At 44.9% G+C, this 105511-nt stretch overlaps 2 protein-coding genes and 1 long non-coding RNA gene across 6 annotated transcripts; 2 read left to right on the top strand and 1 right to left on the bottom strand.

Annotated features, from left to right (window-relative positions):
• Positions 1-1940: 1940 nt before the first annotated feature.
• ZBTB33 (zinc finger and BTB domain containing 33) lies at positions 1941-9876 on the top strand. 3 transcript variants are annotated; one of them, XM_072816625.1, is made up of 3 exons: positions 1941-2241; positions 3935-3998; positions 4899-9876. In XM_072816625.1, exon 3 carries the CDS (start codon positions 4901-4903, stop codon positions 6917-6919), a length of 2019 nt encoding a protein of 672 aa, XP_072672726.1. In that variant the 5' UTR covers positions 1941-2241; positions 3935-3998; positions 4899-4900; the 3' UTR covers positions 6920-9876. The 3 variants fall into 3 exon arrangements, with proteins under 3 accessions (XP_072672726.1, XP_072672725.1, XP_072672728.1); XM_072816627.1 differs by lacking the exon at positions 1941-2241 and adding an exon at positions 2390-2475; XM_072816624.1 differs by lacking the exon at positions 3935-3998 and having other exon boundaries at positions 1946-2241.
• Positions 9877-10752: 876 nt separating this feature from the next.
• Positions 10753-62608, bottom strand: TMEM255A (transmembrane protein 255A). Of its 2 annotated transcripts, XM_072816628.1 has the most exons (10): positions 62353-62608; positions 55503-55645; positions 45955-46017; positions 43616-43705; positions 38455-38523; positions 37112-37183; positions 36604-36692; positions 28023-28185; positions 21054-21197; positions 10753-13156 (listed from the first exon to the last, which is right to left on the bottom strand). In XM_072816628.1, the coding sequence occupies exons 1-10, from the start codon at positions 62408-62410 to the stop codon at positions 12998-13000; spliced, it is 1050 nt and encodes a 349-aa protein (XP_072672729.1). In that variant the 5' UTR covers positions 62411-62608; the 3' UTR covers positions 10753-12997. The 2 variants fall into 2 exon arrangements, with proteins under 2 accessions (XP_072672729.1, XP_072672730.1); XM_072816629.1 differs by lacking the exon at positions 37112-37183 and having other exon boundaries at positions 62353-62607.
• On the top strand, positions 47247-54301 carry LOC140627921 (uncharacterized). The gene is made up of 3 exons (XR_012026418.1): positions 47247-47549; positions 49898-50048; positions 53444-54301. It is a non-coding gene; the product is annotated as an uncharacterized lncRNA (long non-coding RNA).
• Positions 62609-105511: the final 42903 nt, after the last annotated feature.

Raw genomic sequence — 105511 nt, 5'->3', positions numbered from 1 at the left:
CATCTTCCAGTTTACTAAGAGGTAATCAACAAACCTTTGATATCAAGCATGCAGCTACTGCCACTGTGATCCGTATTTCAAAGATATGTCTCATTTTAGTTTTAGCCAACTAAGCTACTGAAAGGTAAATAGATCCTAAATTTTCAAGCAGTACTTCATCCTGGTTTCTAAAAACATTTTTTTCCTCCTAAATTTTGCACGAGGTTGACTCAGGAAAACGGTCATTAATCTGCTAACTCGTTTGGTTAAATCTGCTAACTCGTTTTAAGTTCTCAGTTCCAGGATAATACTACTATCTGCTTTAGTTTCTTTTATAACAGTGTACTCCTGTCTCCTGTGAAATGTCTTTTATTCTTTAAAGATTTTATATATTTATTCATGAGAGACACACAGAGAGAAAGGCAGAGACACAGGCAGAGAGAGAAGCAGGCTCCATGCAGGGAGCCGGATGTGGGACTGGATCCCAGGACTCCAGGATCACGCCCTGAGCCCAAGGCAGATGCTCAACTGCTGAGCCACCCGGGTTGCTGGAAATGTCTTTATATCAAACAATGAAACTCATAATTTTAAGTCCTAATTGAAAAAACCCCAATAATGCAATAGTTCTCACATTGTTTTCTCACAATACAAAATCTTGCAGAGCCTGAGGAATTTCGTGTGTATTTCTTATTTCCATGTGAAAATACAACCACTGTGGTATTTTTCTATGTGGCTTTACTTTATTGAGGAGAATGTAAAATAGATTAGGAATGGTTCGATGGTGACATTCTTGTCTGATTTCATGTTGAAGGACATTAGATATAGTGATTTTTTCATTCTGGAATATCCTGACGGACATTTTCAGCAAGATTTTTGTAGGAAGGAAGCACAGGGATTCTGGCTGAAAGGTAAACAGATGCAAATTAACGTTTGGGGGAATGGATGCAATATTATCCTATACTTTTTTTTTTTTTAAGAAAATGAAGGTAGTGGATGGCCTTAATTGTTGACGAAAAAAAGCTAATATTTTGGCTCCGTAGTTGGATGCGATAAATAACCCGCCCGAAGGGAGAGATTTTGCTCTCCAAACACACATTCTGTTGCTTCATTTATCATGGTACTCAGGCAGAAGTGTATTAGCAGAGGGTTTTAAAAAATTACCACGGCTCACTCATTTATTCATTCATTAAACAATTATTGAACACCGACTATGTGTCAGATGCTAAAACCCCCTGGGGAGGAAATGTTACGTAAAAAGTAAAAATAATAAATCAACAGTGCAAGTGTTCATTTATTCCTGTTTCAGGATACAGCTCAAATGGGGACATTTAGTTTGCGCTTTCCTTCTCTGTGTTCTACGCCTTGCACAAAAACACTTTGGTCGACATTTGTGTACCCATCTAATGAGCTCTTTGGGAAGGGAGAGACCCTGGTTTACTCTTTTTTGTGTTCCACGGCACCTAGCCGGAGATTTGGTATAGCTCAGACACGTGGTCAGTAAACGCTGGTCGAAGCGAAGGAATGAAGATAGTACCGCATCGCCTAGTATTCAATTAAGAAAACTGTCTAGTGTCCTAGATTTATTTCTTAAAAATAGTTTCTGTAATGTCGTTTAACTTGTCATCGTCTAACTTGAATCATCCAGAGTCGATCAGTTCGACCCGATTATATTTATTCCGGTTATATTTCAAGGTGGCTCATCGTCTAAGATCCGGGCTAATCGGGCAGTTTCAAACTTGCAAAAGTAGTGAAACTCATATGGTCTCGAAAAGTTTTTCCGCCCTAGCAGCTTGCGCCCAATTTCGGTGAAGGCGACTCGCTTCCCTCCCGTCCCCGCCGCCTGCGACGGACCGCATCACCCCATCTTTCCCTTCCCTTTTTCCCACCCTTTCGCCCTCCGGAAAGGGCCGAAAGGCTCCCAGAGCTTCCCAGTCTCTCTCCGCCCCCTGCGGAAGGAGCCGAAGGCAGAGCAGGGCGCCGAAACGGGGGCGGCTAGGAGCTCGGGCCCTTCCGGAAAGACCCGAACTGCGCTCGGAGGAGGAGGGCGCCTTCGACTTCAGCGCTGCGTCCCCGTGCTGTGCCCTCTGTCGGCGGCGCGGGGCAGCTGTAGCAGCGGTGGCGGCAGCCGCGTCGACGTCGACCAAGACTGGAGCGACGTTTAAAGAAGGAGCCGAATCGCCGCGGAGTCTGGCTTCTGGTTGTTGGAGGGCTCCCACCCGTCCGCGCGGCCCGACGAGGAGAAGCGGCGGCGCCGGGAAGCAGGTGAGGACCCGGCCCTGCGCCGGGAGGGGCGAGGGAGCGCGCCCGCTGCCTCCGTCGCTGGGCCGCGCCTGCGTTTGCATTCTCCTCACTTGAACCAGGAAGCGGCGGAGTCGGAGGCTCCGCTCCTCCGGCCCTTCCTTTGTGTGGGCCCGGGAGCGAAGGAGGGGACGAGCCCGGAGGGCCGCGCCGCGGTCCCCTCCGCCGTCAGGGGCCGAGGGGCAGCCGGTGCCCCGGGTAGGCCCGGCGCGTGGGGAGCCCACCGCGGGGACCCACTTGGCTTTTTCCTAGCCCTCCGCCTGCCTTTTTGTGCCTCCTTTTCTCCTCGTAGCCCCTACTTTGATTTAGAGCTTTTCTGCCCGGCCCATCCTCCCCTCCCGTCCCCTTCCCAGGGCACAACAATGCCGCCTGCTTGGCCTCATCCCCTCCCAGCACCCCACCCTCCCGTTCGCCACCTTCTACTTTCCCCGGCTTGCCCGAGGACCCCCGCCCTCGCCGTGTCGTTCGTACCTCCATCTGGATTTGCAGGAAGCTGCCTTTTCTCGTGAATTGGGGTGAAAAAAAAAAGCCCTCGGCTGCAGCCGGCTGGGTGCAAATGGGGAAGAGGGGGTGGAGTAAGGAAGATGGGGTTCAGCTGCCGCAGGGAGCCGCGTGTCGGTTCGCTTCGGTCGCGGATGGCGTTTCTCTTTTCCACCTTCACCTGCCCTCAGTCAAGGGTTTGTCTCACAGGGATGCGGAATGGCTTTTCCGTAGGCAGGGCGCAGGTCTCGGGGGTGGGTGCAGAGCGCTTCGTGGCGTTCCTGGGCCCACCCTGACGGGGAGACGCGGGAGGAATCTCAACAAAATGAAACCAATTCCCAGTGTCACCTGGACGCGTCCGTTTTATTGCATTACCCCGTTCCGAGAGTCCATTTGCAAACGACAAAAATTGCATTAAAAAAAAAAAAACCTATCTACCTACTTAAAAGCGACTTCTGTCGAAATCCCCGTATTTCGGAAGCCCTGGTTGCTGGCTCGCCGTCCAAAGGTCACCCTTTCTGATGAATGCCTTGGTGGTAACCTGGAATTCCTTGGTACTGTTAAACGAGCAACGCCTTCTAACGGATGTTTCAAATCGTCATTTCTAGACTTTTTGCCTACTTTTTTGTTTTTAAGCTGCAGTTTTGAAAATTTCGAAGATGCTTGAGACGCCCCACCTTCCACGTGTATATAACTTAAGCACTGTGACGACAGTGCCACTATTTTGGTAACTTTAAAGGGAAAGAATGTTGGCAATTAAAGTGTTTCTCTACTTAAAGTACTTATCAGCTAGTTGTTCATATATATGTAAAAAAATATAAAAATTAGATATATAAAAATTAAGTATATATTTAATATATGTATATATTTTCAACAACTCAGCGGCCTTGTTACTGGGAATATATTCTGTGACTTCCAAAAATAGAATGTTCTGGGGGTGGTACACTGCATTGCTCTTTACTGACATCCCCATCCCTTTTTCTAGAGTAATTGTCTGTTCTCTTCCAATAAGTTTATGTTTTCATTTTCACTAACACATCTGGTATAAAAAAGTTCTGCTACCAGTGCACATAATTCTTTACTTAATTCTTTACCAACAAATTGAAATGTTTCGTGTTTTCGTGCAAATAAGCATTAAGAAATGGTGACCTTTCCTTTGTCTTATTTTTTTTCACAGTACCATCTGTTGACTTCGCTTGGCACTCTAACATTTCACCTCTGGAGATTGTAAGAGTAGAGAGGTGAGGGGAAGGGGCAAGGAGATGATGAAAGGGGAGAGGGTAAAAAAGGTGTTTCAGAGTTTATCTAGATGAGGCACCCCAATTTAAATAAGAAAGAAAACTGACAGTCTAAAGGTAATAATTGGCAGCGTTTATAAACACTAATTCAGTCATTGGCTGCAGGGAGTAGCTTTTGAATGTATTTTTAAAGATGTTCTTTTTTTTAAGATTTATTTATTTATGATAGACATAGAGAATGAGAGAGGCAGAGACACAGGAGAAGGGAGAAGCAGGCTTCACGCCGGGAGCCAGATGCGGGACTCGATCCCGGGACTCCAGGATCGCGCCCTGGGCCAAAGGCAGGCACCAAACTGCTGAGCCACCCAGGGATCCCCTGAATGTATTTTTAAAGACCAGATAAAATTTAGGAAGAGTATAGGATAGATATTGCACACAGCAAGCTTTTCTGAACTGAAATCATTCATTTACAGGTGAAATAACTTCTGTGTGTTCATGATGAAGAGTTTTCTTAAAGTTTTAAGACCGTTAAAACTGAACTCTCAAGTCTTCTTGAGGACAGAACCCAAAAGTGGAACTAAGAAAATTAATTCTAATCTTAAAAAAACTGCTCAGTGGTGACGCATGTATCTGAGATTCAGAGGAAGAGATTACCGTTCAAATCTGTAGATCAATTAAAAACTCGCTTGTCTCTTCTCAGGGGGAAGTCATGAGATTTGATGCATGGTCCAAAAACCAGCCTGTATGAACAATTGACATACAAGCCAAAAAGTTATGCCAAACTTCAGTTAAAACTTGAATACACTATTTAATGTTGCTGCAGCTTACATTCTGAATGATAGAGTACTTCTTGGTTTTCTTTTTTCTAATCTTCTACTCCTTCCTCCTCCCTTTCTCTTACAGGCATGGAGAGTAGAAAACTGATTTCTGCTACAGACATTCAGTACTCTGGCAGTCTACTGAACTCCTTGAATGAGCAACGTGGCCATGGACTCTTCTGTGATGTTACCGTTATCGTGGAAGACCGAAAATTCCGGGCCCACAGGAATATTCTTTCAGCTTCTAGTACTTACTTCCATCAGCTCTTCTCAGTTGCCGGGCAAGTTGTTGAACTGAGCTTTATAAGAGCAGAGATCTTTGCTGAAATTCTCAATTATATCTATAGTTCTAAAATTGTTCGTGTTAGATCAGATTTACTTGATGAGTTGATTAAATCGGGGCAGCTGTTAGGGGTTAAATTTATAGCAGAGCTTGGTGTCCCATTGTCACAGGTTAAAAGCATCTCAGGTACATCTCAGGACGGTAATGCAGAAACCTTACCTCCTGGTTCTAGTGACAAGAACCTTGAAATACAAAAATCAAAAGATGAAGCCCAAGATAACGGGGCCACTATAATGCCTATTATAACAGAGTCTTTTTCCTTATCTGCTGAAGATTACGAGACAAAAAAGATTATTGTTACCGATTCAGATGATGATGACGATGACGTCATTTTCTGCTCTGAAATTCTGCCTGCAAAGGATACTTTGCCGAGTACCAATGCAGTGGCTCAGGTCCAGCCTAGCCCGGGTTCCGTTGCCATTTCAGATGTTGCACCTTGTACTAGTAATAACTCTCCCCCTTTGCCAAATCTCACACCTACTCAGAAACTTCCTACTTCTGTGAATCAGGCAACTCTGAGCCAGACGCAAGGAAGTGAAAAATTGCTGGTATCTTCAGCCCCGACACATCTGACTCCCAACATTATTTTGCTAAATCAGACACCACTTACTACACCACCAAATGTTACTTCCTCACTTCCAAATCATATGTCTCCTTCAATCAATTTGCTTGTGCAGAATCAGCAGACACCAAACAGTGCTGTTTTAACGGGAAACAAGGCCAATGAAGAGGAGGAGGAGGAAATTATAGATGATGATGATGACACTATTAGCTCCAGTCCAGATTCGGCGGTCAGTAATACATCTTTGGTCCCCCAGGCCGATATCCCCCAAAATGCCACTTTTGATGGATCGTTGGTACAGAAGATGCAGATTCCTACACTTCTGCAAGAACCACTTTCCAATTCTCTAAAAATTTCAGATATAATTACTAGAAACACTAATGATGCAGGCTTAGGATCAAAACATCTAATGGAGGGTCAGAAGATCATTACTTTAGATACAGCTACTGAGATTGAAGGCTTGTCGACGGGTTGCAAGGTTTATGCAAATATCGGTGAAGATACTTATGACATAGTGATCCCTGTCAAGGATGACCCTGACGAAGGGGAGGCCAGACTTGAGAATGAGATACCAAAAACATCTAGTGGTGAGCCTGCAAACAAGCGTATGAAAGTAAAACATGACGATCACTATGAGTTAATAGTAGATGGGAGGGTCTATTATATCTGTATTGTGTGCAAAAGGTCATATGTCTGTCTGACAAGCTTGCGGAGACATTTTAACATACATTCTTGGGAGAAGAAGTATCCTTGCCGTTACTGTGAGAAGGTATTTCCTCTTGCAGAATATCGCACAAAACATGAAATTCATCACACAGGGGAGCGAAGGTACCAGTGTTTGGCCTGTGGCAAATCTTTCATCAACTATCAGTTTATGTCTTCACACATAAAATCAGTTCATAGTCAAGATCCTTCTGGAGACTCAAAGCTTTACCGTTTACATCCATGCAGGTCTTTACAGATTAGACAATATGCATATCTTTCTGATAGGTCAGGCGCTATGCCTGTAATGAAGGATGATGCTATTGGGTATAAGGTTGATGCTGGAAAAGAACCTGCAGTAGGGACCACATCTACTCCTCAGAACAAGCCAATGACCTGGGAAGATATTTTTATTCAGCAGGAAAATGATTCAATTTTTAAACAGAATGTAACAGATGGCAGTACTGAGTTTGAATTTATAATACCAGAATCTTATTGAACTTTGAAATCTCAGAAAGTTTGGTTTGCGTTCAGGGGCAGGGGTTTCAAAAGACCTGTAAAACAAGGTGAAAATGAGTTCCTTTGATCTGCTGTGTCATCTGAAGGCAGTCTAGTTGGATTATTTGTTGATAATTTTTAGAAGAAAATTATTCTGAAAGTTTTGAGTAGAGATTGAAAAGTCCCCCTCCCCCCACGAGTATCTGTTTATATAGTTAGCTTTCAGCTCGTTTTAAAGAGGCAAAGAGAAAAGAAGCTTGGAGAGATAGTTTCCTGAATAGAATTTGAAGCAGTCTGAATGTTCTTTGAAAATAACTGGAGTTATTAGCATACCCTAGTTTATAACTTTCCCCTTCCATGTTAGCACTTTACTGCTAAATTCTCAATTATCTTAATATTGAGACTATAAATGTGTGTTGTGTTTTGGATGTGGCATAAAAAGTAAACAAGAACTTCTAAAGTTGTTCTGGAAAATTTCAGAATAAGTCTCTGCTTGATTGTGTATTCTGCTAGTCCAAATGGATAGCAACCTCCTGCCTCCCTCCTGCCATGAAAATGGCCGTGCAGACAAGTGTCTCATCTGAAGAAAGAGTTTTGGCTAATTAGAGTTAAGTTTTGCTTTTATTGCCATCGTCTGGAAAAGACATTGGTGGCTGGACTACTGTATATATACCTTTGCAGTGTGGTCTCTGTGGGCAAACATGTTAATAGAAAACAAATCTCTGTATTGCAGACAGGAGGAGAGGAAAAGTTCTGTTGTGTTTGTTTTGAATTCTGTGTTCTTACGATAGAGAGTGGAAGTGAATGGAGAGTTCCTTTTTTGTTTGTATGGTTAAAAATATTCCCTTGAGAAATTTCAAAGTTTGAATCTGAAAGCCACCAAATAAATCTTTCATTATGTATAAATCTTTATAAATGATAGATTCCATAAATGAGACTCCTACATATTTTAGGTGGGAGGCTACTGGTATATATTTTTAAATGTTCATATTACTTAGAATTTCTAATAGGAAAAGTTTTCATTTGAAATAGTTGAATCCGTGATCTAGTATTTTCCTTTCACAAGACGTTTTATGTTTTTACCCCTTCTAAAGTAAGTTCCATTCCATCTGCAAAGTGCTGCAATATTATAGCAATCAGAAACTATATATGGAAATATTATATAGGCTTGTCGATTCCTGTTTATCTTGAGAACAATAAGTGTACCTTTCTTCCTTTTAAAAGGACACCTATTTAAACACTTCGAAAATAAAGTCAAAACTCCTTCAAGTGCTAATACTAAAAGGAAGCAGGTTGGAACAAATATATAGCCTAGCCTTTATAACAGGATTAATGTGTTGAACTTCTGTAAATTACTTTTTGCAAAGGAAAAAAAATTAATAGATACTGAAAAAGATTGTTGTGCATAGTTGCTAGTCCTTTGTAACCTTGCTTAAATATTTCTTAATTCAACATGTTTTCTTTCTCTGTGTATTTTTAAGAATAGTCTATTTCTTGACTTTGAACTTAAAGCTTTAATCACATTTTCTCATGTATACATCATTCTTCTGACGGTAAGCTAGATTTGAAGATAACGGTTTCAGTGTTTCAGTTGGTAGGTGAGGTTATCAGGCCTCAGTATTTGCAATAATATGAGAAGGAGGAAAAATATCCCAATCTTCGGCTTACCGAGGGCTAGAATGATGTGCATCTGTCTGTTTTCTGTTCTGTGAGTCTGGACATTCAAACCATTTTGTGAACTAATCCTTGGAAAAGTTTAAGTTACCTTATAACTTAAGACTCTGATCTCTGGAATCACAATATCTGTTTCCTTTCTGGGTAGATAGTAACAACATTACTCTTTGACTATAAGGTGCACTCAAATATTTTCAGTGGAAATTTATTCGAGTTTCATTAATGCTGTCTCACCAGTTAGACATAAGGACTTCTGCAAGTGTGGGTGATACTGATGGCCAGCAGAGCTTCCAGACCTTTCAAACTTAATTGCTAGGGAAATTAGTTGATCATAATAAAACCTGAGAGTTTCTACCAGGCTATTTTGACAAACCAGGAATTGAGTCTGTAATAGAAAACTCTCCATTCTGAATAATATGGATGTAATTATTTGCTGCTGCTGTGCAAATTCTGAGTATAAAACTTAAACTCTGTGCCCAATGAAGATATCTTCTAGAGTTTTTTGGGAGAAGGAAAACTGGAATATTAACTTGTATTTTTGCCAGAAGACTCTTCCTTGCATGTATGTCAGGGTCTTCAGTTTTTTCAGAAGTTTCTATATCCAAAGTTCAGAATTCTTGTGAACTACTCCTTTGGGGCTGAAACCATTCACTCCCACTGTTTATTGGGTTGGAAATCTGTAGCAAGATTCTGTTTAAAACTTACCGTGGTGTTTTCCTATTTCATACTTAGCTTTCTAGCTATTAAATTCCTTCTTTTTTTCTTTCAAGTTGGCTGCAAATTTGCTCCTGTGCTAAATTACCTGTAAACCTTCTGGATTGGAACTGTTTGAAATAGCAATTTGTTGAAAGAGATGACAGAAAGTGAAAATGCTAAACTAGGCAAAGATCTTAAAATGCCATAGCAATCTTGCAAAATTTACTTTAAAATATATCTTAAATGATCATTATCTCGGTAGTACTGATCCCCCACATGCAACTACTATGAGGAATCCGTGTTGTCTCTTTTCCATTGTACCAAAAAGATAAATGGTTAAAAATGGTCAAGGTATTTTGTATTGTCAAGGCATGCGTATTCTGAAGGATCCAATGTGAATTCAATAGCACTGGCTTCCTCGCCTCTGTCAATCATACGAAACCTTGTTCATTTCCACCCAATACTGTAATGTTCATACTTGTACAATCTTTCCTGTCATATGACTTTAAGTTCTACTTTTCATTAACCATTTACCTGGTATTAGTTCGTAGAGCTTCTTATGGCAAAAATAAAATGTTATAATTCTGATTTTCGAGTGTATTTTTTATAAGATTATCTTTCAGAAATTATACCTGGAGCACCTGGCTGGCTCAGTTGGTAGAGCATGCCGGTGAGTTTAGGCCCCACATTGGCCATAGAGCTTACTTTAAAAAAAAAAAAAGAAATTACACAGACTTCACTATTGTGTTGTTTTTCAGTTTTTGTGGTAGGAGACTGGGGCTATTTCTGATGACAAGAAAATGAAATTTCCTACTAGTTTTGTAGGAGTGCTAATGATACTCCATCTTTGGCTCTCCATCTTGTTCATGTCTGTGCAATGACCTCCCTTGGGGCTACATGTTCCAGGCTGCTTGGAGGTTAACATATACCCTGACCGGACACAAGGAGGCTTGTTTTGATCTTTCCTAAAGTTGTTTAAACAACTATACTAGAGTTAACAATTTCTTCCCCTCCCCTCTGGTATACAGATGGCAACACTTTAGATAACTACACTTTGACTTCACCACAATGCTCTATAAAATCTGTGGATTAAGGTCCAGACTTTTTTTTTTTTAAGGTCCGGACTTTGTGGAGAATAGCAGTGTAGTGCCTGGATTGTGGTCTGCTCCATTCCCCCGTCACCACCCCCCCCAACAATAAGTTATCCTGAGTAAAACTGTAAGCCACGTGGAGTGGCATGGAATGGCTTGCTTCGCTTGCTTCCTTGTTGGGTCTCAAAATGCCTTCTTACTTTGGAGGATACTTTACTGTCCCTCTTCTATCTTCTGACAGGTTTTATATGTTGGTTAATTGCATCCCCATTGTACCTTGAGCTCATAGTCAAAAGTGGGTGGGCTTTTCTGTCTGTTACTTCAGGATGTCTGTAATACTTCTGTAGGTTCCATGAAGATGCACATACGTGGATAAGGAGGACGATAGTTTTATTAATTTGAAACATCACAAAAGCAGTCTGGGTTTCCAACATGGCAGTGATACAGATTTTAAGCAACATCCAGTTTATACAGGTTCTGGATTAATATTTTAATGTTTCATGCCCAGTTCAATACTGTAAAGCAGAATTAGGAATAAAGCAGTAAATATTACAAAATGCAGTCAAGGTACATATTGGAAATACAAATTCCTTCATTACAGCAAATGTTTTGCAAAAGAGTAAAGCAGCAAATATTAATTTTTCTAAGGTAACATGCACTTTATATAATTCAATGTAATAAAAAAAGAAGCTGCTCAAACTAAGTGTTACAAAATCTATTCTGTTTCAAGTTATTTTGTAAAGTAAGAAAAATACATAGAAATGAGTCAGAGTCTTAACATTTTAAGAAATGTGATAAATGTAGGATATACTGTGTAATGGTGCCTTTTAAAAAATTAAATACTCCTATATGTTCACTAAAGCAAAAGGTACAGTGTAAATGGCAAAAAAAATTTCATCGAGTATTACAAGTTGGTATTTGTATAGTAAGTCAATTGGTTATTAGTCCCTTTTTGAAATCCAATAGAATGTAATATGCTCAGAACTGTAGAAAATAAGAGTTAATTTTATATGACACAAAGAGATTGTAGTTTGTCCGATTTGAACTCTGGATGAGGCATCATTCATGATGCTGGAAGTTAAACTGAATGCTTTGCAGACATTTACTGTGAACAATGAGTGCACTTGTTGTGCCTTGATAATTCTTGATGGCTGGGTGTCTACAAGGTAGATGGGAGCACCAGCATTTGCCTGCTACCTCTACTCCATCAAGTCGGGAGGTAGCAAAATTGGCCGGAAAAATTTCCAGTATGTGTTCTGTGTGTTTGCAGAACTGTCAAATTAGGTACCCTCCTGTAGCCCCTGTATTTTTTACATTATACAAGTGTAGGATTATCAGTCTTCCTTTAAATCAATCATTTCTCAGGTTAACATAAGATCGCAGTGAAAGTGTTCATTCTGAAGTGAAGGCATGGGTGCCAAAGTGTTAAATTCGTCAGGTGGATGGTTTAAAGCTATGCATAAATAAAAGAACCGAACAAACACCTATCACAATGTGCCAGATGGATTTTTAAATCTACGGTAACACTTAAGATTTGTCAAGTTAGCTACTTTTGAGGTTTTGCAGACTTAAAGCGGCATTGCAACACTTTGATAATCTTGAACACTGTCATGATTGGTCTCAACAAAAAAAAGGACCAATAAGAGCAGTGGTGTTAAAATACAGATGATTCTTTTGGGGTGGGGTGCGGGATACGTGCGGTTTGCTGGGATTGAAGCACAATATTTGAAGATTAAATAGTCACAAAGATTAGTAACAATTCGTATCACCACCCAGGAACCTAATCTAGCATTTTTGATTCCGAATTTTAACTGTAAGATTTCTATCTCCCATAGCAAATGTCTTTTGTAATACTGCACCACCACTGTCTCCTAAGTTACGGATGTGTAACAGATCAACTCAAAAAACCTCACACGTTGCTCTTTGTATTTCAGTGCATCCTAAACAATCGATCCTGTTCCCCACGACTCGAGGGAATATTGCACTTTTCCCTTTGGGAGGTACTGATAACGAAAGCTGAGCCGAATGATCACAACAGCCATTTTTACAATACAGAGAAGAAAGGAGTACAAGATACAGGCAGCGTTTTTCGACATCCAGACACAAGCAAACAAAATCTTAGCCAGAACTCTCTGTATTGGAACCACTGGGTAGCTCCATCTGGGAAATTTTCCTTAGGGACTGACTTTAGTGGTAGGGAAAGATAGGGCCTATATATAAGCCAGGTGCTTCACCCAAGGTGCTAGGGTGGCAATCTGCCAAGGGTCTGAGGACAAAGTGAAAGAGGTGGCAACCACGCTGCCGCTGAATACAGAGGTGGTGCCATAGGGAAACAATGCAGGTCCAAACGGGGACAAGCTTCTTGTGGGAATGGGGGAATGGCTCCCCAGTCTTGCTTAGAGAGTGCCTGCTGCCCTTGGAAGTGCTGGGTTCAGCCTCGCCACCCCTGCTCTGCACCGATAAGTAATAAGCTTCATCCCTATCTTTCCCTAGCTTGGCAGGCCTTCGTAAAACTTTATGCATTAAGAATCACACTTTAAATTTTGTACCCTACACACTTCCACTAAAGCAGAAATACAAAAGCCACAGTAATCTCAACAGCCAGCAGGTATTCCTCTTTAGGGGCTGTAAGGTGGTGGTTTTTCAAAAGGCGGGTAGTAGGGCGGAGAGTAGCGGGGTGGTGCGCTCGAGGACCACATGTAGCTGGGCGAAGGCGAGGCCGACTGGGGCTCATCAGAAAGTCCAGAGGGAGGGGAGGATGGGAAGACACCGGAATGCTGTGTAATAAAAACAAAATGTCAGTTTAGGCGGGCCGGGTTGCAATTCCTCCACGGCCCATCGTTATTTAAAAATGAACATGGACCAAGATTGCTCCTGTTTGGAACAATAGAATGCTCCTAAACTTCACGAAGTTCATGAGGAGCATGAGCCGGTTGGTCCCACTATCTCCCAGCCACTCCAACTGCACAGCTCCCATGCAGATAGCATGGAATCCTCCTCCCCATTCCCTCGAGCCCTGCATCCAGTTCTCGATTCTTGTTGCTCCTACTTCTGCGTTGTGTCTTCAATCCACAACTCCCTTTTCCACGTTTACAGCCCAAGCTTCCAATACCTCTCCCTCGAGCTATGTCAACAGCATCCCAGCTAGTCTTTGGAAGGGTTCTTTGGACTTTAAGAGCATCTGAGGTTAAGCCAGTAACATCTGGGAAAGGCTTTGCTACCAGAATATGTCATCTCATCTCACAGACCAAAACACAAGACAAAAACTAAGGTCAGAGAGGTGAAGTGGGCTTTCTTGGACCTAGGCTCTTCCAAGCCCGACAATTTCTATTTCACCATAACTGTAGCCCACAACCCCCGTAGCCCACCACTCCCCAGGTGGGAGGGCAGAGAGGCACACCGGCTTGGAGGGGACAATACCAATGTTAAGGACAAGGAATAATTTGTCAGGTTGCAGAGACACTGAGGATTCAATTTTACTCTGAATTGTCTAACTTTGGTGATCTTTGAAAAGAGAGGAGATAGATTTTAAAAAAACAAACAATGAATTGACATATCACGAGTCATTTGCTACTTCTCTTTCTCTGGCTCATGTATACCCTTGACCCTAAGGATTTTCCTGCTCAAGGAGAGTTGACTTGTTTTTGCTTTGTTCATTGCCATAGCCCCCAGAGCTCAGAACAGTGCTTGACACGTATTGGGTGCTCAATTAATGTTGAATGAGTGACCCTAACCTCAGGAGAATGTAAGATGGACTTGGCATGTTTTTTATTTTTTATTTTTATTTTTTTAAGATTTTATTTATTTATTCATGAGAGACACTGAGAGACAGAGGCAGAGACACAGGCAGAGGGAGAAGCAGGCTCCATGCAGGGAGCCTGATGTGGGACTCGATCCCAAGACTCCAGGACCATGCCCTGGGTCAAAGGCAGGCACTAAACTGCTGAGCCACCCAGGGATCCCCGCCATGTTTTTTAAAAGTAAAATCTATTTTCTTGAAAAAAAATTTTTTTAAAGATTTCATTTATTTATTCATGAGAGACAGAGAAGGGCAGAGGCAAAAGCAGGCTCCCTGGACCCTCCTCTGCAGGGAGCCCGAAGTGGGACTTGATCCCAGGGATGGCAGGAGGCCAGAGGCCAGTTTTAGGCTCTCAGGAAGGGTGAACACAATAAAGCCAACAAACAGGGCTGGAGAACTGCACATTTCTGGTGTGTCTTAGCTTTAGGAGGAACCAATATATTAAAAGAAAAAGAAGGACCCTAGGTGACTCAGTCAGTTAAGTGTTGACTCTTGGTTTTGACTCAGGTCATGATCTTGGGGTCCTGGAATCGAGAGCCCACTGTAGGGCTCTGCACTCAGTGGGGAGTCTGCTTCTCCCTCTCCCTCTGCCCCTCCCCCTGCCCATGCTCTTAAATAAATAAATAAATAATCTTTAAAATATGGCTTTTAGAAAGAAAAACAACAACACCACACCAATATTTCTCAAGAGATCAAGTGCTGTTTGGGGGAGGTCATGCCTTTACTTTGTTCAGCTGGCCAGAGTCTGAGTAGAACATGTCATTTTTCTAGGCCTGGGGCAATCGAGAGTCAGGCTTGACATGAGCTTTCTGGAGCCTGAGACCATTTGGCTGAGTGTCCTTATCCCCAGTCCTCACCCCTGCACTCGTTAGAAAGGGCCGTCCAGATTTCTAGGTCTTGCCCGAGACACTGAAATATCTGTCCACATAATGTTGGGACCTACGAGGGATGTCACTGCCATCATTCCCTCCACCCCTCCTTCCATTATTTCGCCCCAAGTGCAGGAATGACAGGGTCACAGAACCTGCAGAGCCTTGAAAGACAAAACAGCTTGAGTCAGTGGACTGGAGACAAAGCCTGGTTCCCTCCTAAAATCTCAATTTCCCAGCCCCCTCTGGGAAAATACGCTTCCTTAAGACTTGCTAGTCACTATACAAACGTCCCCAGTGGGGTCAAGAGTCTCTGTGCCCTGGGGACGTGGGAGTCTGCCCATCTCAGTGCCACTACAGGATAATGAGGATCAGGAGGCTGCTGTGAGGTGCTCCTAGCCACGGACGGGAGGTGCTCCTATTCACAGACAGGAGGCGCAAGTTTCCAGCAGCACAGCAAGAGGCAGTTCTGTCCCGGAGGTGCTGAAAGGCTTCTGTGGGCAGCACTGCTGTGGGTGGCAGTTGTACACTTTGATAGTAAAAGGGGGTGGCACAACGGCCTTTGGTTCTCACTTCTTGCTTTCAAGTTTGGGAAGTATTCAAGCGGAGGGTGGGGGTGGGATGATTCTCACTTCCCTTTGAGGATACTGGAGTCTTAAGGATAAAACTGAAGGGCTCCTGGCAGAGCTAGGGAGCGAACTGGTTGCAGTCCACACACCCTTGGGGCCAGTGGGGGGGGGCGGTGAGGGGGTGGGGGTGGGTACAAGACCCACAGTACCAGCACGTAGTTTCCTAGCAACAGGCAGGCACCTTGGGAAGGATTTGGCTTTGTTGCAGCTGGGGAGCTGGCCTGGTGCGTTTTGGTTCCTAAGAGTCGACTTTCCTAATGGGACAGGCAGCTCAGAAGAACAGAGCTTTGAATCCTTGCACACCACAAAGCATGAAAAGCATCTAAATAGCCTACTGCTGGGCCTCCTGTCAGCTGGAGCTTCCTGAGTTGCTTCTTCCAGGCTGAGGCGAGAAGGGGGACAAGTGCAGGAGGCCGATGATACTATCAGAGGAGGACCACCCTCTCAGGACACACACAGCTCTCATCTGTCGCCCTCACCTGCCCCCTCTCTGCTAGATTGCTGACCCACACGCCTTTGGGATCAACCAGGTGATAGAAGTTACAGCAAAAGATGCTGTGTCCCCAGGGTAAGATCCAGGCTTTCTTGGTTCTTTGCGTTCCCCCTCTGTTTCTTTGCTTTTGAAAGCAAAGCAAGGGGTGATGGAGAGAAGAGTGGATCAAAGGAAGGCAGAGGAAGAAAATGAGAGATCAGAAATGAGAGAGAAGAAAGGACAAGAAAGAGAAAAGAAGGGACAAACTTGGTAGGTGAGGGAAAATGCAGAGAAACAGCTGAGGTGGAGCAGCCACAGCCTTCTGAGGTTCTCAGCGACCCATGCCATACACCGCCCCCCACCCAGGACTAAAGCAACTCTTTCATTAAATGGGCCCACTTTTGGGACCCCTGGCTGGCTCAGTGGTTGAGCATCTGCCTTCGGCTCCGGTCGTGATCTTGGGGTCCTGGGATCCAGTCCCGTATCAGGCTCCCCACAGGGAGCCTGCTTCTCCCTCTACCTATGTCTCTGCGTCTCTCATGAATAAATAAGGGAAATCTTTTTTAAAGAAATAAATAAATGGGCCCACTTTCTAGTGGGTCATTTTTGGTGGCTAAAGTGAAACCTCATCTACCCTCATGTGCATTAGTAAACAGCATAAACAGAGGCATTTGCATTTTGCATAGGCTGAGACTGGTGTTTTAAGCTAAACGTGGCAATTCACCAGGTGGACAGGAAAGGTTTACTTAAAACTACCCTGGGTTGAATTTCCCAGCGGAAGTAGAAACTGATGCTTTTCACTGTACGGAATTTGGACTACTTGGCTAAAACTGAAGTACAGGTGGGAGGGAAGTGAACGTGGAGGCAACAGAAGTGAGTGGGGAGGCTGGCGAGCAGCAAAGATCCTCTCAATTTCTATCCTTCCTGCCTGGGGGGATGGGGAGCTTGTGAAGCAAAGATGCCCTGGAATCCAATGTTTGCATGATTCTTGTTTCTCTAAGCTCAGCACTCACAACATCCTCGCTCATGGACTTCGCTCATGTCTGACCACAAGGAATGTTTCCCAATCTTCCTAACTGGACAGCTACCCAGTAAGGGCACGACTTGGAGGGGTTAAAACAAAACCCTATCCATTTCTTTCCTCTCCCTTCTATCAACCTCAGGGTAAAAAGGAGCAGTAGTCTTCAAGTGCAAAGTCACATATATAGTCCTATTTGGAAATGATTCGAATGGGGAAGTCATTCAGAAGAAAGTCTAGAAAGGTCATTTGTAATGTGGGTCCTGTTCCAATCTGAGAAGATCATAAGGAAGCTCTGGCTTTTTTGGTGATGGGGGGGTGGGTCTGTAGTCCTGGAGGTTTTATCCTCAGAGTTGGTGTGTGTTTTGCTGATTGCCTTCTATTTATCTGGGAACACAAGCAGGTGTTCCCTCATCCTCTTGGCTTTCCTGGGTAAAGATTGGTATTTCCTCCTATGAAACTATAAGGGAATGAAAGTGTGTGAACAAAAGAAAGTGCAATTCTAACACACCATTTAAGTTCTGGGAGGAAACAAATAATTTAAGACTGCATCACTTAGGGCGCCTGGGTGGGTTAGTCGGTTGAGCATCCAATTCTTGGTTTTGGCTCAGGTCCTGATCTCGGGATCGTAGGATCGAGCCCCAGATTGGGCTCTGCTTTCAGTGTGAAGTCTGCTGGAGATGATCTCCCTCTCCCCCCCCCCGTTCCTCCCCCTGCTCGTGTGCTGCTCTCTTTCTCTAAAATAAATAAATAAAAACTTAGAAAAACTTGAAAAACCCACATTACTCAAAATCCACACCACACAACTCTAAAGTCTCCAAAAAGGAAACATAAAGACAGTTCAAACCTAGAGAAAGAACTGAGAGAGGGATGAGAAATGTCCCAGCAGCCCCTGGAGTGGGGAGTAATTTAATAATTAATTGGAGAGAGTTTACTCCCTAGAGAGCCCTTCTGAGTCATGGTTAGGAAGTCAATAATTTAAATCAGTAAAAAATATAAATATCCTGAACTTAACTGGGGAAAAGATCTATGCTGTGCTCAGATTTATAGCTTCTCCAAAAAATTCTTCAAGCCAATTCTAGAGTCAGACAGACTCCAATGACAAGAGACTGGCAATGACAAGATATTTCCCTCAAAGGATTAAATTGGATGATATATGTGAAGCACTCAGCACCATGCTTGGTGCATAGCAAGGGCTCAATGAACAGGAGCTGTTACTAACAAGTAAAGGCTTCCACAAACCCCTGACGTCCGTGCTATAAACCCACAGTGTAGGTTTCGGTTAGGCAGCTAGATTTGGATGCCTTCCTTGGGACAGGGACTCTGTTTCTGGGTTTCCACAGCACTCAACATCTGTTGATGTTTTTGTCTCCACGGCTGTCCTCTGACCACCCCCTACCCAAGTCCCTAGACTGATCTCTCAATGCAATCAATCTTTACACCCACAGCTCCTAGCACAGTGCCTGGCACATGGGAACACAGATGAAACAGTGACTGAACCGAAGCCAAGAGCCTGAGTCACTGCTGGCTTTGTCAGTCTTGTTTTCATCCCGGGGGTAGTGTTTGAATGAGGAAGGATGGACAGAGAAACATCTCCATGCCCTCAAGAGAGGCTTCCTGTCTTAGAGTGTGCAAGGACCATCACCAGGGAGATTACTGTTCCTACTTTGCGGATTTGTTATAAGGTGAAAATTCCTAAAATCGATATAACTGGCATAATTTGCTTTGATAAAAACTAAATGGAGGCAGGGTACCTGGGTGGCTCAGTGGTAAGTTAAATCCTTTTTTTAAAGATTTTATTTATTTATTCATGTGAGACAGAGAAAGAGAGAGAGAGAGAGAGAGAGAGGCAGAGACGCAGGCAGAGGGAGAAGCAGGCTGCATTCAGGGAGCCTGACGTGGGACTCGACCCCAGGTCTGCAGGATCAGGCCCTGGACTGAAGGCAGTGCTAAACTGCTGAGCCACCCGGGCTGCCTGGTAAATTAAATCTTAAAATAAATAAATAAATAAATGGAGGCAGCCTCTTGGGCTGGTTGACTTTTTTTTTTTTTAGCTCTACACCCAATGTGGGGCTTGAACTCACAAGCCTGAGATCAAGAGTCGCGTGTTCCACCGACTGAGCCAGCCAGGTGCCCCCAAGATGACTTTTTATTCCTGTGTTAATTTCAACGTGCCTGTATTTTCTCTCTCTCTTTTTAAAAATATTTTATTTATTTGAGAGTGTGTGGCAGAGAGAGCATGAAGGGGGTGTAGAGGGAGAAGCACACCCCTCGCTGAGGAGGGAGCCCAATGCAGGACTGGATCCCAGGACCCCAGGATCATGACCTGAGCCAAAGGAAGATGCTTAATTGACTGAGCCACCCAAGCGCCCCATCCCTGCATTCTCTTAAAGGACTCCTTTTGCCTCTGTCACTGCTGAAATTATCTACACCATTTTTGTTTTTTTATTTATTTTAATTTATTTTATTATTTTAAAAAAGATTTTATTAATTTATTCATGAAAGACACAGAGAGAGAGAGGCAGAGACAGGCAGAGGGAGAAGCAGGCTCCATGAAGGGAGCCCGATGTGGGACTCGATCCTGGGACCCTGGGATCATGTCCTGAGCCAAAGACAGACGCTCAACCGCTGAGCCACCCAGGCATCCCATCTACACCCTTTTTGAACAGATTTGTGTTTCCCAGTCTGTAGCACCTATTTGGATAATGAGTTCTATCTGTCAATACTATAGGCTTTAGAACAAGTTCTAGCATTATTTTTTCCCAAGCTTGGATGGACACCTCCTTGTTCTGATACTGTATTTTATAAGAGCGAACAAGTCCGTGTTCACAGTATGTATATTACTATTGCAATATACAGTCCTAGACCTCTGCACGCGGTATCTAAACCGAACAAAAGTATGCTGTCTTCAACAAAATGGGGTTTTCCGGGTTCAATTATTTTGTTAATCTAAAGCTGAAATTAGGTTGCCCAAGGGCTTTGTATTTGTAAACTGGCTGGCTAATTGGAAGCACCCCCAAACAGTCATGCCTTTATGTCCCCCTGGTCAGTAGAAGCAAATTCATTATGGGCACTTCTCCTTTTAAAGGTATTTCCTTTGGTCCTCAACTTTTCAATTAACCAGATTTCAGTGTAATCCCACTCTTCTATGGCCAAGGGTTTACGAGCACTGTAAATGTTGAAAAGACCATTTTGCTTGTTTTCCTGAAGTGCCTAGCCCCGTGCTCGGCACACAATGAATCCCTTTTAATTAAGGGCCTTTCTTCGTTCTGTTTCTCTGTGCTTAGTCTCAGCTCAAAAGGAAAAGGGGAGAGTACAAATTCGGTAACTCTATTTCTGACCCACAAGGCAGAAAAGGGGAGAGGGCTGTTATTAAAAAATCAAAACAAAAACAAAAACGTTTCTCTGTTTTGTTTCCTAGTTAAGGAAGTCTGGAGAAAAACAAGGGATTTCTTCCTTATTGCAGATTTCATTCAGTCCCTTGTGTGGCCAGAGTCCCTTATGCTAAGGAGCAGGACTAGGCCTCTTTTTGTGGCAGAAGAATGGGAAAAGCCACAGTTGGACAGGGGTCCCTACCAATGTACTAGAGGAGTATGCCTTCTCCTAGGTGCTGGTCAAGGCAATTTGGGACACTTCGATCCTCGCTCCTTCTCTCCCCTTTCCTTCCAGCTCTCCGTTTCCTGTGTCCTTCCCACCCTCCCCATCTCTCCCTTGTTGCCTTGCCAGAGTCTTTAAGCTAGGCGCTGGTACCCAGGGCTGCTGAAGGCCATCAGGGTTAGAGCCTGGCTACTCTGTATGTAGTTGGGAGGTTCCATAATCAGCGAGAGAACAAGACAGCATGAACAGCAGCAAGAGTAAGAGAGAGTTCTTTTTCTCTCAAAACATACCTGAAAGTCATAAGCAGAATATGGTGGCAGGTGGGGAGGGCTATGGTAGTAGGTATTGTACGATGCCACTTGAGGACGAGCATAGTAAGAAACAGTGGGATGGGCGTTTTCAACAGAACAGTTCAGTGCTGGCAGAGTTGGGTTCTGTAAAAGAACACAAATCAGAAACACCATCAACGTTCCTCTTCAGGAGAATGATTAAACAAACTGGCACGTCCATGCTGTGGAATACCATGCAGCTATTGATGGACCATGATGTGGACCTGTGTCTAGTGCCAGGGAAGGTTGTCCAGCAGACATCGCTAAGTAATAACAACAACAATGAGCCACTGGCAAAACTAAGGTGACAATAAAGCCATCAGGGGTTGCTCGGGGTTGTGGCTGGGGACAGGGAGGAAGAGGCAGGGCCCAGAGGATTGTTAGGCCAGTGAAGCTGCTCTGTAGAACAGCAGCATGGTGGACGCATGTCGTCATACATTTGTCCAAACCCACAGAATCACCACCAAGAGTGAGCCCTGAGGTAAACTATGGACTTTGGGTGATAATGCCTTGTCATTGGAGGTTCATCGTTGACAATAAGTGCACCACTCTGCTGGGGATGTAGTTAATGGGGGAGGCTATGTGTGGAGTGGGAGCTGCGAGGGCATGGGAAATCTCTCTACTCGCCTTTTCATTTTGCTGTGAAACTAAAACTGCTCTAAAAAATATAGTCTTAAAAAATTTTTTTAAAAATTAAAAATATAGTCTTAAAAAAACTAGACTGGCAGCCCCGGTGGCTCAGCGGTTTAGCGCCGCCTTCGGCCCGGGGTGTGATCCTGGAGCCCTGGGATCAAGTCCCACATCGGGTTCCCTGCATGAGGCCTGCTTCTCCCTCTGCCTGTGTCTGTGCCTCTCTCTCTCTCTGTGTGTCTGTCGTGAATAAATAAATAATATCTTTAAAAAAACAAAACCCCAAAAAAACCTCCACTATGTTATATAGCATGATTCCCGACTTACATAAAAACAAAGACCTGAACAACTGTGTGTGTGTGTGTGTGTGTGTGTGTGTGTATTTGTAAATGACAACAGACCATCAACTGTGGTTATCTCTGGGGAGGGGAGTAGTATCAGGAGGTAAATGGTGACCCTTTCTTTTCTTTTATGTATTTATTATTTTAAATAGGCTCCACAATGGGCATGGAGCCCAACGGGGGACTTGAACTCATGATACTGAAATCAAGACATGAGCTGAGGGACACCTGGGTGGTTCAATGGTTGAGCGTCTGCCTTTGGCTCACGGCATGATCCCGGGGTCCCCGGATCGAGTCCCGCATCGAGCTTCCCACAGGGAGCCTGCTTCTCCTTCAGCCTGTGTCTCTGCCTCTCTCTGTGTGTGTCTCTCATGAATAAATGAAATCTTTAAAGAAAGACACCTGAGCTGATATCCAGAGTCAGACCCTTAGTTGACTAAACCATGCGGGCAGCCCTCTGTTTTTTTTTGTTTGTTTGTTTGTTTGTTTGTTTGTTGTTTTTTGTATTATCATATGAATTAGTTGTGTGATTTTCCAATTTTTTATTTTGAAAAATTCAAACCTAGAGAAAAGTTGAAATCGGTCATTTACGTGGTTTCGGAGAACCAAAAAGACAGAAAAGAATAAGACCCAAAATACAAAATGTCACATAGACAAGGCTGAACAGGCTACTGCGCTTGTCGTGACTGAAATGCAATGAATCGAAAGGGTTTGTAAATGTCGTGAGGATTCCTTCGGATTCCAACCTTGCTAAGGAGCTCCTGTGCGACTGCCAAAGGTATTTATTTCTTGCCGGCCCTGCGGGGGATGGGGGGGGACAAACCCCAGCAGTGCACAGAAACCATGAAAGATGAGGTGGAGCATATTGATCCCCCTTGGGGTGCACACAAAACAACGCAGGAAGAATTTGATGTCATTTTTATAACATGATTCAGGTGTGTGTAGCCCTCCAAGGGTCAAAGCTGATCTTGCTGTGATGGGGAGTCCTGCTCTCAACTGGGCCAAAGCACTGCTAAGGGAAGTCACCACTGCTCACTGGTTCCCAAACAGGACTGTCCCCAGCAGGACCTTGTGAGTGCCATATGGGTCAAAGTGCACGGTAAATGTTTTTCCCGTTTTCCGTGTCATTGACACCACTGCCATTTGTGTGGATAACCAAGAACGGTCTGCAAAATCAATGCGTCTTGATTCGGGTCCGTATCTACTCCACATTAGTGGAGAGCAGAAGCTTCCTCTGGAGTGATGAAAATGTGTGGGCAGGCTTTGGCAGTGGCTACAGGCAGCCAAGCCGGGGTGTTGGCAGAGGAATCCTCCTCCTAACAAGTTTCAACACAGTTCTGCTGCTCTCTTCCTGGGAGTGGGCTACTGTTTACATCTCTGGGAGGTTTGAAGAGCTACAAATCTCAGGCATCACAATGCAGCTCCCAGACAGGCAGGGAAATGTTTGTCAGCTCCTCCCACGTTGGGGAGAGGGCTGAGATTCTTGACCATTCCAAGGACTGGATCGCTTTACAGAAGAGAAAGTGCTAGGAAACGCCCTTACCTCCCTACCAGAATTCTAAGAAGGAACCTCATCCCCCAGGAAATCCCAGAAAGTATGTTCCCTTGGCCTTCTGTCAATTAAAAACACGCCCTCCAGCTCTTGCAAAATGAAACCAGTCCTTCTATGCAAATAAACTAAGCCTACCCAGGGAGAAACAATCAGGCAATGTAAACTCTATCTATAAAAATTTTTGTGTGTTCAGCGAGGCCAGGGGCCCAGGATAATCTTTGAAAGGAAGTTGACTATTACAGAGAGAGCAACACAAGAGGAAGATTGAATGAGCACAGGAAAGCCACAGAAGAGAGGAGAGTCAAGGGTAGAGGGTATAGACAGAATGGACAGGGCAAGAGCGGTGGAGGGAACAAAGAGGTAAATGGGTGGGCAAGGAAGGAACAAAAGAGATGACTCTAGGGGCACGTGGGTGGCTCAGCGGTTGAGCATCTGCCTTTGGCTCAGGGCGTGATCCCAGGGTCCTGGGATCAAGTCCCACGTCAGGCTCCCTACATGGAGCCTGCTTCTCCCTCTGCCTATATCTCTGCCTCTCTCTGTGTGTCTCTCATGAATAAATAATCTTTTAAAAAAAAGAGATGGTTCCAAATACATGTCTGGTGAGGTCTTAAGCTGATAACTCTGACTTTACAGCAAATTTGGGCTCTGTGTCTGTTCGTGCATGCATACAGCTGCGTGTGTACTTCTGTTAAAACTCTGGGGTGCCGAAGTTCTGAGGCTCCCGTTACTAATCAGTAGCACTCTGAGCTCCGGAGAACAAGAGGTTCCTTGGTGGCCCAGGAAACGGTGAACGCAATCTTGCCTGGACAAAACAGAGTCTATTCTTAGATGATGATTGCGGACTTTGAAAAGACTGCCTCTTTTACTCCTCCCCATTTGACTCCAAACCAGGGACCCCGATGAGGAGCAAATGGTAAGATACGGTCACCTTTTATTTATTTTTAAAAGATTTTATTTGTTTATTCATGAGAGAGACAGAGAGAGAGAGAGGCAGACATAGGCAGAGGGAGAAGCAGGCTCCCTGAAGGGAGCCTGATGCGGGACTCGATCCCAGGACCCCAGGATCACAACCTGATCCAATGGCAGATGCGCAACCACTCAGCCACCCAGGCATCCCACCATGTCTCATTTTAATAAATTGATCAAAGTAATGGCTCCCTTTTGGCACCCCATTTTCCATTCCCACTCGCTCTCCCATCTCATGAACCGGATGCCTTGCCCCTGATCTTTGCTCTCATCTTTCCTTTTCCCCACTGGCCTTTGACCGAGTTCCCAGTCCCAGCATTTGTACTTCCCTGGCCCTCCTCCTCCTTTCCTCCTAAAGAAGCTCTGGATGGTTGGAAACAACTCGCTTTTACTTGTTCTAAATTAAAGCAACTAAACAAAGGAGGTAATGTGTGTTGAAGCACTTGTAGAACCGGAAAGGGCTATCCAAACGTTGGTCCGGGCAACTGGGATGCAGTAGAAAGAGCAAAGGCTCTGGCATCTGACAAACCTGGGCTCCAGTCCCAGCTCTGCTGCTTAGTTCTGGGCAAGTCACTTGACCTCTGTTGGCTGTTTCCTCATCTGTTAAATGGGGGCAGTAATGCTTAGCTCATCAGGTAGTAATAGTGGTGAGCAGTGAAGAAAGTAATTGTGTGGAGCGCCTGGGTGGCTCAGTGGTTGAGCGTCTGCCTTTGGCTCAGGTCATGATCCCGGGGTCCTGGGATCGAGTCCCGCCCAGGTTCCCTGTGAGGAGCCTGCTTGTCCCTCTGCCTATGTCTCTGCCTCTCTCTGTGTGTCTCTCATGAATAAATAAAATCCTAAAAAAAAGAAAGTAATTGTGCAAAAGCCCTTTGTATAAAGTGCCATCACTGCTACCTCTCAAGACAGACCCTCAACAAACCCCCTCCCCACCAAAGATCAAAAGTCACAGTGAAGAGCCCAGAAATAAACCTGTACATCAAGGGTCAACAGATTCCTTGCAGGAATTCCTTGCAGGAATTCAGGCTACCGAGTAGTCACTGCCCACTACATTTCTGCCTCAGGCTAGCTTGGCCACGGAGGTCTGAAAGCACTAGGAATGTTCCAGAGAACCCTTAACACCCATCCCGATGTCCCATGTCCTCAACTCACCAACCCCAGAGCTTCTCTTCCAGCCAAAGTGGCTCACATTCTATGCAGTGCCTCGGCTTTCACCTGTCCCCTGGGGAAAGTCTCCAAGAACACAGGGCATTCTTTGTTCAACCCAGAAACAGCTTTTCTGAAGCCTCCTCACCCCTAAGCTCCCTCAGGCCCAAACCTACAGGGCCTCCTCCCTCCAATGGTCCTACTGATGCTGGTGTGCCCCCCACTCATGAATGCATCGGCTTGCCCTGGTTCAGTTCCGGGAGAGGCGCGGGAATGAGAAATGTGCATATGGGCCCAGCGGTTTAGCGCCACCTTCAGCCCAGGGTGGGATCCTGGAGTCCCAGGTTGGAGTTCCATGTCAGGCTCCCTGCGTGGAGCCTGCTTCTCCCTTTGCCTGTGTCTCTGCCTCTCTCTCTCTCTCTGTGTCTGTCATGAATATATAAATAAAATCTTTTAAAAATTAAAAAAGAAATGTGCATATGAGGGGTGTCGGGTGGCTCAGTGGGCTGACTGACTCTGGGTTTCAGCTCAGGTTGTGATCTCAGGGTCGTGAGATCGAGCCCCACGTGGGGCTCTGCACTGGGCATGCAGCCTGCTTGAGATTCTATCTCTCCTGCTCCCTCTGCACCCACCTCCCATCCGCTCTTACTCTCTCTCTCTCTAAAATAAAATAAATAAATAAATAAATAAATAAATAAATAAATAAATAAATAAAGTTTTTTAAAAAAGCATGTATGAGAGGAAGAGAAAAAAGACAGACTGGCCGGGAGCAGGGAAGGAAATCTCTTGACTTGGAGTCACCGGCAGGAACACTCAGTGACTTCCTCTCCACCTGCTCCTGCTGTGTTGAGTGTTTTCTTTTTCCTTGTTTTACCCCACCTTTCACTTACCATTGCTTAGCCTTTTGACAGTCCGAGGTCAAATTACAAACTGCTTCTCAGGTTCCTGTTCCTCAGGGACCCAAAAATGGGACAGAAGCAGCCTGGGGCTTAGGGGCTACCTGCCTTGTTTCTGAGGTCAAAGGAAAACCCCTTTTAGGCACAAAATAATTCCCTAAACACATGTGGGTCGCTTCCCTAAAGCCGAGGTACTCAATCCTGGCTGCAGAGCAGAACCGCCCCGGGAACTTTTAAAACTATTGATGCCCGGGTTTCAATTTAGAACAATTAAATTAGAATCTCTGGAGGAGGGGTCCAGGCAGCTGGGCTTTTTAAGATCCTCAGGTGATTCTATTCTAATAGGAAGCCAGGCTGACAACCATAGCTCTAAGGCTATTATCTCCACAATTAGAGATCAAGGTTTTTGTTAAATAAGCAAATACTTCCCAAACAAACAAAATCTTTAAAAAAAAAAAAATAAGCGGGATCCCTGGGTGGCGCAGCGGTTTGGCGCCTGCCTTTGGCCCAGGGCGCGATCCTGGAGACCCGGGATCGAATCCCACGTCGGGCTCCCGGTGCATGGAGCCTGCTTCTCCCTCTGCCTGTGTCTCTGCCTCTCTCTCTCTCTCTCTCTCTCTCTCTCTCTCTGTGTGACTATCATAAATAAATTTAAAAAAATTTAAAAAAATAAGCAAATAAATGCTTAGAAATGCTTTAAAAGCAAAGGAAGGAAGAAGCCCACTATTATAGAGCACTTACTGGGTGCTGAGTCCCCGGTGCTTTTGTGCATGCATGCGTGCACACAAATATGGCAAGGAGTGGAGAGGGTGGATAGGGAACTCAGGGAGGCCAAGGTTGAGGACAAAACCCCACAAGCAGCTTAGCCCAGGGCTGGCCCGTCACATGGAGAAAGAGAAGAGCTCAGATGGTCTTTCTGGAGAAACTCCAGGATGAAATTCCTGGGGAGGGGGAAACTAGCATTACCCTTACCTGAGCTAAAACAAAACAAACAAACAAACAAAACCTCTTTCCTTCCATCTCTCCCAAATCTGTCAAGGGAAAAACTATCCAGAAAGGTTTCTACTAAAAGTGTGTGTTTGTGTGGGGGGTGGGGGCGGGGGTGCATGAAAGGCTATGTTTACATAACTAGCATGAACGGGAGAATTGAGGACACCAGCTCCTCATCCCTACCTGCAGAATGTGCCTCAAGAACACATGCAACTCATGTTAACAAAGTTTTGCGCACTGATGACACTGCCTGGCTCCTTCAACTTGAGATGTATGAAGGCAGCTACATTCTTAAAGCAATTGCTTCTGATTCCTCCCTGGAAAACATGGGTCCCCATTGCCTCCAACCTCCCAGCCTCTACCCTGGCCCCTGACAGGGGCCTCTGGAATGGGAAGGCACTTCCTTCCTTACCATGTCCTTAAAGCCTCCAAGGACAGCGGCAGTGATGATGCCCAGGAACAGACCGACGATGTTGAGGATGGTGGCAGACCAGAGCAGGTGGTAGAGGTGAATGATGTCCTGGCAGCTGCTGACGTCAATGTATTCGTAGTACCCCCCGGTGATCTCCACGCGGCTGGACAGGGAGAAGCACACACCAGTCAGTCCCCAGGGAGCAGGCTGTCCCCCTAGGGCTTTGGCTACCTTGCAGCTCAGCGAAAAGACAGGTGAGCAGGCGGGGAGCTATGGTAAGGGACACCATAGCCATGAATACACTGAGGGAGCAAGGCACTATACTAAATCAAAGTGTGATTGCTGTTTACCCAAAAAATAAATTTAAAAAACCACCTCCTACCTACCAGAGAAACACTTGACACCATCACTAACAGAATATGTATACCTATCCATCTATGATCATAGATGTAGATCAAATCTACGATTTTTGAAAAATAATACCTGTATAATAGTAAAAAGTGCTTTAGTCCTTACTACTAGATAGCATATATTGACACTTGCTCCATGCCAGGCACGGTGCTAACTAAGCATTTTACATATGTGAATTCATGAAATCTGTGCTGTCGAATATGATAGCTACTAGTCATGTGACTGTTTAATTACAATGAAGTAAAACAAAAAATTCAGTTCTTCAGGCTCACCATCCACACTTCAGGTGCTCAAGAGCCACCCCAGTGGCTGGCTACTGCGCTGGACAGAGCAGATTACATTCTCATCATTGCCAAAAGTTCTATTGGACAGCACCACAAATCCTTACGATATTCTATGAGGTAGGTACTATCACCATTCCCATTTGCCAGATGAAGAAACTGAAGCACAAAGTGCTTAGGAACCTGCCCAGGTCATAAGTGGTAAAGCTGGGCTCTGAATTCAGGCTTCAAAGATTTCCAGCATTTCCTCTTTCAAAACAAAACAGCAACAAACAAAGAAACAAAACACAACATCCCAGTAAAGAACTAAAGCCAAGCTACTGCATAAAACCCGAATCTCACCTATTTGGAGAGGCCGACCCTGGCTACTCTGTCCAAAGACACCCTCACCCCCACCCCACCTGGCCGGCCACCGTCTACCATATTACTTTCTATGGACTGAATTGCATCCCCCTCTAAAATTCATAAATTGAAGCCCTAACTCCCAACATGATTGCATTCTGACACAGGACTTTTAGGAGCTAATTAAGGTTAAATGAGGTTAGAAGGGCAGAGCCCTAATCCGATAGGATTGATGGCTTTATAGAAAGAGGAAGAGAGAGATCTCGCTCCATCTGCACGCACTGAGGAAAGGCCAGGTGAGGACACAGGGAGAAGGTGGCGGTCTGCAAGCCAGGAAGAGAGCCCTCCCCAGAACCCAGCCACCCTGGCACCCTGATTTCAGACTTCCAGCCTCCGGTACTAGGAGAAAATGAATGTCCAGTTGTTGAAACCACCCAGTCTATGGTATTTTATCATGGCAGCCCAAGCTGACTAATACATCGTTCTCCTTGAATCGCTCTCTAGCACTTATTCGTTACTGTCTGTCCCTCAGACTTGAATGTAAGCTCTACGGCAGGGACTCAGTTTGTTTTGTTCACTGCTGTCCCTGACTCCTAGCTGGTGCTACATAAACACCTGTTGAACTGATTAAATGAAAGTTCCTGTCTTCTTGGATGTTGCAAACTAGTTTACAACTTGGCCACTGGAATCGCTAATGAATCTCCAACACTGTGGTCCTTAAAATTAAAGTCACGACCAAACACCTTGGCACCGGATGGTTATTACATGTGACTCCCCTCTTATAAGAACACTGGCAGTGAAAAAGGACAAAAAAAAATTAGGGGTTAACCTCCAAAGAGAATCAAGGAGGGATTGTTCACACAAGAAAAGACTTTTAAACCTCACAGATGATTTTATCTTAGGATTCTTTAAAATCAGTGCTTTCAATGTTTTTCTGAGGAATTGCAATCAGTGTGGTTATGGGACAGACTGCGTCAGAACCATCTGTGTTTGTGTGCATGTGTGCCTGCCGGTGTGTGTCAGTGCCTTGTGTGTGTGTGCATAGGTCTTTGAGAAAGAGATGCTTAAACATGCAGATTCCCAGGCCCAGCCCCAGTCCCACAGAATCTGGCAAAATCTCTGAGGGTGAGACATGGGAAACTGTTAACAAGTTCACTGATATTTGAAACCCACTGTTCTATTCATTTATTTATTATTTTTTAAGTAAACTCTGCCTCCAACTTGGGGCTCCGACTCTTGACCTTGAGATCAAGAGTCACATACTCTACCTGACTGGGCCAGCCAGGCACCCTGAAACCCAGTTTTGTTTTATTTTAATTTTTTATTTTTATTTGAGATTTTATTTATTTTCCATGAGAGAGAGGCAGACACAAAGGCAGAGAGAGAAGCAGGCTCCCAGCGGGGAGCCTGATGTAGGACTCCATCCCGGCCGGGGGACCACAACCTGAGCCAAAGGCAGATGCTCAACTACTGAGCCACCCAGGTGCCCCCAAACCCACTGTTTTAAATAGTAAGCTTCCATAGTGAAATTTTAAAAGTGTCTTAATTCAGCAGAATTTGAACTGGATTTCAGTATTTCAAGGGCATAGCTGCAGACCACCCATAAGCAGGAGGGATACACAGAAAGCTTACTGCCCAGTGGCTTTCTGCATACATCAACAAACAATAAGTCCAAAGTAATCATTACTCGTGACAGGGAAAATGTTTTCTTTTTGATAATATTAACTAAGAATATGTATATCTATCATCATAGATGTCAATCAAATCTACAATTTTGAAAACTAATACAGTTATAATAGCAAAAAGTGCTACAGTACTTACTATTACCTGGTACTATCTTAAGCAGTTTGCAAACTCCAACTCACTTAATCTTTATAATAACCCTATATGGTAGGGGCTATTTTTATTCCTGTTACATCCAGATGAGAAAATCAAGGCAGAGAAAGAAACTAATTAAGTATATATGATGGCTAATTGAATTTAAATTTAAAAAAAAAGGAAAAGAAAGAAATTCATTAAGTAGCAGAGGTGAGATCTGAACTCAGACCCTCTATGAGTTTATACTTAACCATGACACTTTGCTGCCTCTCTAAATCAAAACTGAGAGCCACTGACATAAATCATTGTTGAATTCTGTTCCCTATCATTATCAATTATGATCAAACAAATCAGATTTATATTGCATGCTACTTTTTTTTTCATATTACTTGCACATATCTTTTATTCTTCACTGAACTTAGTAGAAAATAACATCGACTCCATAGCACCCAGGATATCAGATACTAGATGGAGAAATGATCCATTAAAGAGGGATTTAAAAAGAAGACATATTTCATTCTCCTTTTCAAGAATTTTAAAAAATTTGTTTCCTTTTCAAAAATTCTTGTTTCTGATATAAAATATGAACATATCCCGTGTTTATTGGGATGTTAAGGCATTAAAATCTCTGAGGTTTAAAAGTCTTTTCCTGTGTGAACAATCCCTCCTCGATTCACTTTGGACGTTAACCTTTAATTTTTTTTGTCCTTTTTCACTGCCAGTGTTCTTATAAGAGGGGAGTCACATGTAATAACCACTCTCAAGAGTATCACTTATTAATAAAGAGATTTATGCAGTGAAATGGAAGATAGCTTACTGCCACGAAGTGGCACAGACAGGACTGTCCAAAGGCAGGCCCCATGGGTAAGAGTGGGTATGGGGTTGTAGGGGCGCAGGAGAGGCTGGAGAGTCAGCTTCTGACTTCCCCCAAATTATCTTTGTTTACTTCCCAACACACTGAGGGCAGGCTGGGAGTACCCACGGACAGGCAGTAGAGCACAGCCGACTTTTGAGTCGGACTGCATTTGGATCCCAGCCGAGTCACTTATTTGTTATCTGACCCCGAGCAACTTTCTTAACTTCTCCAAGCCTGGGGGATTTAATAAGAGAATGCATGAAAGCAGCATTCCACCACAGAGTAAGAGCCCCCCAGCATAACATGTAGCTATTTTTTTTCCCCTTCTAAGAGCCAGCCTCTGGCAATGAACCTTTAAATCTTGTTCTTGAAGCGTTGACACTTTAAAGGCACAGACCACACACCACCATGATAGGTTAGTGGTTTGTTTAAAAATATTCAACAATTTTAGATACGATATGTTCGGTTCTAGTTTGAGCAGGTTCAGCAGCTATATTCAGTAGAATATATATATATATATATATATATCTTTTTTTTTTTTTTTACTTAACCATGAAGCAAAAGAACATTGGTACTTAGATCTGGTTCAGGGTTTAGCAGAGTAATGCGGTGTGTTTCTGTTTGAGATTCACAATTCCACTTGGTTCCGTCTGCATGACTGCAAGGCCCTCCTACCAGACCCCACCACTGCCCACCTAAGTTTCCTCAAACATTTTTAAAACTAAATTATCCATTTATTCAAAATCCTTCTATGGCTCCATTACCTTCCGGAAAAGGGGTCCGGAATTTCCTCAGTCTGCCATAATCCAACTCCAAAATGGTATCCACGTTCCAGCTAGGCTGGAATCATCAGAAACCCCAAAACTGGCCATGCTGGGTACTTCTTCCACAGGCTCAGATTTCTCTCCCTGCATGGAAGGCTCTGCCTTTTGTTCTCTGCCTCTCCTAAACCTCTCCTGCTGCTCGAAGCTTCCGTACCCATCCCTCTAGTGTCTTCTTCAAGGAATCCAGTGCCCATTCATTGGCTTTTTCCCGGGGCTTCCACAGCCTCAGACAGTCTATTCCTCTTAGTTTGGCCCTTCGCAGCTGTCAATCACTCAGTCATTTAACCCGATGTTTAGCGAGAGCCCACTCAGTGCTGAGTACCATTCTGGGGGCTGAGGCTATAAGCAAGGTGGACATAACGTCTGGCCTCAACTGTAACCTCTTGAGGGTGAGGGTCATCTCTTACATTTCTTTTGTGTCTCCCTCACCGCCTAGCACAGTAGTAGAAACATTATAAGTCATCAATAAGTACCTGGTGAATGGGTAACTGAGTTCAAAGGCGGATTGTGGCATTGATCATGAGATTGATTACCCAATATGGGCTTTCACTCTCTCTCAACTTGCTGGGTTTGCCTGGAGAAACGGATACCCTCTCTGTGTTTCAGTCCCCATTTAACAAAGCAGGAGGCGACAGATCTTGGATGAGGCACAAGGTCATCGTCCTGCTCATCCCCCATAGGGGCCTGAACCATGGGAATCTGTGTATGGGTCTAAGCTATCCTTCCCACACACCCCTCCCCCCCAGTAAAATGAGTTCCTTAAAGGTACGATTATGCTTTCTCCATACCTGTTCTTCTCGAACAGTCCCTGGCACACATTTTTGGAGCTCCATAAAAGTTTGTTGAAGGGAAGAATGACTGAAAGTAAGCTACCTTCTACCAGTTGAAGCAGTCCGCAAACCACCCCATATCCTTCCATTTCCTTGAGGAGACCCACCGGAAGCCGGGGATATTGACTTGACCTCTCCAGAGCTGAGTGAAGTACTCTGAGAGGCAGTTGCCGAGGAGCTGTGTCCTAGAGAAAGCCACCGTCCTGCACAAGGGTAAATGGAAGAATCTATGTTTGGTATTAAAACCTCACTGCCTTGACGTCAAAGAAAGTTTGTGGGTTTGAGGGGACAGTAGGAACTCTGTTTCCATAGCACTGTACAAATGACTGCCTGATGTTTTTCTTCCCACTTTTTTTTCTCTTGGCCTCCTTTCCAGGAAATGGACTGGAGGAGCTGGCAATTGATTAAAAATAGGTTTCGTGTGAGGAAAACAAATACACGCTCGGCAAAATTAAAGTCCCCGCATCTGTCAGAGTGCTTGTTGCTAGCTATATTTAGGCCTGGAGTTCAGGTCTCTTTGGTGCTGGCTGGAAAAAGCCTCGGGTCAAGGGAAAGCTTTTCCCTCTATTGTAGGATTATTGCCTCTTAGTCTCAGGGCCTTGGTTTAGGACCCCAGTGGGGCTGTTCCCTGATGGAAAGTTCAGTGACTCTTTCCCAGTGGCTTTGCCTTCGGGAACTTAGCACTACAGGCAGGGCCTCAACTGATCCCCGGGGCTGGTCTCGGGGCATCAGGTAGGTGAAAACCATTGCCGCGCTTGAAAGATCTTTAGGGACAATGTCCCTGTGACCCCTCTTAGTTGCCTAGTGCAATATTTTATCTTCGTGGTAAAAAGGGCGTCCTTCCTCTTGGGACTTGCCAACAAATATAGCTCCTGTTTCATTAGGTCTTTCCCCATGCCCGGTCCTGTGCCTGGGCCTGGGGCTGTGGATAAGACAGAGTCATGTTCCCTGCCTCTAGGGAGCCCAGAGTTTAGCACACCGCTGCGCCACCCAGGGATCCCCACCTTTAGAGCTTTGAAGACCATACTGGTCTAACTTGCTTGAAGAAAGTAAGAAAGTCAGTTAAGATCAAGTTCAGATTGACAGGAAGATAAGCTGGGCTCGAGACTCCACTTTGGGAAAAGAAATTCACCTAAGGACTCGGCTAAATGGAATTTAAAGTAGAATTACTGTATTCAAACCTCTTCCAGAAACACACCAAATTGCAGAGAGAAAGGTGTGTCTGCAAGGAATCACTTCGCAGCCCTCCCGGCGCGGGCCTCCCCTCTTCTCCATCTCAGGCCAGGCTGGTGCTGGCCAGCTCCCAGACCCCCCCTCCCCAGCAGGCCAGGATGTGGGAAAAGAGGGAGAGCAGGCCAGAGGAGGGGGCGGGGAGAGCAGTGAGCGGGTGAGGGAGGGCGGAGTGGGGGGAAGGATGGAGAAGGACAGCGGCAGGGAAGGCAGGGGAAGGGGAGGCAAAAGCAAAGATAGCAAAATAACCCCAATTCCCCTAGGACCTATTTTACATTCCTTTGATCATTTTTGGAAGGATGAGCTCAGGAAGTACAATTATAGCCAGCTCTCCATCACCGCTGTTAAGGAGGGAAGTCCTTTACAAGTGTTAGTTATTATTACAACATGAATAATTGAACCTCCCAGATCATCCCCAAACCTCATTTGAGGCTTTAAGTTTCTCTTCCACCGCCGCCAAACCTTTTAACGAAATGAGGCTGGTGCTAGGGAAGAAGGTAAAGGGCTGGTGAGAGTCCCCCCACCTCTCCTCCCTGCCTCCAGTCTGGTGGATCTTGATCCTCAAACCAGAGAAAGGGCCCCCCAATACCAAGAGTAAGGGGTGGGAGTGAGGACCCCTCTGGATCGAGTTCCATCCAGGCCCACTCTGCCAACAACTTCCTCTCTTCCCCGTTCCTTCTCCAGGCTCTCAGTGCCCTCATCTTCCATGCTATACAATTCAGTGGCTTATGGGGTCAAATCCAAATTGCTTACAGGGTCAAGTACAAAGTCATTCCTGTGGCCTGTGAGCCTGCCATGATCTGGCCTCTGACTACAGCTCAGCCCTCGCCTCCTACCCCCTGTAGAACTGCCTCCACCTCACAACTGCTGGGAATACCCTTCCCACCTCTACCTCCCTTTTGGTTTGTTTCCTAAATCCCTATTTACCCTTTATTTATTTTTATTTTTTATTTTTTTCCTATTTACCCTTTAAATTTCACCTCCCAGATCACTTCCTCCTTGACACTGTTCCCCCAGCAACTCTGACCTTCAGTCACTTGGGTCGCCGGGGTGCCCAGTATATCCATTGATCCCCACTGTACTTCTCACTCTCTGTCATATGTAATCAATTATTCACATGTCTGTCTTGCCTACTAGTCTGTGAGCTCCTCAGCGGTAGACTCTATATTCCTACCACCTAAATATGTTTTAAAAGAAAGAATAAGTGATGTTTTTGCAATTAGAAGGCAGAGAGCCAAAGTGGTTTTGACATGCCCAGCACCAACCCTGCTCCTGCCTCAGGGCCTTTGTACTTGCTCTTCCCACTGCTTGAAACACTCTTTCCCCAGGTATCTACTTGGGTTGCCTTCTGGCTTCGTTCAGGTCTCTGCACAAATGTTACCTCCTCAAACAGACCTTCCCTGGCTACTGTCTCACATAGCGTGCACATTCCTCACCTTGTCACTATCTATCTACAAGTCCTGGCTCATTTTTTCCTCAGACCTCTGATCAACACTTGGCATATTATATATTCATGTGCTATCGACTGTTTTCCCTAATAAAATATAAGCTTCATGAGGCCAAAGACTTATTTTGTTTGCTGGTGGCAGCAGTGTCCAGAACAGGGCCAGGCCCAGAAGAAGTGCTCAGCAACTATTTGTTGAGTGTTGTTGAACTTGGCCTTAGATCGAACTGGGTTTGGACCCTACCTCTACCATTTCAAGTTCCGTGTGACCTTGGGCCAAGTGTCTGTTTCCTCTGAGCCTCATTCTCAACATCTGTGAAATGGAGATAACCCTACGTACATCAGAGGTATGAAGTCAAGGAGATCCAATATCCCCAAGCACTTACTTAGCACGGCGCCTGGCACAGAGAAAGCATGTCATGCTTATTAGCTGAAATCTGTTGACAGACCAATGTCTTGCATTTCTCTGATCCCTACCGTGTGCCCTCGCGCTCCGCCCTCCCGGTGCCCACTGAGGGGTCAGAGCCTGGGTGCTCGGCACGTACTTGCCACAGTTGTAGAGGTCACAGCAGAAGCAGGTGTTGCCCCGGATGCGAGGCGTGCAGAATCCAGGGCTGAGGTGAGGGCAGTTCACCTGAGGGCACAGAACAGTGAGGAGATGGGCTGGCAGTGGATGGGAGGCAGGACCCTCTGGGACTGGAAATATGAGTTCGTGACTGATGGAGACGGTGAGGACGGTAAGGATGGCTGTCCGATGAACACAGCAAGGCGGGAGAGGGATGGGGCCAGGCCCTGGGCTGGCTGAACTTGTGCCTGAGACGAGGTACCGTGGAGCCGGGGTCCGTCCAGCCTCGGCCACAGCCCTCGGTGCCCCATCCCTGAAGGGCGGGGATGCAGAGGCAGAAGGATGGATGGAGGACAGACGGAAGAACGAATGACAGCAGGAAAGGAGGACAGGAGGACAGGTGGGGGAGGGGACTCAGGGGGTGGGGGGGAATCAGAGGGGGAGGAAGACAGAGGGGCCGTCACATGCACTCTGAAGTACGATAGTACCTCTCTAGCTGCCTGGGTAAGGTTCCTCATAACCCTCGCGGAAGGAGAATTTTTGGTTGAGGAACTTATGACCTTTTATAGGAAAAATAGGGTTAGGGGGACCAGGGTTACAAGTGAACCTATGGAAGTCATTATTAATATTTTTACAGTCACCAAGTTAACACAAGAAAGCGATCACCACGAAATCAAGAGAACAGCAATGACATTTTACACATCTCAAGTTTGCAAACAATTGAGACCATCGATTTTTCCATTTACCTGTCTTTTGCGTTTAAGAACTTTTCCAGACTTTCTTCCCCATGTGGATGCAATGAAGTGCTTGTGAATGTGTTTCACTGTGTTATAGACAATTCATAGCGAACGGGCACTATCTTTCTGATAAGCTGTTGGCACACGCACCTTTCTACTCCTCCTTTCAGACCCGAGTATAATTAGAAAAACAGTAAATTTGCGATCGAGGGGAAGGGGGGGGCAGGTGACAGGCAGAGCCATAATAGAAGTATCCGCCCTGGTGCCTTGGGAGCAGGGCCATCACTTTGCCGAACTCCAGGGGCACCATTCTCATTGTATTTTATGTCAAATGGTAGTTTCATATTCAAGGGGTCTCTGGGTTGGGGTGCAGACGGTGGGTTGAGTTGCTTTCTGAAAATGACCCAGAGCCATGCTTCACCTCATTGCCCACTGCCTGTAGTTGTGTGTGAGGTGGCACAGAACGCAAAGACAGCTGTGTGGGGCGAGAGAGACAAATTGTCATGCTTCCGCAGCCTGGCCTATTGGGGTCATCATGAGAGGGGCCAGGCCGACAGTACAGGCCTCCCCAGAGCCTTAAAGTGGACCAGGTTTCTCAATTACCCTCATGTGGCTTCCTGACTCCTCTTGTTCCTCTTGTGGGCGGGGGGGGGAGGGGGGGGGGGTGCGGGGAGACCCAGGCTCCGCCTCCCTAGTCCAAGCCCAGTGCTTTGCTGGGGTTCCTGCTTTTCTTCCAGCTGGGCACCGAGTCCAGGCAACGAAACCATCATCTGCAGGGCTGGAGGAGGGGCCTGCCCTGTGGCCTCTGTGCTCATCTGTCCCCCTTGGGATTGAAACCACATACTGCGAGGCTGCCTGCTGGGGTCAGAGGGGCAGCCTGTGGCCACAGAGCAAAGTAAATCTGATTAGGTCTCATGAGGCTCCAACCTATGACCATGGCCTCATTAGCACTTGTGCTCTGACCCACTGAACAAATCAACTCCAGACACCTACCAGCAAGCCTTAGGCCCATGAAAAGGAGTAAAAGAAAGGGGGTTTCAGGCAGAACAGAAGACTTTCCCAAAAGGTAAGGCACACAGCCTCACCCAGCTCACCTCCTCAGCTTCCTTCTGGGATGTCTTGGGGACGTAGTGGCACCGGTTAGCATAGAGAGGTTTCAGATCCTGGAAAGGGAAACAGCAAACCAAAGGAGTTTGGGTTTTGGAAAACAAAGCAGCAAGTACTCTGATGGGTAATAAAAGATTTGAAAACACACACATGGACACACGCACACACACATGTGCACACGCACACATGAGCAGGCTGTGGGTTGGGTTAATTTCTGAAAACTGCCCATCTATGGAGCCTGAGAATCTGAGGATTAGATACAAATGTCCTCACAACTGCTTTCTACTGGGCCACTTGGTTAATGAGAAATTAGGAAATTGAGAAATGGGCTTCTTGACATTTCCTCTCTGCTTTCATTTCTAGTCTTCATCTTCCTCCCAAGAGGCCCCAGGGAACAAGATGCAGAACTCTTGCAACATAGTCCCAGAAGGAGGTCTCGTTATCACCTGAGGACAGGACTTGGGCTGGCTGACATGTGCTCCCTTCTGTCACTGCCACAGCTTTTCCAGAAGAAAGAGCTCAGGAAGCCAGCCCCAGGGGGATGAACAGCGACTGAGCCTGTTGTAGATTTTAACTCAGCTGAACTATTTTTCACTCAGCTACACAGATTAGATAAGGACCATGAACTCCAAAAATACTGCTAAAACACAGAAAACTAACATGGAGTTCAAGGACAGTTGACTTACCCTCCTGGCTTGGCAACTTCCTGGTGAGGGAGCTCTCAGGCATGGGGTTTAGGGTAGAACAGACACAATCCAGGGCTGCCCAGACACTTGCAGTCAGGGGATGTTGTTCCCTTTTGGGGTGATGCCAAACATCCCTTGAGTGGTAAGGGCTCAAAAGCAGGTGAGGCCAAAAGCAGGTGAGGATGGGACAAGCAGTCTGTGGCCAAAGCCCCCTTCCTCCTGCCTCCACTTTTCTCACCATTTGCAATAATCCCAGTGGCTGCCGTTCCCCACCCATGATTTAACATCTCCCGTTCCTGGCACCTGAGTGCCTCCAGCCTCCCAGCCTGTAGCCCTGTCAAGGACCGAGGACTTTCCATCAGCTGCTCCTACGTGAACCTCCTGTCTGTACGATGCTCTGAAAGTACATTGCCCTGTTGGCCGAGGCTGGAGTCTGGCAGGAAAGGAATGTGTTCGTTCACAGCAGGGTTTATTTTCCGTGTTTGGGGACTAGCAGAGGCCCTCACTGTCCTGTGGAAGGGGAGGCTTGATGTGCTGCTTGTAGCCCTCCCAAGCTCCCGCTTCTGCAAAAAGCAATCAGCCTCCAACGGCCCAAACAAAGACAGACATGTTCACACGTGGGGGCTGCCCGTGTGCTGCCTCTGGCTGCTATTCTGCATTGAGACCCCCAGGGAGGAACAAGCCCTAAGCCCTGGCAGTTGGGAGGTGGGAAAAAGTCACTCAGCTCCGTTCGGCAACCTTTTTAATCTGGAAGGGAGACCAACTCTGGAGCAAAGAGTTGGAAATGAAAACTGCTTTATGGCAAGCATGTACTCTGTGCCCAGCCCCCTTAGGGCAGTTGCCACCCATTATCTCATATGGGCCGCAGACTAGGCTTGGGAGGCAGGGTACTGTGCCATCCAGCTGAGGAGGAGGCAACGGTGACACAGGAAGGTAAAGTGACTTTCCCAGCTGGCTGGTGGCCACGTTAGTGGAAGGGCAAGGGAAGGGAAGAAGAGACAAGAGAGAGAAGGAGTGAGACACATTTGGAGGGATGTGTAAGAAGGGTAGGTCTTGAGAGGAAGCACACATGACCCCAGGCCAAAGGACAGGGCAAGATGGTTCAGAAGAGCTCCAACAACAGAAAAAGCTGGCTTTAGGGGCACCTGGATGGCTCAGCAGGTAGAGCGTGAGACTCTTGATCTCAGGGTTGTGAGTTCAAGCCCCCATGTTGGATATGGAGATTACGTAAAAGAAAAACTTAAAATATATATATATATATATATATATATATATATATATTTTATTTATAAAAAAGAACAAGAGAAAGAGAAAAGGCTGGCTTTAGCTCACCAAAGTGGTGCTAGGGCCCCAAAATGCCTTTCATTAGACAGGCCAACAGAGATGGCCATACCTTAATAAAGCCTTCTTCCTCAAAACGCTCTGGGTGTTAGTGAGGACTGGCAGATGTCATAGGATAGGCACAGGGTAAGCAGAAAGGTTTTTCTTAAAGATTCATCCAGCGTGACTCTAAGTCCTTGAATCAAATGCTCTACTGCAGGCCACTAACTGTAGGGAGTACAAAGGGTCTGGAGGCAGAGACAGGTAGGTGATCATTACAGGACACTCCCAGTAAATATAACTGGATTTTTCCCCATTGCCTCTGGCTTAGGCCAGTGATCAAAGACATGAGGAGTATCAAGGAAATTCGAATCAAAACCACGATGAGGTACCACTTCGTTCTCACTCGGATGGCTAGAATTAAAAAGTAAAATAATAAGAATTGGAGAGGATGTGCTGAAATTGGAACTCTTATACATACACTTCTGGTGGGAATGCAAAATGGTGCGCCTATTTTGGAAAAGTGTCTGGTAGGTCCTCAAAAAGGGTAAACATTAAAAAAAAGCGTAAACGTAGTTACCCTATGACCCAGCAATTCCACTTCTAGGTATACACCCCAGGAAAATGAAAACATGCGGCCACACGATACATGAATGTTCACAGCAGCATTATTAATAAGAGCCACAAGTTGAAAACAAGCCAAATGTCCATCACCCGGTGAATGGACAACCAAAATCTGGTCTATCCATATGATGGAATATTCAGGCCATAAAAAGAAATTAAGTGCTGTTACATGTTACAGCATGGATGAACCCTGAGAAAAGAAGTCAGGTCGCAGAAGACAATAATGTTATATGATTCAGTTAATGTGAAATGTTAATTAATACAGGGAAATCTGTAGAGAAAGAAAAGTAGCCTAGTGGTTGCTTAGGGCTGAGGAGAATGGGGTATAGGGAGGTGAGAGTCCAGAATATGGGGTTTCTTTTGGGGGATGATGAAAATCTAAAATTGATGTGGTGATGGTTTGCATGTAACAGTGAAGATACCAAAACCCGCTGAATTGTTCACTTTAAGTGGGCGAATTTTATGGGATGTGAACTACATCTCAATGAAGCTGTTTTTTAAAAAAATACACATTAGGAGTGGGAGGAGGAGGGCAAAGGAGGAAGCCATTTTAGCTCATGATGCCATCAAAATCTACTGCAGGCTTCTTGGCCACTAGGCCTCTGTTACCATGGAGACTGCCTCAGAGTGAATACTCCTTGTCAAATGGGGATTATAATGCCTGCCCTACATATCTCACAGGATTGCTGGGGACCTCGATAGAGATAATAGATGGGAAGGCACACTGAAAAGCTAAATGCGCTACATAAAAACAAGGCATTATTGTTATTAAGATGGCTCCTGTTGAATACAAAATAGCACGCATGCAATGATTGGCCGTAACCACACTACACAAATAGGTGTGTACTCGGAGGGTAATATGCAGAAATGCTCAGATTTGCTATGCTAGAGTGGTAGGCTTATGGATGTCACAAATTCCCGATGTGTCATTGGCCTTTTTAAGAAGAAAAAGATGAAGGAGATGGCTGGTCTCGGCTAAAATCAGAAGGGATGGCTCTGACATCGGGGCCTACATTTAAATTCTTGGCCCTGAAAAGAAAATTGGGCAAAGAGCCTCTCTCTCCCTCCCCTGACTCTGCCCCCTGCCCAGAAATGATCTCCAGAGACACCAAGTCAGAGACTTCTGGTGGGGCAGCACTGACCACATGAGTTCTTCTCATGGCAAATGAGGGACTGACTCTTATGCCCGAGAGGGGGGTCCAAGAGGTAGCTGGAATTGAAATAATGATGATGCAGATCCTCCTTCTGCAGATCCAATCATACTCATGCCATTCCCTCAGGATGACTTGCACTATTAGCCAATGTCATTGATCCGCAGAAGATTCTGATGATACAATTTTGCTCCAAATCAACTGTTTTGGAAAACAAAACATTTCCAGTTAGCTCATGAGATGTTTTCATTTTCCTTGCTGATTCAGTACGAATAAAAGGAGTACTTGTGTTTATTGTAGGGGCCCAGTAAGTTGCAGTGGCTCACTTTGGATTTTGATTTGTGGGCCAGATTAGGGCTATGTTATGACCTCCCTGGGACCTAGGCACTTTTGCTTTTGTGGGTCTCTCTCTGAATTAAAAAAAAATGAAAATTATATTTTCTTTATCTTAATTATATTCAATGACTGCATTGATCTAAAGACAAATATATTTATACGCGAAAAACTTTTCCTTGACCTAAAAGCTCATCACTTTTCTACTCATCTGAAAGGAAATGATACTGTTTTTATGAAACCCTGAAAGTCCTATGGGTCATAGGCACTATGCCTATTGTGCCTAATGGAGAAGTCAGCCCTAGCAGAATTGTCTGGAATAGTATGAAATGGAAAAGTGCTAAAAGAAGGGCGAGGGCTCCCATAGAGAGCCACATGGGAATGCCCGGAATCCTAGGCTTTCTCAGAGCAGAGCACAAGTTTGGGTTTCAGGAGTAAAATGGCCTTTCTCAAGGTGCAGCTTTGCGGATTTGGCACCTAAACTCCAGGACTGGGCTCTGAGTGGAAGTTTCTAGCATTAGGGTTTTCTCTGGATCCCAATGACATCACTAAACGCCAACTCCTGTTATAGGGACAGAAAAGTTCAGGAATCTGAGAAAAGGTGACTCCGTCCTCATGGTCTGTTCTTGTTGCTGTTGAAACTCCCAAGGCTCCCAGAACTCATCCACTTTCCTGTTCCTCCCTACCTCCTCGCTTTCAACGTCACTTCCGTTCCCCTGGCCCCAGTGCCCTTGCCTCTGCCTTTCCAAATCTCACTCAGATGTCAAAGGCTCAGTGCTTGCCACCACCGGGAAGCCTGCCCTGGCCACTGGAGTCCAAGATAAAGCACTTTGACACTTAAGAGTTTACACCAGCAGGCATCTCTAGATGACTGTGTGTCCAGCGGTATCCTTGACTATCAGCAGCTTGAGACAGGGATCCTGTTTTCTCCCTCTTCTGTCCCCATTGCAGCGCTTAGCACACATCCTGGCACACACTCAATGAAACCTTGCTGTGTTGCACATTCACTTTAATCCAGGGCTGAAAGTACTCACAATGTGTCTGGCAGCAAAGACCCCGTCGACTATGGCACAACAAAAGGCTGCAATCACACCAAAGCTGATAAAGACGATAGAGGCCACCAGCTGCAGGGGTGAGAGGTGAGGGGGACAGAACAAAAGTGTTAGCCTTCCACTCTTGCTGCTCCCGGAGACTAGATGATCCCCAAGAGAATGCTCACCAAAGCCCAACTCTGGCCTGCCACTCAACGGGGTGCTTTTTTTCAACCATGCAGGATGAGGGCAGCCCTGGGTGGCTCAGCGGTTTAGCACCGCCTTCAGCCCAGGGCCTGATCCTGGAGACCCGGGATCGAGTCCCAAGTCGGGCTCCCTGCATGGAGCCTGCTTCTCCCTCTGCCTGTGTCTCTGCCTCTGTGTGTGTGTGTGTGTGTGTCTCATGGGTAAATAAATAAAAATCTTTTTAAAAATTTTTTAAATCTTGCAGGATGAGTGGGAGCTGGGGGAGGCAGGGAAGAGGCCACTGAAGGCATTTTTTTCCATTTTCAGGGCAAGCCAAGAAATTCACTCAGTGAGTCTGTGAGCACCAAATCCAGGGGAGGCTTGCTGATAACGAGCATACGGTCGGTGAAGGAATTTGACTTGTGTGGCTCCTCCATTCTCAGAAAGATGTTGGACCTTTGATATCATGTAGCCCAACCCCCTACTTTATTTATTGTGGGAGTGGAGGCTCAAAGAGGGGAAGTTGGTGTGCCCAGGGTCACCATCCAGTCTACAGAAGAGCCTGGTGCCCACCATCTCCCAGTCCAGTGTTGTTCTCAGTCCCTCACAGTGGGCAGTGATGAAGACAGGGATGATTTGGAGGCCCCACACAACCTTACGTGGCCTTCTGCATGGTTGCAGAAAGAACATTCACCCTATTAAGATTTAAATATCAAAGACATTTCACAAGGCCGTGGAAGCCTCTGGAACTGATCAGCGATGTGTAGCACATACAAAAAATTTTAAGTCAGAAAAATGTTTGCTTGAACCAGACTGCCCTATACTCTGGTCATGTTGAATAATACATTTTCCTCATAATTTGTCTTCCATTACAAAGGTGATGCTACAAGCCGGTGTGGGGGAAGGTGCTCACAGGGGCAGGGGCAGGGGCAGGTGCTGCCTAAGCAAGCCCACCATCTGCCCCAGGGTCAACTCTCAGAACTAGACAGAATCAGTCCTTTTGTTCCTTGAGATGTCTGGGGTAAAGAGGGGGAAAGAGCATGGCATCAAGCTGCTCTCCAGGGCCAAATCAAATCCAATTCAAGGCCACCCTAAGGTTCTCCTTCAGCAGGCTAGGAGGAAATATTTCTCTCCTTCAAGAGTTGTTCAGAAGCCTCTCCCCATAAATCTCACTTCACAGCACTACAGAGAATTGGTAAATAATGGATGAACGATGTCATGAAATTGGCATTATTAGCTATGCTATGATCAGCTCTACAATCAAAACTCCCCCGTTATTTTGAATAATGTAAGCCCAAAGTGCAAACACAACTGGCAGGGGAGGCAGGGAGTCCAGGTGAAATGGAAGAAGAGAACTCTGAGAGCTCCCCTGAGGGTGATTCCCCACATTGCTGGGGGAGAACATATGGTTAGAGTTCTCTGTCCCTGGAGCTATTACATTATCTGATTAAACTTGCTGTTAAATAGGCCCCATTATCAAAGTCTAGATGCCACAGAGGCTTGTACTAGGGGAGACTAATCAGTCCACCATCTGACCACTCACCAGGCATCTTGATTTACAAGCCTCTAAAGCTGCAATGTGCTTGCAATTCTGTAGGTACCAGGAAATCCAGCAGCTTGCCCTCGTGGGACCCCCATTAGGACACAGAACTTTCTAAGTTTTACCTCGGGTTATACGCTCATTCTTCCTTCGAAACTTACAACACACTTAGCTTTGAACTCTGGGTAATGGAAATGCTTTAGGTTGGTCTCATCATTTTATTTTGTCTTCTGCGGGCCCCAAGCGTATTTGTTCTCTTAATCGAAGTCTCTTAGTTTGTAATATCCTAAAAGGCAGGAACCCTCTGCAAAAACTTCCCCCAAAGGTTACACCTCAGAGAGGGAGGAGGAAAGCAAAGGGCAAGATCCAGAATATTCTATCCCTTTGACTTAAGGACACTAACTAGGGTGCTGAGGGAGCATCAGGCAAGATGGGAACAAGTCCCATACCACAGGTTCACTTCAGAACAAGTTCCCTAGAGCCCGAGGAGAAAAGGCAAAGGAGCAGTTTCTTTTATGGCTCTGATCTGGGAAACCTTAAGAAGTGTGTTACTTATCCATATAAATACTGAGCTCTGTCAGAGGAAGAGTGTGATTCTATAGTGATGCAAACTTACCATCTGCCGTTTGTTTTCAACGAGGTTTGATCCGATGATTCCAAGGAATGATCCAAAGCCGAGCTGCAAAACAACATGGCAAACATAGAATGTGGGAAGGTGATCAGCCTGACTATGCAATCATTCCAGCTCCTGGATATACGATTCAGGACAAGAAAAAAGACCTGGGGGTACAGATGCTAAAGCCACATGCAGTTGTTACACAGCTATGACCTGTTCAATAAAAGTATTTCTCCCACCATTTGTCAATTTTTCCTTGCAGAAATGAGTCAGACTTAAAAAGAAACTCATATGCCCAAAAACTAAAAGTAAAGGTCAACCAGAGCTTTGCAGAGCCTGCCTATTTCAATGTCAATATCCATTACCTAGCGCATGACTGGTGAGTCAGTAAGAGGCATAAAACGGTGAAAAGCACGCATTATATTCTGATCTTTATCTTTTTTTTTTTTTTTTTGAAAGGAGACCGTCTACTCTCTGGTACATGGATTACAAAGTAAAAATTTGAAATAGCAATTTCTGATGCATCCGGCACACTAATCAAACCCAGGAAGTACTTTAGAAATCAGCAAGCACCTTAACCTAGACTTAAAAAAAAAAAAACCTATTTTTTGAAAGCCTGTATTTGTGGCTGACCCACTGCAATTTACGTTAGCACTTGTTCACCTCTTCTTCCATCTCTGCTTCATTTATGGACAGAAAGCATTCATTAGAGGGTGAAGAGAAATGGCCGTGTAAAACCCTGAAAAAACAATCTCCCTGTCTAAGTGGCTGGGATGATGGCTCGATGTAGCAGGTCCCATTTTCCTCTCACTTCTGCCATTAGTGGACTGAGTGGGCCAGGCTCGTCTGCACATGATCAGTAGCCAACGGCTGTCGGCGGGGGTAAAAATGCAAGAAGTAAAAAGTGGTGAACCCGGTCCAATAAATCTTAACACAAGCTCGCTGATGTAGTTACACGTCTCTTTGGCCTCACTAATGGGCCAGGTTTCCATCTGCAGCCTTACCTTGGCTAACAGGGGCATCCATTTCCATCTGAGGCCCCCAAGCCTTCCAGCTGAACTTGGAAATCTAACGGACCCGAGGGCCTGGCAGGAATGTGGTGGGGCAGTGGAGGGGCACTGGGTAGTTGGCTCAGAAACCCAAGAAGGAAAGGGAAACGAAGGGAAGGAATGAATGCAAATTTGCAAGGACTCATTCTGCAGGGCCACTCGGCCAGCCACTCCTCTTGGGAAAATAGAAGCTGAAGTGCACAAGGAAGGGTATGTCCCTTGCCCTCCAGGACTCTACTGAGAACATCCTCACTCAGCAGTTAAACTATGCCCATCTCCCATCTGCTTGTATTTTAAATGTAATTGAAATGTGTTGTCATAGAGTGTACTGATTAAAGCCTGGTTCTCTCACTAGCCTGGCTTTTTACCCCAGCTTACTTTCATCTCTGTCTGTGGAAGAGCTCTTGAACAGACTGATTGGCCTCTCTAAACCTCAGTTTTCTGATCTGGGAAATGGGGAATCTAGCAGTGGCTATCTCATCGGGCTTTTGCAAGCATAAACCAGGATGGTACATCCAAAGGACTTAGCACAGTGCCTGGCACACAGTAAGTACTCAGTAAATATTACCGTTCTGGGGGTTATTACTATTTTTGAAGACATTTCACTTTTGAGCAGCTCTAACCTAATTTGAGCTGGAAAATCCTATCATTGTTTGCTTGAGCTCATAAGAGGCCTTCATGTTTTCTCTTAGCTTTGCCTCCAATATATTCCACAGCTTTTATTATTCAGGAAGAATTCTACTTATAGTCTGTGTTTATTGCACCCTAGTACCCTGGACCACTTGGGGAGATTGAGAGAAAGTCGGAGGCAGCTTCTGACACGAAACAGAAGTCCTTTGACTGAGCAGTGTATCAGTTTCCACAGATATTCACTTGATGTCTCCTGAACCCCCAGAGCAGTCTTGGCCTTCAGACCAGAAGCGAAGACTTTGGTTATTCCTAGCAGTCTCAAATGACTCCCTGATGGTAGTGGCCAGAAGAGGTGGGCTGAAGCCTCATGGAATTGACTGGAAAGACAAGGCACTCAGGACTAGAAGTCCCAGGTTAGCCAGTTACTTCATCCAGTTCCCTCTCTTTCTTTCCATCCCATTCTAATCCAGTCTGATTCATTCGGCTTTCTAATAGTCGCTAAGTACTTGTGTCCGATAATAAGATATGGCCCCTGCCCTCTAGGAGTTTATAGTTCAGTGAAGGAGAGACAAGACTGTGGGTTAAGGACCATAGGCAAGGAAGAAACACAGTGCTATCGGAGAAGAGAATCATTCATTTTGTATTACATCTCTGGCCCCACTACCTGTAAACTGTGTGACCTTGGGCTAGTCCCTCAACCACTCCGTGCTTGTGATTCCCCACCTATAAAATGGGAATCACAATGGTAACTACTAGCTGCCGTGAGCATGAAATGAGATAAAGTATGCAATGTGACTTCTACTGCGTATTTACCGCCCCCAAAATGAAAACATGAATTCAAAAAGATATCTGCATCCCTATGTTTACTGCAGCATTATTTATAATAGCCTAGGTATGGAGGCAATCTAGGTGTCTGCTGATTGACAACAGTAAGGAAGATGTGGTATATATATGCGATGGAATATTACTCTGTCAGAAAAGGATGAGCTCTTGCCATTTGTGACAGCGTGGATGCACCTAGAGGGTATGAGGCTGGGTCAGATAATTCAGGCTGAGAAAGGCAAATACCGTATGGTCTCACTCATATGTAAAATCTGGAAAACAAAACAAATGAATAAACAAACAAAAAGCAGGATCAGACCTATAAACACAGAGAACTGACGGTTGTGTCAGGGGGGCAGTAGCGGATAGCAAAATGGGTGAAGGGGAGTGGGGGATAGAGTCTTCCAATAATGGAATGAATAAATCATGGGAATAAAATGCACAGCATAGGGAATACAGACAATGGTACTGTAATAGTGTTGTATGGTGACGGATGGTAGCTACGCTTGTGGTGGGAAGAGCATAATGTATAGAGACTGAGTCACTGTGTTGTACACCTGAAGCTAATGTAGCATTGTGTGTCAACTACACTCAGATTTAAAAAAATTTAAATAGAGTATGTACTGTGACTTGCATAAGGTAGGATGCTAAATAAATGGTAGTTCTAAGATTTCACATAGAAGGAGACATTTTAACATGGGGTCAAAGGCAGGTAGAGTTCATCAGGCAGGGAAGTAATATCTTTTGAGTCATGGCTGAAAGAATTCACTCACCTGGATGATAGGTTGGTGAACTCACTAGTGTTGCTGAAACCACTGTACATTTGAAAAGCATTTTAATTTAAAGAACAAGGGGGGGCACCTGGGTGGCTCAGTGGTTGAGCGTCTGACTTCGGCTCAGGTCATGGTCCCGGGGTCCCGGGATCGAGTCCCACATCGGGCTCCCTGCAGGAGCCTGCTTCTCCCTCTGCCTGTGTCTCTGCCTCTATCTCTGTCTCTCATGAATAAATAAATAAACTTAAAAAAAAAAAAGAACAAGGGGTAGTGGAAGGGGAGGTGGGCAGGGGGTTGGAGTGACTGGGTGACGGGCACTGAGGGGGGCACTTGACGAGATGAGCACTGGGTGTTATGCTATATGTTGGCAAGTCAAACTCCAGTAAAAAATATATATACAAAAAAAAAAAAAAGAGAAGCATGTGCCCTCCATTTTGGTCACAGTAATGCTATGGAGTTTAATGGAGCTGATACCATTCCATTTGATAGACAGGAAAGTGGTGGCCTCAAGAATTGTATGGAGTTATCCCCACTTAAAGCAAGTTAATGACAGGGACAGGACTAGTTCACAGGTCCCCTGACCAACAGCTGGTGCTCTTTCAGCCACTCTGCTGCATTTGTGGTGTGTTAATAGAATAATGGCCTTCATCACTGCGCCTCCCTCTCCAGGAAAGAAGTTCCTGGCAAGGATGGAGTGAGAAGTCCTATTTGAAGAAGAGCTGAGAGGTCGAAAATTAAAAAAAAGGACAAATCAACAGAATTTCCTGAAAGTGGGCAGCTGCTTCTAATCAACTGTTTACTCTCCTGAGGCCTCAGAAAGGTAAGCTCTGTGGTCATCCCTGAGAACTGCATGGAATCATGGGAAGTGCAGACCTTTGGACCTCCATCTTGATTCCCCATTACCTGAATAAATAACCAATTTACTTTGTTTTGGCTGCCCTCCATCCGTTGAAGAAAAAGTCAAATAGTTAGAAATCCAAGTCAGATTTAAGGGCTCTCTTTGGCTGGGCCCTGTAACTTCTGCCGATTCCCATTCACTGCTGCAGACGCCCAGCTGACGTTCAGATGGATTCGTCATTCAATACATGGTAGTTGGACACCTAGTCTGCGGCAGGCGCTGCGCTAGATCTGGGATTTGGAGGCCAGAGGTTGGGGGTGGGGTATGATACCCCGACCAATGAGACTCAAGGAGCTATAATTAGGTAAACTGGTCCACAATTCGTTCCCATAATCCTGACATCCACAAAGCTGTTAAAACCAAAAGGTTTTTGGTTTTTTTTCTTTGTACCTAACTTGGTGGCAAAACCTTGAACTGATGTGAGATTATTTTATAATCTTTATCCTCTTAGTATAAAAATTCAGTTTATTAGAGAAATATAAGGGGCTGATGATGAGGTTTTTCTCAAGACCCCACTGGGATGTTAGATAATATAAGATATGCACCGTATTATCTTTCCAAAATAGAAAAAAAAAGTCTAAACTCGCAAACACATCCTATCCAAAGATTCAGATAAGGGATGGTGGACCTGCATAAACCAAGCCAAAGAATATGGCCCAACAGACGCCACAAAGGAGGATGTAAGTATTTTCCAGGAACCATGAGTAGGAGAAGTCTATGGTACACCCCACTTGTGGAACCCCGCAGTTGAAAAACATCCCAGCCGTGTCTTTAAGTTGAGATAGAGCATTTGGATCAACACACAGAGAGAGAGAGATCAAGGACGACATTCCAGACCAGGGTGAACAATGAAAGTCAGAGCAGCAAGGCAGGAAACCCCAAGGTGTGTTCAGGGCCAGGAACTGACAATTTTGGCAAAAAAGGAGGAATGGGAGACCGGACCAAGGGCATCTTCAGAGATCCCCCCGAGTGACAAAGCTAAGGAGGCAACAGGGAGCCAATGAAAGTTAGAACTTTATGGCACGAGAAGTCTTATTTAGCAAACCTGGATTCGATTCTCATCCTTGAAATGTACTTCCGAAGGTAAGAACTGTATTTTATTTTATTTTTTTAGAACTTTATTTTAGGATGATCTTATATTTTAGAAAGATTTTCAACAAGGGGTGAACAAAATTTCTGCCTAATTCATAATAAATCACAAAATCCCACTATCCAGAGCTCCGTCTGTTTCCTTAGCAGTCAATTCTTTAATGTAAACTTGTTGGGTTTATCAAGAGTCTTCACATGTGAAGCGGAAGCCACACTTGCCTAAAGAAAATTTCTGTGCTATTGCCTTAAACGATTCCTGTTGTCTCAGTCTTCTACCATCCCACGGTACCTCTGATATAGTTTTTCCATTAACTCACATACACCCCCACCTCGGAGATGGGGCTGAAACTCTTTTTTTTTTTTTTTTTTTTTTCCTGAAAGAAAATCCAGGCTAGTATGGGCCTTAGCTGGAGAGAAGGTGCGAGAATGAAAGGATTTCCATGCTGATCAGGTGGCCAACCCCATCTTGTGGGTTGCTGGGGAAACACATTTAAAGGCCTCATTCTTCTGGATCTAAGGTTAAAGTGTTTACTGGGGAGGAGCAGGCTCGGTCTCCTGCCCTTTATACAACAATCGAGCCTCTTGTTTTTTAGGCCTCCTATGCAGAAAGCTCACCAAAAACTCTTCTGTAAAAATCCCCAGCCAGGTTGTCTTTCTTTATCGGTTTTCATTTTTTAAAAATTGCACAGTTCAGCTTTTATGGATGACCACATCTTTAAAGATGCATGTGTGCATATGTGTCTTAGAATGGTGGTACCACATTCCAGCTCGGATAGAGTAGCTTATGCTCTATTATAATGCACCTCACCATACAAGGGCATCTTGCTTGGCAAAATAAATATGCCCCAGAAAAGTTTCACACGAGTTTGAGCTGTGCAAATATAATTATATTTTAAAATCCCTGAGATCTCAATATTTAAATGGATTGTGTGTATGATAATTCTTTTTTTAATCTAATAACTCCTCCCTAATTTGTCTGTTCTGAAATTTTAAATTCTCACATACTGTTAACACATTTAACCAGCAGAGGTAATGCCCAAACAGCAGAGTTCCAAGTAGCCTGAAGTTTTTCACATTTCTATACAAGGATCATTTATATTCGGAGTGACCAATTTGCCAGTGTGGAATCTGAAAATGCCACCTATGCTCATTGTGGTTTTATCACAGAGCATATTTTATTTATTGGGTTTTAGTTCTCCACGTGGTTGCTGGTTCACCTGAATTCGGTTTCCCTAGGGGTATTTATTAAAATGCAAATTCAATTTGTATTAATTTTTCAATCAAAATTAGTTCATCAAAGGGAAATTCGGGTTCCTGGGCCCTACGTGAACCTGCTGAGTCAGAATCTCTGGGGATAGGGAGTTTGGGGTCTGCATCCCCCCCCACCCCGCGCTCCCCCACCAGTCATTGGTGTGCACACCAAGGTGGAGAAACCACTGGCTTAGAGCTTATATGGTACCTACCTCTCTAATAAGAAAATGATTCAATTAGTGAAAGCTCCTCATTCCCGGGGAAATCTGGATTCTCAGGCATGGGTCGTTACTCTATTTGTTACAACACAATCTGACCTCTAAGCCCAAATGGATTTTCCTCCTTTTCAATCTGCAATCTTCCCCATTTGCTTTTGATAATTAAAACGCATTTTAAAGAAACAATCAGGAACTCTAAGAGCACATTTTTAAAGGTTAAAGCATGGGGCACACTGTCCTTTAGGGATGGTTGTCCTCTTAACATTTCCAGATTAAAAAAAAAAAAAAACATTTCCAGATTAGCTTTTAGTGAAGCACACACACAGATGCACACCCCCACTGCTTCAACTTCCCGGGCTAGCTGAACATCAGGTACCCGAATAACAACAATCGTGAGCCCTCCATCCTTTGTTCGTGTATTCCAACCTAGCCAACCACAGGCCCATATTCTACAGAGAGGGTTCATAGCCACCGTTCCAGAAGAGGAGTTCCTACTCTGAAATGACGTGGAAAATACCTTTTCCTCACCCATGGGGAGTCTGAATCTTGGCTTGAGCCTTTGCTCATCCGTCAGAAATATTTTACCAAATGCAGCTACCTGAAGCACGCAAAGTCATACAGACCCTATAAATTGCCTTTCCAAGCCACCAAAGTACAATCTTACCTCCCCTTTATCTCCTCACCACCCCCACCCCTCTTGCTTGTGTTTAAAAATAAAACCCAATTCTGCTGACAACTGGTTTTCTTGCCTCACCACAGGAAATGGACTGGGTGAGTTCTCATGTCACATGGTTAACAGAGGGCACCGCACAGTGTCTGTGGGACACCTGCTGTTGGCGGCTGGAGGGAGCCCTGCGGGCCCAAGATCTGCGAAGGAACTTCCCCGGGGCGCCGCAGCCTTGGGCTCCTGGGAGGTGGGAGGCGCCGCAGCGCGGGCTCGCCTGGCTCCCTAGGGCTATTGAGGAGGCTGACGGTGGACCCGGTGGCCTAGGCAACCTGCGTCAGGCTTGGTCACTCACAGCGCCTGGCTTGTGAAAGGCATTCATCTTTAATCCCTTCCTGTCCCTTGACTTCTCTCTCCAACCCCACCTTTCAAAAAAAAACAAAAAAAAAACACAAAAACACAAAAACACAAAAGCACAAAAACACACCAAACCAGCAACATAAATACATCTGCCCTCTTTGCTCTACTAAAAAGGAAAAAGGAAAAGAACCAAAAAAGAACTGTCCTAAACTTCCTTCCTGCTCTCTACAATTAATTACAAATTAGAACTGGGAAATCATGCATATGATAGTGAAATATGATGAAAATGAAATATGATATGAGCCAACCTCTAGATTTAGGCTTTGGGTTCAACAGCAGTGTGTGTAGATCCAGATGAGGTTTGTGTTTGTTTTTGTTTTTCTTTTCTTTTTCCCAGACTTATCGAGGTATAAATGACAAATAAAATTGTGTATGTTTAAAGTACTCAATGCAACAATTTGATGTAATATGAGGTTTTGTATGTCGAGAGTTCGGTGGTTTTCATGCACCCTGGGGATGTGAAAAGCAATCCACTGACCTCTGGAAGAAAACTTGTTTCCTATTTATTGTTTATCTAAAGTAGTAATAAAGAAATTGAGCATTACAAATATTCAGTAAACAGACTGTCACTGGTGCCCTCCCCAGGTCGTGAATGTCAGATGACAAGGTGGGCTGTCTGGCTGGAAGGAAGGCGAGATCCAAGCAGCAACAGGTTGATGTTGATGGTGGGGCATTTTACGTGTGTCTGGACTGTGTTACCTAGTTTTAACTAAACTAGTCCCTACAAAATGGACAAGTGGTTAGGAAAGGCTCCTGTTGAGAAGCCACAAATTGATGATGCCCCTAATAATGTAAGCAGAAGCCAGCCACAAGAAAATGGCAGAGTTGACACTTGTCTTGGGATGAGCTTTCTGTCAGCTACATTGTGGGATCAACATTAAAAAACAATGATGCCATGTTGTATGGTGACAGATGGCAGCTACACTTGTGGTGAGCATAGCATAATGTATAGAGATGTTGAATCACTATGTTGTACACCTGGAAGTAACATAATATTGTGTGTCAACTGTACTCAAAAACGTTTTTAAAATGATGCCAATGATCATCTGATCATCTCTGATAAGTCAGGCAAAAATACTCAAAATTATCTAGTGGGCTATTTGAAATAAGGATGTATATAGCCACTACCTTTAATGTCAGACTTCAAGTGAAGTGCGAATCGTTCTTTGAAATTTTAGTTAGTGTTAGTATGAGGGTATTGCAAATTACTGTTTATTTTAATCTAATCTTTGAATTTCCATTTGTGTATGTTTTATGAACCTGTAGAAAACTTCTAAGTGAATAAATACACACATTTTAGAAGCAAATATTCCACATATCTTTCTCGATAGGAATGCAGGACTACTTTGGAGATCAGTACTGTCCGTCACAGTATCGAGCTGTGGTCAGATTTCGGGTCAGATCAGGTGACCCCCATTATATATAGGAAAGCAGACGCCCAGAGAGAAAAGGACCTTAGCTTAGGGTTAGCACTGCTAGTTAGTACCATCCCCTCGACCAGAAAACCAAGGTCCTAGAGAATGAGGTGACTTGCTCAGGATCACACTGCTAATTAGGGACAGAGCCGGGATTCTTCTGATTCTCAGAAGTTGCCCCTCTATACACACAAACATAGGGAAATACGAAAAATGAGCAAACACTAGAAACTCCCGCAGAACTAAAAACCATCAGAGTAGAACCCGAAAGATGGTAGGCAAAAAGCCATTGGGACCTACCTATGCCCATTATACTTACAATAACTCCTGGGTAATAACCTCCGACAGTCACATTCTGGGTCCTAGTGGTTGCGGCAAGGCCCACCGTGAGAATTAACACGGACACGATAAGCAAAGTCACGGTGACATAGATGGAGTTTCGTTTCCTTCGATTGAAGGCTCCTGAAAGCACACAGAAAAACTGAAGCTGCTCATTATGGCCAGAGAAGGAATGGGCTTACAGGAGAAATTAGGAAGGTCTTACCCAGGATCAAATCCCACGTTGGGCTCCCGGTGCATGGAGCCTGCTTCTCCCTCTGCCTATGTCTCTGCCTCTCTCTCTCTCTGTGTGACTATCATAAATAAATAAAAGTTTTTAAAAAAAGGAAGGTCTTCCTTTCCTACTCCAACTGGTACCTGGGGTTATCTATGGGGAAGGGATGGGGCTTCGTTTTTTTTTGCAGTCATCAGGTGCCATGTTTACAATAAAAAAAACATATTTCTAGTTTGAAAATGAACAACAGAAGAAATCTTACCAGTTACATAAAAACGGAAAACAAATTTTTGTGCTCTCCGCATTCTATAAAAGATGTGTCATATCCACTTAGTAGAGTGTTTTTTTTTACTACAAATTATAAGGCATATGATAAATGGGAAGTGTACGTGTGGAGGTATTAAATGAAAATATTTTAAAGCCATTAAGCAACCGAGAAGGGTTTTTTCATAAGCTGGAGATAGGAAATTTCATTTTCAGTGTAAATATCACAACCAAGCCAGGTACTGGGATTTTTTTTTTTTTCATTTATTTCTGACATTTGCCACCTCATGTATAAACTTTAAAATGGTGTGTTGGCAAGATTTCTCACATAACAAATGTGTGTAATAAAGTAAGTGTTTGGAAGCCATTAGTCCACAAAGATATGTATCGGGGGAGGTAGATGGGAAAGATTATAACTTACACACATTTGGGCTTATGTGAGGGTGACATAAATATAAATGACAAGAAACCCGTTCTCCTACTCAGTGCTTATCAGACATGATAGCGCAAACCAATATTTTTTTCGGAAACAGGCTTATTAAGTCAGATAGAAAAATGGCATCTAGACTCGCTTTTGAATTTAATTTTTTTTAAAGGAATCAAGCACCGCTCCACACTCTGCCTGCATTTCTCTGGCGAGGGGAAGGGGCTCTCAGCAGGAAATAGCAGAGATGAGTTCCCACCTAGGAGTTCGGTAAACATAAGCAATGGGGGAGGGAGTAAGAGAGTCCAGTTCTCCAGTGAGAAGGATGAAGCAGCGGGGAGCCTTATGATGGGGTTGCCCACCCAGGCGGCTTGAGTGGCATTTATGGGTCTAAAGAGGCCACTAGAATCTGCTCCCAGGACCCCATCATTCTGGGAGGCCTCTCTGCAGCCTCCAGGCAGCAGCCGCCTTTGAAGCAGCCCAGACTGCACCACTGGGAGGGAGGGGAGAGGGGACGAAGGAAGGGGGAGGGAGACGAGACAACTGGGGAGACCCGGGGGCCAGGTGTGCAGAGGGAAGGGCTGTGCCCTCCGCTGTGGACGCAGAGAGCCAGGAGTGCCACCCTGGGTTCGCTCCACCACCCATCTTGTCTTGCCCAGTGCGGGCCCTGCCGAGGGCTCCCAGGGAGGTGGGAGGGGCTGGCGGTCTCCCCTGACGTCAGCCTGCAAAGTGAGGGACATGACTCATCAGGGTCATTTCTAATGCGATCCTGTTCTAAGACTATTTCACATTGAAATGTACTAGGGGCCGCAGTGGTGACAGGGACCTATGACCTAAAGCGCCAGACCTTGCCCTGGGAGGAGAGGTAGGGAGAGTTGGGAGATGAGGCTCCTCTCCAGTGGGGCCTGAGTCCAGCCTCCGCGGGGAAGGGGCATAAAGGAACTCTAGTGACATCCGTGACATCAGGGCCCTCCGTGAGAGAGGGCTATTTGGGATGCAGATGGCAAGCAGACTGGCGGAAACACCGTGAGCAGGGCTGGGAGAGCGGCCCAGGGTGGGGAGGGGGAAAGGGGGGCAGGATTTATTTTCTGTTCACCTGAAGGTTAGTTTATCCTTCGGTGGCATCTCCAGAGGCCCTAAATGAGTGTCTGAACCAGGGTCCCTGCGTCTATTTGATGACAGACACTTCGCAGTGAATCTTCGAGTTGGTTCCACTGAGGGGCTCTAACAGAAACCTACCATCACCATCGCCTTCCATTCCACCTGCCTTCTCCGATGTCACTCGCCCCATCTAAGCCTTCCCCTGCCTCAGATTAGCAAAAGACAGTGAGGGAACATCTGGAGACACCACGGGTATCTTTGTGACACTGAAAAGTGTCGCAACGCCTCACACGGAAAACGTAGAACTTTAGAGACTAAATTGGGGGAGTGTGCATGTGGTCTTCCTCATTTTTTTCCGCTCTCACTTGCCTGCTCCTTTCCTGCCAAGTGGCTTTAAATCCTATTCACAGCTCTTGGGTCTCCTTTGCAAATATCACTCTAGCTCTTAAAAGCACAGGAGCCAGGTCAGAAAAGTGACTCAGCAAACCACATGGTGTCATTTGAAAAATCTATTTTTTCCCCCCTGCTTTAGAACCTGAACTGAAAATCCAGTCAGTTGAGAAGCCCAGGCAAAGAGCCTACACACTTACCAGGGCCTTTCCTCCAGATAGGATTTGCTTTGAAAATTCTCAAGTAAACTCTGTCATCAGTAGGTTGAATGTCTACTCTGTCCCCCTCACACCTTCCCCCAAGTCACTCCCTACTTTACACTATAAGGACTATAATTGTGTAAGTTGAAATTATTTCTAGTTGCACTTGGGAAGTTGACCATCATAAGGAACCTCGGGGTGAATGCTTTTGAAAAGTGAAGAATCACGTCTCCATTTCCCTTTAGTGTCAATTCCACTTAAAATCTCATCTACTTAGAGCAAGACACACCTGCTCTCTGAATGCGTGGTCCAGGCTACTAAAAGGTAGCTCATTTTGTCTGTTTGGGATATTTTCCTGGTGGTTGTTTCATTGCAGAAGGGAGCCCTGTTCTTATCAGGGTATAATGTGGGGCCTGCCTTAGATGTTCTCATGAACCCAGGAACATCTGATTCTGATTTTGTTCAATCAATCCATCGAAAACCTCCATCTGATACCATGAGGTATTTAAATAAAGCAGGAGGTTCTTGAAAACAGTGCCTATCGCAGTGTTTGATATCTAGAGTGCAGTCAATACTTGTTGAATAAACAAGAGGCAACGTATCAGAATTGCTTCCCTTCTAAGCAAAAAGGCGTGTGCGTGCGGGGGAATTGTGTGAATAAATATAAGCTGCGTTCATAGACTGGATTTTTAAAAATAGGGCACACCTGAGGGGTCCCCAGAACTAAAATCCTTCTGTTCAACTAGTGTCACACAACCCCGATGTCTCTCACTAGCCTGTCAACTTGGCACCCAGTATATTTCTGTTTAAACAACCACCACCACCCCTGCAACCAACAGCAGTGGGAGAGTCTGAAATCCTGTCATGGGCTTCGCCTGCTCCCCTTCCGCCCCCAGCAGCTTCCCTGCAGAACTACTGCAGACCTCTCTCTCTCTCTCTCTCTCTCTCTCTCTCTGCAGTGCCCCACCTCCACCCCAGATTCGTGAGGACCAGGATGCTCAGCTCTAGAAGCGCCCAATTATTTGCTGTCTCCACCCTTCCAGATACAGCCTGGTTCCCCCCCCCACTCCCTGGTCAGAGCCCCCACCTGCACTGCGGTCTTTGAATCTGAGTCCCTCCCTCCCTCGAAAACCTGCTCAAAACTCACCTCCTCCAAAAGTTTTCCTTACCAGACTTACTCTCCTCTAATTGCTCATTATCTCGTGTCCCAGAGCTCCTATATATACCTTACTCAATACACATATTAATTGTAACTGCTACGATCACCGTTGTAATTGTGGGTCTGGTACACAACCCATATGATAACTCCAGTTCGGGATTATGTATCTGACAGGAATGCAGGTGTGGGTTGCCAGGGGGTGGGATGATTGTCTCTGCTTACTGATGTTTTACCCTGTGCATGTTCTTGGTCACCCCCTTAATAATAGGGTGCAGTAATCGCTGTCACAGGGCAGCAAGGACCAGGGCCCAGTATCCTGTCCTGTACACTATGTTGTCGATGACTGGCTAACGGGGATGGGGGGGGTGCTCATCTTTTCAACGGATTAGGATTTGCTTACCTGAGTGAGCTTTGCCACACAGGGAGGGTCCCAGGAAGTCCCAGCCTCACGTAGGTGGAAACAGGTGGCTGCCCACAAAAGACCCTCAAGGCTCTACCAATCTCCCAAACATTTCCTTAAAGGTGCTGATATCCGGTGTCCTGACCCCCCTCCTTTTGCAGTTCTTTGACCAAAGACCTCCAAGGCCACTGGTGAATTACAAATGTGTTACTTGGGAGGGAAGGAGGGGTCCCCCGCTGTAGTAGAGATGCCTTAGCGCCTGGGGGCGGTGTTGCCAAAAGGGAAAAGGGGGTTGCTGGGAGGCGGGATGTAGGGGCGCTGGAGTCCAATTACCACCTTCATATTGCCCAGCGCCGCTAGGACCGTCCCTCTCCAGGCGGCCAGCAAGCCTAGCGCGCAGGCACCTTGGTGCAATGTGTGTCTGTGTGTTTTAAATTTTATTGTTGGGGCTGCAGTTGTGTCTTGCCGGTGGAGGAAATCCCCTCTGAAATGCTGCCCCTTGGGGGCTGTAAGACTACCCCCACCTCCACTCCCCTCCCCCGCCATGCAAGGGAAGGTGGTGTTGCCAAAGCTGAGTTAAGTGGGAGTAGCTCCTAAATAGCCTAGACGCTGATTCAGGCCTGGGTTGTGCGGGACCCGAGCCAGGGAACTCCGGGGAGACTTCCCTGTCCAAACTGTGGAAACCCAGGGTTACCACTCGACTCAGGAATTCGCTAGTGCCCTCGGTCTGCGGACTTTACAAAGCGGGATGCGTGGAGCAGGCTCGCGCGTCTATAAGGGATCTACAATTCTTTGCCCGCAGTGTGGAGTCTGGGCTGGGCAAAACCCACTCAGCTTCTTGTTGCGCAGACCTTTCTAGAAACGTAAGATTGGCCGAGGGCCCCTAGGAGCCCAAGAAAGAACTCTCTTCATCGTGTTCCCCCACCCACAGAGCCGTGTGCCTAGTAGCGACAGTTAAGGCCCTGGCCCCCTAACCTGCGCACTCCCCCGCAGGCAGAGGGCCCCGCGCCGGAGGCCGGCTTTGCGGGTGGCTGTGGCCCGCTGCGGGCCCTCGCGCTCCCCCCGCCCCCCACCAGCCCTCCCTGGCGCAACAGTCTGGCGTCGGGGAGCCTGGGGCTGCGCTGGCGCCACAGCTGGCCAAGGTGAGGAGTGCATTCTGTGTGCAAGTGTGCGCGCGCGTGCGTGAGTGTTTGTGTGTGTGTACGCGCGCGCTTGTGCTAGACAGCTGGGGGGAGTCTGGTACTGCTGGGTTCTGGATTCGGACCCAAGTCCTTGGCCTTATTTGGACCACACTCTTAAAAATAAAAAAGATCAAGTTCTTATACTGAATATGCAGAACCATTGAAAATACGGATCTTCCCACCATCTAGGAGATGACACTTTCAGGGGCCCCTTCGGTGAACGAATTCTGTTGAGACTCGGTCTTGTGCAGGCTGACATAGGGGGTTCAACCCTCTCCCCGCCCCCTCCTCTAGAGATGTTCCCACGAATTCATCACAGAAGACCTGAGCAGATTGGATGGCAGGAATTCGGGACGGAGGAAATTTGCAGAATGTAAAGTATGTTGGCAAGACATAATTTGATTTGGTTCGAGTGTATCCGAGGCGAATTTTAAGATTAGGTGGGATCATGGTTTGACAATCCCCTCCCGCTCTCCTGGGCTCCAAATTAATTTCTCCGCCCAGTGAAATCATAGGGCTTGGGAAGGTGCCTAACAGCTGAGGGGGACTGGGTTTGTGTTCTGTTTGTAACTACCAAAAAGCAGCTTCAAGGGACAGCCAAGTTGGTGTCTAGAGGTAGCTGTGGCCCAGATGTGATGAGGAAAAGTGTTGAACCTAATCAGGCTGGTGGGTCCCCCCTCCCCCTCCAATACACCCCGAGAGAGAAAGCGCGACTTCGGAAGATGCGCGGGCTCGCGCTCGCTCTTTCTTTCTCGCGCTCTCACTCGTCGTCCCCCCCCCCCCCACACACTTTTTTTTCCACACTCACGCACATTCCTTGCATTTGGAGCAGAATAGGAATCAAATTCAAGGAATGTGGATCCTGACGCTGCAGACGGCAGGGATGGGCTGTCTTGAGTGATTCCTTAGGAATTCCCCTCCCGCCAACCCCCCTCCTTTCTTCTCCCCCCCACCCATCCCCCAGGGTTGCGCAACACCCCCCCATCAGCGAGGTGCAAGTCTGCCCCCCCCCCACTGCAGCTCTGAATTTCTGGGCAGCTTCGACAGAGTTGGGAGGGGGCGAGGACTCTGCTTCTCCTAATTGTCGTTAGTCGTGAGCTCTTAGAAGTGACGGGGACTTTGCAAACAGGGAGCGTCGAATGGAAAGCGAAGGCGCAGGTTGCAGGGAAGTGTTCTGATCCCCAGACAGCTGGAATTTACCACCGGCTGCAAGTCTGTCGGCACACGCACACGCACACGAACACGCACACGCCCGCACTCCGGGGCGCGGGTACCCCGACGCAAGCTTGGCGCTCCCGTCTCCGCGCGTCGCCCCCGCCCCCCCGGGCCGCTCCCCTGGGGCTCCGGTCGGCCACCCCGACGCTGGGGCGCGTGGACCCCCTACCTAGCCCCGCTTCCCGCTCCATGGCTCCCGGGGCGGCCGGGGCGCTCGTGGTCCAGAGGGCAGCGCACTCACCCCTAGCTGCCGCCGCCCCGAGGAAGGGCGGCTGGACTTACCCATGGAATCGGGCAGGGACATGTCGCTGGACCGCTGCTGAGTCAGGGACTGATGCATGGTGAAAGCTGCCCTGTGGCCCCGGCCCCCGAAGCTGCTTCACGCGCCCCCGGCTCAGGGCGCCCCGCAGAGCATCCTACTCCGCGGCTGCCGCTCCCCGTCCCTCCGAGAGCTGAGGGAGACTGCCTCTGGTTGCGAGCTGCAGCCCAAGTGTCGCCTCCCCCTCCCTTCCCCTCTTCTCCCTCCCTCGTCTTCTGCCTCCCTCTGCTCCGGGAGGCAGCAGCATTGGCGGTCCGAGCAGCGGCGTGCGCTTGCGCAAGACCCCCCCTCCCTCCCCCTCGGCCCCCCCATCCTAGTTATCCACCTCCCAGCCTCCCAAGCCAGACAGGGAGCCGTTTTCGCCCCTTGGGGCCAGGGCTGCGCAGAGAAAGAGGGGGAGGCTACAGCCTGGGGCCAATCGGCCTTCTCTGTACTTTGGAGAGAGGGTCTTGGGCAAGCATCCTGTTCTAGGATTTATAATTGGGGAGGGGGCACAGTCAGAGGTTCAGAGCTGATGAACACACACACACAGGCACGCGCGCGCGCATGCACACACACACACACACACACACACATTTGTGCAGGTTTGGTCTTAGTGCTTCCAGAATGACATAATGGAGCTGGAGATGATCCAGAGAAGGGCCACTCTATAATCAAGGGGATGGGGGAGGGTAGAGGGGCTGCCATATGAAGATAGATTAAACAAACGCAGACTCTTTAGTCTAGAAAGATGAAGGCTGGGAAGGGATGTGACCAGAGTGTATAAAATTATGCAGAGATGGAGAGAGGGAACACAGCCTTATTCACCAGGTCTGAGAATTCTAGAACCAATGGCCCCCTAAGAGCTAGAAGGAGATTCAGCTAAAGCAAATATGACTCTGCATCAGCACCATCCCAGTTTGTGCTTTGGTCAAGATGCTTTTATGTCAAGGATCTCATCTTCTCATCACAGCAGCCGTGCAAGGCAGGAAGAGGAAGAATCCATAATCCCATTTTACAGATGAGGAAACTGTATCTCAGAGAAGGCACGAAAATTTCCTGTAGCCACTCAGCTAGTAAGTGGCAGAGGTGGGATTTGAACCTAGATCTGTTGGACCCTCAGGTTGGTGCTCTTGCTGCCATGGTAGCTGAAAAGACATATTACTCTATATGGTGTATTGAAAACCTAAGGAATTCATTAGCCCCAAGAGGTGCAACAGGATGTAAACACAAGTAGCTTTGGAAAGAATGAAATAGCTGTGGCCGCCAGAATCTGCTGTGGATTGCTAAGGGAAGGGTAGAGGGGAAACGTTCTTGATCTTGGAGGACAGCAAAGTCCCTCCTAACTGATCCTTCCAGACCCCGTTAGGATATTGGGCTGGAATCACTACCTTGTCAGCCCAGAGGGTGGTTTTGAGTCCTCAAAACAGTAGCAGAGCAGAATGAGGTGGAAGGTGAAGAAGAGGATAACAGTGGGCTGCAGTTCCCTCGGCAACCCAGCCCTGTGGGCTCCGCATCCCATGGAATTTACCTGTTTGAAGGCATCCATTCTGCCCAGTGAGAGCTCCCAGGTTCTTATTGCCAGGTCTCCTTCCAACCACCTCCCCTGATGGTAGTGGCAACCCTCTTTCCACGTCCTCCCGCCAAAAAAAAAAAAAAAAAAAATCAAGTATAAAATTCACCTAAGAGTCTATGGGATGAAGAAGAGAACTTGGTTCTTTCCAACTCTGGCTTGCTCATCTACTGTGAGGCTTTGTTTCATTATCCATGAAATGGAACCAAGGGCCCTTGCCCTTTCCCATCTCCCAAAGGAAGAAAAAGATGCTTCCTGAAGGTTAAAAAGGAAGCCCTTTGTAAAGAACTTGAGCACCCCAGGGGCCTGGCTGAATGCCGTGTCAGGTATTATTAGCAGCTTTACACTATAGATGTGGTTTAGAAATCTGTGATATATGTCCTAGATAGAGACAAGATGCCCACGGGTGTAGAGGTGTGTGTCTTAAGCATGCTTGGCTCATGTGTCGATCCCAGTAAGCTCCACAAAGGCAGGGAGCAGTCCTGTACTTATACTTTTGCCATGTTTGTCTTCAATTCTGGTTACTTATCCCCACCCCTTTCACTCTAAATATCTCATATATTTAATGTGAAGACTTCCTGCAACCAGTATTAATTTTTCAGGAGTTCTTCATAACTAACTGATTTTGTTTCTGTGAAAGTAACCTTGGAGAAAAGGGGGTTTATACAGGCTGGAAAAGACACCTTTCTACATTCTTTAGAGATTTTGGCTCCCCTCTAGCAACCAGAGAGCTCGCAATCCCTAAAGAAGCCAAATAGAAACTTGTTACCATGTTGGTGTCGATGGACAGACAGAGGTGCATTACCCATCAATTGATACAGAGGGCCTATGTAATTTGACCTTTACAAGCAAAGCCATAAACGAGCGAGGGAGGGCTTGCTTTATGCAACATCTGTATTTCCAAATCCTGCGTGAAAATTAAAAGCTATTTCGAAAAAGTATGAGAGGAGCTGGCCATTTAGAAGAACTGCATACTGTATATTTCCTTCATATGTCTCTTGGGGGTACCTTATGGGACTTGGAACACAGCAGGCTCTCAGTCAAGTTAAAAATGACTTTGAGACCAGGAGCAATGACCATAGCAGCAGCTGCAGCAGCTCAGTGAGTAGTAGCAGGCTTCTCCCCAGAGATAGTGTGCTTATTTGGACAGAGGATCTGGGATAAGGGGAGGGACTAGGATGGGAGCTTGGAAAAGAAAAAAATAGAAAGAAAGCAACCCACATTTCAAACAAGACTGGCACAAAGACCCCTTTTCCTCCCCCCCCCCAAAAGAAAAGAAAAGAAAAGAAAAAAAAACAGTGTATTTTACTCTGAATGAGCTGGACAATTAAAAAGCAAGAGGCAGTTTTTTCATGGGCTCTATCCTGATTTTTTTAATGTCAAAATGCATGTAGATTTTATACAGTAATAGGCTCGTAGTAAAATTTACCAATAGTAAAGCCACCTAAATGAAGGAACAGGTCTTTCAAGCCAGCGAAGGCTACTATAAAACTGCTTGGTTAGCTTTGGATAAAAAATAAATTATTAAAATGGCTTAAAATAAATCCTTTTCATTGCAAGCTTAATCAAGCATACAGTGTTGCCCTAGGTTGCAAACTGTTTTATAGCACGAGGAAACATTTGCCAATGGGGCTCTGCAGCCTGCTTCTCTCCATCTTCTTCAAACCAATGATGAGAATGCTCCCTAGAAGGCTTCGGACCACTAGAAAAATGCCAGATGGTGTTCTGTCTCTAACACATTCACCCTGGGAATAGCCAGAGCACTCCATCACCTTCTTATTTTGATGATCAATTTGACGAAATTATTGTAGAGCCTCCCTGATTCCACATTTGAGAAATGTAGGCTGGTGGAGTCATGTCCACATGGATACATACACATAAAGGCATTCATGCATATTTGGAATGATGGCCACACAATTATTCACAAAAGCACACACACTTACACACGCACACATCCCAGCCATTCTCTGTCCACCCTGGTTATCACCACCTACCTCTCTCAGTTCCTACACTTGAGTTGACTGAAGATAGAAAGGAGCTTCAGCATAATGGAGAACCTCAAAGTGTCCAAACATCCCTAATTGAGGTTGGGGTTGCATTTTCCAAACTACCTTAGGTCAATGCCTACCCAGCACCTGCGCCACAAACAGCTGAATCTTCACTGTGGAGAACCACGTTTGATGGTGTGATTTCGTCCAAGGAGCTTGACTGGTTCCCATTGTCGGCTGGTCATTTTCTTTGGGTACCAGGAAAAAGCATCTCAGCACCAGAAAACAATGCTTGGTACTTATCTTTACTTTGTCACTGTTTTTTTCCTATCTTAGTGACCGAACACTGTAAGTACCAAACATTATGTTTTTCAATACCAGTAAGAAAATTTTGGTAACATGATTTTAAAGGAACGGAACATCATTTAATCACCAATACCTGTTATCGGATACTTCAGAGGTTTCCAGTTTTTCAACATTTATAAATAACACAATGAACTAAATATTCGCATCTTTATTATCATAGGATATAATGTTATAATGGAACCATCGGTTCAAAAGTTTCACATACATATTTTCTAACAAAACATTTTTATCACCATACGTACGGTAAGGTGCACAGGTCTTAAGTATACATATCAATAAATTTTTATATATACACCCCTGTAGCCACCACCCAGATCAAGATGTTGAACCTTTCCAACATCCCAGATGGCTCTCTTGAACCCCCTTTCCGGCCAGTAACCCCCCCCAGAAGTAACCACTATCCTGATTTCTATCATCAAGTCTGAATATTTTTAAAAGATTTTATTTATTTATTTATTTATGAGAGAGAGAGAGAGAGCATGAACTGGGGGAGGCCAGAGGGAGAAGCAGACAGACTCCTTGCTGAGCAGACCCAGGGGTCGATCCCAGGACCCTGGAATCATGACATGAGCCAAAGGCAGACGCTTAACGGATTGAGCCACCCAGGCATCCCCAAGTCCGAATATTTTTGAGGCTTTTTTTTTTGAGGCTTTTAATGCATATTGCCAAATTGTCCTCAAAAATACTTGTGGCAAAGTTCCTTCCCACCATCAACATGTCCAGCATGTGTGTGGATCCTCACACTCTTCTTGGCTTTACCTTGCAAAGGAGATGTTTCAGCACTTAAGACACACACCTAGTTAAAGCCAGAGGCAGGAAGGGCCAGTCAGGAAGCTGGATCGGGGTTCAGCTGGGTACTAGGCACCTGGTGGGAACCACAGATCTAGGAGCCAGGAGGGAGACAACACAGTGTCACCGTCCATGAGAACCTTAGAAACCTCCAGCTGCTTAGATGTTCTCATTATTGTATTCATCATTGTTCTCTGTTGCATGTACCCAAAGTCTCCTTTTTACATAGCTTTCAAAATGTCCATAGCAATCACATAGTTATGCCTGGTCCATAGTAGGGACTTAAATAACTGTTGAATATATGGCACTTTTAATCTATTGCTTTTTTTCTGCTTACTGGAATAAAACATGACACTGTAAAAATTCTCCAAACTGCAGAGATACATGATGCAGCAAATTACTGTCTCCCCCACAATTCTACTTCCCAGAGATAACAATTTATGGGTTGAAATACATTTTCCTGATTTGTTTTCTCCAGGCATACTTTTGTTGGTTGGTTTGTTTTGAGAATGAAATACTCCTTTTTAAAAATAAACTTCTCAATAATAAAACACATTTTTTGTTAAACTATGTAAGTTGTATTTAATAGCTTTCAAATACACCTCATCAACATCCATCTTCAGTCAATCAAACATTCTTACACAATAAAACTCCCTTTGACTTATGTTATGATATCTATTTAGCTCTTAGGGGCAAGGAATGGAAATTACAACTCATTTTTGATCACTAATGTGTGATGAAGAGCATCAGGAGAATTCTATGACAATGAATAGAAAGAAATGATTCAGATTTCAAAGCACATTGCTTCGAAACATTAACAAAAACATTGAAATGCTACAGGTATACATGCTTCCAGTAAATTCTTGATAGAGTAGTTCAGAAAAACATCTGTTTCTTGCTACAGAAGGGAGGGTTTCCTTTTAAGATAAAAGTCTGTTTTTTCACAGAATTTCACACGTTCCTAATTTGAAGGGATAAAACAGCAACAGAGAATAATAATGCATGCATCAATGAATACACTAGGGAAATCTTGATATTCAAAAAGGCTAAATGATGCTTTTGTGAATTGTAGAATAAATTTAACAGAGGTTAATATTCACCAAATGTTAAGGTTAGAGAGAGACGGGTCAATGGGTAGACATAATTAACATATTTTATACAGTAAACTTTATTGAAGGAAAATCCATACAGAAAAATTCACCATACATATGACTTTTTAATCAGGGGGAAAAAGGGCAGGGGATGAGAGTGAGTGGTCTTAAGGCCACAGGACTGGGTTGGGGGATCAGTCGGTGGTTCTCACAGTTTGGATATTCTGGTTCACCTGCCAGAGACGGCGGTTGGTGGGGATAGCGGAATAGCTTTCATTTAAGCTGTAACTGCCCTGTTTCCTTTCTTTAATTAATTACAGAGCTGAGTACATCCTTTCCCTGTATCCCCATCAAAAACATTCATTAAACACCTAATTAGATGTGGCATTGTCACAGGTGCAGGGTTGGGGGGGAGGTGCATCCCACTGCTTGGTTCAGGTTTGAACTGGAGAGGATTTCTGTGTTCAGTAGTTTCTGGGAATCAATAGATTTGCTCCCAGTTCAAACTGCTCCACAGAGTCTTTAAAAATGTTTACACACTGTGACCCAGTAATTCCACTTCTGGGAATCTGTACTAAGGAAAGAGAAATCTAGACCAAGATTTATGTGCAAGGATGTTCGTGGCAATGTTCTTTATAATAAGGGAAAAATTGGGGAAAAAACCCTGAAATGCCCCCAAATTAGGGACATAATTAACTAGATAACACAGCCACATGGTGCATATGTTATGTAGCTGTTAAAATTGTGTTTTCAAATATTAAGGACAAAGAAATATCCATAATAATGAGTGAAAAAGCAGGCTGTATAGTTTGATCTCAATTTTGTTTATTTTTTAAAAGATTTTATTTATTCATGAGAGACACAGAGAGAGGCAGAGACATAGGCAGAGGGAGAAGCAGGCTCCCCGCGGGGAACCTGATGTAGGATTCGATCCCAGGACCCCGGGATCATGACCTGAGCCAAAGGCAGACGCTCTACCACTGAGCCACCCAGGTGCCCCAATCTCAATTTTGTTTAAAATTGTATATATGCACAGAGAAAAATGACGAGAAGGGAAGCCATAAAGATAATGTAGTTAACTCTGGGTAATGGAACTACAGATGACTACCTTCTTTTTTATACTTTTCTGAGTCTTTCAAATATGTTCAGTGAGCATGTATTCTTAAAATTAGCCCCCTAAACCTTCCAAATTCTATTTTGTAAGCAGATTAAATAAACCTGTGAATGTTTCATAACTTGCACTCTGTCCTCCCTGCAGTGTGGGCAGTGTGGGCTGCTCAGGACCTACCTGCTTTGATTCCCTGTGTCTCTGTCCCTCTGTCTCTGTCTCTCTGTCTCTGTCTCTGTCTCTCTCTCTCTCTCTCACACACACACACACACACACACACACACACACACACACTCGGCTCTGCTTTCAATCTTCCTTGCCCGAGTGCAAGTTTCAGGCAGTGTGTCACCTCTTTCAAGGAAATTTGTACTTCTCTTTCATTGTGTGATTAGTAAAGCTTGGTGGTGCTGGCAGGTGGGCAAGTACTTTTTCTGGTCCAGCTCTTTCCATGCCCCTGAAAGTACGCCGGTAGGGGGCTGTCTACTCTGTGGATTGCCTAAAAGGAAACCGCTTTTCTGAGTGACTGACCCGCCTGGGAAGATGAAAGGAACTCTGCCTGGGTTGGGGTGGGTGGGTGGAATTTGAGGGAGAGGCAAAAGAGAGAGGGGGAGAAAATGAGCACCTTTGTTTATTAGCGAGGACTCCTCTGGTAAGGTTGCAATTTAGCGTCCTCCTGTTTAGAAGAAACACAGCTTTGCAGTTCAGTTGGAGCTGTAAGAAGTTCTGTTGAAGATGAAATGCACCTAACTCCAGACCTGCCTCTCGGCTCTGACCAGGAACCCAGAATCCTGCTATAACGAGGAGAGGTTGTCTAAGAAAGCCTGCTCCCCTTTATTTATTTTTTTTTAATTTTTGTTTTTTTTTTATTATTTATTTATGATAGTCACACACAGAGAGAGAGAGAGGCAGAGACATAGGCAGAGGGAGAAGCAGGCTCCATGCACCGGGAGCCCGATGTGGGATTCGATCCCGGGTCTCCAGGATCGCGCCCTGGGCCAAAGGCAGGCGCCAAACCGCTGCGCCACCCAGGGATCCCAGCCTGCTCCCCTTTAGCAAACAGCCGGCAGTTGCAGAAGTGAAATAGGCACCTCGAGCTCAAACAACACAGAAGTGTGTATAAACTAAAAAGTGAAAGTCTTTCCCTTCCCAGTCTCACTTTTAAAAAAATGTTTTAAATATTTTATTTAAATTCAATTTGCCAACATACAGTATAATAACACCCAGTGCTCATCTCATCACGTGCCCTCCTTAATGCCGTCACCCAGTCACCCCATCCCCCCACCCTCCTCCCCTTCTGCAACCCTTTGTTCGTTTCCGGAGCTAGGAGTCTCTCATGGTTTGTCGTCCTCTCTAATTTTTCCCCACTCAGCTTCCCCCAGTCTCACTTTTAAGAGATAACCTCTATTAGAAGTCTGGGGTGTCTTTTCCCAGACTTCTCCGTTTTTCCTGTGCATATGCAAGTATACACGTGTACACACACGCACATTACACACATAGGTAGCAAACAAAAATGGAACCAAATCATAACTCATTCTGCCACTTACTTTAAAAAAAAACAATTCTATTTCATGGGCAGATAAGCTTGTCCGTATATACAGATTTACCTCATTCTCCCCCCTCCCAGCAGCTGCCTAACATTCCATCTTGTGAACGTCTCAGACTTATTTAACCAACCCCCCATGGTTGGACATTTAATTTAGTTCCAGTTTTTCATAGTTACAAGCAGTACTGCAGTAAACATCCCTGTACATATACCATGGAATCAATTTAAGGGGAAATCTTCTTTCCATCAGCTGTGCATTACCTAACCATTTGCAATTAGTTTCCTGGGCTCTGGAGAACAGTTTTTAATGGCTATGCCAAATGTTCTGTAGCGTCCCGAACAGTCCAAGGCATCCTTTCCAATTAAGTTGCAGTCTGCTACCCTCTGCATTTTAAACGACATTATGCGTTAAGGACAGGGCACTGTCTTACATTACTGGTACAGTGGTACGATGCTGTAGCTTAATACGAATGCTCTGCACTTGAACGGGCACCGCCTGACCAGAGTGGGCGGCCAGAGGCTGGGGGGACCCAGCACCATCACCCAGGGCAGCCCCACCCAGGGACCAAGATACGTGACCTTCCCTCCTCTGCTTACTTCCCAGCCTCTCTCCACCACTTCTGGCAGGAAGGCCCAACTAGAGAGTAAGGCACTTTATGTGCCACCTATGGGCTCGAGGGAAAGAAATAGGGAAGCACAAATGCCAACATCCGAATTGAAGGGCATCAGGTGGCTTTCTGCCCCTTTCACCCCCGTCCCCCAAGTGCCCCCTCTTGTCCAGGTACTCCTTGTCTCCGCTGCTGTGCCTTCTGGAGGCGTGAAAGGCTTTTTCTTTGAAGCCTTATTTGGAGAGGATCTCAGTCATCGCCTGCACCACCATCAAAGCCCGTCTGTTCTTCGAACTCCCAGTTGCCAGGATTCGTTTGTGTTAGCGGGACAGACAGACAGTGCTTAAGGCTCGGCCTCAGGAGACCCTTTCTAGCCCTGGGCCTTGGACCACACTGATGGCTCAGAGCCTCCATTTTGACATCTGCAAAATGGGGACGATAAGAGCACCTTCCCCATGGGGCTCATGTGCCATGAGATGAGATCGTACGTGGCAAAGCGCATCGAAAGCAGGGGAAAGTGCAACGTGATCGCAAAAGGTGCCGTGATGATTTATGAATGCTTCCTCCAGACAAGCCCGTTTTGATTTGTTTCTGTTGAAACCGGGGATTTCTGGAGACTACGGTGCTTTAACTGGGAGGAGTGCTTATTCCAGCGAAAATGTCCAGGCCGTGGGGCAGGCCAGTGGGGAGGCTATTTTGAGAGGGGGAAACCCTTCCAGACTTCCAAATCCACATATGCAGGGGCTTGCTGGCACGGCCAAGGAAGAAGACTGGCAGAGGCCCCCAGGCAGAAATGTCGGGAAGGTCTCCCTTACTCCTTTCTGTCTCCAGCTGAGAGGAAGATGGGTTGGAGGGGGGCGGGGGCAGCGAGGACAACATGGATTTCTGAGGGCTGGCCCGAGGACCTGTCCTCCCCAGGGAGATGTGTTCTAGCAACTGTTTGGTGTATTTTTAAAGGTCAGAGAGGCTTTGGCTCTATAGGATGGAGTGGCTGTGACACCTGATTAATGTCTGTGCAGTACTTTCCAGAATGAAATTTAATCAGCAGAATGATTGCAGCAAGCAGCTGCCTGGAGGAAAATGATCCTGTTCTAATGGTGGCTTGTTTGATGTGTTGGCATTGTAGTGGGGCACGTACATTATTAGTCCAGCCCAGGGGGCCCCAACCAGGACACTGGATCAACTAGTAAGGAAATGCAGTGAACACCAGCAAGCCCCTCTCTGGCTCCTATGCGAGGCCATCACTGTCAGATTGCCAGCTCCTCCCTGCTCCCAGGACCTTTGCTGTCAGCCTCCTTCATACCCCAGGGTCTTTCCTGTCTGCTCCTTCAAGTTCCTCCTCGCCTTGTTACCCATTCCTGGAGTCCCTCTGATCCATCACTCGCAGCGCCCCCCTCCCCAGCCTCCAGGCCTTCCCTGACAGCCTCCTCCAACACACTCACAGGTATGCATGTTCGTCCATCTCTCTCCTCCCCACCAGAGGTGCTCTCCAGGCTTCAATGGAATGAAAAACGGCCTCTCCTCACCAAATGACTGGAGTCCCCTGGTCTAATTAACCCTTCTTGGCCTACTTTTCCATCAGAAGCACAGAGGTTATTATGCTGATGTGGCGATTCTGTCGTCCGTCTTACATTCTCTAACAGGTAGGAATCCAGCAGGGACTGAGGTGACCGCCATGTCCCATCATCCAAATGACACAGTGTGCTTTACATCTAGGCTGACGACGTTGGGCCTTCCTCAGCAGGATCTGTGGTATGAGATGCTTCCCCAGTGGCAGAGAGAGGTTGAATGAGCCAGGCACAATTTCTTGCTGATCTTTGTTCCCTGGTTTGAAAAATGTCCATACAACCCCTCTAGAGCATACTCTACCATCACCATGGGGATCTGATCCAGGATGAGGGCAGTGCTGGGAATTGTTAAGGCCCTGGCTTATACTGGAAAGGGTAACCTTTGTGTGTGTGTGTGGGGGGGGGAGTGCCTGGGTGGCTCAGTCGGTGAAGCGCTTGCCTTTGGCTCATGTCGTGATCCCCAGGGTCCTGGGTTTGAGTTCAGCATCTGGCTCTCTGCTCAGCAGGGAGCCTGCTTCTCTCTCTCCCTCTGTGTGCTCTCTTTCTCTCTCTCAAGTGAATAAATAAAATCTTTAAAAAAAAAAAAAAACAGGAAAGGGTAGCCTTTCAGGACCAAGAGGATCAAAATGGATAGTGTCCCCCAAAGCCCTCTCTAAGCTCAAAGAAAGAGTTGAGCAGTCTCTTCCCCATGCGTAGTTGAGAGTACCTCATGACTTCCAGGCCTTGACAGAGGAGCGAGAAACAGAAGAGGTCAAGAGAGAAGCAGCAGGAAAAATTCAGCCACCGTCAGCGCCACCTCCCGCCACCATGTATGGGGTAAAAAGCTGCCCTCACTGGAGATGGATGCAGCTGCCATCCTGTCTCCTACTTCTCTTGGCCCTGGGGAAGGATTTCCCAGATGAGACAATGTGCAGGGTGGGCAGTGGAAATCCCCACTGTGCCCGTGATTAAAGGAGAGAGGGACAGAGAGACAGTTATCTCGAGGAAAAGAAGGGGAAGGCCAAAGAATAAAACAAGGATTTCCCCCACTAAAATAAAAAACAAAAACAAAAAAGAAACACTCCTAGGCTTTGTCTGAGGCACCACCCTGGGGCCCTATGTATGAAAGGAATCTGGAATCCAGGAAAAAAAACAATTGACTAGTGTTCCTAACCACATTAAGTTGTACATGTGTTTGGGGATGTCTGGAGGTGAAGTTGGACCACGGGGGGCAGAGATGGCATCCAAAGTTAGAAAGCACTATGACTAGCACACAACAAACCATCGTTGAATACTTGCTATGTGCCAGATACTGGAAAGAAGTAAGATTCAGATCTTGCTCTCAAGGAGTTCACAATTTCACAATTAAGTAGGGGAGAGAGATTTGTTAAAAAAAAAAAAATAATTTCGGCACAGAAAACTAAATGCAGTGGTAAAGGTGTAAGCTGGATATCGAGAAAGGACTGAGAAGGTGTTCCTCACCCAGGCAGGAGAGATGGAGGAAGTGGTGCCTGATTTAAGTATTAAAAGATTGACTCATTCATCCATTCATTAGGATTTAAGCCCCATAAGGTCAAGGACTTGTTTTGTTCACTGTTGTAAGTCTTTTTTTTTTTAAGATTTATTTATTTATTTATTTGAGATACAGAGAGAGTCAGACACATAGGCAGAAGGAGAAGCAGAAGCAGGCTCCTGCAGAGATCCCAAAGTGGGACTTGATCCCACGACCCTGGGATCATGCCCTGAGCTGAAGGCAGACGCTCAATCACTGAGCCACCCAGGTGTCCCATTCCTGCAATTCTGACACTGTTTGCCTCAAGTATACGGAGGTGGGCTTTTAGGTGTATATATATTTATCATTGTTGTATCTCCCTGAATTATTGATATTATTATTATTATTATAAAATCTTCTTCGCCTCTACTAACAACTTTTGTCTTAAAGCCTATTTTGTCTGATATTACAATCTCCACTCTAATTCTCTTTTGGTTACTGTTTTCACTACATCTTTTCCATCCTTTTACTCTGAACTTAATTGTGTCTGTGAATCCAAAGCACGTCTCCTGTAGACAGCATATAATTGAATCATGCTTTTTTATCCATTCTTCCAATCTCTGCCCTTTGGTAGTTGTGTTTAATCTGTTTGGATTTAATGTAATTATCAAAAAGGTGAAATTAATGTCTGCTCTTTTGCTATTTGTTTTTTCTATTCCATGTCTTTTGTGTTCATCAATCCCCTCATTACTGCCTAATTTTGTGTTAAATGGATTATTTTCTGGTCTGCCATTTTGATTACATTATTGTTTCTTTTACTATATTTTCTATTATTTTCTTAGTGGCCTCCCTGGAGACTGTAATGAACATATTAACCTATAAAAATCAAGTTGAAATTAATGCCAATATTATTTAAGAGCTTTGCTCCAAGAGAGCTCCATTCCCTCCTCCCTCCTTTGTGCTGATTGTCGAACCAGTTACCTCTTTAGACACCATATGTCCATCAACACAGGTTTATCATGATTACTTTGTACAGTTGTATTTTAAGTCAGAAAGGGAAAAAAGGAATGTGTCACACAGTCTAAAGTTAATATTACAAGTTGCTTTGACATCTGGGAAAATTGGGAATGCCTCCACTGGCCAAACTGCAAATTTCCTTCCCTCCTCTGCTTCCACAGATAAGGTCCTCTGACCAAACAACCCTCCTTATCACAGACACCAGACATGGTGCCTACTTATCCCTGAGTAGTGGGCTTTCGTTCCCTGCCAGCCCATAGAATTATTTTAACTAGCCCATCACGTCTTCCCGTGGGAAACAGGGATCATCCCTTCCTCTTGATACTACCAAGCCTGCTTCCCACAATGCTTGGTTGTTCACTCTGATCCCAAGTGCAAACCCTCTGTGGCTCTATGTGACATGCAGTGCCCTCCTCCTTCAGGCTCTAAGTATATATGGTTAATAAACTGCCATCAGTCTCCTGTGTCCAGCTTTGGGTGTTGTATGTTCAATCATCTCCACAATTCTAGGGAAGAATCCCTCCCTCATCAATGGGGTGAAGAAGAGGAGATCAAAACAATTGGCATCATGAAGCGGATAGACCAACCATGATAAGGACACCTGGTTTGTTTTAATTAAGTGCTCATGGCTAAATAACTGATTCCACGATTTGGCAAATGCTGTCTGGGACAGAGTTGCCAATTGCTGATGGATTTGCACTTTGGCTTGTGGGGCACTCTGTGGTCTTTGCCAGGTATTGGTGGTGGCTCTTCTCTCTCTAAATGCTCTAATCCTCATGACAAGCATTGTTGCTAATTGGCTATACCCTAGCATGACATACTGTTGGGTTTGGCCTGGATTTGGCAGGTGGTCTCTGAGGCCTCTAACTGTGAAAGCAGCACACACAGTATCCTAATCACTTGGCACTTTAGTCCCAACTACCAAAGATGGGCTGTAGCTCTCTGGTTACTGTGTCTAGCCTGGTTATTATCACTGGCTACTTGAGTGGCCATGCAAACCTTGTTTGTGCACTGCCAGGAAGGGCCTAGAGACAGCTCTTGGTGAGGTTTGAGGAAAGGAAGGGGACCACCATCCTAGGAAGAATTAAGCATGGCATCCCAGTTTGCCTAATAGTCATCGTTGTCCAGACAAGGGTAACATCTTTGTTTCTGTAATGTGCTGCTACTTCCCTTGCTACTGTCACGTATGATCTCCTGACCCTCTAAAGATATTGAGGTGCACATCCATGGTAACCCATGGCCCAGGTACTGATTTTTTAGAATGGTAAGGGGTAGGACACCTGGATGGCTTGGTTGGGTAAGCACCTGCCTTTGCTTAGGTCATGATCCCAGAATCCTGGGATCAAGCCCCACATCAGGCTCCCTGCTCACCAGGGAGCCTGCTTCTCCTTTTCCCTCTGCCCTCCACTCATGCTTGTTCTTTCTCTCTCTAGTGCTCTGTCTCTCTCTCAAATAAATTTTATTTTATTATTTTTTTATTTTATTAATTTTATTATTTTTTAAAGATTTTATTTATTTATTGATGAGAGACACAGAGAGAGGCAGAGACATAGGCAGAGGGAGAAGCAGGCTCCATGCAGGGAGCCTGATGTGGGACTCGATCCTGGGACTCCAGGATCACGCCCTGGGCCAAAGGCAGGCACCAAACCGCTGAGCCACCCAGACGCCCCTCAAATAAATTTTAAAAATCTTTAAAAAAAATTAAAATGGGAAGAAATATTTTGTACTTAATTGCTTTCCCAATACATAATCCCTGGCCAGGGTGTCTGGGCTTTGCCTAGCACTGCTGCTCACCAGCATGCCAAAGGGCTAATTTTATGATCATAGGACTAGATGGATCTCATTCAGGCCATAGACAAAATGATTTTGCTGGATGCAGACCTCAACCCTGGGAAGATTGACATTCCCTGGAGGAAGAGACAGCTGCCAATGAGGCAGGCCCCAGAACCCCTGAAACTTTCCTCATAACCACCGAGAGATCCACATCACAGGTGACTGGGCAGAAACAGAAACTAAAAGTTGAGGCTTTCCTTGCCTAGAAATCTAAATTATTATAAGGGAATTTTTACAGATAGAAAAATACGGGGGAAAAAAGGAGGCCCCTGTGGGGAAAAGAGTAGAGCCATAGCGAAATTGTGGACACAATGCTCTTCTGCGATGCCATTCTGCTGTTTATGCCCTGATGACAACAAAGAACTCACTCCTCAGGGTTGAAAGGAAAAAAAATAAATTGAAATAAAGGTACACAATATGATACAATTGGAAATATAAAATTTACTAAAAGAATTTATATAGCAAAAAGACAAAAAGGCACTGATTGACTTTTGTGCCTCTACAACATAGGCTCTGAATTAACGTCAACATTTGCTGAAATGCACCAATTGGCAAACCTACATGGACTTGATCAATACTAGGACTCAAATTACAGTTATACCTAGGGACCCATTAAATTTAAACAAGGTACTCTCTAGAATCTTCAGGGAGTTACTGAAGATACAATAAAGGACAAGTAGGTATGCCTCACCTTAATGATCAGAATTGTTATTTTGCCTAAATTCCCCATGGCCATAGCACCCATTACCATAAAATATCCTCTAGTAGGCCCAGACATTCTGACCCAGGTGAGTAATAAATTAAAATCGTATAAAGTCTTCGACTTTTATCAACTGGCTTGGCTAAATGAGATGCCATAGACTGCCCAGTTTATTTTTTTAAGATTTTATTTATTCATGAGACACAGAGAAAGAGAAGCAGAGATAGGTAGAGAGAGAAGCAGGCTCCATGCAGGGACCCTGATGTGGGACTCGATCCTGGGATTCTAGGACACCCCGGGCCGAAGGCAGGTGCTCAACCGCTGAGCCACGCAGGCATCCTGATTGCTCAGTTACAAAAGTTAAGATGGCCTGATGTGACTTAAAACAGGGCCCTAAGGGATTAAAAGTGATTATAGAAGACCTAATTAGTGAAGGGGTGATTATCGCCATTGCTTCTCCATTTAACATCCCAATTTGGCCTGTTCTAGAACCTGGAAAGAATGAATGGTGCCTCATAGTAAGTAACTGCACATCAGTGCTCTGGCCCCATCCATTAGGATCCCCATATCCAATACTGACTATTGGAATTACTGACTTCATCCACTCAGCAACTTGGAAATATTTTGCTATTATAGCTTTGAATAATATGTTTTGTTCAGTGTCTATTTCAACTGTCTCTTGACTGCTGTTTGCCTTCACCTCTGAAAGGACACAATACGCCTTTGCCAGGCTACCCATGGGGTGCCTCGGCAGCCTTGTCATTACACACAGTCTTTGCCAGCCAGATCATAACTGTACCCACCTTTCTCTAGAAACACAGACATGACATGACATTGATGACATCCTCCTCCAAGGAGATTCATTTGACACATTTATTAACAACATACAAATACTCATAAAAGAACTCACAAAAAGGGGACAGATCATTGCCACCCATAGTGCAAGGCCCCTCCATCTCTGTTACATTCCTGAAAATTCATTGGCAGACTGAGGGCTATTCCATCTCTGACAATTAAGAACATACCTGTTGACCCTTTCAGCACTCACAAGGTTAATACAAGTCCAATATTTCCTAGGATTTTTTTTCTCTTGGTTCTGAGGATACCATGTTCTTCATTTACAAATTTTACTTAATCTCATTGATGTTACTTACAAATTGGCCCACCTTGGATGGGTCTCCAACAAAAAGCTCCAGAATCTGTCCAAATTGAGATCAACAAGCACTGCTATTAGTGTCTTCAGAGACTCCTTCAGGCTTCCTTTCATGGCTCCTAGAATCTCTAGAGAACCTATGATAACCATAAGTGGTCCATAGGCTTCTAAAATAAGTTGCTCTTCATAGTCCTGTACTATACTATTAAGGCAGTAATTTGCTGGCCACATACTAAGATCTCCTGAAACTCAAGGCCCTCACAGTCCCTTAGCCTATAACCCTCTACAACCAGCTGCCCATTATGCTTTGGGTCATGAAAACAGCACTCCACAAGCACATCACAGCTACTGAGACCTCCTTGCTCCAGGATGGAGGCTGGCCTTCTCTATCCTTACTCGCCAGATGCCATGATGCTATCGAGGAGGTCAACCTCTCTCAGACCGTTGGCTACCTAGGGATGCTTGTAGGATCAACCAAGTGACCAATAATGGAAGTTCATACACTTTGTGGATGGCATTGCACCGTCGTGCACGATGGAGTTCAGTAGAATATTGATGGTTTTTCATCCCTTAACCAGAATGTCCCTGAAAAGGATGGCACCCAAGAGTCATTACAACTGGCCATACTTCAGGTAGTTGTTTTAGCATTGGATGCCTGGCCAACAAATAGTATCATTTGCACATTTAAAAAAAGATTGTATTTATTTATTTATTTATTTATTTATTTATTTATTTATTTATGAGAGAGAGCAAGCGAGAGCACATAAGTTGTGGGGGGTGGGTAGAGGGAGAGGGAGAAGCAGGCTCCTTAGTGATCAGGGAGTCCAACACGGGACTCAATCCCAGGACCCCAGGATCATGACATGAGCTGAAGGCAGAGGCTTAACTGACTGAGCCACTCAGACGCCCGTCATTTGCAGGGCCACTGCTTAAGAGTTGCCCCTTTAGAAGTAAAGAACTCTGGGAATCTCTTCCCTCACAGATATCCAAAATATAAATGAAAGTCACATGTCTTTACATATGCTAAGGCCACAAACAATACAAGGCTTTCCCAGAATATTCCTTATCACTTTTGGAGTTACATTGCCATTAGTGACAAGGGCACTCATTTCATTTCTGAGTACACCATGCTGGCTCTTAAAGAAGGCATTCAGTGAAGTTTTCCCTATAGGACCCAGGAAGTTGGTTTAATCAAAAGGCATAATGGGCTCCTCAGATAACTCTTATTTAAGTTACAGAGTGGCAAATGGACCCCCCCCCCCACTGGGTGTCACTATTGTCACAGGCATTGATTTGTCTAAATTCATGGCCTCTGGGGACATGCACTCCTTGCACCAATGCCACACGGGTCCCTCAAATGCCTTTTTTGGACATAAAGGGGGATACCTCTAAAGTTCCTGTTTTTTGACCATCATTTCACCATATGGTCCTCTTCCTCCTGGTCAAGTACTTATTTCACTTCCTAGGGAGGCACTTTTACTACCTAAAAATCTCATTCATAACCAGGGTTGAAATTGATAAGACATTCAAGGGGTCAGGTGTGATGTCAGTCCTAAAATTAATATTCTGTGCTGCCGTGACAGCTGTAAAAATCAGGAGAGCCTCAAATAGACTAACCACAAGTTTACCTCCCCACTCTGCTCCCATGGATAAGGTCCCCTAGCCAAACAAACAAAACAAAAACTTCCTTTCATGGGGACCTGGCACAGTTATTGCTGATCCCTGAGTACCAGACCTCAGTTCCCTGCCAGCCTGTGGAATTATTCAAACAAGCCAATCACATCCTTTATGGGAACCAAGGGTCACCTCTTGATACAGACTTGAAAGTCTGCATCCCACTGACCCTGTTCCTTCGTTCTGTTCTCAAGTGCATGGCAGGTGGTGTCCTCCTCCCTTGGACTGTGAGTACACATGACTAATAAATTATAGTCAGCCTTTCAGATATCATGTGTTAAGCCATCCCCATAATTCTACACTGGGGAATCCATTCTTCAACAGTGGGGCAAAGAAGAGGTGATTAAAACAAGGACTTATAAAGAAAAAAAACCCACTTACATTGTCTTTTATATTTACCTAGGTCATGAGGTTTATCAGTTTTTTAAATGTGAATTCAAGTTACTATCTAGTGTTCTTTCACTTAAGCCTGAGAGTCTCCCTTTAGTATCTCTTGTAGGTCAGGGCTGCCAGCAATAAATTCCCTTAGTTTTTCTTTATCTGGGAATGTCTTGGTTTCTCCCTTATTTTTCAAGAAAACGTTTGCTGGATATAGAATTCTTAGTTGACAGTCTTTTTTTTCTTTCAGCACTTTTAAGGAGTCATCTTATTTCCTTCTGGCACCTATGGTTTCTGATGAGAAATTAGCTGTTAATCTTGTTGAGTAACTTTGCATCTAATGAGTCACTTCTCTCTTGTTGCTTTCAAGATGATTTCTTTTTCTTTGTTTTTTGACAGTTTGATATGATGTGTCTAAGGTATGGATCTTTCTGAGTTTTTCTTACTTGGAAAATCTACTTTGTTTAGTTTCTTGGCTGAGTAGATTCATGTCTTTTTTTTTAGTGAAATTTGGGAACTTTTCTGACATTATTTCTTCAAATATACTTTTTGCTCCATTCTCTCTTTCCTCTTTTTCTGAGTGTCCCATTATGCGTACACTTGGTTATGTCCAACAGGTCTCTGAGGCTCTGTTGATTTTTCTTTCTGCCCCTCAGATTAAAAAATCCCAATTGACCTCTTTTCAAAGTTATGGATTATTTCTTCTCTCTGCTCTATTCTATTGTCAAGTCCTTTCATTGAATTTTTAATTTTCTTATTGTACTTTTTACCTTTGTACCTTTTATTCCATTCACGTTATAATCTGTATTTCTTTATTGATAATTGCTACTTCATGAGACATTATTTTCAGACTTTGCTTTAGTTCTGTAGACTTCAGTTCCCTTATTTTAGCATATTTAAAACATCTCATTTAAAGTGTTTATCTGGGGTGTCTGACTGGCTCAGTTGGTAGAAGAACATGCAATTCTCAATCTTGAGGTCATGAGTTCAAGCCCCACATTTTGGGCATGGAGCCTACTTAAAAATAATAATGAAGTGCAGATGCCTGGGTGGCTTAGTGGGTTGAGTGTCTACCTTTGGCTCAGGGCCTGATTCCAGGGTCCTGGGATCGAGTCCCACTTCGCGCTCCCCACAGAGAGCCTGCTTCTCCCCCGCCTCTCTGTGTCTCTCATGAATAAATAAAATCTATAAAAAATAATAAAGTGTTTTTCTAGGAACTCCAATATTTGGGCTTTCTCAGGGACAGCTCCTATTGACTGCCTTATTTCCCCTTGTATGAGTCAATCTTTCTTTTTTCTTTGTGTGTCTCTGTGCAGGGCAGAAACCCAAAATGGAGTATAAACAGAAACAAATGAATATAACAATAAATAGCATAACAACTTTAGGGATTGGGGTGGAGGGAGAACTAACCCCAGAAACTTTTGAAGGCAATTTTTTTTTACTATGTACCATCAAACAAAATAATTGTAAACAAATACTATACTCTAGTTAGTAGGGGTTTTTTTAAGGTTAAAAATTCTGAAGCTACAACATGGAAAAGAAGAAAGCTAGAATGAACTTTGTGGTATTGAATTTCAATCAGAGCTATCAGTATGAACTCATGGTTCATAATATATTTTACTTGTATATTTTCTGGTTCTGTCAACTGAGAAGGCCAAGTAGTAATAATGCCCTAATAACAATGAACACATCTAATTCCCAGAGCCTGGTATCTAAGTACTCTTCCTTAGTAAAAGGGATCAGGGCTACTTGGAGAAATGGCTGATTCCAAGGCTGGGATAGCAGAAACAGCTTGTGGTGCCAGAAAATAGGGAGGTATTCAAAGAATGAAGCTAGCTTGAAATGACTTCCAATAGCCCAATATGGGATAATTTGATGAACAAAATAATGATAGTAGTGAAATGTAACCCATAGAATAAAACAAATGTTGATGGGTCTATACTGATATAAACAAACAGAAATTCTTTCTTTTAAAATTTATTTATTCATGAGAGACACAGAGAGAGAGAGAGGCAGAGACATAGGCAGAGGTAGAGGCAGGCTCCCTGTGGGGAGCCCGATGTGGGACTCGGTCCCAGGACCTGGGATCATGACCTGAGCCAAAGACAGACGCTCAGCCACTGAGCCACCCAGGTGCCCGAAATTCTACTTTCTTACAGTAGAATTCCAATTAATACATGTAGAAGGAATGGTGGAACTAGAAAACTACGATTTGGCAGCCACCATAACAATACTTTATTCAGGCAAGAATCATCAATGGATGCCAAAACCAGTGAATGAGAATCTAATCAGAAAAAGGATATCTACATAGTATTGAAGCTTCTTTCCATAAGATATATACTAATTACCAAGTGTAAAACGTAACTTTACAATGGAAAAGCCTGTTAGGGACCACCTTAACCAAATGGTTACAGTTAATAAACATTATGAGCAACAGCACAAAGCAATATCATGTATCTCTAATGTGATGCATTGTAAAAGACACATCACTCTTTGGTATTCCTGCCAAAAATGTATAACCTAAATCTAATAATGAGGGAATCTTCAGAAAAATCCAAATTGGGGGATATTATATAAGGTAACTGGCCTGTACTCTCTAAAAAGTCAAGGTCGAGACAAAGAATAAGGAATTATGCAAGATTAAAAAAAAATGTCGGGCTGGCCAGGTGGCTCAGCGGTTTAACGCTGCCTTCAGCCTAGGGCCTGATGCTGGAGACCTGGGATCAAGTCCCACATCGGGCTCCCTGCATGGAACCTGCTTCTCCCTCTGACTGTGTGTCTCTGCCTTTCTCTCTCTCTCTCTGTATGTCTCAAACGAATAAATAAAATTTTAAAAAAAAGTCTAAAGTGTGACAATTGGTGAAATTTAAATTTAAGACTAGTATATTTAATAATAGCATGATATCAATGTTAAGTTTTGGTTTTGATCATTGTTCTGTAGTTATATATGAGAAGTTCTATTTATAAGAAATACATGTATAGAGGTAAAGGAACATCAAGACTGCAACTTAATTTTAAGTGTTTCAGTAAATATATGGGGGAAGAGAAAGTAAATGTTGTAAATTGTTAACATTTGGGCAATCTGTGTATGTGAAGGGTATAGAGTACACTTGTTCAACTTTTCTGTAGGTCTGATATTATTTCAAAATGAAAAGTTTTAAAAATCCCTAGGAGGGGCAGCCCGGGTGGCTCAGCGGTTTAGCGCCACCTTCAGCCCAGAACCTGATCCTGGAGACCCGGAATCGAGTCCCACATCAGGCTCCCTGCATGGAGCCTGCTTCTCCCTCTGCCTGTGTCTCTGCCTCTCTCTCTCTTTCTCTCTCAAATAAATAGATAAAATCTTTTTTAAAGTCCTGGGAATAAACCTAATAAAATGTATGCAAGACCTCTGTATGGAAAACTATAATGCTTTACTGAGAGACATTGAAGATCTATATAAAACAGATATATATTATTCATAAATTAGAAGACTCATATTGTAAAGATGTCAATTCCTTCAAATATAGATTCAATGAAATTGCAATCACTGCCCCTATGTTTTTTTTGTGTGTGTGAGAGAGACAGAGAGAGAGAGAGAGAGAGAGAGAGAGAGAGACTTAAAAGCTGAATTTTACATGTATATAAAAATACAAGAGGTATTATAGACACTTTTTTAAAAGGATTTTATTTATTTATTCATGAGAGAGAGAGAGAGGCAGACACAGGCAGAGGGAGAAGCAGACTCTGCACAGGAAGCCCAGTGTGGGACTTGATTCCAGGACCCAGGATCACGACTTGAGCCGAAGTCAGACACTCAATCACTGGAGCCACCCAGGTGCACTTTGGGGACAAGTTTTTGTAGTTTTCCCATATGCCTCTCTTCCTGAGTGAAATTTATAAGAGGGAAGTTAATGGGAAAAAAATCTAGAGCCCCCGTCGCTGCAGTTGGTCCCAGAACTACAACTGGAATGCGTGGTGTCCTCCCCACTATCCCTCCTAAATTCCTCTCCCCACCAGCTATTGCCTGTGCTAATCCCAGTGGCTTACTTGGTAAAGTGAGTAAAACCCTCATTACTGAGAGATCGGAGCCCCAGTAACCATATACACCTCGGTTTGGGGTTCTGCACTCGCCTATTCGCAATCGAAATGGAGCAAGGCAAAGAAGTACCAAGAGTTGTCCAAATGGATTACCTAAGCTCCATTCCTATTTCACCCTGTCCCCATTTTATAACTGCAGCCCACTGGGACTTGCCAGAAACTCTACAATGCATGTCTTCTCACACCTTACTCTTCCACCCCAAAGGGTCTGCTAGATCATATGAGTTAAGCAGCCGGGCTGCTTTTACTGCCCAGAGTTCCTGCTCTGTGACTTACTCCAAAGTGGTGGACCTCAATGTCTCTGGGTATATGGAGTAGATAGGTATTCCCAGGTATGGGGTGACTTGCTGTAAGAGTCAAATGGTCCTTCCTGGTGCTGTGCTTTTTTATCTTTTTGGTAGGGATTATAAGATGCCACAGTTTGTCTTTTCCTTTGGCAGGGATTTCCCTGCATGCTCCTGACCACTGGATTCTTTAAAACGTCATTAACGTCATAGGCTTTATCTCCTACAATCTGGAGCACCAGATTACCAGGGCCTCCAGAGTGCTAGTCATGTCTTGCTCATCCTGCTCAATCAGCACAGTGAGGTCATCGATGTAATGGATCAATGTGATGTTCTGTGGATGTCCGGAGAGACCAGATTTCTTTGAACTATGTTATGACAGAAGGCAGGAGAAATAACACATCCCTGGGCAAAACTCTAGATAAATATTGTGATACATTCCATATGAATGTGAGCGCTTTCTGATTCTCTCTCGAGATAGTAAAGAACACATTTGCCCAATCAAAGGCCATCTATCATGTACCTGAAGCCAAATTAATTTGCTCTAGCAAAAGTACACTGACTTGCGCAGAAGCTGTGATTGGCTTCTACCTTCTTGAGCTTGCAGTCATCTCCAGCCCTCTTTCAAGTCCTATTCAGTTTCTGCAGGGTCTATCCCAGTGTATCAAATAGGGAACACCATTCTTTCATCATTGAAATCCTTAAGGGTGACACAATCTATGCCATACCCCAATCCCGGGCAGGGGATGGAGTATTGATTTTGATTTACTATCTCAGCCGTGGGCTACATTTTCAGAGCTTTTGACTTGGCTTTTCTACTACTGTAGCTCTTATGCCACAGGACAAAGACCTAATGCAAAGGTTACTCCAGCTGCTAAGAATGTCAATCCTAATGAAGACTCAGTGGCCAGGGAAATGACCACCTGGTAGGTCTACAGGCTCAGTGGACGTAGGTATTAATGTCCAGTAGTCTTCTAAATGTCTCCCCTTTCCCCAGTGTACAGTCACCCACATAAATGGCCATATGTCCCGTTAGGGAAGAACTGGAACTAGTATTATGATATATAATTGTCATGGTGATTTAGAGTCCTTCCTTCTGGGGACCCAGCCATCTCTCCAGTCAGTGGGTTCAGAAAATTAACTCTCAGATCCAGGGACTCAGCAAGGGATCATAGTTTGCCCAGACTCCTGTATACCCTATATATATATATACCCTTGTTGGCTGTCTATCTATTTCGCCCTCAGGACCATACTGTATTAATCCTCTTGACTCCCTGAACTGGGGAAGGATGAGGCCCTTGTGTAGGTTCTAAGGGTGCAGAGGCAGAGGGCTTGAGGTTGGGGTAGAGATAATAAGAGGGATGCCCAATTAAATTAGAATTTCAGATAAATAAATTTTTAGTATAAGTATGTCCCATGAGACATTGTTTTATTTGTAATTTTTACTTGCTAAATCTGGCAGTGTTGGTTTGGAAAGCTGATATGGTCTGAATCTTTATGTGCCCCCAACCCCAGATTCACATATTGAAATCCTAATGCCCAATGTCATGATATTAGAAGGTGGGGCCTTTGGTAGGTGATTAGGTCATGAGAGTGGAGCCCTCATGACAGGGTTGGTACTTTTATTAAAGAGACCCCACAGAGCTCCCTAGCCCCTTCCTCCATGTGAAGACACAGCTAGAAGTCTGCTGCCTGCAACAAGGCCCTCTACCTGACCATGCCATCAGCCTCCTCTCAAAATTCTAGCTTCCAGAACTCTGTGAGCAGTAAATTTCTGTTTTTTATAAGCCACCCAATCTGTGGTATTTTGTTATAGTAGCACGAACAGGCTGATAGTAGCCAAAATGTTCAGGGTCATTCACCCATGTGTCCCCAGTCTTCCCAACCAAGGCTCTGATTTCAGCATAACGGACCTGTCTCTACTGAGCATTCAATCATCCTTGAAGCTCCTCCATTCTTTAACGTCCCGAGTCTGGTCTTCATGTTTTTTTTTCTGCTCCTTTACTGCACAAGATAACTTTGGTGTAAGCTACCAAAAAGAAACTCTGGATTTGGCAGTTAGATTTCAACTGTTCCTTCATGACCTTCACCTTTTCATTATCCTTCTATAGGGCATCAATGCAACCAAAGAAGAGCTGGCCAACTCTGCTATCTTTGTATGATTCCCTCCCCCTCCCCATTTCCCCAAACCCTGAATCGTTGCACTGACCACAGCGTTACCCCCCAATGAAATTTTCCTCGAGACACTGACTATGAAAGTTTTAGCCAGGGTGGCCCCTCTTGTGCCTGGGACAGTCCATACCCCACATACCACTGGGGATGGGGACCACACTGACAGCCTAGTGGTGGGCAATGCCCATTTTCAAACTCCTATCTGACTGCCCGATGGATCAGATGCTACATCTCCTTGTGTCTATGCTTAGGTGCTCTGCTGAGGAGATCTTGAGTAGGTGTTGTAAGGACAAGAGGCTTCTTAGAAGATAATCTCTGTGAAAGATAAAGAGAACGGAGGACCTCAGACTGGGTTTCGGCATCTGGGAGAGCTCATCAGAAGAATCGCTCCTGGGGCCACAGGGATGGGGCCTGAGTCCACCTGCTGTGCCCAGTCAGGGGCCAGGGGCTGCCCGGGGAGAGCCTGGCTTCTGCTCAAATGCTTCAGCAGATCTGCGAGCTGCAGCAAGCAGCTTGGGGCCCATCGCCGACTGCACTCTTGGGCAGCTGGATGGCAAGTTCTTCTTCAAAGAACAGCCAAGCGGCACAGATGGTTCTTTTCAAAAATGGTGCTGGGATGATTGGGTGCCCACATGGAAAAACTGAAAGAAATTGGGCCCTTACTGCAATGAATACACCCAAATGAGTTACAAGTAGATTATACGTCTAAATTTAAAAGGCCAAATGATGCTTTTAAAATGTACATGATGATGTTCATAACTTTGGGATAGTGATGAACCTCTGAAACAGTACACAAGACTCTTAGCTGTAAAGGGAAACAATTGATGACTTTGACTGCAATAAAATTAAGCGGTTTATGGAAAGACACCATGAAGAGAATGAAAAACTGAGCCATACAGTAGCAAAAGATATTTGTAATATATATATGCCAACTAAAGTTCTAGGACCCAGGACATATACAGAATTGTTGGAAAGTGATAAGGAAATAAGAAAAATGGGCTAAAAGTCATAAACAATTACTCCACAGAAGTGAAAAGCCAAATGACCAATAAACATACAAAAATGTTCTCAATTTTATCAGAGAAATGCAAATTAAAACCATTGTGTGCAATATCACCACATATTCACTAGATTGGCTAAATTTTATTTATTCTTTATTTTTAGTTTTTTAAAAGATTTTACTTATTTATTAGAGAGAAAGCACAAGCAGGGGGAGCAGCAGGCAGAGGGAGAGGCAGAAGCAGGCTCCCCGCTGAGCAGGAAGCCCAACATGGGGCTGGATCCCAGGACCCCAGGATCATGACCTAAGTGGACGGCAGATACTTAACCAATTGAGGCACCCAGGTGCCCTAAATTTTATTATTTTTTTAAAGATTTTACTTCTTTTTTTAAAGATTTTATTTATTTGTTCATGAGAGACAGGAGAGAGAGAGAGAGAGAGAGAGGCAGAGGGGGAAGCAGGCTCCATGCAGGGGGCCCAATATGGGACTCGATCCCGGGATTCCAGTCACGTCCTGGGCTGAAGGCAGGTGCTTAACCGCTGAGCTACCCAGGCGTCTCTAAAGATTTTATTTCTTTTTTTAAAATTTCTTTTTTTTATTTCTTTTTTTGAGAGACAGAGTGAGGAAGTGTGAGTGAGAGAGAGCTGGAGTGGAGGGACAGAGGGAGAGGGAGAAGCAGGCTTCCTTTTGAGCAGAGAGTCCAGCGCGGGACTTGATCCATGGACCCTGGGATCATGACCTGAGCTGAAGGCAGACACTTAACTGACTGAGCCACCCAGGGGCCTCTAGAATGGCTAAATTTAAAAAAAATTCTTATAATACCAACACTTGGCAGGGCTGTAGAGCAACAGGAGCTCTGACACACTGCTGGCTGATTGAACCACTTTGAAAAAGTTTGCCATTATCCTGTAGATTTGAAGCTAATGCATTTTGTGACTCAGTGATTTCACTTCAAGGTGTACACCCAACAGAAATGTTTCCGTATGTTTATCAAAAAACCACATACGAAGTGTTTTTAGCAGCATTGTTTTAATAGCCTTTACACTTGAATCACCCAAAATGTTGATCAGCAGACAGTAGATAAAAAAAAAAGTGTAATATATCCATACGATGGAACACTATTCAGCAACGAAAATTAGTGAACTACAGTTACATTCAACAACATGAACAAACCTTACAGACCTAATAATGATGCAAAGGAGCCAAGAACAAATACAACTGACCCCTGAATAACGTGTTTCAACTGCGCAGGCCCACTTATATGCAGATTCTTTTTCAATAAATACAGCACAGGACTGTAAATGTATTTTCTCTTCCTTATGATTTTCTTAATAACATTTTCTTTTCTCTAGCTTACTTTATTTTAAGAATACGGCATATTGGGGTGCCCGAGTGGCTCAGTTGGTTAAACGTCTGCCTTTGGCTCGGGTCGTGATCCCGGGGTCGCGGGATCGAGCCCCGCATTGGGCTCCCTCCTCAGTGGGGAGTCTGCTTCTCCCTCTCCCTCTGCCTGCCACTCTGCCTACTTGTGTCTCTAATAAATAAAAATCTTCAAAAAAAAAAAAAAAAGAATACGGCATATCATACATATAGCATACAAAATATGTGTTTTGGTTAATGATAAGGCTTCCAGTCAACACTAGACTTAGTAGGTAGGTTTTGGGGGAGTCTGCGCAGCGGGTCGGGGCCCCTAATCCTGTGTTAAGGGTCATCTATATTATGTACTATGTGACTCCATGTATATAAAGTTGAAAAACAGGAAAAACTAAACTGCACTGTTTAAGGACTCAAACGTAGGTGGTAGCACTCTAAAGAAAAGCAAGGACTGGGGCAGCCCGGGTGGCTCAGCGGGTGTGATCCTGGAGACCCGGGATCGAGTCCCACGTCGGGCTCCCTCCATGGAGCCTGCTTCTCCCTCTGCCTGTGTCTCTGCCTCTCTCTGTCTCTCATGAATAAATAAATAAAATCTTAAAAAGAAAAGCAAGGACATGATTAATCCAAAAGTTAGGATATCGGTTACTTCTTGGAAGAAGAAAGGTGGGAGGCACACATGGGGGCTTTTTCTACTTTTTCCAATTTTTTATTATGGATGTTTTTACAGATATAGGAAAAATGGAAAAGATAATACAATTAATACTTATGTACCCTCCAGTTAGATGTAACAGTAACATTTTAGCATTTTGTTTTCTCTTCCTCCATGTATACATACATATGTTTTTAACACCTTTATTGAGATATAATTAACCTCCCACTACAATTTACCCATTTTTAGTGTACAACTGGTGAGTTTTAGTATGATCGCTGGTACATACAGCCATCACCACATTCAACTTTAGAACGTTTTCATCACCTCAGAAATAAATTCCATACTTTTAGCTATTAACTCCCTATCCCTCCAACCTCCCAGCCCTAAGCGAGCACTAATACACTTTCTGTCTCTGCCGCTTTGCCTATTTTGGACATTTCATATAAATGGAATCATATAGGGGATCCCGGGGTGGCTCAGTGGTTTAGTGCCTGCCTTCGGCCCAGGGTGTGATCCTGCAGTCCCGGGATCGAGTCCCACATCGGGCTCCCTGCATGGAGCCTGCTTCTCCCTCTGCCTGTGTCTCTGCCTCTCTCTCTGTGTCTCTCATGAATAAATAAAATCTTTTAAAAAATAAATGGAATCATATAATATGTAGTTTTTTTGCAATTAGCTTCTTTCAGCTAGAACATTTTCAAGTTCATGTATGTTGTCACATGCGTCAGTCCTTGCATTAGTCCGCTGTACCATAATACAACATGACACACCGGGCGGCTTAAACAGCACACGTTTGTTTTTTCACAGTTCTGAAGACTGGAAGTCCAAGAGCAAGGTGCCAACAGGGTTGGTTTCTGGTGAGGCCTCTCTCCTTAGCTTGCAGATGGCCATGTTTCCACTCGGTCCTCACATGGCCTTTTCTCCATGTACCTGCAGAGAGAGAGAGAGCAGTATCTCTGGTATCTCCTCCTCTTCTTATAAGGATGCTAGTCCTATCAGATGGACACCCCACCTGTATGACCCCATTTGATCTTAATGATCTCTTTAAAGGTTCTGTGTTCAAATATAGTCACATTGAAGGTCAGGGCTTCAACATATAAACTTGGGGAGGGGAACAAGTTCAGTCTGTGACAGTACTGCATTCCTATTCACTACTGAATAATATTCCATTGTATAGCTATATCGCACTGAGTTTCTCCATTCATCAATTGATAGACATTTGGGTTATTTTCACCTTTTATCTATTATGAATACCGCTGCTATAAACAGGTACAAGTTTTTGTTTAGATATGTGTGTTCATTTCTCTTGGGTTATACACCTGGGAGTTCAATGGCTGGGTCATGTGGTGACTCTATGTTTAACCATTGAGGAACTGCCAGCCTGTTTTCTGAAGTGGCTGCACTGTCTTACATTCCCACCAGCTACATATGTGTGTTCCAACTTCACCAACTCTTTGACAAAAGCTGTTGCGATTGGACTTTTTATTACAGTCATCTCCATGTTTGTGAGGGGCATCTCATTGTGGTTTTGATTTGTATTTCTCTGATCACTCATGATGTCAAGCATCTTTTTTACCGTGCTTTTGGCTATTTGCCATTTCTTCTTTGGAGAAATATTTATTCAAATCCTTTGCCTAATTTTTAATTGGGTCATTTGTCTTTGTATTATTGACTTCTAAGAGTTCCTTATATATTCCTTGTTTTGTACTTCTTTTGTTTCCTGCTCTGGTCTCATTTTGTGTTTCCTCAGTTTATTGAGCTTTTGGGAAGCATAAATGAATGTTTTTCAATAAATCTGTGAAGTTTTCAGCCATTATTTCTTCAAGTAGTTTTTCTGCTCCTTCCTCTCTTACTTCTGCTTCTATTGCCCCCACTGCATGTAGGTTGGTGATCTCTGCATTTTTTATCATTCTTTTTTTTTCTCTGTTCTTTGGATTGGATAAACTATTGTTTTATCTTTAAGTTCACTAATATTTTCTTCTGCCAGTTCCGATCCACTGTTGAGTCCCTCTAGTGAAATTCTTGCTTCAGTTATTGTACTTTTCAACTTCAGAATTTATATTTCATTCTTTTTTTAAAAAAAAAGATTTTCTTTTTAAGTAGGGCTTGAACTCACAGCCCTGGATGGAGCGGTGCATGCTCCACTGACTGAACCAGCTGGGTGTCCCTATTTCATTCTTATAATTTCTACTTCTTTACTGATGTCCTCTATTTGATGTGGTGTTGTCACCATACCTTACTTTTTCTCCCTTAATCATGATTTCCTTTAGTTCTTTGAACCATTCTGGTTTTTTTTTAATATTTTATTTATTTATGAGAGACATAGAAAGAGAGAGAGGCAGAGACACAGGCAGAAGGAGAAGCAGAGTCCACGCAAGGAAGCCCGATGTAGGACTTGGACCCAGGAATCCGGGATCACACTCTGAGCCAAAGGCAGATACTCAACTGCTGAGCCACCCAGGTATCCCTGAACCATTCTTTGAATGGCTACCTTGCAGTCTTTGCTCAATCCATCATCTGGTCACACTATCTGTCTTAGCTTAGGCTAAGGCTAACAAAATACCATAGATGGAGTGGCTTCAACAATATAGTAATTTATTTCTCATAGTTCTGGAGGCTGGAAGCCTGAGTTCAGGGCACCAGCTGGTCAGGTTCTGGTGAGAGCCCTCTTCCTGACTTACAGATGGCTACCTTTTCACTGTGTCCTCACATGGTGTGGTAGGGGTAGGGGTAAGCGAAGAATAGTTATGTGAACACTAATCGCATGATGATGGCCCCACTCCCATGACCTCTTCTAAAACTGATTACCTTCTAAAGGCCACACCTCCAAATACCATCACATTGGGGGTTAGGGCTTCAACCTATGAATTTGGGGTGGGGGACACAAACGTTCAGTCCCCAACACTGTCACAAGAGTTTTCTGTTGCCTGCTTTTTCTCCCCACGGTGTTTGTCATACTTCTTGATTACTTTGGATGTATCATAATTTTAGTGTTGGAAATTGGACATTTTAGATCATATATTATAGAAACTCTGGGTACTGGTTTCCCCTCTAGGGCTTGTTATTTGAATGTATTTATTTGTTTGTTTTGTGACCATCTGGATTAGTTAAGTTAAGACTGTCCCCCACCCACCACTACCACAGTGTGAAGGCTCTGACGTTGCTCCTCAGAGAAGTGCAGATTTGGGTATTCAAACAGTCACCTTGGGATGACAGTGGTTTTCACAGGGTTCTCCTTATGTCTTTCCCTAACCACATCTAGCTGTTGAGTTCTAATAATTGTCAGCTGACTGCTCTACTGTTTTCAACAATGCCCAGGGCCAGAAACTTCTCCAGAGACCGATCCAATCAAAATCAGAAAGGACGATTCCCATGGGAAGTGTTTTGAAATTTGTTCTGACACCAGAAGCACTCCTCCCAGCTGTATCTTTCCTAGGTTCTCTCCACTATAGTTAGTTAGCCCATATAGCTTCAACAAATTTACCAGTCTCCTACCAATTCCTTTTCTCCATGACCTCCACGATTTTTTTAAATTTTTATTTATTTATGATAGTCACAGAGAGAGAGAGGTGCAGAGACACAGGCAGAGGGAGAAGCAGGCTCCATGCACCGGGAGCCCGATGTGGGATTCGATCCCGGGTCTCCAGGATCCCGCCCTGGGCCAAAGGCAGGCGCCAAACCACTGCGCCACCCAGGGATCCCGACCTCCACGATTTTTGAGAGCTCCTTTCAACTAGAACTCCTCAGAGCACCTGGGGGGCTCAGTCGGTGAAGCGTCTGCCTTCAGCTCAGGTCATGATCTCAGGATCCTGGGATTGAGCCCCACCTTGAGCTTCCTGCTCAGTAGGGAGTTTGCTTCTCCCTCTCCCTCTGCCCTTCCCCCCTGCTCATGAGTGCATGTGTGCTCTCTCTGTCTCTTTTTCAAATAAATAAATAAAATATTTTAAAATCTATAAAATAAACTAGAACTTCTCTACATTCTGTTGCAAATGAAATCAGTTCCTTTGGAAAGAAATCCAGGAAACATCTGTTTATGGCCTGCTTCTCCCCCCAAGCAAAGTGTCTGAGTTGTGGCTCTGGATCTGAGGGTGAAGATAATGGTGCACTTCTCTCTGAGTGGCACTCCCACTCTAGAAGCTTAGTGCTCAGTGGAACAGGGAACAGTAGCCTCAAGTTCTCAAGTTTTCTAGGCTTGCTTCTCCCAACACAGAATCACCACCTTACAAGCCAGGGAAAGGGTGTTTGGGATCCCCACATCCTCAGTGGTGCCATGCCCAAGGTAGAGGCCTCCCTCCACGGTGGTGGCTAGATAAAGGAAGGAAGCCTGCATCTTTTCCCACTCACTGGATCTTAGACTCAGCAACTTGTAGCTAAGGGCCACGTGAGAAATGCTCATCTCCTGCCCCTCCTGAGAAAATAGCCCTCCAACTGGGAGCTACGAGAAGGTAGAGCCTTATGTTTTTGGCTGCACGAATCTGGGGTGGAGTTTCCTCCTCACAGAGCTAAGAAAGGGAGAGGGACAAAATGGGTCTTGGTTCAAATACCATAGATACTCCCATGTTCTCACGAAATTTTAGCAGACTTTCTTGAATAGATGTTTCTTAATTTGCTGAATGTCCTTAGGATCATTTCTAGAGACTTTTTAAAAAAGATTTTATTTATTCATGAGAGACACACAGAGAGAGGCAGAGACATAAGCAGAAGGAGAATCAGGCTCCCCGCAAGGAGCCCGATGTGGGACTCGATCCCGGACCTCAGGATCACGCCTGAGCCAAGGGCAGATGCTCAACTGCTGAGCCACCCAGGTGTCCCATTTCTAGAGACTTCTAATGATTGTATGTATTTTTCCATAATTTTCACCAGTTTCATCAGGGGCTGGTTTACAGAGCTCCTCACACTGTCATGCTGGAAGTGGAATTCCTATATATATATTTGTTTTTGAGCTATCCCAAAATAAATTGCAGACATCAGGAAATTTTATCCCTAAATACTTCAGCATGCATCTTCCCGAAATAAAGACATTTTTCCACATATTGACTATACTATTATCATTCTTGAATAAATTCTATAGTATCATCTAATAAACATTCCATATTCAAATTTCTCTAAGAAAGTCTTCTATTAACCTTTTTTGTGGGGGGAGGGCAGGGACAATAACAAAACAAGGTTCACATATAGCATTTTGTTGCTTTGTCTTTTTAGGTTTCTTTAATTTAAAACAAACCTTCCAACTTTTCTTTTTGTTACTGATATTTTGAAGAGTCCAGACTAGTTGTCTTTTAGAAGTTCACATGGGAAGAAGGTTATTTCTTGAGTGCCATCAATCTTCTACTTCTTGACCTGGGTAGTAGTTTCTCTATGGTGTTAGCTTTAGCTCTTTAAAAATTTTTCATTAGGCTGTACAATAATATTCTATGTGTCAAATTTGTTTATCAGGACTAAAAAGAAATGAGCTCTCAAGCCATGGAAAGACATGGAGGAATCTTAAATGAATGTACTTAGTGAGAGAAACCGATCTGAAAAGGTTATATACTGCATGATTCTAAAACATTCTAGAAAATATAAAACTATGGAAACAGTGAAAAGGTCAGCAGTTGCCAAGGGTTAGGGAGAGGGTATAAATAGATGGAGCACAGAGGATTTTTAGGACAATTAAATTATTCTGCACGATACTGTAATGCGTAGATGCTCATTATTATACCCTTGCCAAAATGCACAGAAAGGCCGACACCAAAAGCGAACCCTAATGTAAACTATGGACTTGGGGTGATAACGATATGTCAGTGTAGGTTCACCGATTGTAACGAATGTACCACTGTGGTGTGGGATGCTGATAGTGGGGGAGTGGGCAGGGGATATATGGGAACTCTCTGTATCTTCCATTCAGTGTTTCTGCGAACCTAAAAATGACTTAAAACAATAAAGTCTATTTAAATATCTGTAAGTATATGTCACAACTTTTAAAAATGGAGAAGTATCCAGAAAGAAGTGATTACAGCTCCAGTGCTCTAAGTTTCTCACCGTCTTTAGGAGTTATGTCAGGTATGTCAATATGTTAATTTTAGACTTACTTAAGCGCACTGGACTGTCAAAGCCCAAATTCTGCTTTTCCCATTACACCATCCTTCCTCTCCAGAATCAAGTAAAGAGCTATTGATCCTTCTTGGGAAAGTCTCCTCGCTGCCACGTTTGAAAGTTCCCTCCAACCTCACTCTCTCCAAAGAGTTGCTCTGTTCCTGGGCCACCATGTTGCAATAGCTGAGAGGTAATGACCTCCTGCTCTCCCTTGAAGTTAATCGCCATTTGCCCCCTGCCCCAGGGAGGAACGGGAACAGAAGACTTGGCACACCACTCGGAAAGGTCTCTGACTCATGATCAAGGGGATTAGATGAAGAAAGAGGCCGAGCTAATGATTAAAATGAGAGTTAGGGATAATGTTTCCTTGCTTCTATTCCTAGCAGTACTGCACTAGCACGGGATTGGTTCAAATTGACACCTGACTCTCTATCTGGGAAACTGGGGAGACCAGTTTAAGCTCACAAAATACTTGGGGAAAAATATTTTTGTTGATAGCCTACGACTGACTGACCAGAGAAGTCTGAGAATTTTATAAATAAAATAACCATGAATCTGCTTGTAAACACCATGCCAGTCCATGCTATCATTCATATATATATATAATTTTTATTTATTTATAGAACAGATTGTGTCATCTGTTCAGATGCAGGCTTTGCTGGGAAGGGAAGGAGTGGAGGCGACTTCTGCCTTCAGGGTTCTTACAATCCTAGTGGAGCAAAAAACTGTTCAGCTAGGATGAGGAAGGATGGTAGCAAACCGTATGAAGTATCTCACTGGTTTGGAGTGCATGATCATTTCTTTACCTGCCAGAGGTGAGGCTGACCTTTGAAGAGAGGGAGGGAGGTTCTGGAGCTAATTAATCGTGAAAAATGAGGGCACTCTGTAGTTCCTTAAGAGTGAAGGCTAACAGATTAGCTAACAAACGTTCCTTTGGCAGCTGTGTTTCTTCTTAAAGAATGGTTCTGCTAATGTCAATGGAGATCTGTTCTTTCTCAAGTCCTCAGCAGATTCTAGAGGCCTTATTTCCCTGACCCTCCTTCCTTTCTCTCATCAGTGTCTCTGCCTGTCTTGGAAAGTAATAGGACTCCACTCCTTGGACCGTGTTCTACATCCTAGCTGGTCCACAAGTTTAGATTGACCTTTCACCTAGTTAGGGCCCAGAAGTGAAGTGTGACTCCATCAAGGAAAAGTGGTAAGAGATACGATCCTATGTGGACAGTGTCTCTCAATGAGGCAGTACAATCAAGAGGGAAATGGGGATGATCCTCTCTTCCATATATTATGTTCCCCTGGTGACCAATAATGTTTTGTTTGCTTAAGGTCCATCTCCCCAGCTGAGGGGAAAACTATATGAAGGTGGTGACCATGTCTTTTTCATTCTCTGCTGTTTCCTTGGTCCCTAGCACGGTCTCTGACACACAGTACGTGTCCTATAGATATTTGTCAAATGAATGAAGAATGAGTTAATGAACTGAGTGGGACTTAAGGCCTGGCAGGATGTGGATGGAAACTAGCAGATGAGTGAGAAAAGGTGGTGAGAAAGAAACTGAAGTTCTCACCAGCAGCCATGGAATGGCTGCAGGAACAGGACAGGAAGTGTGAAACAGCAGGGCCTTCCAGCAGTCGGGGTGGCAGAGTGAAACTATCATCTGCTGAGCATCTTCTGGGTGTCTGGTGCTTTAACATGTACAAACTCATCTACCCTTCACTGCAAGGAGTGGGTACTATTGCGATCTACATTTTACAAATGAAAACTAATGAGACGCAGAGAGGTTAGAACTTGCTCGTGAGAGACTGGTGTGAGACCATGCCCCGTGGACCCCTCATGTTTCTGCGCATCTCCTGAGCTGACACCGTTCCAGAGTATTTTTTTCAATGATATTTGTGTAGTGAACAGGTTTGGAAGAGACAGTGTCTCCCTCTGGATCGAAGGAAAGGCATACTTACTGCCCATTATAAAAGATTTGGCTTCAGGAAGCTCAGTGTCACTCTCCTGCAACACAACCCACATCAGGTAGAGGTGTCACCTGGCCCCTTTCGAGTAAGCTCCTGGGATATCTGGAGACAAGGGGAAGTGACACAAGAAAATCTTTATGCTCTGGCTACTAGTATCGCTGTGAGAAATCAAGCCCCTGATCTCTGACCCAGGAGCCAGGCTTCGGTCCGGCAGATTCCTATCAACGGACAGGAATTCCTAGAGGGCATGACAACAAGAGCACCTAGATACTTCATAAATCACCATCTAGTTTTAGCTCTTTGGGGGATCCTTGAGAGCTCTGTATCAAAGGCACCTAGGTGGCAGCTCAGGAGGTGTATAGTGGTGAGATCCCAGTATCACATTCTGTAGAATTCTAACCCTCCCTTTCCATAAAGTGGTGTCAGTAGGGATTTCTAATCTCAGGAGTCTGCAGTCTCCCTTTTGTTTATACAGGTCTTTGTTCTCATTATTTACAAACTCTTTTTATCTTCAGCAACATGGGGATGTTAGACAATCACTCTCTCTGTTCGCTGAGGCTACAACAACAGCTGCCAGCACCAGGCGTGAAGAGGAGGAGCAGGAGGCTGTGGAGGAGCGAGGCCTTTCCCACTTACCACAGCCCCAGGGGGCTGCTGTCCCAGAAGGCATGATGATGTGTCTAGCACCTTTCACCAAAGTGATTACTTGCTGTCCTCATAATAGCCCTTCAAGAAAGCTGAGAGCGTGAGTGTCCATTCCAACACCACACTGTGCATTGATAGTGGGTCTGGGGCTAGAACTCATCTCCCTGCCCTGGAACCTTAGTGAGTTCAGAGGACAGTGCCCTGGTTTCAAGAGGAAGAGGAGCAGGAACATCAGCGTGAGGATGCTTCCTTTTGACAACTTCTGGTCATCCTGCCTGGAAGACAGAACCTCAGGAGACAAAGGGCGGGCAAAGTCAATGCCAAGCCAGGCCACGCTTCCTTCCACAAAGGCAGGGCGGAAGAGTGGCGGAAGGAAGGACCAGTGTACAGCAAAGAACTGGGGACTGCCAGTCTCAGAGTCTGACCCGATCATGATTTTGTCTCTCATCTCCCTGCATCCAAAATGTAATGGTGTAGGTGTCTTCAGGCCTGAGATGGTTAGTCCTTCCCTCCCAGAGTCCAGCCAGATGGCTAGTCCCCCTGGCTGAATGGCCCACTGGCAGAGTTTCGAGTGGTGGAAATAACCTCCCCACAGCCTTCAGCTATCCCTCCCCCAGCCCCCTCCAGCAGCTGTTGCTCTTGTCTGAATAGAGGATGATTGTTTCACTTCTTGACTTCTGGGCACAGATTTACCAAGCTGAGCCCCACTTGTGTTGGAGCCAGAGGTGGCGGGAAGAAAGCAGTTCATTAAAGGCCTACACAAGTTGGGGTTGCCACCATCCCGAACCATGTGAGGAGGACTAGGATAGGCAAGGGAGACCTCTGGGACACAGGCATCCATAAGATAGAAAGGATCGTAGGAAAGCGGGCTCACGGTTTCTTTTCTTGACATGGGTGTTGGCTTGAAGAGACAAGAGACAAGGAAATAGTTGGCTTATTTCTGTCTTGCCCGCTCCTCAGGTGAGCAGCAAGACACCCTAAAGATGCTTTATTTCTTTCTTTTTTTTTTTTTTTTTAAAGTGTGGGCATCGGACATTCTCTAAGAACTGGGAACCTCATAGATGGTGCATAAATTTCACCCTTTGGTCAGAAATGGTGTCGATCCACTCAGGATACCTCAAGGGAAGGAAGATTATGGTGAGGGTACACATAGCCTGGGAAACAACTAGATTCCAAAGCAGCTCCAGTCATCAGCATCTTGTTCTCCTCCTCTCGTGTAGTGTCCCTGCTTGACACTGGAAGTCGGCTCTATTCTTCTCTTACCACTAACTGGAAAATTCTCTCCAGAGTCTATAGGCACAGTTCCATGGGTTGCTGGTCTGATTGCTTATTACCCTCAATCCTATTAGGCAGAGCCCTTTGTCCCTGGCTACCTTATCTGTCACCAAACTGTGGGCCTCATTGCTGGCACAGTTAGGGTCACCTCCATGCCACAACTAGCTGGATTTGCCTTCCTGAGTGGGAGGAGGTGAGAAGGGTATTGGACATGGGGCCACCGTGACTAGTGGGTCTGGTACAGAGGGCTTTCCTCTGAAGGTTTACCTCAGCGTTGGTGACAATTCACCTGTGACAGATTCAGTGACCAGGAGAGAGACAGGGCCAGTTTTCTGTGTGAGTGAAATAGGCAACTGCTCCTGTCAGCATTTCCCAAGTCATGTTCTTCAAACCCTGTTATCAGAGTAATCTTCATACTTTCCAAGCCTCCTAATTCCTGGCCTGCTTCAGACCTACAGAATCAGAATTTTGGAGTTGGGATCAGAGGATCTGCACAGTAAACAAGCTCCTCACATACTCTGTGGACACTAAACTTGAGGACCTCTGCTCTATGTTCTTCAAGTTTCACTTGAGTTGTAGCCTCTTTCTGGAAAGTTCTTTCTCTGCTATCTCTGCTTAGCAAAATCCTTTCCCACCCCTGGAGGCCAAGTTCAGATGTAGCTGCCTTCATGAAGCTTTCCTTGATTTCATGACTCCTTAACTCCCACTATCTCCTGTTGTTATGAAAGAGGGCAAAAAAAAAAAAAAAGAAAGAAAGAAAGAAAAAAGAAAAAAAAGAAAGAGGGCATATTAGGTGTATAAGAATTAAGGTACACGGAGGTGCTGGGGAGGAAAGCACATCTGGGATGGAGCTCTAAGAAGTGATTTATGTTTTACCCCCAACTTTTCATTTGGAATAATTTGAAAGTAAACTATGATGAATCGTAGTATAGCCTTCACCTAGAAATCGTTAATGTTTTAGATTTGCACATATGTTCCCTCTTCGTATACATATATGTAATACACATCTGTACGTATTTGGAGACATATTTGAAATTAAATTGCAGGCATCCTGTCACTTTATACCTAAATGCCACTTCAGCATGTAGCTCCTAAGAATAAGAGCATTCTCTCATTCTCTTGCATAATCATAATACCATTATCACATCCAAGAATTGTTATATTGATAAAGTATCCAGTATCAAACCCGTATTGAAAAATTTCAAAAGCCCTCCAAAACATCCTAGATGTTTGTGTTCACACAGGATTCCATTAAGAATCATGGATTTCGGGGTGCCTGGATGACTTAGTCAATTAAGCATCTGCCTTAGGCTCAGGTCATGATCTCAGGGTCCCGGGATCAAGCTGCGAATCTGGCGTCGGGTTCTCTGCTCAGCGAGGAGTCTACTTCTCCCTCTCCCTTTGCCCCTACCCCTGCTCGTGCTCTCTCCAATAAAAAAAAAAAAAAAAAACTTAAAGAATAATGGATTTCACTTGTGTCTTTTTTTTTTTTTTAAGTCTCCTTTAATCTAGGTTCTAGAATAGTACCTTTGGCTATTTTCCCTAAACATATCGATGTTTTTGAAGAGTCCAGGTCAGTCGTTTCATTTGTAATCTGGATTTGTCTGATTGTTTCTTCATGATTAGATTCATATTCAACGTCTTTGGCAAGAAAACTCTAGAAGGAATATTGCTTACTTCCCAGTGCATCACATCGGGAGGTCCACGTACCGTTGCCCTGTAATTGGTGATGCTAAACTTGATCACTTATATAAGGGGTGTCTTCTAGAACTCTTCATTGTATTTTTAAATTTTTTTAATATTTTATTTATTTATTTGACAGAGAGAGAGCACAAGCAGGGGGAGAGGCAGAGGGAGAGGGAGAGGGAGAAGCAGACTCCCTGCTGAGCAGCAAGCCCGATGTGGAGCTCCATCTGGGACCCTGGGATCAAGACCTGAGCCAAAGGCAGCTGCTTAACAGACTGAGCCACCCAGGTGCCCTTAGAACTTTTCATTGTAAAGGTACATTTTTCCTTTGAAATGAGTAAGTGATCCGTGGAGTAATTAGGAATGTGCATATTTAACAAGCTCCTACTGGTTTTGAGTGCCCTAAAGTTTGAACCACTGTTTTGCATGTCCTGATGTGAAGGAAGGTCCTCAAAGGCCTTGTCCACCTCCCAAATACAGATTAGGCCTGAGCTGAGCGTGTCTTCACTGGTCACCTCCCACTCCACCTCCAAGTGGCCGCTCCCTCTTGCCTGGCCCCAAATTCCTAGCACAAGAGACACTAGTAGGCCAGATGGGGATATCGCTTTCAACGTGAGGGAGCTTGCTCCCTTTACCGGTGAGGTCATTGGCTTTGTGAAGAAGAGCCCTTAGAAAGGGTCTTTATATCAATCCAATGATTGTTCAGATGGGAAATTGAGGTTCAGAGAGGTGAAGTAACTCCCCCAAGGTTGCACAGCTATTCAGGGAGGAACTGGATTTGAATCTGATTTCAGCTGTCGAGCCCATACTTTTAAGCACTATGCTATACTCCCTAATGAGCGCTCATTCCACCTGACTTCAGAATTCCCTCACCATTTTCTTCTGAAGCCTTCTGGGCCCTCAGCATTCCTGAGAGTAAGGAAGCAGGGGCACCGGACTTATTCTCTTTCAAGGTGGAGAGGCGATGCGACACAGAAATCAATTGGCATTCCTGTGGTCTTACAGCAAGCGAGTAGCTGCACAGGGCCGCTGATGGAGAGACTGTACGCTCTTGCTTATGAATTTGATTTTGATTTAAGAGGCAGCTGAGAGCCACTGTGATTTCTGACTGGTGCTTGCTGAATCCAGAGTAGGTTCGGGTTGGATTAATATCACTGTCCTTTGTGCAGGGAAATGCTGCTGCTTGATCATAAACAGGTTTGCAGGGTTTGGTGGAAAAGACCAATGTTGCCTAACAGCCCCTCTGTGCTTGGCACATGTGATTGACCGCCTTTAGGTTTCCGGCTCTCTGTCCAGCCTGTCATGGGGAAAAATGCAACCTCTTCGACTCTAGTTAGCTCCAGAAAACCTCTCACCCCTGCCCTCCGCCCTCCGCCTTCCATTCCCAATAAATAGAAAACGAGCCTTGCGAAGGCGCTCCACATTTGTGTAGCCCACACTTTTCCCTAGTCTCTCAATTCTTCCCTGAGAATGCCCAGTCAGGGGCGCCTGGGGGTTTCAATCAGTTAAGCATCTGCCTTGGGCTCAGGTCATGATCCCAGGGTCCCAGGATCAAGCTTCGCATAGGCTTCTCAGCTCAGAGGGGAGCCTGCTTCTCCCTCTGCCCACCCCCTACTTGTTCTCTCTCTCTCTCTCTCTCTCAAATAAATACATTCTTAAAAAAAAGAGAGAATGCCTGGTCAAATGCTGCAGTGAAATGAAAACGACACGACAAACAAACCCACAAAAAAACAAGACCGTCTCCTACAAGCCACTTGTAATTTGGGGGTTTATTGCACAGTTTCATCTTTAGTTTCAGGTTGCCCATTTCCTAGCGGCAGAGATATCGGAAAAACATCGCTGCACCTGTTGTGAAGTCTCAGCTACGGCTGGAGATAGACACAGACAAACACATATAGAGTATCATCCCAATTTTAGCATATGTGCTATTGAAGTGAGCACATGTACATATAAAGTATCATCCAAGTTTAGCGTGTCCTGATAAGTTAAAACAGCGTCATATATAGACACAGAAGATTTCAAAGTGGGAGGACTCCGAAGAGGTCACCCGGCAAAGCCCTCCATCCTACTCGTCACCCCCTGGCCAAGAGACCAAAGTTCGGGCAGCTCCAGTGACAAAGTTGCTCACCTGGCTTTCAGAGGCAGCTGGCCTCTGTGACCAGCTTCTATTCAACAAGGGTCTTTTATAAAACAAGGGGAAATCCGCCCTCCTGGTACCTGCTAGGCACTGGGGGCTACTTCCTTCCTCAGAGCAAGGGCTCTCCTTTGCCACCTGGGCCCCAGCCCTGACCCTAGAGGGACTGAAACTTCTAGCACTACAGCCTTGAGCCAGAACCCTGTCTGAGCCTCTGCTGCGCCTCCGACTGCTCCCTTCGAGGGCATGCATCCCTGAGCTTCGTTCTCTGGTTGGCAGGGCTGCCCCACTATATTGCTCCACTCCCCCCTGCCCACCCAGCAAGTACAAGGCTCCGGGGAAGCTGGGCCTCCTCGGGTCCACTGCAGTACCATCACTCTGCTTGCCAAAAGCCATTTGATGCAGCAGGTAAGTAGGCAGTTAGAGAAGGTGCATTGGGTTTCTGAGAGGCACCAGTCTAGCTAAAGCAGAAATAGGCTCTAACTTAATAATCTGCTCATCACACACAGTAAGAGACACCCTGACTTATTCAAAGACACCGTGGGCGGTGCAGGGGATGAATAAGCATGATTCACTGCCACTCTGGCACCCGGGGCACGAGGAATAATAAAACCCAAAGAATTGTAGCCGCCTGAGTAGTAAATTAAGAGATCCAGGGCTCAGCTAGACTCTAGACATCAATGTTACCATGGCGATAAAGGGCCCCAGCGTTCAGCAGCTATTATAGAGCAGGCATCTAATAGGCTAGTCTATGTCACAGCCAAAGCCCAAGGGGCTAGCAAAGAAGACCAATTAGCATATCCATTCATTAGGGGCCTCTGCACACTTCTTCTCTTAATTCCAATTAGTTGTTTGTTTGAACCAACGTCTCCTGCCTGCATTATGCTCATTAGTGCCTTTTAGCCACTGGAAATAGGCTTGAATCTCCACAAGGACCTCACAATTTCCTGAG

Source organism: Canis lupus, chromosome X (genome assembly GCF_048164855.1).
Source record: "Canis lupus baileyi chromosome X, mCanLup2.hap1, whole genome shotgun sequence".
NCBI classification, from domain to species: domain Eukaryota; kingdom Metazoa; phylum Chordata; class Mammalia; order Carnivora; family Canidae; genus Canis; species Canis lupus.
The sequence above is the reverse complement of the archived record's forward strand: the minus strand, read 5'-3'. Positions and strand labels throughout refer to the sequence as shown.

Coding starts and splice junctions, on each gene's coding strand:
- ZBTB33 (XM_072816625.1), top strand. CDS start 4,901: ATGGAGAGTAGAAAACTGATTTCTGCTACAGACATTCAGTACTCTGGC.
- TMEM255A (XM_072816628.1), bottom strand. CDS start 62,410: ATGCATCAGTCCCTGACTCAGCAGCGGTCCAGCGACATGTCCCTGCCC. Junction 55,646..62,352: donor GTCCCTGCCCGATTCCATGG/GTAAGTCCAGCC, acceptor GTGTGCTTTCAG/GAGCCTTCAATCGAAGGAAA. Junction 38,524..43,615: donor TCTTTGCTGCCAGACACATT/GTGAGTACTTTC, acceptor TTCCCTTTCCAG/GATCTGAAACCTCTCTATGC.